Source organism: Malaclemys terrapin, chromosome 3, assembly GCF_027887155.1.
Source record: "Malaclemys terrapin pileata isolate rMalTer1 chromosome 3, rMalTer1.hap1, whole genome shotgun sequence".
Classification (NCBI taxonomy): domain Eukaryota; kingdom Metazoa; phylum Chordata; order Testudines; family Emydidae; genus Malaclemys; species Malaclemys terrapin.
The window spans coordinates 139220202-139364380 of record NC_071507.1 but is presented as its reverse complement, the minus strand read 5'-3'; the positions used below and the strand labels follow the sequence as shown (position 1 = coordinate 139364380).

At 41.5% G+C, this 144179-nt stretch overlaps 1 protein-coding gene across 5 annotated transcripts; it reads right to left on the bottom strand.

Annotated features, from left to right (window-relative positions):
- Positions 1-65162: 65162 nt before the first annotated feature.
- On the bottom strand, positions 65163-123684 carry MAP3K7 (mitogen-activated protein kinase kinase kinase 7). Of its 5 annotated transcripts, none has more exons than XM_054021566.1 (17): positions 123063-123684; positions 110692-110802; positions 108677-108742; positions 107585-107630; positions 106863-107001; positions 105864-105988; positions 102312-102440; positions 101297-101427; positions 99715-99796; positions 98252-98403; positions 92702-92861; positions 88790-88870; positions 80499-80566; positions 73348-73462; positions 71112-71173; positions 70393-70508; positions 65163-68281 (listed from the first exon to the last, which is right to left on the bottom strand). In XM_054021566.1, the coding sequence occupies exons 1-17, from the start codon at positions 123150-123152 to the stop codon at positions 68101-68103; spliced, it is 1854 nt and encodes a 617-aa protein (XP_053877541.1). In that variant the 5' UTR covers positions 123153-123684; the 3' UTR covers positions 65163-68100. The 5 variants fall into 5 exon arrangements, with proteins under 5 accessions (XP_053877541.1, XP_053877542.1, XP_053877543.1 ...); XM_054021567.1 differs by having other exon boundaries at positions 80499-80563; XM_054021568.1 differs by lacking the exon at positions 88790-88870.
- Positions 123685-144179: the final 20495 nt, after the last annotated feature.

The window sequence follows — 144179 nt, the reverse complement described above, 5'->3', positions numbered from 1 at the left end:
ACATGGAAACCTGGGATTCTAGAAATGCTCTAACTCTGATCCCATCTCGATTATTCTGTTCTATTCAAATTTGTATACTGCGCACATCACCATGAATGTCTCTATACTGTCTTTAAAAGAAGCCAACAATGGCCTTAACTGTCTAGCAAGGGAACTGTGTGAGAAAACATCATTGTCTGTAAAAGAATATATGCAATACAAGTGTACAGAGGAAGGTTACTTTTTATCTAGTAAATACTAGAGACAAGGTGTAAATGAAAAAACTCCAGAGTGACTTTTTTGCAAATAATTCTTTCCTATCTTGCTCTTACCAAGAGCTGCATAGTTTGTTCTAAGCAAATAAAAAAGTTCAAATAAATAAGTTATATTCAAAATACATTTATCTCACATCCTTTCACAAAATACAAGATTCTCACTCTATTTCACGACGCATGTCTAGCAAAAATAATTTTTTTTTAAAAATACAATACATAGCTCATCTCTTAAGGAGTTAATAGACATTACCCCTTTACCAGGGATTTTGTGATTTGATCTCAAACATTGTTCCCCATCTTTGGTGCAGGATGTGTGAAATAAGCTCCAACTGCTAGATGGCTGTGCTACACCAGCTAAAAATATTCTGTGGTCAATCCAGAAAGTATATATGAGAATGTGCCAGAGGTGGGGAGTGGGGCTGGCCTATAACATCTATAAACACATGTCAGAATGACAATTGGAATGTATACAAAGCCATTGTTTGAGATTTCCTACACCTTCGGGGTCTCATTCTTCTGCTAACGTGCACAAACATAGATGCTTTTTTGACAGTGTATCAAAAGTCAGTGCTAAATATAGAAGGCTGTCACATGCTGTGTTTAGTCACATTTCAATTCATTGCAAACTGCAGCAAGCATCTTACCAGAATTCTTTTAGCCTTGCTACAGGTTTGGTGCACTTTTTGCTTATTTTTTCCCCTTCTGATTCTGAAGAGCTAAAGTAGATGAACACTGAATAAGCAGGAAGCTTTGATGGTTCTATTTAGCTTGTTGAAAGTACAGACATGTCTGAAGCAACATGGAAAGTGGTGGTGGAGAGGATGGGTGAGTGAGTCACTTTTAAAGCAAAGCAGGCAAACTTTAAAAAAAGAAGTGTGTCTTGGATCCATGTCCAAAATATTCAGCTGATGCCTCAGTGAAGATTCTGAACTTAAACCTATTTTCCCTCTCATTTGTTATTTTATTTTTATGCCTTACATAATGTGACTGATTCATAGAAATCTATTTATATACTCTAGGATATGGGCCAACTCTGAAATCCTTACTCTGTCTTTACTCAGGCAAAATGGCTATAGTGATTAATGAAGTGAATGAGTTCTGCCAATTAAGGCCTGGTCCACACTAACTCCCCACTTCGGACTAAGGTACGCAAATTCAGCTACGTTAATAACGTAGCTGAATTCGAAGTACCTTAGTCCGAACTTACCGCGGGTCCAGACGCGGCAGGCAGGCTCCCCCGTCGATGCCGCGTACTCCTCTCGCTGAGCTGGAGTACCGGCATCGACGGCAAGCCCTTCCGGGATCGATCCCAGAAGATCGATCGCTTACATCCGGACCAGGAAGTAAGTATAGACGTACCCTAAGTTTATCTCTGAATTCAAGGGGAGCTTTTCCAGAGTAAGGATTACAGTATATGGCCAGATATTTTGTCTATATTCCATGTAAAGATGCCATTTAAAAAACAAGGAATTTTAGGCCATGCCATGTCTCATTTGAGGGGTAAATTTCCTTAGATTTCAACAGCATCTCAGATTTAACCTGTGAGGCCCATGTCACAAGGAACTAATGTTCCCACAGAGACCAGGGGCGTCCAACCTTCTCAGCCAGAATGGCAAACATATTACTTCAAAAGGGTCAAAGGACCACAATCAATACAATTATTTCCCTAATTCCACTCCCTTTGTGTCACTCAGGTAGCACAAAAGGAAGACACACACAAGTCCCCCTGCTGGGAACTGCCCCAGTCGGAGGGAGTTCCCATCAACAGCAGGGCAGATGTTCCAGACTCCTAGTCCTTTCTTCCTACAACCCCTGGAAAAGGCGGCACCCTGAGGAACGGGGGTGGCTGGAGTGTGGTGCACTCCAGCTATCCCCAGCTGGTATACGGTCCTTTCGGGACCACAGCTGGCAGGTGTAAGTTTAGGGCAGCCTCCAGGCTATTTTAACCTGAGTTGGGACAGAGAATCAGGAAGCAATAATTGGTTGTTGGTTCTCACTTTCTCATCTTTTTCCTCTTTCCTGGGTTGCCCTGGGTGGCTGTGTGGAGGAGAGCCATATTTGCCAGGGGATGCCATAAGCTCACAGAGCCAATTTCTTCTCTGATCCTGGTGGCCCACAGGGGAGCTGATGAGCAGTTGCAGCAAGGAAAATGCACTTGAGAGCACTCCCAGCTCACACCAGAGCTATCACTGGGACTTCAGGGGAGGCAGCCTGTAGATGGTGCCTTCCGGTTCCTCCCTCTAGTGATGGGGTTGATTTAAAACACTTCAGCCTTTTTTAAAAAAAGAAAAAAGACAAAAAAGCCATGCACCAAGAGTACGGCTCCCGGAAAGCATTTTCAATCCACAATCAAATACAATTTTTCTTCCTAATACACTTGTCCGAGAAGGCCACAATTTAGAGTGGATAGGGCCCCAGGTTGGATGTTACTGAGATAGACAATACAGGGGCAAGAAAATAGAGAAAAGCAAATGCTCTTCCCTGCCCCATTGCCCTCAACCATTAACATTTTATGAACTTAGTATGATAAATGTCATTAGAACTCACCCATTGCTAACAGTTGCACTACATATCCATCTGACAGCTAGCTCCATTAGTAAAGTCTATAACACAGCAAATGGTCTTATACAATTCTCTTTTAATTATGAAGTGACTAGTGATTTTGGGTGCCTTTATTTTTGCTCAGCACCCTCCCCTCTGAAAATCAGGCCTCTTTTAGATGTTCCCAGTTGGGCACTTCGGAAGACTCATCTCACTGCGTGGGTGCCCCTCATGGTTGGGAGTGGCATAGCAGGCTCGCTCTTCATCTATCACCCCCTGCTGACAGCTGTTCTGGCCCTGGGGTGGTCTGCCTCTTCTTGTGACTGTGCCCTCTGGCCAGGTCACGATTTAGTTCCATGCCTTCCAGTGTAACAAAAATACAACTAAAGATCCAAAAACCTGCCAACACAAAAGATGCTCCTGCCCTCTCTTAAGTAATTCCTCAGTCTGCCCTTAAGGCTCTGTCTTCAGCCCCATCCTGGGTTCAGTAGTCCTTATGGTGAGCGTTTATGCCCATTTCTCTGGGCGGGTAGGGGAACCCAGTCCCACCCTCTTGTCTGCATTCTGGCCTGTATTAAGCAGATGTGCTGCTGTTTTTCTGGGCCACTTCCTACTTTCCCTCCTTGTGCTGTTTCCCACGTGTATAACACAGCCTGTCCTCTGGTTCTCAAGCCTCTGGCTTCTAGGTCCTCCCAGCATCTTTCTCTGCTGGAATTTCAACCCCTCAAGACTGCCTCTCTATGCTTGGCTTCCTTTCCAGGGCCACCACAGCGATTAATTCCATCCCTTTGGCCTTCTTACTCCCGACTGTCTCCTCTCTCCTGTGTATATCTGTCCATCTCGTGGACCTCCCCTATAGCTTTCACTTCCTTTACTGAAAAAGACCCAGCTCCTGCCTAGCTGGGTCTAATAAAAAAAATCAAGCCTAACACACCCTGTTGGTTGTCAAGGTGGGCTACCAGTGGTGTAGTTAAATCTTTGTTCGCCTGTGTGGGGAAGGGGCCCCATAAGAGGCACCTAAGAATTGAGGCATCCAAAATCAATTTTGAAATGTTAGGTCTATGGCATTCTTGCTCCTAACACATTATGAAGTCCATTACAAACCTTCTTTATATTAGACCTACAGTACCTTGCTGTTGCATACAGGGTCTCATCACCCCAAAAACAACTTTGTGAAGCACATATCCCCTATCTGAGCAGAAGTAGATGCCAATATGTTAGAGCCAATGACTGATTAATTTCAGAGGGCTGGATTGCTGAGACCGGCTGAACTCTAAATTATGCCAGGTAGAGTGGTCTTCTAGGAACTGCTTCACTGTCCTGTGATTATTGGAGTGATGTACACTCTTACTCTGCTCCTTCCTGTTCCCTCCAAAAAATCTGGGAAAATAAACTAACTCAGAGGATCCCAGATGAGGTCCCAAAATTGTCTCTTTGCAGGTCTGACACTTGCTTTGTCCTACGTGGAGGCCCCACCACCTAACCCAGTTTAGTAATTCAGATTTATTAAGGGGTACTGGGTAGGTGAGAACTCACCAGAGTCCACTCAGTTGTGCTGCACTCCTTGGAGTCCTCTGTGACAGCTCTTGCAGCAAAGTCCTCAGTCTGTATGGTCTCTCACAGGAAAATCCCCACATGAGAAACCAAGAACACTAGGCACCCTTGAGCAAAATGCTGACTAGTTATAAATATGCTCTTTATCATAGGACAGGAACTCTGACCTCTCTTCAAGCGTCTCTTGCAGCCAACTACGTCCCCTAATTCATGTTCATATATAGTTACTGTGACTCTCCTACTGTCAGTGGGAATTGTGGGTAGGTAGTATATGCAAATGAAGTTCTCTATGGCAGCACTAGTCTATTTTCAACAACCGAGGGGGCAGAGATCTCTTTCCCCTCTGGTGCTTCAGACCATACAGCAGCATGTGTGTGTTGTTTAAGCTCTAAGTAAACTGCTAGTTAAGGACAGAGCAGAAATCCTAATTGTGAATTTTCTTACTGGCTCTATGTTTAAAATAGACCGCTTGGAAAATTAGTTTTTGAAGTGCACTTACAGCAATGTAAAAACCATGGAATTTAGGAAATACAGGTATTTCTAGGCTGAGATTTTATATGCCTTAAAACCTGATGAAAGCTAAGGCTAGTGCCAAGTTATAAACCTCAGAAAATAGATGTTGATAATGGAGATGCTGTAGCTAATAGACATTTAACTATAACAGCACTGGCAGGTGCTACAGTGATAATGAAAATAATGGTCCTTTACAGATAAAGCATGGCTAATGTCTTTTCTTGATAGCCTCCCAGCATGCTAGAAGGCTAGAGAAGCACACAAGTGCAATTCGTGGCATCTGTAGTTTCCAGGGGTTATATTAAGAGCACTTTGCTGACACACTAACCGCTCTCTTTACATTTTGATTTCAATGTGGATCTTGCAAAGAATCTGAATAAACTGAATCTGAAATAACAGAAAAAAATGAAATAATTGGTCTTTCCTAAACCTTGTACTTATTTGGTTCCCTTTCACTGTAATTATCTTTCTTCCTGTGTCACTATTTTCTTATGCTGGCAACGATCACAGTGTGTAACTCCCCAAACAATAGCGACTCTGTCATTGGACAACTGATTCCTTCTCCTTCTCCTCTATGGAAGACTGAACAAGATGATCCCAAAATATTATTAGACTTTCCCTACCTCTGCTCCACAGAGAAACACAGAACCAAGAAAATGGTCCTTCCAAAGCCTCTAGCTACCCCTTGCAATCACAAGACATTGAGCATGGGGAATATGACTCTAGAGAATGATCTCAACATGGTGCTCAAGAGGAAGAAATGAACAAATAAAACAAATGAGGAAATAAATGAAAATGATTTTTCTTCCTTCAATCACGTACAAACAAAGTCCCTGCCACTATATCCTTGTGTAAAGTTGCTTCTTGACCTTAAATTTGGTGACCAATTTAACTCCATGCACATGAGAAAGCTTAGTGAATAATTCACACTGAATAATCCGTCCAGTGAGTTTAGCCACTTTTTCTGTTGGTGGGACATCTACAAACAGACACACTTCCTCCAGTGTGCTCCTTATTTGAGAATATTCAGCAAAAAGTTTTTGCACCTTAAAAAAAGAAAATGTGAATTAATTATGGACAATTCCCTTTTGATAGTTACTGTTCAGGTTCTATTAACCACCTGTATGTAGGCATACAGGGTACATGGTATTGCTTCTGGCTTCTAACTGGATGAGTGTGTAAAGAACTTTTGAAATGAAAACAGACCTGTGAAAATTGAAAGTTTGCCTTCCATGAACATGTGACTGAACTTCCCCTAAACATTTGTGCCATTAAAACACTATCACATGGAGGTTTGTGTCGGGCAAACCAAGATAGTTGTCAACATGGCCTAAGCAAACCAGTTTACAAATTCAAGCAAACATTTACAGAATTTGTTTGTTATCGGGGGTAGCCGTGTTAGTCTGTACCCGCAAAAACAACAAGGAGTCCGGTGGCACCTTAAAGACTAACAGATTTATTTGGGCATAAGCTTTCGTGGGTAAAAAGCCCACTTCTTCATGCATCTGAAAAAATGAGGTTTTTTACCCACGAAAGCTTATGCCCAATAAATCTGTTAGTCTTTAAGGTGCCACCGGACTCCTTGTTGTTTTTGCAGAATTTGTTTATAGCATTCAACCAGTTCTCCCTGGCCCTGATCTAAAGCTCATTGCCTTCAGTGGGATTTGGATCAGGCATCATGTGAACAAATAGCTGTATACTTGTATGTATCTATTTTAGTTTTACTCTTTAGCACCCATCACATATCACCATTGGTTTTATTCTACAGTAACCATTGCTCATCACCATAGTATGTAAGTATCTAATCTATGCTGTTGGTAGCCAAGTAATTGTCTATGTTTTTTCCTAATAAGGAGGATTGTATTGGTGTCTCCAGGACCAGAGAATTCTGAGTGCTAATTAGCCTTTGAGAAAATAAAATCCCTGCTGGGTATTTAACCTACATTTGTTTGGTTTTAATTTACGAAGTGTCCAGGTCTGAGTCTGTTGTTAGAGATGAAACCCTTGCAATTCAATAGGATTTGTCTGAACTACCAAAAGGGTTATGGAAATAATCTTCGTAATGTCATTTCTCTGAGACTGCACAGTCTTGGAGCATGAAGGGGATTATTGGACAAGTTCATTTGCTTAGAGCTAACAGATTTTCCTTTTCCCCAGCTGATAGCTCATTTTAATTGTAAAAGATCTTAGACTAAGTTCTAATCAAGCATATGACTGACAAAGTTATCACTTTGAGACCAGTGTTAGCCATTCGTTGCCTCCAGGAGATTAACTAGGGCACCAGTTACAGCAAAAGGCAGCGTGCAGAAAACAAAGGCAACTGGAAGCATGCAAAATATAAACACATGCTTATTTTCTATATGTGTGAAGTACAATGTCAGGCTGTCATATTGGATATTTTCCAAGATGCTGTTGAAGGATGAGATCCTGGAAATTACCTACAGTCCTCCTGAACCAGTGGTTCTCAATCAGGGGTACACATATTCCTGGGGGGTATGCAAAGGTCTTTCAGGGGTACATGAACTCATCTAGATATTTGCCTAGTTTTTACAACAGGCTACATACAAAGCACTAGCGAATCAGTACAAACTAAAATTTCATACAGTCCATGAGTTGTTTATATTGCTCTATATACTATACACTGAAATGTAAGTACAATATTTATATTCCAATTGATTTATTTTATAATTACATGGTAAAAATGCGAAATTAAGCAATTTTTCAGTAACAGTGTGCTGTGACACTTTTGTATTTTTATGTCTGATTTTGTAAGCAAGTAGTTTTTAAGTGAGGTGAAACTTGGGGGTATGCAAGACGAATCAGCCTCCTGAAAAGGGGTACAGTTGTCTGGACAGGTTGAGAGCCACTGTCCTGAATTAACAACGGACTTTAGTTTGCTATCAAAACAATCTGGTTCTCTCAATGGCAAAGGGAAAGTTCAAAGAAGAAAAAGTAGAAAAGAAAATCAAACATCTGATTGTTTGTTTGTTTAATAGACAACCACACTGCAGCTACACTTCATTATTAACTTAGAGCATTCTTAACTATCCTGTACACAGCACTGCAGATCTGGTTTAGCTTAAATCCAATAGTCTATGTTGCATCTGGTAGATGGCTGTCTGTCATACCCAACAAAAAAGTCATGGTATCATGTGTGTTCTTATGTGGCTGTATAGTCTGATCGGTGAGAAGCAAGACTGCAAACAGATATCACACAGAATGTGCAGGCTCCCACTGAAGACTTGGCCTTCTTTCAATCAATGTTTTCCATCTGTCTTCCTCAACGTGTTTACAACCTTTACGGATAGTTGCTCTCCATTCAGAGCTATCCTAGGCTACTTTTTAATGTTTATGCTGTATGAGGAGAGGTTCTGCTTACTCGACCACCCCTCTTGCACTTTACGAGTTTCTGATCTCTACAGAAATTTTTTTTTTGGGAGTCTATCATCGCCCGTTCTGTTAACATGTCCATCTAACCTGAGTTTGATTATTGTTGCCTTGAAGCTGGTTGTTTTTGCTTTTTAAAGGAAGTTAATGTTGAAAACTTTATCTTGGCAGGGGACCTTCAGAATAGAAGGGAGACAGCTCATGTGAAATTTTTCAAGTTGCTTCATGTATCTAGTAAACTGCCTATGTTTCACATCCATATAAAAGGGATACTGTCGCTGCTGGATTGTATATCATCAGTTGATTGTTGATGGTTAGATGGTGTGCTGTTTGATTGTCCTATGGTGAAGTCTTCCAAAGATCTGGCTTCCTTTTCGTATTCTATTTGATATTTCTTTATCCAGGGAATTGTCACTTGAGATGGTACTGCCAAGGTATGAAAAGTGATTGATGCTTTTTAGGTCTATAGCCTCAATGGTGATGTTTGGCTCAGTGGTAATGGTTGGTGGAACTGGTTGGAAGAGGTCTTCAGTTTTTTCCAGGTTGACGATAAATCCAAACAGTTTGGCATCTTGTAGGCACAAAGGGATTGGGTTAGAAACACAGGGCCAAATCTTGGAGATATACAAATTTACACCAACTGAGGATTTGGTGTGAGAGATGTCTGTTGGAGCCCCTGAGGAAGCCAATAAGAAGTGCAGAAGGTGATGGCTCATCTGCATAACATCAGGGAGCCTGAGGACTTCATCAACAGGACGCACATGGAAACATCTGGGATGGAGGATACTAGCTGACTACAGCTGCTCTGTGAGGGGGAGATTGGCTGCTGGTCACCTCGGAACCAGAAGTATGCAATTAGGCAGCAGCAGAGACCAACCTCCCCCAGCTCCAAAGCAAATACAGTGCAGTACTGTGTTAAACGTAAACTACTAAAAAATAAAGGGAATGTTTAAAAAACATTTGACAAGGTAAGGAAACTGCTTCTGTGCTTGTTTCATTTAAATTAAGATGGTTAAAAAGGCATTTTTCTTCTACATAGTTAAGTTTCAAAGCTGTATTAAGTCAATGTTCAGTTGTAAACTTTTGAAATAACCATAATGTTTTGTTCAGAGTTACAAACAACCTCCACTCCTGTAGTGTTAGTAACTCTGAGGTTCTACTTTATGACAAAACACATTTCTAGTAAGTTCTTGAAAAGTATTGGGGACAAATTTTTGTTCCAGAAAATGGAGGAAGTAAATGGGGGGGGGGGGGGGGGAGGAGAACACAGCCATTTTATACTTGATTCTGACCGACAGGGAGAAATTGGGAGCAAATAAGAAAGGGGAATGCAATCTGAGTGAAAATGATTATGAAATGATAAATTTCATGATTCCAAGGAAAGGAAGACGCAAGAGCAGCAGAATAAGGAGAACGGACTTCAAAAAGCAGACTTTAACAAATTCAGAGAACTGGTATGTAAGGTCCCATGGGAAGAAATTGTAAGGGAAAAAAGGAGTTCAGGAGAGCTGGCAGTTTCTCAAGGAGACAATATTGAAGGCATAATTGCAAACTATCCCGATGTGAAGGGAAGATTGGCTTCTTCCTATTCTTCCTATATGGCTCCAGCTCTTTAATTACCTGAAAATCAAAAAAGGAATCCTACAAAAAGTGGAAACATGGACTAATTGCTAAGGCTAAGATTTTGTCATGGATAATTTCAGTAAAAGTCACGGACAGGTCATGGGCAATAAACAAAAATTCAGGGAAGCCTGCGACCTGTCTGTGACTTTTACTAAAAATAATGGGAGGTTGGGGGTTTATGAGGGATGACTGAAGCCCAAGCTTGGAGGAAGAGAGCCCAAACCCCATTGCAGGAGGCAGGGGGGTCCAGCACCTGCCACCACCCGGGAGTTCCAGGGCGCTGCCCACCGCCTGAAGTGGCTGGGAGCTCTGGGGTGGATGGGAGCTCCAGGGACACCCCTGGCTGACAGCTCTGGCTTCACTGCCCTGGGGCTGAAGTGGAAAAGCTCACGGAGGTCTCTGAAAATCACGGAATCCATGACTTCCATGACCTCCGTGACATAATCTTATCCATATTAATTGTTAAGAATGAGTACAAAAAAATAGCACAAGCATGTAGGAACAAAATCAAAAAGGCTAAGACACAAAATGAGTGAGAACTAGCAGGGGACACAAAAAGCAATAAAAAGAAGTTCTTTAAATACATTAGAAGCAAGAGAAAGAGAAAGGAAAATGCAAGTCCTCTGCTTAGCTGGGAAGGAGAGCCAATAACTGATGACATCAAGAAATATGAGCTGTTTAATGTCTGTTTTGCTTCAGTCTTCAGTAAAAAGGTTAATGGTAACAGATACTCAACACAATTAATATTAACAACAAGGGGAAAGGAATGCAAGCGAAAATAGGGAAAGAACAGGTTAAAGAATATTTACATAAATTAGATGTATTCAAGTCAGCAGAGCCTCCTGAAATTCAACCTAGGATACTTAAGGAACAAGCTACAGCAATCTTGGAATGTTAGCAATTATCTTTGAGAAATGCTGGAAGATAGTTGAGGTCCCAGAAGACTGGAGAAGGGCAAACATAGTACAGATTTTTAAAAGGGGAACAAAGAGGACCTGGGGAATTATAGGCTAATCAGTCTAAGTTTGATACCTGGAAAGATACTGGAACAAATTATTAACCAATCAGTTGTAAGCACCTGGAGGATAATAGGGTTATAAGGAATAGCGAGTATGGATTTGTCCACAACCAGTCATGCCAAACTAACCTAATTTCCTTTTTTGACAGGGTTACTGGCCTAGTGAAAAGTGGGGAAGCAGCAGCTATGATGTATCTTGATTTTAGTAAGGCTTTTGCATAGTCCCACGTGATGGACAAAATGGAGAAAGTCCAGCGAAGAACAACAAAAATGATTAAAGGTCTAGAAAACATGACCTATAAGGGAAGATTGAAAAAACTGGGTTTGTTTAGTCTAGAGAAGACTGAGAGGGGACATGATAACAGTTTTCAAGTACATAAAAGGTTGTTACAAGGAGGAGGGAGAAAAATTGTTCTTAACCTCTGAGGATAGGACAAGAAGCAATGGGCTCAAATTGCAGCAAGGGAGGTTTAGGTTAGAGATTAGGGAAAACCTCCTAACTATCAGGGTGTTTAAGCACTGGAATAAATTGCCTAGGGAGGTTGTGGAATCTCCATCATTGGAGATTTTTAAGAGCAGGTTAGACAAACACCTGCCAGAAATGGTCTAGATAATACTTAGTCCTGCCACAATTGCAGGGGACTGGACTAGATGACCTCTCGAGGTCCCTTCCAGTTCTATGATTCTATATTCTCATAAGGGAACAAGCAAACCAAAATGTGATCTAGATTAAATCATTATAAGGTGGGTGCTGGTTGAAAGACTATATTCAAAGAGTAATTATCAATGGTTTACTGTGAAACTGGGGGGACGTAACTAATGGGGTCCCACAGGGGTCAGTCCTGGATCCAGTATTAGTCAATAATTTCATTAATGACTTGGATATTTGAATGAAGGGCATGTTTATAAAATTTGCAGATGACACCAACCTGGGAGGGTTGCAAGAAGTTTGGAGGACAGAATTAGAATTCAAAATGACCTTGACAAACTAGACTGTTTGTCTGAATTCAACAAGATGAAAATCAATAAAGACAAGTACAATGTACTTCACTTGGAAAGAGAAAAATCAAATGCACAACTACAAAATAGGGAATAACTGGCTAGGTGGTAGTACTGCTGAAAAAAGATCTGGGGGTTATAGTATATCACAAATTGAATATGAGTCAACAATGTGATGCAGCTTTAAAAAAAGACTATTATCATTCTAGGAGATATTAACAGGACTGTTGTATGCATGACATGGGAAGTAAATGTCCCATTTTATTTGGCACTGGCAAGGCCACAACTGGAGTCCTCTGTCTAATTCTGGGCGCTACACTTTAGGAAAGATGTGGTCTAGATTTACTTGGTCCTCCCTCAGCACAGGGGGCTGGACTTGATGACTTCTTGAAGTTCCTTCCAGCCCTACATCTCTATGATTCTAGTATTTGGCCCAAAAATTGTCTCTCTGAATTTCTTTGCATTTATGCCTCAATCTTAGCATTATTTCAATGTATTTGTGTGGTTTCTTATAGAGTATCTAGCTGTAAGACATCTTGAAGGATATGCGGTACCCTGTCAACAATGGAATTAGGAAAACAATTGTTTTAGTTTTGTTGTAAATCAGATAAAAACCCTTTCAGAGTCAGTTGAAAAGACCTCCCTCCCTCACATCTGATTCTGAACAGGAGTACTTGATCCTCCTTGTGCATTGATTCTCAAAAGTGAGTAGAAGCTGTTTGCTGATGGCCAAGGTTGTTTTGAACCCAGGTATTGGAGCATATTTGTTTTTTTTAATTTCCCTGGCTCGCGCTGAGGTCAAGTAGGAAGGGGAAGAAGACACACCGGGAGCTAAAAGTTTCCTTCACTCCTTTTAATTGCTTCCTTTCACTCACCTCATCAAAGGCCCTTCAGAGTACTGCTGTGTGAACCTCATAGGCCTTTGTTTCAGCCTCAAGTTCCCATTTGAAGTGTAACACTCCTCAAGTCTGAGCTTGAGCTTCTCAAGGAATGGGGAGAGCTACACAGGATGCTTTCAGATATTACATAACAGTCTGAAACCACTAACAGCTTTGGAGTGGAAAACCTAAGTCAGCCTCAAAGAATTAGAAGTTTGGTTTGTGTCCAGTTCCTTCTGTGCAGCTCTGCTTTTTCAGTCTTTCCTACTCTTTTCCTCTAAACTCACCTACTTTGTTCAGTGATTTCTTGTTTTCTCCACAGTTTTCCTATTGTAAATAACAGTGTTTTACCATCAGGTGCATCATCCTCTGTGACTATCCACTGGAACAAGAATTTTGCATGCAAAAGTGAAACAAGTGATAAAAAGGGTAGTTTATCAATGACTTCAGTGAGCCAGAGTGATGTGTCATTCTGGCAGAGAGCCTGTTAAAGAGGAAGGACTGTTCTGTAATACGTTCAGCTGGGGATTTCTGAGAACTCTTTTATACCCAGTCATTATCCATTTCACACTCTGGAATGGATGGTTATGTTTTCCTATGTGACACAGATCTTAATAGTTTTCTAAAGTACTAGATCATTTAGCTCTCAGCTAATACAAAACCAAGCTGGTAATTAACATTAAATACTGAGAAATGAATCTGATGTGATGAACATTTAGCACATAATGAGAACACTGTGATTTCTCATTTGGGAACTGTAGTGCTCTTGCAACATAGCTAGATGAGCAAGCAGAGCTCAAACCAACAATAGGATCTGGTTATCTTTGTGGATCTAATTGTTGCTACACTTTACAGATTTCCAGCACGCCTCATCTTCACTTCAGTAAATAAAACTGTGGTCATTTTGTAATAGCAGTTTATATTTATATACTAACACCTTTCATCCCCAAAGGATCCGCAAATGCTGCACACATTATAAATATAAAATACAGCACCACTGAAAATGTAGCTACTACACTCTGGGGTGTAGAGTTTCAGACCGCTACTGCACAATACCCTGTACAACAGTGTGGAGGAGGAAGAACTTAGACAAAGGATGTCAGAGTGTATCCTTAGTCTTACAAAGAGTGTAAAGTCCACATTGGACAGACAGTTTTTTTTTTTAATTTCATAGATTCACAAGGGGGACTTGGGTGCCACTGGCATTCACAAAACCACCAGTCAGCTTCCGCCTAATCCTATAGGCACCTAAAGTTCTTAAGTGCCCATGTTTCTACTGGTAAAGTCCCCTAAGTTTCTGCTGATGGGCCTGTGCGCAGTCACTTAAGATCTGACACTTGCAAGCAGCTTGGTACCTAACTCTTGGCAGGATTCACAAACTAGGTGTTCCCAAATATCTTGCTTATGGGCCTCTGATAGGCATACTCAGCACAACCCCCACAAAACATAGCCAGGAGGAGATACAGGCCCCTTTCTCTCTCCTCTTATACCCAAGAGTCCATTGGTTAACACATTCAGGATATAGGAGAGCCAGGTTCAAATTCCCACTCTGTCTGAGTCAGAGCAAGGTGTTGAATATGGTTCTCCCACCCTCTGGTAAGTGCACTAACCCTCAGGGTATTCTGGGGTGGGCTTCTCTCAGTTGAAGTTGATCATTTTTGGAATACCTGAATAGTCACTGGGGCAGAGAAAGTGAGACTGAGTCTGTAGTCCAGGATTAACACACTCACTCCAGACATGAGACCTAAGTTCAAGTCCTTGCTCTGAATCAGCAGAATGGAGATTTGGCCCTCGGTCTCTCCCATCTGGGGTGAGTGCTGGTGTATAAGGGGGCACCATGTCCTCTGTTCTTCAGGAAATAGGACTGAGCTGCTAACTCCAGGAGAGAGTTTATGGCTGTGAATCCTGAATACAGATAGGTGCCTCCCTCCAGCATCTTAGCTCTGTAGCCATGTTGGAGGGACTAAGAGGGGGATAGGAAAAATTTGAAAGTTATGTATTTGCACTTAACACTTACCTGTCAGAAGAGATATCTACATGTCGCAGTTTGGAAAACGAAGGTACCAAGCGGTTCAGTAATTTAGCACAACACGGCACAATTTTAATTGATATGAATTATGCTACCTGCATGATAGAAATATGTATAGCACATGTTGGGACTTACTTTTTAATCTATATTATATACTGCATATATCATATATAAAAGATGTTCCTTCCATTTCTGAGAATCTCTCTGGGTATTGACATCAGTTCTGTTGACAGTACTCCCAACATAGATGAAGGTGATGACAAAGTTATGATTTGGTGGATCTGATCAAGCAGCTCTTTTACAACACCTCGTTTTTCTAGTCTCACCAGTGCACATGAATGCAGCTAGTAAATTCCATTGTAGAGATCAATCACTGATGGGACTGAAGCCCAGGTCTCTGGTTTCTCCATCACATGCTGTAGCTATCCACCAAGTCTGTTACCTTAAGGCAATAATGGCTGTGTCATACTATACAAAACAAAGTCAACAGCTAAGTAGATATGGAAATAGATTATGATTTCCTCAGACCAGCAACTGTGTCTTCATGTGTGTTTGAACAGTGCCCTGCAAAATAGGCTCTGCTCTTGACTGGAGCATGTCACTGCAAAATAAATAATCATAGAAGTGCAGGACTAGAAGGGATCTCAGGAGGTCTTAGAAGAGAACAGCATAGAATTCTCTCAGGTGTGACTCTTCCCAGACCAGCTCCTCTGCTCTTTTTCTGCAAGAATAAGCAAGATTTTTCATTCAATTTTCCTTGTATATATCTGCCCTCTGCAGTAGGTTTCTATTTTTTTAAGCATTAAAGGTGCTACATTAAAGCATTAAAGGTGTTAAGATGAAAAAATTGCTCTTTTGGGAGATCAAATCAATACTTGCATCTTAGACCACTCAGTGCAAAAGCCCCGATTGTTAACGTTTGTCTAGTTAGAGTCCTTGAGGACAGGGAATGGGTCACCTCTTTGTTCTGTGAGCTGTACTGTGTAAAGAACATTATCAGCACTCAAATAAATAGTAATAGTACCACCGTATTTCTTTATACTTGGAGAAAAAAGCAAATGCAGTGTGTAGATGGTGACAAGAGATTTTTTTTTATGGTGACCATTTTGTGTGTATGTATGTGTGTGGTGATACCTAGTAAGGAAGGATGGCCCAGTGGCTAGAGTGATAGACTGGGACATAGGACACATGAATTCTAACTCCTTGCTCTGCCACTGACTTCCTGAATGACCTTGAGCAAGTCATTTAGCATATGTCCACATTGTAATCAAAGATGGACTGCAGCTTGTATAGGTATACTCATGTCAGCTTTAATCTAAAAATAGCAGTGAAGACATGGTGGCACAGACCCTGGCCTGGCCTGTCCAAGCCCGCCTGGAACCCTGGGTATGTACTTGTGTTACTAGTCTATGCTGGAGTCTGTATTGCTGCATCTTTATTGTTATATTTAGCTGCAGTCGCTAATTGAAGCCTACACAAGCTGCAGCCACACCTCTGATTGCAGCATTGTTGCTCTGTGCCTCAGTTTCCCATCTGTAAAATGGGTATGCTAGCACTTCCCTACCTTGCAGGGGTGTGGAATGCATTAATGATTATGAGGTGCTTATACACTATGGTAATGGATGCCATAAGTAACTAAGATACATAGATATCCATTTGATATACTGCCTCACTTACACTCTTGTCTTATTCATCTCCACATGAACTACATCTGAACAGCTTTCCTGATATAACAAAATATTCTGTCAGACTGTTTCCTCCTCCCCCCACCCGTGAAAACTTCACCCCAAAATTACACTGGTCCCATACTCAGGCAATATTCTGTCCTGAATCTGGGGGAGTTTTAACATTCAATATTTTGTGACCAGAGCTAGAAATGAGTGCAAGTAAAATAGATGATTGTGACTTAGGACAGTTTGGCTTTACAGGTATCTGGATATGAGAAACAGTACCAATAACATTTCAAAAACATTTCCAAGCCAGTTTTTTTGTAAAACGTGGTACACAAGCATACTCACTGGTGTGGTTTGAACATTTTATTGCCACTCACAGGGGGTTGATCGGCATGAAAAAGAACAACCCAGGTATAAAATCTCCTCACCCAGCCTTTTCCATGATTGTTGGTAATGAACTGGAACAGGAGAAATTATTTGCTGAGGCATGCGCACTAACTACCAACACTTGTCAAACAGTAGTGGTTGATAATCTGTGCCCATAAACTAGAGCCATCGAAGAAGATATCAAGATACTCTACCGGAATAGGAGCGATCTCCTTCCACATAGTATCATTATACAACATACTGATTGACATAGTGGCACTTTGTTGGCAAGTATTACTGACGAGGATTAATGCAACTGAACATATTACCCCCCATCAGACCTTCCACAGGTTCCTATTTTGCACTGCATCAAATTCAAACTTCTTACCTGTTCTTGTTTCCTCTTTTCATGCCTGTGGCTAAGTCAATGACTCCATCCTTGAATGTTCATTTGGTAGCTACTCCCACAAATTCTCAGACTTTCTTCACTGTATTGGCTTCAAGAAATTAGCCTAACAACGATGCCCATGTTGTGCAGCAGCAGGAGACAGCCAAATTTAATTATTATTTAAAAAAAAAACACACATTTTAGATGATTTGGAACCAATCACATTGTGAAATAACTACCCAACATAACCACAGTTTTATTTTCATCATCCTCATCCTCCTTTTCCTCCTGTTGTTTGTTACACTCACTTGTTGGGTTTTATTTTAAATTAGATTTTAAACTCTACTGGGCAGAGGCCACTTGTATCCTATGTTTGTATAGTACCTCGCAAAATAGGACCCTGATCCTATTAGGGGCCATTAACTGCTACTACAATAAAATAAATAATTGTAAAGTGCCTGAGTGGATGTCTCCCCTGTGCATTGCACTGGGAGCAAAGAGTTTTGAATGACTGCCTTGCATTTTTATTAAATTCATTTATTTTTAAGAAGGCAGGTATATACATGTAGGGAATCAAATTGCACACTCTTTACTCGGTCCTTACTGACTTCAGCAGGACCTTTGAGTGAAAACTCAGGTTTTGACAGTTATCTTAACTGACACTTTAAACTGAAGCACATTTGCAAGAAACCGTGGTTGTAAGCAAGTTTCTGGAAAATACCACAATTTGGGATTCACAGAGAAATTGCAAAAGAATCGTTGCCATGTGTGCAGAATTATACCATGGTGATGGGAGCTATAAAAAGGATCTAGACTAATAGAGAGTGAGCCCAGTATGTGCACATCTGAATAAGGTATATCCCTGAAAATTATTTCTTTGATCCACACTGCATTTAGTTCTTGTTACAGATGTCTCACTAGGAGTTTCAGATTTGATATTATTAGCATTTTGACTAGTTGATCACAAGTACATAATAACGTTTTTAAAAATGATGTAATATTGCTTTACACTCTTCACCCATTGCCAGATACCCAGAGTCACAAAAGCTGTTCAGGGGACAGGGCCTCCTTTCAGAAAGCCTCCTGCATCTGTATCTTATGAAAATAAAGCCATACTGAAGGTGCTGTTATTATCTCCTCACATTACCATGGCACATATTGGATGGATGGAAAGGAGAAGTCTTTTACCAAGTTAGCAGGAAAGGCTTTAAAGTGGATGCAAGAGAGTTTCTTTTCCAAATGGAACGTAGTTGTCAACTGCAGTGAAAGCATGAAAGAGTGAGAAGGACAGCTCTCAGGACTGCACTACCTGTAGCTGACATCCTGAATCAGAACATCCTTGGTATGCCTTTGGATTCCAGCTCACACAAATTACAGGGACTGAAGATGCAAGGTTAGGGAAAAACCAGAGGTGAAACAATAACAGGAACGGCTCAATGCCCATGGAGAGCCTATTTCATAGTATGGACTTTAGGAACTGCTCCTGCTCTAACTTTGGCATGCTGTGCCTGTTGCTTATTATACTAATTACTGCTAGCTTGTGCTCCTCGTCTGTCAGTTGTATCTGGAAAGATACCAGTTGAAATATCTCATGCATTTCCAGACAGTTGTATCTAACTGCATGCTAGATACATAAATGCACGTTGCGACTACCACAGCTACCTGCCTCTGAAAAGTCTGTTGGTTTGTCAAGAAACAAAACTAAGAAAGTGCTTTTCAATGAACAGAGCAGGTTTAGGCTCACATCCTGCACTGACTCATTTCTCTAACTGATAAAAACTTCCTGACCTCTCCCACAATCTGCCAGCTCACCGTGCCCTGGTTAAAAGGCTACATTGCTTAAAGGAATAGTAACACAACACAGCTAAAACTAATCTTCATCAGCTGAGTCTACTTGTGGCATGTTGGCAATGGACTGGGCTGTACTATAAGAGGCCCCCAAGTTTAAAACTAGCCCTAAAAATACCAGGTTAAATACAAATGGGGGGGGGGGGGAGAAGAAACACACTAAGGCAAGGAAGTAGAGGAAACAAAGGAAAAATACATATTCTATTAGATCTTGAGCTCATCAGAATTCTTATATGATTTATATTAGAGTCTATTAGATCAGCCCCTACACCATGTGAGTGGGAATAGTTCCCACTTTGCCACACTTACAAGACCAGCTGGACTAGATAACCTTGTGATGATTGATCCACTGAATATCTGTAACATTTTATGTTTATCCTTGCAGGTTAGTGATTACATAATGAACAACCCCAAACACTCTGGGACTAGGAATGGTAGTTCAAGACCTCCCAAATCATTTCTTTTTTCATTGCATTTATTCCTGTGTGATTAGGCCCTGATATATTACATCGATTCTGCATTCATACTTAGCACTGTGATTGGAGGGGTGAGGGAAGGTGTTCCAGGCCCCTGTATAAGAATTCAGTGTTCTTCTGCAGAGTTACCTTAATGTTAGGTGTTGCATAGTTACTGCTACTGACTCAAGCTGGCAAGTGGGTCCTATTAGATTCAACTGTTCTTATATCCCTTGTTAAAGTGCCCCTATGAGGCAGAAGGTCCTGTAAGGAAAACTCCGTGAATAACCAAATTTGGGGGGAAGCTTAGGTTGCGGGGTTATGTGTCTTTGTTGTTTATTTCTGGTAGGGCCCACGATGTCAGAGGCACTCGTTGCATGGTCCCTAACCTGAAGACCTTGTGGTTGTTATTTAAGAAAGCGAGAACTCCACCTGTTTGTTAGCACATTCTAAATGACACAATGTCCTAATAAGGCGCTACTGCTACTAAGAGATGCACTCAAACAAGTATGTAAACATCAGGAGAGAAAGCACAGAAGAGATAACCAGGTTGTAAGGGTTTGCCTGCAATTAAAGGAATTAGGCCCTTCTGGCAGTGTGAAAATCCCTCCCCTATTTCTTACTATGTTAATGTTAAAGACGGGTGCCCTGAATTATTCTAGAAGAAACCCTAGAAAAATAGTGGATAATTAAAATGAATATTCCCCTCCCCCCACTGACAGATATTGTCCTAAACAAAACAAAAAAGAGGCAATATCAGACTGCCTGACCCACAGTTAAAAGTAGTGCAAAGGCTTTCTATGTGCTACACTATGAAAACCTGCTGAAAGATCTACTGTAAGAAACACCAATCCAGCTTCTTAATGGCAGCCAGCTCAGATAATTGTGGTCTGAATCTGAATCCTTTCCATGGCATCAGACATTGCATGGGGCATGAACAAGGCTCTGCCATCTCTGTCTAACATGCTGTTTGCCAGAAAGGCTGCCTTGCTGTGTTTCTGTAGCTTTTTATGAGGGTAGATTGTTCGGCTGTCACTCAGTAGAGTGCTATTCATTTGGTTCTACCCTTTTATGTGTCTGGCTTGGGTGACCCTATCAGGAGTTAAAACTCCTGCCGGCACAAACCCCAGGGTCACTGGAACACACAAGCCTTTCTGCCCCATCAAGGTGCAGTCCTCATGGAAGAATCAGTGTGGTCAACCACAGAAATACAGTGGGGAAAGAGAGGGCTGGGAAGAGTGAGAGTCAGAATGCATTAGTCCTACAATTGCATTGAGGGGAACACTCACAGAGTAATAAAGAATTGGGAGAGCAGACCCTTTGCTCTCAATAGCCACCAGCAGTTGCATTTATGCACTAAAATGCAATGAAAGAGCAATCTTGGGTATTGTAAAGCAATAATAAAACAGATTCAAACTTATCCAGAGACGCTCAGATTGGTTCTAGGTCTTTCTGAGAAGTAGCTGATCTAATAATATGTGAAAGTCTGAGTCATCCAAGCAGATTGTACATGGGAAAGAAAATAATCTGATGTAACAGAAACATTTACAAGCCTAGTAACCCTCCTCCCTCAAAGCTTTAAAAAGCCACATAAGGCCAAGGATCAAAGCAATGAAGTGGCAACCTGCTGTACATTGAAACAATAACAGACATGACTTCCTCAGACATCAGTAGTGCACGTTTACAGAGGTTTTTCACAGTCACTGGAGGAGAAGGTAATATAATCACATGCATCAGAGATTGGAAGCTGAGCTCTAATACCACCAAATCTTACCACGAAAATATTGTAAAGCATGATTATAAGGTTCACTAGAAATACCAGGCGTTGAATGCCCGGAGAGGGCAGGATTAAGAAGGCTGCAAACAATCCAGAAATGTATGGTTAGTTAATGCTTACCAGAAGCAATCAAATTAGAGTAATGTTCAGTTCTGGCCTTTAATATATCTCTCTTTTTATTTTACAAGTACAGATATGTTCCCTCTATATCTAATAGATTTCTTCCCCTCCTTGGTTGTTTTCCCCAACAATACCAGCACCTTCAATTCACTGATCTTCTTAGTAAAATTATGCACAAGTTAGTGGATTTCTTATATCATAGAAAGTTGATTTTTTTTATGAGATCACAAGTTTGATTGATAAAGGTAACTGTGCTGACATTATATATAGAGAGATTGGTAAGGCTTTGGAGTTAGTTCTGCAGCCCATTCTGAAAAAATTTAGCACTGTACAAAATCAATGTAGTAATATTAAATGAATTAAAAACTTGTTAAGTGATAGATCTCCAATGGCAATTGTACACGGGCAACTGTCATCCAGTAGGGGTGTTTCTAGTGTGTCCCTCAGGGATCTGTTCTTGGCCCAACGCTATTCAATATCTTCAGCAATGATCTTAAAGAAAATATAAAATCATTGCTGGTAAAATTTGCAGATGACACAAAAATTGTTGAAGTGACGAGGAATGATGGGGACAGGTCAGTTACATATGTTGATCTGGATCACTTGGTAAGATGGACTCATGTAGGTCACACGTATAAGATGGAGGACCATATCCTGGCAAGCAGTGACTCCGATAAGGACTTAGCGATTATGGTGGAGAACCAAATGAAAATGAGATCCTAGTGTGATGCTGCAGCTTAAACAGAGTCTGTGATCCTTGAATATATAAGCAGGGGAATATCATCTAGGAATAGGTAGGTAGTATTATTTCTGGGTACAGCATTAGAGAGACCATTGCTGAAATACTGTGTCCTTTTCTGGTATCCTGTCTTTAAAAAGGCTATTGAAAACTTGCAAAGGATTCAGAAAATGCTCCCAGAATGATTTGGGGTCTGGAAAACCTGTCTTATAGTGAGAGACTAAAGAAACTCTATTGATTTAGTTTTTCCACGTGGAAATTAAGAGGTGACTTGATCTACCAGGTCTACAAGTGCCTAAATGAGGAGTAAATTTCTGATAGAAAAAGATATAACAAGGCCCAATGGTTGGAAACTGAAGCTAGACATTTTCAGACAAGAAATAAAAGTGCAAATTTTTAACCATTGGAACAACTTACCTAGAGGTGGAGATTCTCCACAACTTGCAGTCTTTAAACCAAGACTGGATATGTTTTTAAAAGATATTGTTTAGCTGAAACAGAAGATACAGGCTAGGTGCAGAAGCTAGTGGCTGAAGTTCTCTGGCCTGTTTATGCAGCTGGTCAGGCTAGATTATCATAATGTCCCTTCTGGCCTTAAAATCTATGAATCTGTATCTTGGGCATGAATTAGGAAAGGACACTAAGCAAGCACAGAATTAAAAACATTCAGCCACTCACAGTTAGAGGAAGGATAAATATGTCCCTCAACTAGAGATGCTTGCAAAGCTTGACAGAGTAGAGATAGATCCAAGCACATAAGAAAGGAAATAGGAAACTGGGAATCAGGACTGCTGAGTTCTATTTCCAACTCCACCATTGCCTGCTTAGGCAAGTCATGGAGAATCCCCATCCACATGGTTAATTACCCTCAATGTTTAAAAAAATTGTGCCTTCTTTCTTGTCAGAAAATGTCTACCTTCAGATTCTAACCATTGGATCTTGTTATATGTTTAGAGCTGCTCCCATTGATTCACTGGAGTTGTAAATAGTTAGCACTTCTGAAAAGCAGGCCCAAAATAGCTTAAATTGTGCAACCAAAAACTGTGGCATCAATAATCATCTTAGTATTTCACCCTTATCTGGCACCTTGTGTAGTAAATTATACTTGGTACAAGTGGATATAATGCTACAACCCATGTGAAAGAGTGGAGAATCCTGATTTGGTAGTATCGTAACACCCACTTTGCACAGGTATGGATGATCGCACAAGATGCAGAGCAATGAAGAATCAGGCCCCCTGCACTTCAGTTTAGCCTCCTGTAAGATAAGAATAATGATAATAAATAATACAGTAATAATCATCTACTTTGCAGGAGCATTGTGAATATCAGCTGATTAATGTTGATCAGTCTCTTTGAGTTTGTCATATGAAAAGTGCTCTAGAAGAGTAAAGTTCCATTGTAGGAACAGTGGAGGAGAATGATACGTAGTTGCAGATAAGGTAGAAAGAGAAGTAATATTTTGTGCTTCTGTATTTAGTGAGATGTTTAAAGTGCACCTATCAAAACTCTAAGCAAATGTACAATGAAATATATACACATGTTACAACACAAAAATCGACCAATGGAGAAAAGTTAGCTTTAGCTCTTCAGTTAATCAATCCATTAAGATTATTAGTATTTAACACCCTCAGTTCTATCTCTATGTGCCTTCATGCCCATGGTGTCTACAATACAAAGGTAAGTTGGCTTAATGTAAGTCAACATCCAGCCTTTGCAGTAATTAACTCAGTCATATGTGTCCACACCCTGCTCATTGTGTTGGTGGAGTGTGTCCTCATTAGCAGTGCTTAAATCGATGTGCAGAGCAGTGCACTGTGGGTAGCTATCCCACAGTGCAATTAGCTACAGGTTTTTTTTTGAAGGTCTTGCAAGCACCTCAGGGGACCAAAACATTGCCACAGGGGGAATAGGAGCATGGCTTTGGCCTTCCATGATGCATTTTCCTCCAGCCCTCCCTCCCTCTGTCCCCTACTATCAATGGCAAACAACCCATGTTTTTTCATGCCTTTTTTCCGAAAGCCTGGCTTAACCGTGCAAACGCCATAGCCTGAGAAACATGGACCCTGCTCATCTATGCACTCTTGTTGTGAGCATTACAAACACCTTGCGCCTTACCCTGCAGTATTTCCAGAACTGAGACAGAAGCCGCCACACGGAACATTGCAATGTCATGCAAGCAGCTCTGCTGCAAGCCATAGAATGAAATGATTCCTGGATACTGTTGGCAGTCGTGCAGCAGCTGAACACAGTGAAGAGCTGATTCTGCTCCTGGAAAAGAAGCACTGACTGGTGGGTTCACATCATTATGTGGCTATGGGATGATGAGCAGTGGCTGCAGAACTTTCAAATGCAGAAGGCCACTTTCCAGGAACTTTGTTCTGAGCTTTCCCCATCCAGGAAGTGCAGCAACACTAAAATGAGACCTGCTCTGACAGTGAAGAAGCGAGTGGCAATCGCTCTGTGGAAATTTGCAATGCCAGACTGCTACCGGTCAGTGGGGAATCAATTCAGAGTTGTTAAATCCAGTGTGGGAGCTATTCTGATCCAACTGTGCAGAGCCATTAATAAACTTCTGCTAAGAAGGGTAGTGACTCTGGGCAATGTGCAGGACATGTGGATGGGTTTCCCTAACTGTGGTGAGGCTATAGATAGCATGCATGCCCCTATCTTGGCATCAGTCCACCTTGCCAAAGAGTACGTAAGCTGTAAGGGATAATTTTCAATGGTGTTGCTAGAGCTGGTGGATCACAGGGGGCATTTCACCGACATCAGCGTGGGATGGTCAGGAAAGGTGCATGATGCATGGATCTTTAGGAACACAGGTCTGTTCAGAAAGGTGCAAGCAGGGACTTTCTTTCCAGACCGCAAAAGAACCATTGGTGATGTTGAAATGCCAATCGTGATCCAGGGAGACCCAACCTACGCCCTGCTCCCATGGCTCACAAAACTGTACACTGACCACCTGGACAGGAGTAAGAAGTGGTTCAACAATAGGCTGAGCAAGTGCAGAATGGTGATAGAATGTGCCTTTGGATGTTTAACAGGTTGCAGGCGCAGTTTGCTCACTAGGTTAGACCGCAGCAAAAGCAATATCCCCACTGTTATTGCTGCCTGCTGTGTGCTCTAAAATATCTGTGAAGCAAAGGGAGAGAAGTTTCTGCAGGGATAGGGCATGGAGGTTGGCAGCTAATTTTGAGCAGCCAGATATAAGAGCAATGAGAAGAGCCCAGCAAAGTGCTCTGCATCTCCGGGAGGCTTTGAAAACCTGTTCAGTAATGAGTCACAGTAATGTGAACTGGTTATCTGTGTTGTGCCTTCCCATACCATCCCCTCCATTGCATCAGTTTCCCTGTACCCACTCCTCTGCAACCCTCATGACTGGAATAAATAAAGAGCCTTTCTTTCTCTGTTTACTTTTATTGTACAAACACAAAGAAATTGAAAGAACAGGATAATAAGTTAACTTTGGTCAAATGGTCTGATGAAATTGGGAGAGGAGAAAACAAGGCACTTTGTTTTTGAAAGCACCATAGTCTTGTCCACCAAAGGTCTTGGAATGGGTGCCTTTTGTTCTTGGTACCTTCCCCCGGTGTTGAGTGGAAGGAATACTAAACTCCCCCCCACACACACATCGTAGAATGCTTGGGGGAAAAGGATTGGGAACAGGGCTATGCTCGCAGGCTGTTCTTCAGGGGCTGCAGAGGGAGTCTAGTCTCAAGCTGCTTTTCTTGAAGATCAACAAGATGCCTCAACATGTCTGATTGGTCCTTCATAATCCACTGCATCTCCTCCTGCGTGGCATGCTCTGCTCCTGGCATGCTCTCCAGCTCTCCATATCCATGTTGAGTTTCTCCGAGAGTGAAATTCTTCAGGCTCTGAACTCCATCTCAGCTGTCCCAGAGGCATTCATTATCTCACTGAACATGTCATACTTCGTCCTCTTTTTCCGCCTTCTAATCTGCAAAAGCCTCTCTTCTGGTGTGGATGATGCGCCGAAGGCCATGCTTTCTGCTGTAAGGCATGCAAAGCACAAGCCAACCACAGTCAGCGCATACTCTGGTTCTAGGGCAAGGTTGCTATTTTAAACAAAACATTCCTCTTATTACACGGAAGTGCAAGCCAGAACATAATCAGAATCCCTAGCTATTCAACGAACCAGTTTGCTGTTCCAGCCACGGTGAGTATGGCCCCGAGGCATTTATGACAGGCCTTGTGCTGCAACTTATGGCAAACCCATGGCGGGAGCACAGGTGGGAAGTTGGACAATGCCCCCTCCCTCTAGCAACATGGCTGCTGTTTTGAGACCAGGGACCAGTATTAAGCCTCCCAAATTGCTGACTATTTCCCTGGTGGCTCCAGTGGGAAGGGGGAGAACATAGGAAGCCCCCCCTTCCCTTAATGCTGCTGGTAGTAGACGCCAATCCCTGCCAACCAAAGCAATGGCATGTAAGGGAAAGTGTGGTTGAGGGACCTGGGATTCACTGTGGAGGGTGGATCACATGCTCCATTGTTTGCAGTGACAGCACTTGTAATGAAAACTTCCCCCCATTTCCCCTAGGTGACCCTATGTGATATCGTCTCCTGAGGGTAACAGAAGTGGCAAGGGAACAGCTGCTGCAAGTGTCTGGGTACAGACCTGGTCCTTTTGCTGTTATGCTGTGTGCCACAATGATGCCAGCAGAGTTAATACTGGAGTGGCATGGTAAATTGTCCTACTGTGGCGAATGAAATAAGGAAGCCCTCCACAGAAGCCTTCTGCAAAGGATTGCAGAGTACCTCCATGAACATTTCCTAGAGATCTCCATGGAGGATTCCTGGGCCATCCCTGCACACATAAACAGTCTTTTCTGGGGAGCACCTTCTGCGTAGCTGGAGCGGCCACTGGGAAACAGATATCCACTGCGCCTTTCTTTTTATTCAGATTAAACATAAAATATAAGAGCATGTAACTCCTGCAGTTTGATTGGAAATGTATACTCATCAAAAGTGCCTTCCCCAGCATCACGCTTGGCCACCATGCTGTCCTGCAACCGGCTAGGCTCTGGGGTTAAAAACAGCTCCTGGCTATCGGGGAAAATGGATCCACGGCTCGCCTGTCTACCATTCTCCTCCTCCTCCAAAACATCCTCCATGTTGTTGCCTGAGATGGCCTGGGACTCAGACTCCTGGGAGGTGTCCACGCTGTGTTTGGGGGTAGTGGTAGGGTCACCGCCGAGAATCGCATGCTGCTCATTGTAAAAGCAGCATGTCTGTGGGGCAGAACCAGAATGACTGTTCACCTCCCTTGTCGTCTTGTACACCTGCTGAAGTTTTTATTTTCACACGGCACTGCTGCATGTCCCTGCTGTACCCCTTCTCCCCCATTCCCCACACGATCTTTGCATAGATGTCTAAGTTCCTACAGCTGGATCGGAGCTGTGCCTGCACAGACTCTTCTCCCCACAGACTAATAAGACCCACCACCTCCTGTGTACTCCAGGTGGGAGTGCATTTGACATGTTGAGTCTCCATGATCAGCTGGACTGGTGAGCTCTCCATGCTGATCAAACAGGAAATGGGAATTCAAAACTTCCCAGGGCTTTAACAGGGCTAGTGGCTGTTTCCTGTGTACCTGGCTGCTTTGTGCAGCAGAATTGAAAATGATCTCCAGAGTGGTCACAGCAGAGCATTGCGGGACACCTCCTGGAGTCATTTCAGTTGACTTACACAACGCTGTGTCTACACTGCCTCTCTGTCAACCCATCAACATTGAATTAAGCGCTACACCTCTCACGGAGGTGGAGTAATTAAGTTGACATTACAGGAGAGTTAGATTGGTGGAAGAGACCTGGTAGTGGAGATACATACATTATTAGGTCAACTTAAAGTTGCTTCTGTCAACCTAAATTTGTAGTGTGGACCAGGCCTCAGGCTTTGTCAGATCAGGAGATCCAGAATCAAGGGCCTTTCACGGAGACTATTCTGTCTGCAACCCTTCCTTGCTTAAACCAGTGAGGTACCAGAGTAATCGCAACTGCTGTCACATGAGATGGGGACAGAAGTTCTCTCTCAGATAAGTAGGCCTCAAACAACTAAGTCTGTACAACAACTTTCATCAGACTAACTCAAAATACTTTATAAATATTACTGGTAGTGTAGATACTGCATAGTAAATCTCATTATCCCCCTTTTACAAGTGGGGAAAGTGAGCACTGAGAGATTAACTTGCCCAAGGTCACACCATAGTTTACTGTCTGAGCCAAGAGTACAATTAACTTTTCCTATCTCCTAGTGTGTTGCTGTAACCACTGCCAGATATGAAAAAGTAACCAAAGAATGATACAGAGACATCTTGAGAACTACCCATAAATTGTATAATTAAGGAGATAACCAAACTCGAAATACAACCCTTTAAGATGATCTGGTTATTATATTAGGCCCCAATATTATAATGAACTCTGTATGGGCGTATCCCTGCACCCACGGAGAGTTCATTGCAAGACTGGAGTTGTAATGTGGGTGGTTGAAATTACAATACTCCTGTGTTTCCTGCATACGTGGTGATTCTCCTTGGAAAAATTCCTGTCTAAACCAAACTCTCCAAGATTATTAGTGTACAAAACTGCAAACAAATCAAGCTCAGTGAATTTTGAAAAGCAGCTTTGAACACCCCAAGGTGGACGGTAAACCACAACAACAGTAGCAGGAAAAGCAGCACCGCAAATGAAAACCTAGCACTCCATTTGAAACTACATTCATTTAATAAGGTAAAAGAAATAGCTCAACAATACAAAACTCCAGCACCACCACCCTGACCACATGAGATACATGAGAATAAACATTCTTGTGGGCACACCTCAAGCGTGCTTAAAACAGCAGACTGCTCCAAACAGTTTCCACATAGCAAGGTGATCTCGTTGTCTGATAAATAACTCTAACCAGGCAACTGTAATAAATCAATGATTTCACAGTTTTGCGCACTATATATAAACTGGGGTTGGTAACAGCATAATGGATTTTTACACTACACTGATATCTTATTCCTACGAGCAAATGAACTGCAAACAATTTTGAACAGATGCAGCATTTGGAGTTGAATTATAGCTTGTAGACTGGGATGTAAGATTTCACATGGGAATTGGAGAGAAAGCCGAATCAGAGTTCAGCAAATACTGCACAGAAATCTTTCAGAAATATTAGCTTCCGTTTAAAATAAGTTTGATCTGACTGCACTCACACACCCCTTTTTGGATTCACTTTTTGTGAACAGTCAGGGAATGGAGATTTATGCACACTGATGCCTGTGGAAAGGGAATTTGAAGCTTGCATGCTTGTTCACACTGGAAGTGGTATATTTTATACAGATGGGACACGGCTTGATACAGTGGATGACATGTACCCCACAACCTCTTGCTGGGGCCCTGGCACAGAAACAACTAAATAACCCAGATTGGACATCTTTCTAAAAAGAAGCTCTACCTCATTGGTGTTCAAACTTTTTGTATTTGTGACTCCTTTCACACAGCAAGCCTCTGAGTGTGACCCGCCTTATAAATTAAAAATGGGGGGGGGGGGGGGTAATGTAATGGAGATCAGGGCTGTCAGCCCCACAGAGCTGACAGCTCATGATCCCCATGTAAACACCTTGTGTCCCCCTGAGTGTTACAACCCCCAGTCTGAGAACCCCTGCTCTAACTCAATCAGAAGATATGGGCTTGAGGCAAGAACTGGGGTAAAAATTTGTCTGGGGATTGGTCCTGCTTTGAGCGGGGGGTTGGACTAGATGACCTCCTGAGGTCCCTTCCAACCCTGATATTCTATGATCTATGACCTTTGTGGTCTGTGTTATTTAGGAGGTCAGACTGGATAATCATAACAGTCCTCTTCTAGCCTTACAAAAAAAAAAAAAAAAAATCTATGAACCTGTCAATAAATGCCATGACCTTAACTTTCCTGTTTTTTTCAAACTTCCAAGGGGAAAAAAAACACTCTTGGATGAGATGGAGCATGTGAAATATTAAAAGGGTTGATTTCTTTTGGAAAAGTTAGGAAGGGGACTGCAAATTGGGCTTATACATGGAAAATTAGTTCCAGCTTTTATAGAACAGTGTCAACTTAAAGTTTTTTTCAATTGACTAATTAGAACAACAATCTCATTTCTGGTAGAGCACTATGGAGTATATTCTCATTTAACAATAAAGAAATAAATGCAAATACAGGGTTTTTCTGCTCTTCCATTGATAGCTGCAAGGATCTTTTCCACAAAGGAAAAACTGACTAAGGTCCTATCCTGAAATGAGCTCTGCCTCCATATGGCTCAGAGCCTGCTTGTGTGGATCACATTGCATGATCAGACCTTAGGACTTGCCCACTCAGATGATTTCTGTGTTGTAGCTTGAGGCCCCAACCGAGATCAAGGCCCCATTGTGCTAAGTGCTGTACATACATACTGAAAGAGATAGTCCCTGCCTCAAAGAGTGTATAACAGAAAAACACAAAGGGTGGGGAAAAAGATGGATTTATTAGGTGCTGAGACATTAAGTGATTCGCCCAAGGCCATACCAGAAATCTGTGGCAGAGCTGGGAAATTATTACTGATCTCTTAAACCCCACCCAAGTACCTTAATCATAAGTCCATCCTTCCTCTGAAAAGCTAAAGTGAGGTCTGTGATGTAGTTGTAATTCAGTTTCTTCTTGTTTATAATTTTATGGATGTGAGCTACCACAATAGGAATTAGAGCACCAGACCCTCACTGGGTAAGCATACAGTGGTATCCTCACTTTTTCAGGACAAAGGACAGGGATGAACAAGACGTGAACAATAGAGCCATGCCTCACTCAGATTCCTGGCTCCTGCTGCATGCCTAAAACACTTTGATCACATGCTGTATATTTTTACAAGCTTTGTACACCTGGCACTTAAAGATCACCAACAAGGTGTTTTTCATCACAACTTAAAGCCAGTCTTTTACTCACTTCTATTGATAACAGGCTTTTGGAAATGTGAAAATGACATTTTGTTTCCTCACCATTTATTTTCCTCCTTCTACTCTGAATTGTTATTGTAGGGCTTTTTACAGTGCATGCTTGGTTGATAGCAATGAATTTAATATATTATCTTTATATATACACATTATCAAATCACAATGCTCTTTTTACTTTAAATATATTATGTGCCTTTGTCACACATTGTGTTCTGCATTTGGGCCTTGGCAGGTTGATAGGCATCGGTCAAACTGTGGGCAACCCATTCTAAGCCTATCCCTTAAGATTAATTGCCCACAAAGTCTGGGAGTTGTTCATGTCAGAGTTTAATGTGCAATGTTCTTTCTGCACAATAACAACTATACCTGAAGAAGTTTGTCCCCAAGTGACTCATCATGGAGAATAGTCTTATGGGAAATGTCACTGTCCTGCACTTTGAACTTGATCTATCACACTATGCACATCACAAAAGATATCAGAGCATCTGGCGAGCAGAAACTAGGAGCTATTGCACTACATCTATATTGGGGGAATGGTAAATAACAAAGAGGACAGGTTACTAATACAGAGTGATCTGGTAAACTGGGTAAATGTATAAATCTAGGAAGAAAAAATGTAGGCTCTATTTACACAATGGGGGACTTTATCCTGGGAAGCAGGGACTCTGCAAGCAATTTTGCGGGGTGGAGGTGAGGAGGATAATCAGCTGAACATGAGTTTCCAGAGTGACGCTGTGTCCAATACGATCCTCGGATGCATAAACAGGGGGATCTCAAGTAGGAGTAGAGAGGTTATTTTACCTCAGGATTTGGCACTGGTGTGGCTGCTGCTGGAATATTGTGTCCAGTTCTCATATTGACGATTCAAGAAGGATGCTGATAAATGGAAAAGGATTCAGAGAAGAGCCATGAGAATGATTAGAAAACGTGCCTTATAGTGATAGACTCAAGACTATTTAGTTTAACAAAGAGAAGGTTAAAGGGTGATTTGATCCCAGTCCCTAGGTATCTACATGGGGAACAAATATTTAATGATGGGTTCTTCAATCTAGCAGAGAAAAAGTATAGCACAAGCCGAAGGCTGGAAGTTGAAACTTCATGAATTCAGACTGGAATTAAGGTGTAAATTTCTAACAGTGAGAGTAATGAACCATTGGAGCCATTTACCAAGGGCTGTGGTGGATTCTCCATTGCTGCCAATTTTTCCATTAAGATTGGACGTTTTTCTAAAAGATCTTGTCTAGGACAGTATTTTCAAAACTGTGGGTTGTGACCAATGAAAGGGCGCCATTGGAGGTCTTGAGACTCCTGCAGCTCCTGTCCCTGGGGGCTTCCAGAGGTTGGCTCTCTACTGCAGGTATTGCAACCTGGCCTCTGGCACATAGGGTCGCAACTCCACTCACTCAAATCTGGTCTGGCCACCCCACTCTCGGGGGGCAGGGCCAAACTTGAGCAGCACTGCGACGTGAGCCCATGCGCCAGGGGCCAGGTCACAACACCCAAAGTGGGATGCATCAAGAAAAGTTTTGGTCAGCCCCAGGTGAATTTGTAGGGTTGGTGATTAGTGTGGTAAAGAACTTAGATCTAATGGTAACAATTTCCAGAAGGATACTGTATATGTAGAGATCTACATGTTATGGCAGTCAGGGCCAGTTTTAGGGGCAGGTGGCCCAGGCGACTGCCTGAGGTGCTGGGCTTGGGGTGCACCAGGCTTGGGGTGCTGTTTTTGTTGTTAACAACAAAAGAGAAAATAGAATGTTTGAAGGAATATGTTTTAGATATTCCATATGTGGATTTGTGTTTCACTAACCTTCTAGAATGTTCTGCACCTTTGTAGAATCTCGTGGAACCTTCCAAAATTTCTGAGAACCACATTTTCCTTGAACCGCCTAGAATGTTGTCATCCATGTCCTCATGGGTATATGGCATGCATAAATACAGATTTACAGATCCCAGCGTGCACATTTATCGCCTTATATGATAAGGTTAAATCGTGCATGCAAATCATGCATCAAAGTCGTGAAATGGGCCACAAATGCAATTAAAAAAAAGGTTTTCAAAAGTTTAACAAATGGATGGAAGGTGCCAAAGACGCTCCTCACCAGGGGCGCCATTTGATCTAGGGCCGGCCCTGATGATAGTTGATGATAAAGGCTGTCCCACTTTGACACCAGCTTTGATATTGAGAGGGGGACTACTCTGGAGTTTGGCGTAAGCGCTGAGTCCTACTAGTAATTAGCATTTATACAGTGTTTTTCATCTGCAGAATGCTGTATAAACTTTAGCTTAATTTATTCTTAAAACACCCCTGTAATTGTTTTCATTGAGTGGGAAAGTGAGGCAGGGTTAGCTAACTTAGCCAAAACCAGGGAGTCCTAGCTGCAGATAAAATTTAGGTAAAAATATCTGCCCCTCAGTCCTGAGCTCCTGTTGATCTCTTCTTATGTTCCTATGATAAAACTTCAGGGGAGGGCTGCAGAAAGGGAGAAGAAGCTGAAAAAGAATCTGAAAGGTGAATATCGAGGACAGTGCAATTATGTGGGTCAGACTGCAGTTAGCTCAGGGGGCTGGGAACGTGCACAAGGAGAATACCATCAGTGCTAGCCCTCCCAAAAGGAGCAGGGTGATGGTGGGAACCTGACCTATTCCTCAGTGATATTGTAATGATTTTATAATGGGGGTGCTGAAAGCCACTGGACAGAACTGTAAACCCTGTATATGATGGAAACCACATCTAACCAGGGAATGCTGCCGCACCCCCAGCACCCATAATTCGAGAACTCCTGCCATTCCTTCCCATTCACCAGAAAGCAGAGCTGGCTATGAATAGAGAGTGGTGGAGTTGCCCTTGCAGTCTATGCGCCTTGGGAACCACTCAGATATCCTCCTGGGAGCTCCTTTTGCAGCATGGCCCTCCAACCTTCCCTCCTGCATTGGCTATAGCCATAATCTAGCTCTTCCTTGGAGATCAGCTTTTAGGCCCCAGTTCAGGAAGCCACTTAAGCATGGGTCTAGCTTTAAGCCTATGAGTTGCTCCTTTGATTTCAAAGGGACTACTCACAAACCTAAAGTTAGGCATGTGTTCAAGTCCCTAAAACAGAAGGAAGATCCCAGAACTGCAAGAAAAAGAGCCCTGGTTTTCATTCCTTTATTAAAAATCAAAATTTAAAATGGATACCTTTCTAGTCGACATCAACTGACTATGCACAGGGTAAAGTGATGAGAAGATCCCCTGTGCCTACGCCATCAGTGAGGGAAATATAAACAATAAAACCCACAAAAAATGTTAAATTAAGTGTAATTCCACTAGATGGCAGCACAAGAAGTGTTTATCTTTGTTATTCTCAACGTCTGTGTGTTAAGGTTTTTATTAGTGCTCTAGCATTTGATACATTCAGAAAGGATTTCTGATTTAGAATTTTCAATTACACAACTAATGACGTAGGGTCAAATTTAAGTGTCTTAGGAGCCTAAATCCTATTTCCAAAAGTTACTAAGGACAAAAGGTACATTCTTATCTTGTGTTAGTTAAGACATGAGAACAAACATGAGGTAAATCCTAAAGAAGACAAGACAGGTGTAGTATTTACACAACATGTTAGCAGGTTGAGGTAAGGACTGGGCTTCCCATTGTGTTTACCTTGATCTGCTCACCCATGTGGAAAGCTACAAAACGTTTCTACCTTTTTTGATCAGTTCTAGCTCACCTGACACAGTTTTACTTTTTTTTTCTTGGTATCAATTTATAAATTTTAGGGTTGCACAACAACTGGGGAGGGGGGATTGTGAACAATTCATCAAAAGTTCCCCTTTTAGTTGGTGAATTTTCAAAATTTGAAATTGTGATGAAATTTCAAACTTAGAACATTTTAAACAGCACTCTGGTTTGTTTTCTGGCATAACAATTGTTGATTACTGTTAGCACAATAGAGCCAGTACAATTACAGCACAGAAGAGCAAACTGGATTATTTTTTCCTCCCATGAACAATCCCACTGGCTGTTAAATTGAGATGATGTCAGAATTTTTATGTTTGGTGAAGACACAAGAGACGGGAACAACATCACTTGATTTTTTTCAGATACCATGTTGAGTTTGCTGTGGTAGGACTCGGAGGGAACAAAAGATAACTAGCCTTACAGTATATGCTGTTGGCAACTCTGCAGCTGCTGGAATCATGATACCTCTCCATACAGAGACTGAGCTGGCTGTTTGGTGCTGAAGGTGAGCACACTGGCTGTCAAGGCAGGTATGAAGGACGGGGTTGAAAGCCTGCAGGGGATGGAGTTTTTTCCTGTTCATTTACAAGTTATTTCCCTTGACAGGAGGGAGACGGGTCAGTGAGACGGTGAGAGTGCCCTACGGTGATCAGATAGCAGGCGTGAAAAATCAGGACACTTTATTGGCGGGGGAAGGGTGGGATAGTTGCCTATTTAAGAAAAAGCCCTAATATCAGGATTTCTAGTCACCCTAGGTTGCCCTGCCAGTGAAACAAGATGAGTCAGGTGTGGATGTCCCCCCTTCGTGGTGAGAAGTAGTGGAAGGCTAGAGAAATTGAGTGGATGATGATCTCTTCCTAGTAGCATGAGGCATCTGAGGGGTGGAATAGGTCCCTCCTAATGGTGAGAGAGACAGCTGAAGGGTGTGGTGGGGAGTGTCTCGCCCATGCAGCTGAAGCGAGTAGGGAGTGGGGAGCACCAAGGAACAGCTGTGATGCAGCTGCAGTGAGCAAGGAGCTGTTCTGGGTTCATTGCATACATGCTGCATACCAAGGGCTCAATTCCATTTCCAGCCCTCACACTGAATTGCTTTCAATGGCACTACTCCTGGAGGAAAATACTTCTCAATGTAACAGTGGCAGGACTGGGTGCCTAGTTAGCAGCAGGCAGAGCTGCTACCCAGTTCTAGAGTGAAGACAGATGTAGTCAGAGCCATTCTCCACTGAGTTGAAAACTCGGCCCGTTTGCTAGGGGTTGTAATAACCAAAGGACAGTGAGTATGGGATGGCATGCTAGTTTTGCAAAAAAGACTTTTCTGCTTTAAACCACAGTTTAGTATATTTTTCTTCACAGCAGGAGTGAGAAAAGTGGGTGTGAATAATGTAACCTAGTATTAAAAGGCTTACTTTAGCAGGGCTTAGCCGCCATGCTTCTGTAATTCCTTTCACATCTGACTTGTAGGACCAAAGAACAAAGGGAAAAAGATGAGAATTTGGGGTCTATTGTCTACACAGAATTTATTGGTATTAATGGAAGTAGCTTACTTGTGATTATGCTGAGGTGAGTGGCCCAGAAAAGCGAAAAACAGTATGTATAACAGGAGGAGTCACATTTCCTGGCTTCAGTTCAACTCTGTAACCAGGTTATTACCACCCCACCCACCTTGTTTCTCTAATATCCTGGGACCAACACGGCTACAACAACACTGTATACGTGTTTATTATGCTTCAAAACATGCAGACAAGTTACCAAGTAAAATACTAGCTAGAAAAAAAGGAAGTAGAGTGTACAAAGAAAGCTCTGAATAACTCACACTGTTTCCAAATGATTGTACTTGACACAGCAAGTATCTTGTGGATCGATATTTTGATTTTGTTATCTTGGTGATAAATATAAGGCCATGATAATACTGCCATCCTGTGGTCAGGATGTTTAGGATGGAGCGAGACCTTGTATAAGATTATAAGTAAGGCTCAGATTTAGTCATGGGTATTTTTAGTAAAAGTCATGGACAGTTCATGGGCAATAAACAAAAATTCACAGCTCGTGACCTGTCCATGACTTTTACTATAAAAACCCATGACTAGATCTTAGCTGCTCCTGGGGCCCTGCTGCTGCTTTTGGGGTGGGGGTGGGGGGGATGCTGTTGCTGCTTTGGGACCGCTGCTCCGGGGCCACCCCTGGGAGTGCTGCTGATTCAGCAGCCCCTGGGGCCAGCCGCACTCGCTGCTGCAGCTGCGGAAGTCACGGAGGTTCCAGAAAGTCATGGAATCTGTGACTTCCATGACAGACTCGCAGTCTTAATTATAAACACACTGTAGTGATTTCCTTAGGGCAGGGAGGTCTGTATATCACTTGCTGTATGTCTTTTTGTCCAGAGTTTACCTTCCAGTGGATTTTTTTTTCACTAGAATTTTGTCTTGTACCAGGGAGTTACTCATTTTAAAGGGGACTGAATCAGAGAATTTAACTGAATTCAAAAGAAATCTAAATTTGTGTCTAGAAGAGGAAGGGACGGAGAGGTATGGGGAAGATGGGATCAAGGTACAGGTATAGGATGGGGTTCCTCAGGTCTGGGATTTCTGGAATCAACTCCTTGTTTTAGTTAAGAAAATAACTGGGGTTTGAGATGGCAAAGTCTGGGAGTGGCTTTGGGTTTGCAAAAGCAAAGCTGGGGTAGTTCAGATCCAGGTACCATTTTATCTGAATTTTTAGCATTCTGGGCTAGGGAGGTGGCAGCAGATAACTGTCTCTGGTTAAGTCCATCTCTGATGAAAGGGTTTTAGAATTATCCCAGAAGATCTGTTGCTGGTAGGGTGACCTAAGGAGAGGTTATTCAGGCAAAAGAAACACTTTGATACCCAGATGGCACCTCTCTTGACTTAGTTATTGTTTTCCTCCAGTACACTCTCTCTGCCACTCTTGACTCCTTTGCCACTTTCCCTCATCACAAGGTCCAATCTTGAGCTGTAGCTTGCCCTTAATACCCATATTCTCTGCTCCTGTTCTCATGCTGCTGAGCATCTCTGGTGTAAATCTCAAGACCATGTTGAGTTTCTCCACTACAAACTCACTCTTTTTTCCTTTAATTCTATCATTTTATTAGCCAAACATCTCTATTTCTCCTTCCTGATTGAATCCTTCACCTGAAACTCCAATTGCCTTTTTGCCCCATTTTCCCTGTACCAAATCCTTCCCCCCTCCTCCATCTCTGTTCAGAATCTTGCAGATTTCTTCTCTGAAAAAAATTGCTAAGATTTGGTGTCATATAGCCCCTCCCCCTTGTCCTCTTCCCCTATTATTTACAAGCACTGCTTTGACTAACATCTTTATCCTGATGACTATGGCCTCTCTTTCTCACATCTCTTTGTGAGTGTCTTGTCATCATCTCAAACTCAACGTGACCAAAACTTATGCACAACAAGTCAGAGATGGGATTAGACTATCAGTCCTGATTCTTGATCCTCTGCTCCAGTTTTTGGTAACACCTGCCTCCATTCTTTAACTTTCAGAAAAAGTAGGGTCTCAACCCCAGTGGCCTGCCCACACCCACAAAAACAAGTTCTAACGTCCAAGACATTACATCATGTGTTTTCAAGTACAACGGCTGCTCCATTTCCCTACTGAATTGTTGTATTATAAGCATTCAACCGATAACATTGGAAAGGACTTAGAGATATCTTGCTCTAAAAAACAAGGAAGCCCATTGTTATGTGGTATATTTTAATCTAGTAAATCCTACCTACCTGAGATGTAAAAACATCCACATCCTCTTGCATTTTTACTTTTGACATTCAAAAAAAGTTTGTTCTTTAAAGCTATTAGTTTCTTAACTAATGATGCATTCATTTAAACTTAAAAGTGTTCATTTTAGCCTAATGATGGCATGGATACTGGTGAAGTGAACTCTACTTTTGCAGAGCAAATATGTGTCCATTAGCAGAATCTTCTGTAAATTCGATTTTGAGTGGGGAGCGGCAGATGTTTATTCAGTTTGCATATTTCTTGTGGTTTGTGGTTTCTTGTGGTTTAAGCATCTGAAGGGTGTAGACACTAACGAGGGAGAGGAATTGTTTATCATGACATGTGAAGCAGCTTTTGCAAGTTTGTTATGACTTTTTACCAGTCCTGGCAAAAGTCTGCTTTCCAAGCAACTGCATGAACTAGTCCTGCTCGTTTCCAGTGCACAATTAAGCACTTTTCTCCCAGGATAATGATTGCCTTCCAGAAACAGGCTAGTGTTTTTGACAGGTTGGAGTCGAAAGGAGGTGAATTTATTGTGTTATTTAAAAAACAATCAGTGAACAGCATTGTAACTAATAAGACACGTGCCTTTCATCACTGTGATTATTCTGCTTGTATGTTGCATTCCTTTCCTCCCACTGTTTGAGTGAGATCCTCAACCCTGCTCCAGCCCTGGTACCACAGAGAACATAAGAAAGGCCGTACTGGGTCAGACCAAAGGTCCATCAAGCCCAGCATCCTGTCCTCTGACAGTGGCCAATGGCAGGTGCCCCAAAGTGAATGAACAGATAGGTTATCATCAAGTGATCCATGCCCTGTAACCCAATCCCAGCTTCTGGAAAACAGAGGCTAGGGACACCATTCCTGCCCATCCTGGCTAATAGCCACTGATGGACCTATCTTCCATGAAGCTATCTAGCTCCCTTTTGAACCCCTTTATAGTATTGGCCTTCACAACATATTCTGACAAAGAGTTCCACCAGTTGACTGTGTCTTGTCTGAAGAAATACTTCCTTTTGCTTGTTTTAAACCTGCTGCCTATTCATTTCATTTGGTGACCCCTTGTTCTTGTGTTATGAGAAGGAGTAAATAACACTTCCTTATTTACTTTCTCTATACCACTCATGATTTTATAGACCTCCATCATATCCTCCCTTAGACGCCTCTTTTCCAAACTGAAAAGTCCCAGTCTTATTAATCTCTCCTCATACGGAAGCCATGCTATACCCCTAATAATTTTTGTTGCCCTTTTCTGAACCTTTTCCAATTCCAATATATCTTTTTTGAGATGGGGCAACCACATCTGCACACACCACCACCAAGTGACTGAAGTGCTGATCAAGGGGGAGAGCCTGGCTAAAGGGCAACATGCCAGCCTGTGGTGAGAAGCATCTAAGTTTGTAAAGGCACTGGAAGTGTTAAGATCAGCTTAGAACACGTTTTGCTTTTATTTCATTTGACCAAATCTGACTTGTAGTGCTTTCACTTAAAATCTATCTTTTGCAGTTAATAAATTTGTTTGTTTATTCTACCTGAAGCAGTGCATTTGGTTTGAAGTGTGTCAGAAACTTCCCTTGGGAGAACATATCAATTTCTTTGTTAAATTGACAAACTCATATAAGCTTGCAGCATTCAGCGGGCATAACTGGACACTACAAGATGGAGGTTCCTAGGGTTGTGTCTGGGACCAGAGATATTGGCTAGTGTCATTCGGTTGCACAATCCAAGCATGGCTGGCCAAAAGTGCTCACTCATGTAGCTGGGAGCAGCTTACATGCTAGAGGCTGTGCGGGAACATCCCGGGAGTGGGGGTTCTCACAGCAGAGCAGGGTAAGGCTCCCAAAGTCGAGGACTGGAGTGACCTAGCAGATCACTGGTCCAGATAACACCAGGGGAATGTCACAACCATTCTGAGCAAGAAAGATAGTCAAGAACCCTCTTTGTCTCTTAACCAGATACCCAGGCAATACCAGAGATGCAGCGATGTGTAAGCTTCCCTACAATGTGCCTCACTACCTACGTGGATGGAACACCAGTAAAACAATAATAATACCTAGCTCCTATATAGCACTTATCATCAGTAGCTCTTGAAGTGCTTTAGGAAGGAGGTCAGTATTTCATCTCCATTTTACAGGTGGGGAAACTGAGGCAGAGAGTAGTAAAATAACTTGTCTATTGTCAGCTAGCAAGCCAATGGCAAAGCCAGGAATAAAACCCAAGTCTTCTGAGGCCTAATCCAGTGTTTCACCACCTAGACCACACAGCCTCTCCAAAGAATGAGTGTATTTTAGATGCCATATCAGTACACTCCCTTAGAGTGTCAGCAAGGGTCCAATTAATGTTAATTATGGTAGTGGGTTTCTTTTTATTATTCATAATCTGTGTACCAGCAAGTGAGATCACAAAATCACTTAATACATTTTACTACTACACAGCAATCAAGGCAGCAGAATCACAAACAAAAGAACTATTCTGCATAAATAACTGGCTAATCAACCCAGACTGCACAGCCCATCCATTGGATCTGAGCAGCCGCTGCTCAGAAAAGCTGTCAGCGTACTTTGCTGACAAGAGCAAAATGCTTATTTTAAGTAGGAAAATTTCAGTTTTTCAGAAATTTTTTGATTTTTCCATTGGGAGAATCTAAACGAAATATTTTGATTTGGGTCAGGTTGACTCAAACTGAAATATTTTGGTTTGTGGCACTAAATCAAAATTTTTAATTTTGGGCCAATTTGATATTAATCTGTGTCTGCCTGAGTTGCTGTCTCATGGAAATTGTAGTTCTCCTTCTCCCCTTCTGGCTGGGCTCCCTGGCTGAGTTTGGCCCCATCACACTGGCCAAAGCTCAAGCACCCTGAAAAATGTCAGCATAACAACATGTGAAACCGCTCTGTACCCTTCCTGGCTGGTAAAAGTTAGCAAAGAAAAAACTGCCTTGTGGAAATTGTTAATGCCTCTTTTAGAGACACACACCTACCAAAAGCCTTGAAAAAGCAATAGTCCACCCAATCCTCAAAGAGCCAACATTGTGCCCTGAAGACCTCTCCTGCCATCCCATCGCCAATCCCCTATTCCTGGATAAAATAATAGGGAAAGTAATAACCACCAAGATCCAGCAAGGCACAGCATTGAGACATCCCTAGTTACCCTAAATGACAACCTCTTCCTTGCTATGGACACAGGCAGATCTCCAGGCTCATATTGCACTTCTCTGCAGCCTTTGGCACAGTGCCCACAAGGTACTGCTGCTAACCCATCTGCATGACATAGCAGAAGTAGATGGCTCAGCACTACAGTGGCTCCAATCATTCCCCTCCAATAGAACGCAGAGTGGTGATGGGTAACTGTTCCTCCTCTCTGAAGGTTGTCGTCTTCGGGGTCCCTCAGGGATCCATACTATCCTTGCCCTTCTCGTCAATGAAACCACTGGGAGTAGAAGTGAGATGCCATGGGCTCAGCTGTCAACAATATGCAGATGACACCCAACCCTATAGCTCATTTGCCACTGGTGCCACCACCACCATTAGAAAGATATCAGAATGGCTACAGGAAGTCAGCTCTTGGAATGGGTGGTGAGTTCTATGGACCCATGGTGCCTGGGCACCAGGAATATTCCTGGCCCAGGGCCCGGCTCCAGCAATGTTGGAGGCCAGGTCTCTCCCTCGGCCCCACCTTCTGCCCCCTGGTCCCCACCCACATCGGCAGCGCAGAGGAGCTGTGCGGCTTTCTGCCTGCTTGCTCCACAAGGCTGCCGGCCCCTCCCTGCGGCTGCTGGGTGGGGTGGAGGAGCGGTCTCTGTGTCTACGTGCGCTGCTCCCACCCCAAGCGCCCCTGTGGCCAATAGGAAGCTGCAAGGGCAGTGCCTGCAGCTAGCAGCACGCAGAGGTCCCCGGCCAGCCCTGCCTACGAGCCCCAGGAAAGCGCGGCACCCCCCCGCCATCTCCCAGAGCCTGCACCCCCACCCCCAACCCAGAGCCTGCACCCAAACTCTGTCCCAGAGCCTGCACCCCTCACCCCCTCTTGCACCCCCACCCCCTGCTCCAGCCCAGAGCCTGCACCCAGCACCAAAACTCTGACCCAGAGCCTGCACCCAAACTCCCTCCCAGAGCCTGCACCCTTCACCCCCTCCTGCACCCCCACCCCTTGCCCCAGCCCAGAGCCTGCACCCAAACTCTGTCCCAGAGCCTGCACCCCTCACCCCCTCCTGCACCCCCACGCCCTGCCCCAGCCCAGGGCCTGCACCGAGTACCCAAACTCCATCCCACATCCTGCACCCCAGACCCTCTCCCCGACCCAAACTCCCTCCCAGAGCCCAACTTTTCACCCCTTCTGCACCCAAACTCCCTCCCATATCCTGCACCCTGCACTCCTCCTGCACCCCAATCCCCTGCACCAGCCCAGGGCCTGCACCCCAGACCTCCTCCCCTGATCCAAACTCTCTTCCAGAGCCTTAGGCAGGTGGGAGTGGAGTTTGGAGGGGGGCCTCTGGGCATTCTGGGCACCACCAAAATTTCTACAAACCTGCTGCCCCTGGCTCTTGGGTGAAGAGTAGCTGGCTCAGGCTGAATCTAGGCAAGATAGAGGTGATGCTGGGTGAAAAGGGAAAACACTTTCAAGATCTAGCTGAGATACTGTTCGCACCTTCCACTGATGGCAAACAGCTCCCATTCACCAAAGGGGTATGAAACCTTAGAGTCCTGTTTGACTCCTCTCTAAGCTTGGACAGCCAGGAACTTCGGTATCTAAAAGTGTCTTTTTTCTCTTCCCGCTCTGTAGGAAATCTTACCCCCAGATGAGGACCTGACTACAGTGTTCCATGCATTCATCCCCTCTGGGCTGGCTTACTGTAATTCAGTGTGTCTGAAGCTGAACGTGAAGATGATGCACAGGCTCCAACGGGCACAGAATGTGGCTGCCTGCATTTTCTATGGCTTAGGCCTCCACAGTCTAGTGCAGGTCAGGTCTATGTTCAAGTCCTTCCACTGGCTTCCAGTCAGTTTCAGATGCCAGTAAGACCTTGGTCCTAATCTTCAAAGCAGTTACTGGTTCAAGGCTCAGCTACATCAATGACCAGATTTCAATCTATGAACCTTTGAGACAATGCAGATCACAAAGGCTAGGCATAAAGCATTCCCAATCAACGGACTGAATTTCCAGAGCAAATGAGGTAAATCCAGACTCTGACTATCTTTAGGAAACACTGCAAAACCTTTGAAAAAAGCTTTTCCACCATAGCAAGGATAACGTTCACATCACCCCATCTGCCTAAATGCTTCCATCACATGAAGAAATAAACTCTCTACCCCTCCTGTAATACAAACAAATCAACCAGCCAAAACCGACAACCAAACAAACTAATAAGCAAAAATACCCCAGAGTTTTTACCCCAAGAGGGGAGAAATGCCAGAGACTCCATCAAGCCTAGTAGGGACTTTGCTATTGATTTTACCTGGAAAAAGCTCAGATACCATGGTGATGGGCAGCAGCATTAAACCCTAAGACAGATAGAAATGATCAAGTACATAAAGTTTTGTGACCTGCTGTGTTACAAACATTGATTAATTTGTCCGATACCCATAGCTATAGATGAATGGTGTAGCTATTACCTTCGAAGCTTTGACATGTGGCAAAGAGTAGCTTAATAGTTCAATTAGCTCCTGGAAGGGCTCTTTAGGTGTGCCAAATAAGCAGCATGCAATTTCTATGAAAAAGCAATGCTGCTGCTCCTTGTGAAGCTTTAACTTCCTGCAGTGCCAGATGTAGCTAGTGTTTTACCATTTCTTTCTTCAAATAGCAGTGCTCAGGGGGGATAAACTTTACTTAACCTAATTAATTTTAATCACAGCTTTCAAATCTCATACTGTGCAAAGAATTACAAATTGGAATACATTAATAGAAGCCAGGGTTTATGCTGCAAGCTAATTGTGAAATGTGCATTTATATTTTCTGCATGAACTTGCAATTACCATTAAAATAAAATTCAGTTATGTCCTTTTAAATTACTAAAATGTGAAGAACAGATTGAGCTGGTCCCATTTGTTGTACTAAATGACTTGAAAATGGCCTACATTTCAAAGAATTAAATGACTCTCCTTGAACAAGAGGCTTTAGAAAATGATTTCCAGTGGTCTAGAGTTAAGATGCTTCCAGGCATTCTTGTTGTTTAAACAATCTTTATAAAAATGGATTATAGGTTTAAAGTTTCCCACCTGCTTTAATACAGATTCATTGAAATAAAGCAGACAGCTCTTTTTCAAGCTCTCACTTAGGTTTCCTTTTATGATTAGACGGACGTAGCAACCACTCTCCCTTACTGTATCCAAGATCTTATTCTGAACTCCTGCAGAGTTCAGAAGCGTCCCAGAAAGTAAGCTTCCCAATAAAGAAACTGATCCTTTTTTTCTTTGTATCTACTGGTAAAAGAATGATGGGAGAAATACTTACAAGGAACTCCAAAGCCAGGTAAAATCCAACCAGGGGTTTTATTACAGACTCAAAACATTGACCATGTTTATCAAAATGTTCACTAAGCTTCATAACTCTTATGCCATCCTGATCAGTTTTGAGAGATTTTAAAGTAGGGTAAATTTTTCAAAAGTACCTAAGAGTACATCTACATTGGAAATGAAGGTGTAATTGTTGCATGGGTAGGCATACCCGTGCTTAATTTAGCTAGCACTGGTAACAATAGCAGTGTCGATGTGGCACAGGCTTCAGCATGGGCTAGCAACCAGAGTACATACCTAGAGTACTTGGAGGGCTTGAACTCTGGTTGCTATCTGCTACTGTTATCCATCTAGCTAAATTAAAGATAGTATGGATATGCCTACCCAAGCTACAATCATACTTGCATCCTTGCAGGGTCCCACAGCTCGAGCCCAAACAAAGTTTAATTAAATTACAAGCTAAGTAGGAAGACCACCAGCAGGGGATGCCATGGGATACCCAGGGGCAACCTGGGACTGGGGTAGTGCTGTGCCCCTTAACTCTCCAGCCTGGGCTGCCTCTCACAATGCTTTACTAGTGATAAGCAGCAAACCCCTCCAAACACTGTTATCACTCAACACAATAGCATGTGGAGCCCCACAGCCAGCTAGACTGCATGAATGCTCCCTGAGCCACTCAAGAATCACACAGAGAAAGGCATCAGCCAATTCCCTCCAGCTTCCCAGCCCTGCATCTCGGAAACCTGACCGATGTAAATTCATTACCCAGTCTGCCCCTTCCTCAATGTAGAGAGGACACAAACAAGCCTCTGTAAACTGAGCTGAGATTTCCCAGGCACTTTAACCACAACACACTGTTTTACGTAAAACATAAAACAGGTTTATTAACTACAGAAAGATAGATTTTAAGTGATTATAAGTGGTAGGCACAAAAGGGCAGAGATAGTTACCAAAGAAAATAAAAGGTAAGTGCACAGGTTAATCTTAAACCTTAGTATATTAGGCAGTATTTAGATCAAGCAGTTTTTATCACCCCACTGGATGTTACAGTTCTTAATACACAGGCTTCCCCTTTTAAGCCTGGGACCAGTCTCCTCAGTTGAAGTCTTTATCTTCTCAACGTTCTTGTTTCTTCCAGCGTGGGTGGGGGAGGAGAAAGGCCAAAACATGATGCCACTGTCACCTATTTTATATCCTCAGTCCATGTGCCTAGAAAACACTAGCCCAGACTGGTCACAGAGTTGAGCAAGCCCCCACTGTGTGATGCTTGTGTAGCCTTTTACAGTATTGTAAATCCCTTGTTTACAACCCCCCTGTTGATTAATGGTTGTTTAACGCTCTCCTGAGCGTGGATCACCTCCTTCGTTGTCACTAGCAAACTTACAACATATTTCAGTAACAACCATAGAGCAAAATCTCATAACTTCATACACATTAACGATATACATATTTTGACAGAACAATGGGTTTCAGCAGATCATGACCTTTTCTATGATATCTTACATGGCATGCTTTAAATGAAATATATCCGAATTATATGACAGTGGTGAATATAGTGGTGCTATAGGATGCTGCTTTGAGGTACAGAGTGCCCAGTTAATACAAGAGTAGAACTATAAACACTGCACACTTTATAAAAATACACACACAAATACAGAGAAAAAATTACTCATCATAAAAGCACTTACTGGTTCCTTTCTAGATTTAGATTAATAGATTAGAAAGCCAGAAGAGACTATTTCAATCATTTAGTCTGACCTCCCTCATCAACAGGCCATAGTATTTCCCTGAACTAATTCTTGTTTGAACTAGAGTATATTTTGATTTAAAAGCTTCCAATGATAAAGAATCCACCACAACCCTTGGTAAATTGTTCCAATGGTTAATTACTCTCCCTGTTAAGAATTTGTGCCTTATTTCTAGTCTAAATTTGTCTAGCTTCAACTTCCAGCCACTGGATCTTGTTATACATTTCTTCTTTCTATTCAAAGTATTACCAGACTCTCACAGGCTCTTGGATCATCCAGGAAGCCTCCTCTGGATGGCTGAGGGAGTACCCAACACTCTAATCCTTTTCTTTTTGTAAATCCTAATCCTGCAATCTGATCCACATAGTTAACTCCTTGCACCTGGGTAGAGTTCCACTGACTTCAATGGAACCTCATGGGCATAAGGGTCTGCCTGAGTGGAACAGATTGGAGAAGCAGAGCCATACATAGTAACAGGGAGGAGAAATGTGACTTTAAGAGCTCAACCTTTTTCTCGGGATAACAAGGACCATATCAGCTTTTCCAATATAATTGGTTGAGATAACTGGGATGTGCAAATCCTCATTTACTTGATGGAGTCCAGATCTACACTAAATCCACAAAAGAGCTACCAAGAAAAGAAAAGAAAAGAAAGGTTTATAGAATAGACATCCTTTGTGCCTCAGAAAAACGTTGAACATCTATACAGGATTCATGGCACCCCCTGCCTACAAACTACAGTACAGTGTCTCCTTCTGGACATATTTTGAACAGCAATAACACTTGCAATTAATTAGAACATTTCTTCTATTAACTTATAACACTAAAGTCAATAGAAACAGTTCCACAATCTGTTTTTCCATTCAAAATTCAGGGGGACTCTTTTGTAGTGAAGCGTTTCACATTCACAGAACCACTTCATTATGATGGCATTTGGATATTGTTTCTACTTTGCTATGAATCAAGTTTCACTATAGCAAGGTTCAAGCTTCTGTATTCCACTGTATTAAAGGACACCATCGAGAGGAGCACAGCAGTGGTTGCATTTTCTTTCCACTCTAAAACCCTCTATAATTTAGCATTTTCTGTTGAACAAGATTCCAAACTAATCTGGCTTGTGATTAGTGATGAGACACATCACAGTCTTGACACTGCAATCACTAGTCATTCACATAGAAAAAGGTCAAGTTTCAGTCCTTTCAGGAAACCACAACAAGCTTTATATATGATAGATGATAATTGTTGGCTAAGTTGCAAGCTTCATGCTTACTAAACAATTTACAGTCCGTTGGAGCTGCAAGAAAGCCATGTTTAGAATGCTGAGTTTAAAGATAATAGCTAGTTAAAATATTTTTTCGTAGAGCTCAATACAAAATATGCTGATGTTGGAAGACTAAAAGGATGAAACATTGGTGGATGAGGATATCCAAAATAACACTGAAAACCATTACTGCCGAAAGCATTTATGCAGGAGTAAAATTAACTATGTTGTTGCCCTGCAGCTGCACTTCAAATTTACATTTGCATGAAAAAGTTTGTTATGAAATGCATCTTCTCTTTTTCAAAGTTGCAGTTCATGTTTTCTGATAGTATATATGATATGTAAAGTGAATACAATTTTAAAGTAGATGGTGGGCCAGATCCTTACCTGGTGTAAATTATTATTGTTATTACTTATTTGTATTATCATTACACCTAGAGCCATAGTCATGGATCAGGACTCCATATAGCAAGGATGGCCAAACTGTGGCTTGTGAGTCACATGTGGCTCTTTTACCATTAAAGTGCGGCTCACAGAGCTTCACCCCCATTCCCCACCTACCAGACTGGGGTGGAGGAGCTCAAGATCTTTGCCTTGCCGTGGGGTGGTGGGGTAGACGCTTCTGTCCAGTAGAGAGGGAAGGGTCTCGGGGCTTCAGCCCTGCAGGGCACCACCTGCTGGGGCTCGAGGCTTCAGCAGGAGTGGGGCTGAAGCCCCAAGGCCTGGGCCCCAGCAGGTGTGCCCTGGCTCTCAAACTTCTGAAGGTTGTTGTATGTGGCTTGGAGGGTCAGTAAGTTTGGCCACCCCTGCAATATAGCTGTAAAGAAGCTCTATTGGCCTGGTAATTTTTAATTTACAGTCTCAAAGTTCAGGGCAACTGTACCTATATTCCCCCTCTGTGGTCCAGCAAGGGCACCCACTCTTGGCTTCTGGCTTCTGAGCCATCACCTCTCTTAGCTGGAGCTATGCGTGTCTCTCCCTTCTAACTGGGGTATTTCCAGGCTGACCATTTCACTGACTGACTGTACTGTGACCTCCCCCAGCAAAAGTCAGATTGCCTAAGCAGACCTGCTTCACTTCTCTCCTCAGAGATGGTAGACAGTGCAATTGCCAAGAGTTGTAAGTTACCACACAGCTAAACAACTCTTTTATTCTTAAGGTGAAAGCATTACAGAGAAAACACATCAAAATCAATAAAAGAACCTAAGCTTACCAGAGATCACCTGCCTACTCCAATGAGCGCTCTAGTTGGAGATTAGTCCTTCAAACCCCACTCAGGGCTTTTCCTGTGGTCACCAGTTCATAATTGCTTTTGCTGAGAACTAAACCTCAAGTCTTATAGGGCCTCAGCAGGTCAAAGACCTTCCAACCCTTACCTAAGGATTGGGACCCCACTTTGACCAGAGGTAGGGTGACCAAATGTCCCAATTTTATAGGGACAGTCCCAATATTTGGGGCTTTGTCTTATATAGGCGCCTATTACCCCGCGCCCCCTGTCCTGATTTTTCATACTTGCTGTCTGGTCAGCCTAACCAGAGGTCCTGTCCGTTTGCTGGATCAAAAAGAAGCCCTGAGTAAATTTAAACAAACTATTTAACCAAAAATCCATCCTTGTCTGTTGGTCCCCGGAGAATCCAGTTTGAACTGGTATATGTGAGCCTCTCTCTGGTGGTGGTCTCTGGAGATGTTACAACCTGAGTGAATTTGCCTAATCACCGCCTACTGTTCTTAGTTCCTTAGTTTCCTCCCCCTGGAAATACAAACAATCCTTTAATATATATAAACTTCTGCATTTTTATACAGTCAACTCCTAAAACACTAACTTAATTAAACAAGGTTTGTGCAGGATATTGTCATATCTGTCACACACCGTATTTTACTGTTTTTTTAAATAAAATACCTACTGTATTCAAACAAAATATTTACATTTACTTCTTTTCAAACTGTACTGAAAAGAAGAAAAATTCATTATACAAGTCAACAAATTCAGTAGCTGGTCAAGGAGATTACCTCTACAGCTATGTTTGACAGAGAAGGTTCCAGCCATGCAGTGCACCTTCCTCTCACTTACACTAGTGTAAATCATTGGTGAAGTCAGTGGGACTACACTGGTACAAACAAAAGGGATAATGGGAGCAGAATTAGTCTGATTCCTATCCAGGGGACCACATTGCCTCCATTATAGTCAGAAAGGTTTTTACCATCTTCTTCAACTAGAGTATGCAAAATAGACAAATAAAAACCTAAACTAGTTTAAATCAACCAATTATGAAATATGTACTATAGTATTATTACTATCCTGCAGACCCAGGGTAGTAATAAGTGAGGGGATGAACTTTAGGCACACACAGAACTAGGTGGTAGGAGAGGGCCTTCTCTTTGTAACATTTTAATACCAGAACTGTATACGTGAATGCTAACCAACAACCTTAGCGTAAGACATGGGTCTCAGGTTTGTTACAGAATGAGGGAACTGGTAAGTCAGCTTGGTCTTGCTCAGAATTATAAAAACAATAATAGAATCACAGAAATATGTGGCTGGAAGGGACCTTGAAAAGTCATCAAGTCCAGTCCCCTGAGTTGTGGCAGGTCCATCCCTGACTGGTATTTGTCCAATCTGTTCTTAAAAACCACCAATGATGGGGATTCCACCATCATCCTTTGAAGCCTATTTCTGAGTTTAGAAAGTTTTCCCTAATACGTAAGCTAAATCTCCCTTGCTGAAGATCAAGTCCATTATTCCTGGTCCTACCTTCATTGGACATGTAGAACAATTGACCGCCCTCCTATTTATAACAGCCTTTAACATATTTGAAAACTGTTATCAGGCCACCCTTCAGTCTTCTTTTCTTAAGAGAAGACATGCCCAGTTCTTTTAATCTTTCCCCAGAGGTCAGATTTTCTAAACTTTAGTTATTTTTGTCACTCTCTTTTGGTGTTGGAACTCCCTTCAAGACCTCTTTCCATTCAGCTTCCCACGAACTCAGTTTGACTCCAGCCTTCGTCATTCAGGTATCTTTATTTGGCATATAGCAGTGATACGCTCAGTGTGGGGAATGGATGCAGGGTACATCACAGTTACAAAGTTACACAGAAACCTTTTCCCTTTATACACATTACAAATCTAATTGCATTTGCATCACACATTTTTAGATTGGATTGGCTATTTTGCAGGAACCAATCCCAGTGCAGCATACACCACATCTCTACATTTCTAACTTTCTATGTCTAATTCATAGTAAATATTTCCCTGCATGTTCTCTCGCTTATCTTAGTTAGCTTAGGCATTCTGTTTTCTTAGCCTACTGACCTATTTACTTATCTTATTTAGCACAAATGTTCTGTTTTCAAACTGATGATTCATTTCCTTCCCTAATTCTCTCTTCCAAAAAATGAGGCCTCCTTCCATATGTCAATTGCTCATGTCAGGCCAGGCCTGAGCTACCTTTGGACTCTTTCCAATTTCTCCACATCTTTCCTAAAGTGCGGCATCCAGAAATGGACACAATACTCCAGACGAGGCTTCAGCAGTCCCAAATAGAGCGGGACTCACATATCTCACGTCCAACACTCTTGTTAATACACCCAGAATGGTATTAACCTTGTTTGCAACTGCCTCACATTGTTGACTCATATATTCAATTTGTGATCCTCTATAACCCTCAAATCCTTTTCAGAAGTACTACCACCTAGCCAGTTAGTCCCCATTTTGTGTTTGTGCATTTGATTTTTCCTTCCTAAGTGAAGTACTTGGAACTTATTTTTATTGAATTTCACCTTGTTGAATTCAGACCAATTCTCCAATTTGTCAAGGTCATTTTGGATTCTTATCCTATTCCCCCTAAGTGCTTGCAATCCTTCCCAGCTTGGTGTCATCATTTTATAAACATACTCTCCACTCCATTATCCACATCATTAATGAAAATATTGAATAATACAGCATCCCTCACTGACCCCCTGTAGGGCCCTACTTGATACACTTTCCCTGAGCAAGCCATTGGGTATGGTCTTTCAATCATTTGTGCACCCACCTTGTAGTAATTTCATCTAGATCATATTTTCCTAATTTGTTAATGAGAATGTCACATGTGACTGTGTCAAAAACCCTATTAAAAATCAAGCTAGATTACATCTACTGCTTCCCTGCCAGCCACTAGGACAGTAACCCTGCCAAAGAAGGAAATTAGGTTGGTTTGGCATGATTTGTTGTATACAAATCCATGCTGACTAATATAGCCCTATTATCCTCTAGGTGCTTACAAATTGATTGTTTAATAATTTGTTCCAGTATCTTTCAAGGTATTGAAGTTAGTTTGACCAGTGTATAATTCTCCATGTCCTCATTGTTCCCCCTTTTAAAGATTAGGTACTATGTTTGCCTTTCTCCAATCCTCTGGGACATAACCCATCCTCCACAAGGTCTTAAAGATAATGGTTGTGAGATTGCTTCAGCTACTTCCTTAAGTACCCTAGGATGAAATTAATTAGGTCCTGTTGAATACATCTAACTTAATGGTTAAAGAATATTTGGATTTTCCCCTATTTTGGCTTGCATTCCTTCCCCTTTGTTGTTAATACTAATTGTGTTGAGTTTCTGGTCACTCTTAACCTTTTAGCGAAGACTGAAGCAAAAGAGGCAGTAAACAACTCAGCCTTCTTGTTGTCATCAGTTATTAGCTATCCTTCCCCCATAAGCAGAGGATGTACATTGTTCTTCATCTTTCTCTTGCTCCTAAAGTATTTAAAGAACTTCTTCTTATTGCATTTTAAGTCCCTTGCTAGGTATAATTCATTTTGTGCCTTTGCCTCTCTGATTTTCTTCTTACATACTTGTGCTGTTCTTTTGTACTTCTTCTTAGCAATTCATCCATGTTTCCACTATTTGTAGGATCTGCTTTTGATTTTCAGACCACTAAAGAGGTCCTGATGGAGCTTAATTGGCCTCTTACTATTCTTCCTATCTTCCCTTCACATTGGGATTGTTCGCAGTTATGCCTTTAATATTGTCTCTCGGAGAAACGGCAAGGTCTCCTACACTCTTTTTTCCATTAGATTTTCTTCTCATGGACCCTTACCTACCAGTTCTCTGAATTTGAGACGGGGAGAGTTGTGATTTACTAGAGAGAATTTTTTCCCAGGTGTCTGGCTGGTGGGTCTTGCCCACATGCTCAAGGACTAACTGATTGTCATATTTGGGGTCAGAAAAGAAGTTTTCCCCTGGGTTGGATTGGCAGAGACCCTGGGTTTTGTTTGATTTTTACCTTCTTCTGCAGCATGTGGCATGGGTCACTTGCAGGTTTAAACTAATGTAAATGATGGATCCTCTGTAACTTGAAGTCTGTAAATCATGATTTGAGGACTTCAGTAACTCAGTCAGTGGCTAGGGGTCTATTTCAGGAGTGGGTGGATGAGGTTCTGTAGCCTGCGATGTGCAGGAGGTGAGACTAGATGATCCCTTCTGGCCTTAAAGTCTATGAGCCTGTGTTTTTGAAGTCCATTGTCCTTCCTTTTCTTAGAATCATGAAATTATCATTTCATGCTCACTTTCACCCTAATTGACTTCCACCTTCAGATTTGCTACCCTGTTGGTCAGAATCAAATCCAAATGCCTTTCCTCTTAGTTACTTCCTCCATTTTCTGAAACAAGAAGTCATCTACAATACGTTATTGAAATTTTTGAGTTTTGCTGTATTACTTTTCCAGCAGATGTCTTGATAGTTAAAGTCCCACATTACTACCAGGTCTTGTGTTTTGGATATTTCTATTATTTGTTCTAGAAATGCCTCATCCACCTTCTATTCATGATTTGGTGGTTTACAGTAGACCCCTACCATGATATCACCCCAATTTTTACCCCTTATATCTTTACTCAGAGACTTTCTACTGGTCTCCTTCTGGACCTCGATACAAGTATATATATTCTTGACACATAATGCAACACCTCCTCCCTTTTCATCCAATCTGTCCCTCCTGAACAAGTTATGCCCCTCTATGCCAATATTCCAGTCATAAGACTTGTTCCACAAAGTCTCTCTGAAATAATGGCAATGAAATAAAATAACTCAAGACTCAATATTTTGGGAAGGCCTAAAAAGCTTTATAGATTGGGTAGTTTAAAAAAAAAAAAAAAAAGCAACAGGGCTGCTTGTTAAAAATTCTGTAAAAGCATTTTAAAAATTAAAAATAAGGTTCTGATTGAAATAAGGGGCTCCTAGAGAGCTATTAATGCATTATACATTTGAGATCTCCCCCTGTATGGCTGCATGTTATTACAGGAACATGCTGTGGAATCATTATTAAACAATGTACTTAAAGATGTATCTCTGCAATCTAGTATGCATAGGAGGAAAGCTTTAATCACTGAATTCAAGTCTTTTATTTTAAGATGTTTAAAACTGGTTAAGAACTGCAAAATGATCTTTCATTTTTGAGACTTGTTACAGTGGCAGAACTGGTTGCTGGGTGGTAAGAAATTGCATTCTGGTGGATGGGGCTAGGTAACCTTATTAGAAGATGAAACACAAATCAGCATTTTTTAAAAACAAAACACCATGAGCGTTACTTTTGCTTCACTATGTCTAACCTCTCCAGATTATTTCTTTGGAGCTGCTGAACCAGTAAAAAGTTTGACTGCAACATTTGATGGTTGAATCGTAGTAGCACATAGTGGGCCAGATTTTTAAAAGTATTTAGGCATCTAAAGATGCACATAGGCAGCTAATGGGATTTTCAAAAGCACCAAAGGCCTAACTCCCATTAGGCACTGTAGTGTGTCAACATAAACACAAAAAGCCATGCCTTAAGCAGTTACTAGAGAGCTCCCTGGCCAGGAAGTCCCTCTGTTTATTATACTCCCCCTGCAACACATTCTCATCCCCTCTGGTAATCTATAAACACTGCACAGGCACTTAGGTGCTTTTGAAAACCCCACTAGGAGCCTATCAGCATCTTTAGGCACCAAATTACCTTTGCAAATGTAGCTTAGGGTTCTGTTTTCTTTTTGTCTATGTTCCACACATTGCCATGGAAACTCTTGGCTTCTGGTGATTGCAGTGACATTTTCACAAGATGCTGCTGCCTGTAAAAGCAGATGACAATGTTGATGATCCATGTCATGGTTCCCTTGCTTATGCCTCCTGTATCTCTACACTTGATTAAGAGGGTGAATTGAGGTTAATATTCCTGTCCTTGGAATTAAATCTGTCCTTGTCCAGCATATAATTAGTGAAAACAATATGGATATGGAGCCTTTCATGTCTAGGTCACTAGTTTATTTACTACCAGTTGGGTAGTGACTAATACCATTCATTTTTCTACTTGGTGGCCTGTGTGGAATGAACTGGAGTTTTTAGTCTAGTTGTTAGATAGTCACAACACAAAACCACTGACAACCTTGTTGGTTTTGTGAAGGGCCAGGCCAAAAGACTCCATCTGCATGGTGACTGAACTAGTCTCTCTCTTGTATACGTGGTCCCTCTTGCACTGGTGTCAGACGTGCTGGTTGAATGGAGATTCTGCATTGGCTGCTCTATGTATTATACCAGTTATGTGGATAAATAGAGAATTTCCTTAAAAGTATTAACTGCATGTTTTTATTAACATTTAAAAACAAATAAAAGGAAGTTCTTCTTCACGCAGCGCACAGTCAACTTGTGGAACTCCTTACCTGAGAAGGTTGTGAAGGCTAGGACTATAACAGAGTTTAAAAGAGAACTGGATAAATTCATGGTGGTTAAATCCATTAATGGCTATTAGCCAGGATGGGTAAGGAATGGTGTCCCCAGCTTCTGTCAGTCACAGGGTGGAGATGGATGGCAGGAGAGAGATCACTTGATCATTGCCTGTTAGGTTCACTCCCTCTGGGGCACCTGGCATTGGCCACTGTCGGTAGACAGGATACTGGGCTAGATGGACCTTTGGTCTGACCCGGTACGGCCTTTCTTATATTCTTAATGTGAAGGCTAATCAGACCTGCTGAATCTGTAATTTTGTCCTGTATGTTAGAAGCTAGTGGGAATACTACTGCTTCTCTGATCTGTCAGATCATTCTATGCATTGCAAACACAGCCCACCCCGCTCAAACAAGTATTACTCTTATTTTGCCAGTGGGGTAAGCTGACACATGGAGTGTTTTAGTGACTAGCCCAAGATCACTGTGGCAGAAATGGGAATAGAACACCAGGGTCTCAAATCATACTATACCCACTAAAGGAAACCCCATTTCTCTCTCTTATAGCTCCGATCCATCCCACTGCTAAGACTGCACATTTCTGGTGATGCAACATCTGAAGTTCCTTCCATCCACCACTGTCCTTGCTATGAAGAATCTCCAAGCCACAGCCAGGCTTGAATCACAGAACCACAGCCTGTTCTTAAACTGTCACATGTTGAGAACTTTAAAGTTTTGTGATTGGACTGAGTAAAAGAACAAGAAAACGGACACTATTACTCAATATTTTGCCATGCAGTATCATAACTCACACAGCAATGATTAGGTCTATTCAGATACCATTGGGAAAAGTAGCCTAAGTAAATACCAGACAGGATCATAGAGGGTCACGAGAGCTCAAAGTGATTAGTGTTCATCATCTTACTCTTAAGGGATTTGTATTTATGCCAAGTTAATAAGTGAAGACATAGTCTATAAATGACTCATTTGGTCATTCTGTATCTCTATGCTTTCATACAAATAACCTCAGCAACGTTTAGTGTTACATTCAATTTTTGATTTGTATTTGGAGGCAGCTGCTTCTCCCCACTTCCCCTCCAGGCTTAACACAATAAGACTGGACAACAGGACAAACAGTATAGTTGGTAACAACGTTATTTGAGAATGGCTTTGTCCATTGTGCTGATCCCACAAATATTTTCCCCATGCAGAGATGATATTATGTTGGCTTAAATCCAGCCTGTAAACTTCTTTCCTAGAGATTTTCCATATTTTAGCTTTAATTTACAAGTGTTTGTTCATTCCAGAGTTAGAAGGACATTAAGCCAAGGCTAAATCTCTCAGCTTTTTGTAAGTATGGACCTGATCCTTTAAGGCTCTGAGTGTCCATTGAAAAGTTTCAGTACCCAGCAGAAGAGTCTCAGCACCAGGCAGGACTCAGCCATGTAATTGGGTTTGGTAGGTAATTCTCACACTGCATTGCCCTAAAAATCAGTATTGAAAGCTGATGAAGTTTTACAAAATTATCTAATCAAGTTGCTTAACACATCCCCTTTCCTGTGCATTGTCTTTTAAAGTGACTCTGGCAAATACTTCTCTTGAGAGAATTTGGGCATAATAAGGTTTGCTGGTGCAATGGGTTAATGCAGGCTAACTAGTTCTTCACTCTGCAGATCCAAGGATGGAATCTCCCCTCAACAACAGTCCCTAAAAACCCTTAGACGAAACACCCCTTCACTCCCTTGCAGTGATTGCAAGGAAACCAAATCTGACTTCCTTGCAATCACAGAGAAATTCTCCCAGTGGAGTGCCACGGCTGCCCCGGGCTTAGGAGATGGTGATGCTGCCCCCAACCACCACCACCACCTCCACTACATACTACGGTGTATTTGTGCTTTGATTTGGTGCAGTTTGGGGTCTTCCTCCCTTCTCTGCTCACTGAAACTCAAAATGGTCATTCTTGGGCATCTGGGTCAAAATGCCAAATTGACTAGAATTGCCATTCATTTTTTAACTGAAAACTTCCACATTTTTCCTTCTAAAACAGTCAGAATTTTTTGTTTGACAGGAAATTTTCAAATCTCAATGTTTTGTTCCATTCCAAACAAATTGCCTAGGAAGGCTGTGGAATCTCTCTCATTGGAGATTTTAAAGAACAGGTTAGACCAGGGGTGACCAACCTGAGCCTGAGAAGGAGCCAGAATTTACCAATGTACATTGGCAAAGAGCCACAGTAATATGTAACCCCCCCGCAATCATCTCCCCACCAGCTCCCAGTGCCTCCCGCCCACTGGCAGCCCTGACGATCAGCGCCTCCCGCTCCCTCCCCACACCTCCCGATCACCTGTTTCATGACGTGCAGGAGGCTCTGGGGGGGAAGGGGAGGAGCGAGGGCATGGCAGGCTCAGGGGAGGGGCGGGAAAGCATGGAGTGGGGGCAGAGCCTGTGGCAGAGCCAGGGGTTGAGCAGTGAGCACTCCCCGGCACATTGGAAAGTTGGCGGCTGTAGCTCCAGCCCCGGAGTTGGTGTCTATACAAGGAGCCACATATTAAACTTCTGAAGAGCCGTATGTGGCTCTGGAGCCACAGGTTGGCCATCCCTGGGTTAGACAGACACCTGTCAGGAATGGTCTAGTTCAGGGGTGGGCAAACTTTTTAGCCCGAGGGCCAAATCAGGGTTGCAAAACTATATGGAGGGCCGGGTAGGGAAGGCTGTGCCACCCTAAACAGCCTGCCCTGCCCCCATCTGCTCTCTCCCACTTCCTGTCCCGACTGCCCCCCTCAGAATCTGCAACTCATCCAACCCCCTCTGCTCCTTGTCCCCTGACCACCCCCTCCCAGGACCCCAGCCCCAATCCAACCCCCTCTCCCTGTAACCTGACTGCCCCAACCCCTATCCACACCCCCACCCCCTGACAGGCCCCCTGGGACTCCCACGCCTATCCAACCACCCCCTGCTCCCTGTCCCCCCTCAGAACCCCTGACCCATCCAACTCCCCTGCTCCCTGTCCTCTGACTGCCCCAACCTCTATCCACACCCTCGCCCCCTGACAACCCCCCCTGGACTCCCATGCCTATCCAGCCCCCCGTTCCCCGACCCCTCCCAGAACCTCTACCCCATCCAACTGCCCCCGTCCCCTGACAGTCCCCCAGGCGCCCCCGCTCCCTTACCATGCCAGAGCCAGCCACGCCACCCTGCTGCCCAGCAGGAGCAGCGGGCCAGAGCGCTGGTGGTGCAGTGAGCTGAGGCTGTGGGGGAGGGAGGACAACACCAGCTAGCCTCCCTGGCCGGGAACTCAGGGGCCGGGCAGGACGGTCCCACGCGCCGGATGTGGCCTGTGGGACATAGTTTGCCCACCTCTTGTCTAGTTATTATTACATGGTTCTGTGTTGAGTGCAGGAGACTAGACTAGATGATCTACTGAGGTCTCATCCAATCCTACATTTCTACAATTCCTGAATGACAAGGATTTTTACATTCCCTGTGAAACTGATACTCCATTTTCCCAACCAGCTGTAATTAGCAGAGATCATGACAATGTAACAAATAATAATTTGGTCAGGGGAAGACAGGAAATGCACTACTGCCTTAGAACTTGTAGCATACAAAGTCACTTTTAAAATCTAACATATCTTGTATACAGACTCTGATACTATCCCTACTGAGGATGTTATAAAGGTCTCGAAGTTTCACATTAAATTTGGTCACGTGAGATCAAAACTATTATTACAAAAGCTGCCCCAAATAAATCAATTAATGAAGGTTAAACTTCTGAGTCTCTAGGATTTCTTTTGCCGTTCCCTTTTATTATTATTTTTTAGTCAGTCTATGAGAGAATCTTTTTACAAGAAATCCCCCCAATACTGTTGTAAATGGAGTTTAAAAGGATATAGACCCTCGGCTATTTATATTTGGCTAGAAAGGCTATTCTTACCAGTTAACTGTCTTTTTCTTGCTATGCGATTGTGTTTCAGGCAGAGGAAAGAAAGTTTAGAGCTCTCAGACATTATTTCTTTTGTATCAGATTCACAATCCTAGCCTTCTTGGATGCAAGTGGTCTTTCACCACTCTAGGAAAAAATTCAAACTAGACTAAGGTCACTTACAAGTACAGTTCTACTCTAGAAAGTGACTATGTAAAAAGGGCACCTTGACCAACAGATCTGTTCCTTGTATGTATTCAGAGTCAAAGCTGCTGAGTTTGAGGAAAACTTTTTTTTTTTTTTTTTACTGCTATTGCTAGTTAACATTGCAGAGTCAACACAGCTCATAGAGAGTGAGCTCTCTTCGACTACTCCTTGTGCATCAACAGAATGGCTTATTACATTCCAAGCAGTTACATCTGACAAAGCCACAGAAGGCAAAGGAGTTGCACAGGTATCGCTGAAAATGCAATCTCAATACAATGGGAGTTATACCGCTGAGATTGAGGGCTCAACTTGGTCTGAAGCACCTTCATTGCTCTGATCCCAGACTCTCTGATCCCATGTGAAGTTTGCAGGGCTCTCGGTTAAAGATATCTCCCCATATCTGTAAAGCAAGTATATTCAACGTAGCATCATTGAGAGACAAACATAGAACCCCCACCAGCGCCACTTTTATCAATTCGCTTTTCAGAACCAAACCCTGCTTTAAGTTTATAGCCAGTGCTACGGGTTACACTTCCTGAGCTTCAGGAAAGGTATATAGTAAATAGGATTGAGGTCTTTCATATGTTTCATGACATCATCCTTAGTTTTCAAAAAGCTCTAATCAGTCATATCTTGCAGCATAGTTTGAGGACCCAAACCATAAAATTAGATACAGCTCCAAACCCTTCTCCAGTTTAGAGCTGGGGTTGTGGTTGATGTGACTTTACCAATAGGTCTGTTTATTAACTTTCAGCTGTTGCACTCCACTGTCAGTGCATTTGTACACAGAAAAGTGACTATGGAAAAATGGCATCTTCCTTCCACATTTGTGCTCCCTATATCTTACTGACGAAAGTAGATTTTTTACTACTGTTTGTACTCTCTCCCCGCCGCAGCCCCAGGGAAGCCTGCATCCCAAACCCCTCATCATCAGCCCCACCCCAGAGCCTTCACCTCTAGCCGGAGCCCTCACCTTGTTCACTCAACCCTCTGCCTCAGCCCCCTCCTTCATCCTAAACCCATCATCCCCTGCCCCACCCAAGCCCTTATCCCCCGACTCCCCAACCCTCTGCCCTAGCTCTGAGCCCCCTCCCACACCCCAGTCTCCTCATCCTGGCCCCACCCGAGCCCTCATTCTCCTCACCCCCCAACCCTCTGCCCCAGCCCTGAGCCCCCTCCCATACTCCAAACCCCACGGCCCTCCCCCCACATCACTTCCATATTGGTACACATAAAATTAATTCCACACATGGACATAAAAAATTAAAAAGGAACACTAACCATGTGTATAATAAAACCCCAGGTAACAACCCTTGTCCAAGTCATTTCTGTCCCACCATGCATTGCCAAAACTACCTAAGAGATAGCACAATGAACGGTGGCAGGTTGTATGCTAGGATACCTACCAATGGTGCACGCACTATTCATCAACACAAGCACTTCTGGTGAGTATGTGCAGCACTGACACAAGGAGCCAAGTATGCACATGCACAAGTGATATACCGTGGTGACTGTATGTCAATGTAACTTGCATCAGCAAAACTTTTGTAGACATGACAGCAGTGCAAGAGGAAGAACTGGGAGAACCACATGAAAGTAGTGACTCTACAGCATGCTCCACTCCACCCAAAGAAACCCTTGTATGCAAGGAATATGCTTTAGTGTCCTACTGGGGGAGGATGGAACCAGTGAAGAGCTACAATGGGCACACCCCCTTGTCACATTTATCTCAGTCTCATGTAGTACCATGGAATTTTTCACTATTTCTGTTAGCAGCTAGATTGTGGCCAATACGGTGTGCAAGCAGATGTAAAGCACTCTAACTCCCTGCACTCAATATCCAGGAGAGAGCAATCTGCATGCAGCTGTTATATTCCCGTCTCCCCTTCCCCCCATGTGTAGGTGGGAGCAGCGGGGGAAAAACTGTTACCTACCTTTCATAGCTGTTGGTCTTAGAGATGTGTTGCTCCTGTCCATTCCATTCTAGGTGTAACCCTGAGATGCTATGTCCAGCACCCAACGGTCCAAGGTGACTTGAGCTCAGGGCAAACGGAAGGGACGAAGATGGTTGAGGAAAGAGTGGGGTGGATCCTGGAAGGTGATTGGGGCATTGCTCTTGACTGCACCCTCAAAATTAATGCTTCTGGCCCCTGGTGTGTTTTGCCAGGCTGGGCTGCATGGGTAAGTGGGAGGAGGAAGAATGATGGTGGCTGAAACTAACATCTCTGACCCTTCTCCTTGCAGACCCTGGATGAGACTACCAAGGCCTAGGAGGCAGGAGTGGCTGGAACCGCTTTCTCCCAGGCTGCGGTGTATGCATTCCCAGCAAGCGAAGGGTGGTCCTGGTGTCCTTTAGCCCATGCAGCCTAGCATCTGTCTGGTCCGAAAAGACACTGTCCTGGATGGAGGTCTGCATTTCTTGGGAGAGTCCGATGGTCTGAAGCCAGGAGCGCCTCATTACCATTGCAAATACAACCACCCTGGCTGCTGAGTCTGCCACATACCATGCCATCTGGAGGGAGCACCTTGCAGCCGCATTGCCCTCCTCCACCAGGGTTTCACATTCTTGGGGCAAACCCTGTGGGAGGGACTCCTTGAACTTATGGAGGGAGCCCATAAGTTAAAATCGTAACAGCCCAAGAGGATCTGATGGTTTGACAATGGAATTGCAAACTGGCCGTCAAATAAATTTTCCTTCCAAACAGGTCCAACCGTTTGGCGTCTCTGGGTTGAGCTAGTATGCCCCCGTTTGTCTCGGTCATTGGCCGCAGAGCTCACCAACGAGCCTGGGGAAGGGTGGGTATAGATGTATTCAAACCCTTTGGCAGTATTTCTTTTCAGCCCTTTTTGAGGTGGGAAGAATGGAGGAAGGAGTTTGCCAGAGTGCCTTGTCAATCTTAAGAACACCATCATGCACTGGTTGTGCGACATGGGTTGGGGTAGAGATTAACAGGACATTAAACAAGGTGTCCAACTGCTCAGCCATTTCCTTCACCTTCAGGCCCAAGTTCTGAGCCACCCAACACAGCAGGGCCTGGCCTTCTTAGAAATCATCCAGCAGGCTGGCCCTCGAGGGTCCCGCAACCGCCTCATCTAGGGACGAAGATTATGACTGCATCACTGAGGGAGGCTCCAGGGCATGTTACCCCACAGGGGAGGAAGGCTTAGGGGTGGGTGCAGTTCCCTCTGCCTCGATCTCCGAGCATGCCTCATGCACTGAGCCTGGTGCAGTCTGTGACACCAGCTGTTGCCCGATGAGCTTTGTGAAGGGGACATCGCCATAACCGGCATTTTGACAAATAAAATATGCAGAATTTTGGATTTTTGGCACAGAATTTCCCCAGGAGTAAATTACTATAAATAAAGGATTTACAAGGCCCTAAGGCTTGAAGTCAGTAGATGAAAAACTGCTAGCCCTTACAATGCAAGGAAAGGTACTCCGACTAACCCTCATGGATGGTAAGAAGGAACTGAAAGGGCGTAGGGTCGGCGGTGCCTGATATACCCATGTATGAGCGTGGCACTCAAGTGAACACCACTGCCGACCCTACGGGTACCACAAAGGCAAAAAACTCAGACGACCGCACATGGGCGTGCACACACCTAGAATGGAATCGACCTGAGCAAGCACTCAAGGAATATGAAGAACTTTGACTTCACACCAGCTGGGCACTCCTGTGATAATGGATTTATGCTCTCTGAGGCTCAGGGTATGTCCCCCATCTGTGAACTAGTGTAAGCAGGAGGCAGACAATGACTGTCATAATTGCCTCCTGTCCTGGCAGCCACCCTGCGGTGTATGGATTTCTGAAGAAAAGAGATTACATTCTCAAGTTCAACCTCTATGGTGATGGCATAACCAAGCAGCCCATCAGTCCTATCCTACTGCAGGTCTTTAGACCCATGCAGAGCCCATTGTAGGCACAGATGGGGAAGCTGGTGCTCAGGAGGTAGCTGACCCTTCTGCTTCACATGAGTGCATCTAGAAGAACAATCCCACCCAACTTGATTTCCTCCGATTGTACTGAAACTAGACACAGGGAGAACAGTCCATTCTTACAAACCAGGAGACAGACTCAGATCTTCCTGCTTTCATTCCTAGCTCTGCCACTGACCATGTATAATGTTGGTCATTTAACATTTTCATGCCTCTATTTACCCATATGTAAATTGGACCAAAACCCTTCTGAGGCTCCGTTAACTAATTTTGAAAATACTTTTGAGATCCAGGAATGTAATTATAAAGCATAAATAATGACTTTAGTAACAATACTGCCTTACTGAAATCACGTCAAATTCTTACTCACGGTTTGTTTTACACCTTGTAATAGGTTTGTATTCATTTAATCTACATTCAATTCTGCTGTGTCACACGGATTAAAACAGCCAGCCATGTACAGTACAGGAGGCAGGGAAAGATGTCACATTTCAACTGTGTGGAGCAGATGGGAGAAATTGTTGCACACTAAACTGACCTAATTCCTCAATCTGCCAGATTAAAGAAGGCATTAAAAATGCTCAGAAATAATAAACTGACACACTCTGATAGGTGCAAACAACTGCAGCACCCTTTTTTTTTTTTTTTTTTTTTGATATAACTCTATTCCATCAGGATTTAGTAATTAAATAAAGAGCATAAGCAACAAGACTGGAACTTATTTAAAAAAATCCCATGCACCTGAACCAGTGAAAGTATTAAAGTTGAATACACACAATTTACTTCACAACAATCAATTCTGGAATATATTTAAGTCCTTAAAAAAGTTAATCTGTTTTAAACAGCATCACACACGTATGTGAGACCTGGTTTAGGAGGATTTTTCTCCCCAATCACTAGCATGGGGAACTCCTATTCCCAAGGGTTGGGAATGCTCTTCCCACACTGCTCCGACTGTTAATAATTGAATAAATAAAAGTATGTTTGAGCATGGCATATGGGAACCCCTTGGTAGAACAGGCAGTCCGGGGACAATGGGACAGAACTGGGATAAAGTTACTGTTATCCAGGGAGACAGGATGCTCAATGGATTGATTGCGAGTGCCTCTGTATTCCAGTGAAGCCTCTCTCAAAGAGACATGTGTGTGTGTTAGGAACAGAACCAGGCAAATGTCTCCAGATAGGGTTGTCCGAGGTGGATTCAGTGTTGACATGCAGCTGTGGTGGGACCTGTTTGTCCATAGCTGTCCCTCCGCATGCATCAAGGAAAACAGCAAAGAACAGAAGTGTTCTCCTGGTGGTACCGATGGCTGTGTCCCACGAGCCGTGGGATTCCCTCACAGATCAAAGATGCCGTGGCAAGTGGTGGGGCATTACAAGTCTGTTAAAGTCTCTCAGCTTTTATTAATTTGATTCCTGGTAATGTAAAACACCCCTGTAGCAGAAAGCCACACTGCTCATTCCCACATCATATGAAATCATTCACCATTTTATGTACAAGTTCTGAATTACAATCTTCAACTTTTCATCAAAAAACAAAAATAAAGCCTAAAAAAGCATTTTTTGGTAAAACTGCACAGTATAAAGAAGCATACTTTCATTACACAATGTCTTACACAACACATACTTTGACAAAAAGCAGAACCTGTTACCGTTTTGAGAATGAGGAGGCAGCGCCCAGACAAAACTAGATGTTACACATCCATGACTAGAGGGATAGCTTTAACTGAGTAAAAGATGACATGAAAAATATGTCCTGAACACCCCAAAATAGCTTAACAGAAAAAATAAAAGCACATTTGTAAACAACTTAAAAACAAAAGCCTTTTGAAAATTCTGAAGTCACAAGATGATAAATTGTTAATTCTCCTTGGCTCAAATAGCCATTGCTATCCTCTAGGTTTGCTGGGGGAGATGTACAAGGATTTTGCCCACACAGAAGACTTCATTGAGAAAGTGGGGGCTAATAGTTCAAATTTTTGGTGGAATTAGGGAAGGGAAGATTGAAAGGCAAAAGGACATGAACTCTATCTATATTCCCCCTGGAAAATATCGTTAGAATGGCAACACAATCTAAGTAGTGAATGGAGCTGAATTCCACAGTGTACATTACTTATTTTACAATCTGAGACCCTTTTCAATGTAAACTTAAAAGGTTATAAGCAACAGTTCTAACTTAGACTTTTGTATTATGTACCATTAAATGAAGTTAGCATTGCTTTCACTTCCATTATTCAAACTTTGCCATAAAGTGACTTTGCATATGAAGTGTTAATATTAATTTATGTAAACGTGTTTCATTATGACACAGAAGAACCTCAATAACTGTCCTGGGAAATGATTTTGCAATTATTAACCATGCATGTGAAGTCAAGCATTAGTATTCATTCTACTCTACTTCATGCTTAAACACACTGACTGTGTCCATTTTGGTAGATGGACAGATGTATGCAAACAGCAATGCTTTGGATCACTTGTGCTATTCCTAATACTACAGTTATTTTCTCTGCCAATTACATTTTGCTATAAATATGTGTGCCCTTAAGTTGATCCCAATATCAGTTTCAGCTAACTAATCAAATTATCTGCTAAGGTTTCGGGAATGATAACCCTTCCTTTATTTAAATAAAGTGAGGGAAGGGTTTTAACTCCCGAAAGGCTTGCCAATAATAGGTTTATTTTAAAGTTAGAATGACACTGCTCAGTAAGCTATCCTTCATCTTTGATATTCTTATACATTCACAATAATATCAACATTTATCAGATAGGAAGAAGAGGAGAAGTAGTGAGGTTTTTACCACTAAGTATTTTACCAAGCACTACCAATGAACTCTTGCACTAATTTATTTATCTGAAATGAAGCCCAACAACTAAATCATCACAATAAATTTTTGATCATCTTGCTGGTATTTTGATGATACAAGAGTCTAAGTTTTCATTTTATATTTTCTCTTTGCAAAAGATTAATGTTATTAAAACCCGAGTCTGAGAAACTTAAAAATAGTTTAGGATTCTATTAAAAAGTGACTCAATTGAAAGTTAGTTTATAATCCAAACAATCCATTTTCGGTGATTTCTGCCCACATAATCATGGCAAATACAGATATTGACCATTCCATGTTTTGTTTGAGTTTGTTAAATGCAACTCTTCAGTCACAAAGGCAGTAGGCATTCTGTGGCAGGCTTGCTTTGAACACTTCTCAAACGACTGAAATAACTAGGATTCACAAAGCAGACTAAGCCATTTCTCTCATTTTCTTACCAGCTTTGTCCATCTGCATTCCCTACTTCATATCATGTTTTTGTATTTAAAAATAAATAAAAATCACTCAAGTCCTCAGCTCTTTATCCAAAACAAACTTATTTACATGTATGGTGAATACGGATGTTTTCCTTTCAGCATTTCAATCAGGGTTCAAAAAGATCCCAATAACTAATATGAAGGGAATGATTATATAGAACTTTATATTCATTTGCTTTCTGAATTGGCTTCCAAAGATGCTACAGGCACAAAAGCTTTAAAGGTTAACAGATTCTTCCACACATTTTGATTTTTTTCCCCTTTTATACAAGAGACCCACTTTGCTCAATCACCATCATAATTTTTTGTCCAATATGATTAGGTGAAACTGCATGCCATCCCACTCCTCACCCGAAAAAAGTAAAGAAAATACAGCCTTTTGCTTCAAATATTTTATGAATGCAAGATTACAAGAATTATATTAGTCAAAATGCAGGGCTATCAAGCACTGAACCAGTGATGTTGGCATCAGTCTGACTACCATTTTGCATGTGGAAAAATGCACTAAATCTAAGGGAAAAGGTATCACTAATGCATCATGAATTACTCTGGTCAATCAACATCAGCTCTGCAGCATGGTGCATGAGAAAATGACTGTCACTGTAAATTTGTTTGAGATGAGACAAGAACAAAACCATTCTAAAACAGAAGTTTTTGTTTTGCTCTTATTGAGGTAACATCAGAAATTAAAACAAGATCTTACAATTTAGCAGCCATTTTAATGCTTTTGTTAGGCTAGCCTTCACACACCGAGCACGTGTACAGCCACAGTTCACTGTATTTGTGTAAGCTGAGTGCTGGTGATTAATTCAAGTCACTGTTCTCCCACCTCATTCAATAAACCTGGTGAACTGAATGTTCACCATAAGAAAAGGAAAATAAATGACGTTCTAAGTGCAGCAGACAAATATAGGCTTTCTGAACACATCAAGAAGCTAACACCCATGAGCTGTCATAATAAGGGATAATACAAAAGTCTTTTCTGTGCATATTTTTGATTTGAAAGGTCCCAGTGAATCATGATGTGCCTTGTCGTTTCTGTTGCTGATTTCTGATGACCTCTAACTGTTTTTTGCATTGCTGGTAGTAAGTCGAAAGACTTTTGTTTTCGTCTAAAAGCTTTTTATGTTCTTGTACCAGACGGGATGTGTTTTGCTGGTCTTTCTCATCCTGGTCCAGTTCTGCTATTAGCTCCTGTCTAAAGATAAAAAAAATGTTAACATTAAAATGTTATGGAGAATAAAAATCATAGAATCATAGAATATCAGGGTTGGAAGAGACCTCAGGAGGTCATCTAGTCCAACCCCCTGCTCAAAGCAGGACCAATCCCCAACTAAATCATCCCAGCCAGGGCTTTGTCAAGCCTGACCTTAAAAATCTCTAAGCATGGAGATTCTATCCCCTCCCTAGGTAACCCATTCCAGTGCTTCACAACCCTCCTAATGAAATAGTGTTTCCTAATATCTAACCTAGACCTCCCCCACTGCAACTTGAGACCATTACTCCTTGTTCTGTCATCTGCTACCACTGAGAGCAGTCTAGATCCATCCTCTTTGGAACCCCACTTCAGATAGTTGAACGCTGTTATCAAATCCCCCCTCATTCTTCTCTTCTGCAAACTAAATAAGCCCAGTTCCCTCAGCCTCTACTCATAAGTCGTGTGCCCAAGCCCCCTAATAGTCCAGCGGAGGGCAACAAAAATTATCTCCAATTTGTCCACATCCCTTCTGTAGTGGGGGGACCAAAACTGGATGCAATACTCCAGGTGTGGCCTCACCAATTCCAAATAGAGGGGAATAATCACTTCCCTCGATCTGCTGGCAATGCTCCTACTAATGCAGCCCAATATGCCGTTGGCCTTCTTGGCAGCAAGGGCACACTGCTGACTTATATCCAGCTTCTCGTCCACTGTAATCCCCAGGTCCTTTTCTGCAGAACTGCTCCTTAGCCAGTTGGTCCCCAGCCTGTAGCGGCGCCTGGGATTCTTCCTTCTTAAGTGCAGGACTCTGCACTTGTCCTTGTTGAACCTCATCAGATTTCTTTTGGCCCAATCCTCCAGTTTGTCTAGGTCACTCTGGACCCTATCCCTACCCTCCGGTGTATCTACCTCTCCCCCCATCTTAGTGTCAACTGCGAGCTTGCTGAGAGTGCAATCATTCCTATCATCCAGATCATTAATAAAGATGTTGAACAAAACCAGCCCCAGGACCGACCCCTGGGGCACTCCGCGTGATACTGGCTGCCAACTAAACATCGAGCCGTTGATCACTACCCATTGAGACTGACACCTGCTTGTTTTTGCGAGTAGTCACTACAGTATATTTTTATTTTTAACCAAATTCAACTTTTTATTTCATTTGTCACTGAGTTTATGAAGATCATGTCTCAGGTGTAATATTTAGTACAACAGAAAGGCCTAAGAGTTCACAACAACCGAACTGGTTTTTACATTATTCTCTATACTTCTCAGTACATTAACTCAATACTGAATGCAAACCCAGAGCTTTTCTATACATTATTCTAATCTGTAAAATTCTTTTAAAATCTCACTAAGTAAAGGCTCCAAACCTACGATAAAGTTCATACAATGGGACCTGCATCGTATATATTGTCACTCTAAATCACTAGGGTGAAGGAGTCTGATTGCTCAGAGCTCATTGCATAACTGGGGCCTAATGTCTTGCCACAATTTATTCAGACGAATGGCTGGGGTTAAGTCAACCTAAGTTATGCTACTCCAGCTACGTGAATAACGTAGCTGGAGTCGACAAAGCTTAAGTCGACTTACCCCTGTGTCTTCACAGCGCTGAGTCAACGGGAGATGCTCCCCAGTTGACTTCCCTTACTCTTTTCGGAGAGCTGGAGTACCGGGGTCGACCGGAGAGCGCTCTGCCATCGATTTAGCGGGTCTTCACTAGACCTGCTAAATCAATCCTTGCTGCATCAATTGCAGCAGCCTCGATCTCCCCGTAGTGGAGACCAGCCCTTAGTCCCCGATCCTGCACGTAAGTACATATGCTTAAGGTTAAGCACATGGAGTAATCTTACAGACTTTGATGCAGGATTGGGACCTTAAAAAGAAAAATCTGTTTAAAGCAGCACTCCTACTTCAGACACTAATAAATATTCATTGAAAAAATATTCTTAACTGCTATTCTCTGTCACTCAAACCCTTCTTTCTAATAAAGCCATAAAAATGAAAGTCACTGAGACAGAGATATAGTACTCCAGTACACAAAGATACACTTCACTTGTCTCATCTCAATATTTCTAAATCTATTTTTTCCTCGTTACAAGCATTTTACTTACTTTCTCTGCAACAGCAATGCAATTTCAGTCTGAACTTTCATATATTCTTGTGCCATTTTACAGTGCTGTTCAAATACAGCCATAGATTCTTTGGAGTTTGGGCATGGTGCTAGAGGCTGAAAATAAATCAGACATGTTAAAATCTAATCAACTGATATCTCAATAATAGTGTGTTAGAATGTGTCTGCAATATATTTATACCAGCTTTCAGAAACTAGTAAGCTTTTAAAAATAAGTGTTAAACCATGCCCTGGAAAAATCTTAGTGCACTGTTGCCAAAGCTGAATCAGACCTAACATCTACATTTATTGCTCTACCACATTCTTTGTTACAAAGGATGATGATCAAAGCACTATTTGATCATCCATAGAACAAATAAAGTTTGGATGAGACCGTAGCAATTTTATTCTATGACCTCGAGCAAATTTCTTATTCATACTTTTAAACTAAGATTTCAATTTGTTTTAAGGATCATATTTCCCAGGGCTTGTTTTTAATAGCTTGATTAAATCTGAGTCAACCAATCTCAGGTTACAGAATAATTTTTTTTAGCCTTGTTCAAAAGTTAGGCAGTACACAAACAAACATCAACGAATACGAAAAACAATTTTTTTTAGCCCATATTTATGTCACTCAGGGGAAAAAAAAGATGAAAATACTTTTAGACTAGTTTAGACTGAATTAAAAATTCAATTGCTCATAAGATATACAATTATTACCTGCAACTGGTGATCTAGTGTAAGATATGCCATTGGGATGGAGTTATCTGACCCATTGGTATCTGTAACAACAATACCACAGCTATAATATATTTTCAATTGAGTTAATTGTACATTTCCATGTAGGACATCCATAAGACACTATACTTCCTTAGCAAAAAAGGATTATTATTTAAACAAAACTAAACATCAATATGCAGAATGATATATGGAAATATCAGGTTTTTTTGGTTTGTGTTTTGTAAAGTTAGTTGAGAATGACAACATTATTAGAGTATGATCTATTGTACTGAAAGGAAAAAAAGATTAAATATTACACCTTTATAAATTTCTAGAGGCCATTTTAGTTGAATATAAGTTTTTTGCAGAGTTTGCATTCTGGCTGCCTGTTTATAAAGTTATTTGCTATGCCATTCTTGTTTATGAGGGATCAGCCAGTTAGCCTACCCATTAGGGTGACCAGATGTCCCAATTTTATAGGGACGGTCCAGAGATTTGGGGCTTTTTTTTATATAAGTATCTATTACCCCGCACCCTCTGTTCTGATTTTTCACACTTGCTATCTGGTCACCCTACTACCCATTAACTGAATTTAAATTAAGGCTGGGCAAAACAGCTCTGAAAAACAAAATGAACACAAACTTTGTTCAGTCATGACATGACTGACTTTACTCAGACATGAAATTAAACCTAGGCAAATACCACCTCTCCCACCCAATATGCCCAAGGACACCTTTCTCTTCAATACTCTTAGGGATAGCAGATGAGTAATGGGGGAACCCTATAACATCTCTGCTGGGCCTCGCTGCTGTTGCTCTCTTCCAAAACAGTAACACCATGGGCCTTCCCAGAACTTTCCCTCCGAACTACATTGCATGCTTCTGGAATCTCACATGCTTTGTATCTTTAGAAGCCCAAGATCTGAGGGACACAAGCTATTGCTAAATCTTAAGATACAGCAGTAGGATTAAGTGGAGAAACTACTGGGTTCCAGCACTGTGGGACTGCTATCAGGAGAGCAAACGGTAGAGGATAGGTGAAAAAGAAGTGGGCTGCTCAGCCATACCCCAAAAGCATCTGCCATAAAGTAGTGGGGTGGCGGCGGCGGCAAAAATGAAAAGGTGTTGCCTCCCAAAGGTTACCTACCATATCTCCAAAAACAATTTCAAAAAGGTAAAGGAAATGGGAGGGCGAGAAAGGAGAAACTGCCTTTCTCCTCCTTAACAAACAGCAAAATGAGAACTAAAGATAATGACTCGCATGTAGACACTGAGTACCAAAAGAGAGGGCTACCCAAGGTCATGCTGTAACCAACCTTGCCTTAAAACGAGAACTTTTTGAAACAGATTTTCTGATATCTTGTATTTTTTTTTCCTACTCAGATTTACGCAAACCATGAACTAAAGACTGTCCTTGGAAAGGAACCGAGACTCTGGGCTCCCAGTGCTACATATCATTTCTGAGACAAATATGTCAGAAAGCCTGCCCACTTGTGATCTTAGGATGTCACAGAGAACCGACGGTGTTAGCGTGTTGAAGTTCTGATCCTTTTATAACGCTTTGTAAGCACTGGACTAAGAGTATAAGAAATCTTTAACTAGATTCCACTATTATAAAACATGGTTGAGTGACTGTAATGTAACAAAAAAGAGTGATACTCTGGTAAACAAATATTTTACACACTTCTGAAATAAAAGTTCATGCTAACTTTTGTAAAACACCTTGCAAAAGCATGTGTGTACATGCCTTCTTCCTCCCCCCACACCTCTCCAGAGATATGGGCCTGAAACTGCCACCCTTATGTATCCTGAGTAGTACTTTATCCAAAAAGGTGGCTCACTGAAATCTAGACATGTGTATTTATAATGTACACATACAAATAAAATGTTGCCTTGTGTTTTAAAAAATGCAGCATCAAAATTCATGTTCAAAACTGTTAAGTAGAATATTCTATTTATAGTAGCATCATAGGAAAATTATATATTTTGCTTTTAATGAACTATAGTTAAGAGTTTATGTAATTTCACTGAGTCTACTTAAAGAATTTGTACAACCAGTGAGCAAATGCAGTAATGGTTTAAATGAGTCAGAAAACTAAAACAAATCAATTGCTCTATTATTCAATTTCTTTGTAAAGTTTACACACACATTGATCTTAATCAAAATATATTATAAAAATAAACCTTTCAGAATGTTAAGACAAGAACAAAAAAACAAAAACCAAACCAAACATCACCTGTAGATTCATCAGGTGTCCATGGAAGACTACGAGCTGGCTTTTCAGAGGTTGGTCCTGGGGTAGTGATCATTCTCACACTAGGACTAGATGACCTACTGCTGTTTCTGCTCTCCTGCACAAATAAAACAAGATTTTTAAATAAGACTCTTATTATAGTCTGTGACAGTGACAAAACCAAAACAAGGGAAGACTGGTTCAAGAGTTTGTTTTACTAGCCGTTTTGGAGCTGGCTAACTGATCTAAAGAAACAAGAGCGTTCATTTCTATAGTTCTTTTTATTCTGAAACTCTCAAAATGCTTGATAAACTTTACGAGCATATATAGAAATTATATAGGAATCATTTCACCCTCATCTAAAATTTATCTTTGAATTATAACAGCAGGTCTCAAACTTCATTGCATCGCGACCCCCTTCTGACAACAAAAATTACTACACAACCACAGGAGGGGAGACTGAAGCCTGAGCCTACCCGAACCTTACCACCCCAGGGGGGGAGGGATGGGGAAAGAAACGGGGACAACAAAGCCCAAGACTTCATCTGTGGGCCGGGGGCCTGTAACCTGAGCCCCACCACCTAGGGCTGAGGCCTGAGCCCCACCTCCCTGGGCGGCTGGGCTCCGCCTTATACAATGTACTCAGGAGGTTGCATTTTGAGCATCCTGTTATGATTCTACATAACAATTATCACACTAGAGTCAGAAGCTGCATTCACTAGAACAGGGCTCGGCAACCTTTCAGAAGTGGTGTGCCAAGTCTTCATTTATTTGCGGTAATTTCAGGTTTCACGTGCCAGTAATAAATTTTACATTTACAGGGGCCGGCGGATGGAACCCCAGACTGGCAGCGGGCTGAGTGGACCAGCAGCTGGGACCCCAGGCCAGCAGCGGGCTGAGTTCCGTCTGGGGTTCTGTCTGCCAGCTCCTGCCAGCTGGGTCCTGGCTGCCAGCCCGGGGTTCCATCCATCCAGGCCGGCAGCAGGGCCGGTGGCAGGGACCCCAGGCCGGCAGCAGCATGCCACAGTAAATCAGCTTGCGTGCCATAGGTTGCCGACCCCTGCACTAGAACATGTCAGCTTCAGCTTATGAGAAAACTAAGGAACCCAGTTCATTTCCAGTGTTTCCACAATAAGAAATTAAACAAGTGCACACAGCTGGAAGTAGTTCACCTCTCACTACATGCTTAACTTTTGAACATATGTACGGATGACTATGTGGCGTCCCTGCAGATATCAGAAATTGACACCTGGGCCAGGAAGGCTGCCGATGAGGCTTGTGCTCTAGCTGAGTGGGTGGTCATGATCACTGGTGGAGGCACTTTTGCCTGATCAAAGCAGAATTGGATGCAGGCTGTGATCCAAGATGAAATTTTCTGGGTGGATACCCTCAGACCTTTCATCCCATCCGCCACCCCGATGAACAACTGCGTTGACTTGCGAAATGGCTTTGTCCTCTCAATGTAGAAGACTAGCGCTCTCCTGACAGGGGCAGTGGCATCGGTGTTGTCACTGACAGATCCACGAGCGTGCCAAACCAGTGCTGGTGAAGCCAAGCTGGGGCTATCAGGATAACCTTGTCCTTGTCCTGCTTGATTTTCATGAGGACTTTGTGAAGCAATGGTACCGGCAGGAAAGCGTACATCAGAGTCCCTGAGCAAGGAAGTAGAAAGGTGTCTGACAGGGACCCGGTTGACCCCCTGAAATAGTAGAACCGGTAGAACTTCCTGTTCTTGTGAGTCATGAACAAGTCCACCTGAGGACTTTTGGAAGATCTGGTTGACCACATCCGGGTGGAGAGACCACTGGTGGTGAGATGAGAAGGTTCTGCTGAGGCAATCTGCCAATACGTTCTTGGTTCCGGGGAGGTGCGCTGCTACAAGATGAATGGCATGCTGCACACAGAAGTCCCATAGTCTGAGGGCTGAGGACCTGGCTCCACCCTGCTTGTTGATATAAAACATTGTGGTAGTGTTGTCAGTCACGACTTGAACCACTTTGGGACCGAAAAGCCTGGCAGGCCAAGCGAACTGCCCTGAACTTCCTGACATTTATGTGGAGGGTGCAATAGACCCCTGACCACTGCCCTGTGTGCTGAGCTTGTCCAGGTGGGCTCCCCAGCCTGGTGTCCGACACCAGAGTTAGCGACGGGGACAGGGCCGCCAAGGGGACTCCCTGCAACACTGATGTGGGGTCCATCCACCACGCCAGTGATGCCCAGATGTACCTTGACAACCAGGTCCAGGTTGTGCCTGTTGGGAATATAGACCAATGCCAACCACACCTGCAGCAGCTGGAGGTGGAGTTGGGCATGACGGACCACGTAAGTACAAGCATCCATGTGGCTTAGCAACCTTCGGCAAGTGAGGGCGGTGGTGAGTGGGTGGTCCCTCACATGGGAGATTCCAAACCATGTTAGACGTAACCAGGTCTCCAGAAAGAATGCCCTGGCCCTCCCCGATAAACTCTATCCGTTGCACTGGTACGAGGGTCAATTTCTTTTCGTTCACTAACAGGCCCAGGTTGCGGCATGTGGACCACAGCAGATCGAGACTGCTCTGCACTTGATACTGTGATCTGCCCTTGATGAGCCAATCGTGGAGATAAGGGTAGACCTGGACTCCCCGATGCCTCAGGTAAGTGGCTACTGGGGCCATGCATTTTGTAAAGACCTGTGGGGCCGAGGAGAGGCCAAGGGAGCTCCGTGAACTGGAAATGGCACTGGCTCACTATAAAATGGAGGAACAGTCTGTGCCCTTGAAAGAGAGAGATATGGAAAGAAGCATCTTTCAAGTTGAGAGCAGCGTACCAGTCTCTTGGATCCAGGAAAGGAATGATGGAGGCCAGGGATATCATGCAAAACTTCAACTTCTTGAGTCATGTCAGGTCCAGAATGGGATGTAGGCCCCCTTTTGCCTTCGGGATCAGGAAATAGCGGGAGTAGAAACCTTCCCCCCTCATTTCTTGAGGGCCTCCTCCACTGCCCTCAGTTGCAGGAGGCTGTTTAGCTCCTGAACGAGGAGTTGTTCGTGAGAAGGGTTCCTGAAGAAGGATGGGGAAGAAAGGGGGGGGCACAAAAACTGAAGGGTGTAGCCCAGTGACACAATTTTTAGTACCCAACTGTCCGAGGTGAGTCTCAACCAGGTCGAACAGTAGGGATGGAGATGGTGATGGTTGAGGAAAATATGGGGCAGATTCGGGGAGGTAATTGGAGTGTTGCTCTTGAGTTCTCCCTCAAAACGCCTGCTTCAGGCCTCCGTGGTATTTCGCTGGGCCAGGCTGCACAGGTGAATGGAAGGAGGAAGGGCGGCGGCCGGAATGGCTTCATCGCAGACTCAGGCGTATGCATCCCCAGGGAGCAGAGGATGGCCTGAGTGTCCTTCAGACCATGTAACCTCGTGTCCGTCTAATCGGAAAACAGCCCGACTCCATCGAACAGAAGAAGATTTTCTAGGTCTTAAGCCAGGAGTTGCGCCTCATAACCACTGCCGAGGTGACCACCCTGGTTGCTGATCACAAATCTCTGATGGCTGTGATCAGTCTGAGAGAAAAAACAACAACAGATCTCCCTCTTGTACATTAGTTTTTTCCAAACACAACTACAAATGGGCTAGATGGTGCATGGTCTTTGGTTATCAGAATGGTAAAATGAGGAATTGTGAAGGAACTATAGGACAATGAAGATGAAGACTATGCATGATTTAATATTTATACTGCAGTTGTGCTCAGAGGCACCCATCAGGATTGAGGCTCCATTGTGCTAGGCACTGTACAAATGTATATGAAGACACAGTAAACTAAAATTTAAAAATAGTTTTTCAAAAAAATGGCATACAAACTAAACTTAGCCTGGATTATATGTACTTTCATTTTCATCCTGCTTGTCCCAATTGGATTATTTATTATAGCACCACAGTTGTGCACCATTCTTAATAAAATATGTGGGTTAGAGAGCTCTTTGCCTTGAGAAGCCTACAAATCTAAATTGGACAATACAAATACATTTATAAAGGGAGTAATCACTATGGTATTTAAACTACATTCAAAACAGAACAATATAATATCTTCCCATCCTTAAGAAAAGACTGATATTTGTCCTCCAGGACAAGACTGTCGTATGCTCTATTTTGGGAACAACAGACGAGGTGCTGGTTCCAGCATTTACATTCACTCAGCCTGAAGAAAAAGTTGCATCTCCTATTAAAGTTTTCTATGTTTGGCTCCAGTGAGTATCTAATACGAACGAATGCTAGAGCAGGCAATTAGGTATGGAGAATAACTTACTGCAAACTCCTGCCAATTTTTTCCTCGGAATTGATAGAGAGCATGACAGAGCAGAGAGGGAGAAGCAATCTCCAATTTAGCAGGCCTAGACCATTTAAGGCTTTATAGATTGTAACCAACATTCTAAAAATCACCTGTCACTTCACTGGCAACCAATGCAGTGTGTGGAGTACAAGGGTTTAAAGGGCGTGGGAATGGAAGCAAACAGTGCCATAACTGATCATTGATGAAGGCTAGGTGAAAGAAGTGGGTTTAAGGAGAGACTACAGAGATGTAGAGAAGAAGGATGTTTGCAATGAAAGCGGTGGGGGAAGGATAATATATTTATATATAATTTGAAATGTGGAGAACATAAGTGAACTGATCAGAGCTGTGTGGATTTCTAACCTCTGTATAAACTGATTTTTTCTCCTTTACCTAGTAGGTTGTTTATATTGCTGCTAATCATTATTTTCAAGTTTTAAATTAAAAAATTCAAGGATAGCAGGAGCTCAGGTCAGAGTTATGGAAATCCATAAATATAGGCCTTGAAGTTTAGGAGCAGTCTCAGGTCCTTCTGTCCATTCACACCTGAAGAAAGACAGGAGGCCATGAATGTGGTTTATTAGGCCACAACTTCATTCACTTAAAATACTGGAGTACCTGGCAACGAATTGTACAGTGCAGGAAGGAGGAGGGGAAGGTGGGGCTTGGCTCCCCAATTTTCCAGATGTAGGAACCCAAACCCCCCTCCTCAGCAAGCTTAAAGGGGGTCTAGGAAAAGGAAGGGGTTGGCTCCCCATTCTATGAAATATGGGTGCCCCAAGCCCTCTAGGGCTTCATGGGCAATAAATACCACTGCCCTCCCACAAACTCTTCCGGTCAGGAGGAAGGACAATGCAGTGACCTTCTGCTGATATGGCACCAAATACTTCTTGCCCTTCTTGTCCATCTCTGTACACTTTTCCGCTTCTCCCAACCTGCTGTAACAGAGCGGATGAAGGCACACCACCACTTTCTTCCAGCTAGTGGACAAAGATCCACTTGTGAAGACTGCAGTGGGCATATCTAGGAGACAAACTTGCTTGCTTTCTACAGTAATGTGTTGTGTGATTGAAAAGTTCTGGCTTGGTATTACAAGTTCTAGAGTCTTAGTTTTAGACTTTTCCATTGCTTCCCATTCACAGACCTCAAAAAGAAGAACACAAAAAACATTATCCACAGTGTACTTATAACTTTTGAGGTATTACTTTATTCTGCTTATCTTGTACGCTACACTATGATTCATAGTTAGAATAGGGCACTTCAAAATGCAAAATATAAATTGAATTTCAAAATATAAATTGAATATGAATAGAATTTCAGACTGACAGACCTAGCAGAAATGTAAAACAAAAGATATACAGATTTCTAACCCTTAGGCTGGCACAGGTAGAAGGGAAGAAAAGGAAAATTGCTGTTATTCCTGGTCGAAGGAGCAATTATTTGGCAGGAACACAGCTGAAATCTCTAAGAAAGTCGCACACAGCAGCTTTCAAAGGCAGGATACATAAAAGTTAAAAAGATCCAATACAAACGCTACATGTCTAGCCTACTAGTATTGTAATCTGGTATCTGCAAACATTAATAATTTTTAAAGCTAATAGAAGGAACTGAAAGTTACAAATAAAAGAACTTACATAAAAATATTTTAAGATTGCATAAAATAGTGGCATATAGGTGTGATAGAAGTGCATTGAAACCATAATCATAAAATAGTTAAACATGTTACAGAATAATAACCAAAATTGTTTCAATTTTCTTGCAAGTCTTTTCTCTAATTACACTGCTTGACTAAGTAAATGTAGAATGATTTATTACTGTGCTCATATCTGTAGAATGCTTTCATTTAAAAAGCATTATGTTTGGTATGTAATAAAAGTGTTTTGAAATTTTAAAATTGATTCTGATGCTTTCTTCTGATATATGCACATATTCCCAAATAAACCAGACAAATGAGATTTTGGAGGAAGGACAAGGTTTCTGTTGCTACAACACTGCATGAAACTGAAAAGAGATCAAATGTTAATCTCTTTGATGAGTATACACCCCTAAAATTACCACCTATTTTGGATTACTACAGTAGGCTGTTTAATATGGAAACCTGATTAACCTGATTAACACACTGAGCTCCTATTTTTCCATGTTCAAACTACAGCAGGGATCTGAAAATTACAGTAGAACCTTGCTAATTCACACTAATGATTAAAAACCCACTGTGAATTACTGACATCGACAAATTAGCAATTAAATGAACAACACAAAACAAACAAGGCTAAAGCACTACTAACTGTACTTTGGTCATTTGAGACATCTGTTTACTTTTAATATTTCATACTTCAGAGTGTATCACTGTGCTTGTTACCATGGTATCTAGACATCATGATACAAAAAGCAATAGTTACTAGTAAATATCTTGTAAAAGTAATAAAGTCTTAGTAACAAGACCTTGTTATAGTATTTCACTATTACATTTTATTCCAAAACGTAGAGAGAGACATTATAACTAACTATTTACATTCGAGCGATAATACTATGTTGAGGTTCATTACCAGTACATACAAAATTATGCAGCATGCACAAACAAAATATATTTTTGAATAAATATTACATGTGCTGCTTAGGCAAGTTGTAATCAAGAAACTTGTCACCTAGACATCTTTCATAAGCTGCCCTTTCACAGATTTTATTTTAGATGGTAAAACAACAGATTCTATGTTTTGTAAATTAAATGATCCCTAATCACATAGATGAAGTTTTAAAGACTAGCTCTACACAGTACAAGTTTACAGTTGATTTCATCTAAATGTTCATGAAAGACAAATAAAGAAGCCATAGGCTGAAAGATTTTACCTGATTGGATTCTGTTCCAGCAATACTAAGGTCTTGAATGGATCTCCGCCTCTGTTGTCCGTTTCCTGCTTGGAAAAAAAGACAAAACAAAACACTAAAATCCGCTCAGAAACAAAATAAGAAGGGTGCGACTGTTGCAGCAGGAGCTTGGAATTTGTACAAATCCACAGAGAGAAAGTGAGAGAGGGAGAGAGAGAGACAGCTGCAGAATTTTAACTCAAAAAATGCTGGCCTGTCAAGAGAAAGTATATCCTAATACAATAACCACTCCTACCATATGAATAGCTTCTGCACTCTACTCCACCATCTTCTGTCACATGTGTTTGAACAGGCTTAGCACTTGGGACTGGGGCTGATGACGACATCTATTTCAAGTGAGTTACGTTATGGGCATTTCTAGAGCAAGATGCTGCCAGCTCTAACCTGTTGTTCTTTGAAGTAGCACACAGCAAAGCATTCTGTCTGTGTTATGTTCCTCTCACGTATATTAAGAAGCTATAAGAAAACTTATTCCACTTTAAGTCAAAATAAAGCTCTTAGTCATCTTTTATGAGCAAAAATATTTCCTATTCTGAAAATCAGGGCAGGAAGTTGTTCTCTAGCTATGTCACATCTTGCTATCAATCTACTGAACACAATGCTGTAATCTTTCCTCTTCTCTTTCCACCCATTAGCAATTATCCATCACTGAGAGCTACAGAAAATAGTTTAAATTTTAACACTGCTAGTCCATCAAGGAAATGTTAATGAAACTAAGTCTTATGTTACATAATCCATTGCATTTTACAATTTCCCTTGGTACTTTGATTTTTATTAATATTGTTTATAGTGTCTCCTGAGATGACAGGTCAGCTGCCCAAAAGGAAACACCAAAACATCATGAGTAACAGCTGACAATGCTCAAAATTTTTGGTCTTCAACCTGCATTATGTAACTTTTCTACCAGTAGGTAGCATTTAGAACATGTACTATAACAGTTACAGCCTCATACTCCCATAGAATTCAACAGTCAGAACTCGATCAATGTTTTGTAACATGCGGCTCATTTTTTAAACTTTTAGATATTTATGCTGGGTCATTTCAATATGACTTAGCAGCCTTTCTAGATAGAAGTTTTAATTTCCACATCAATTAAAACAAAAACGTGAGAATGGCTATCTAATCTCATTGACACAGTTTAAGATATCACAAATTATGAAGTCCTTTAACCAGTATTTCTGTGCAGCAGTCCTGTCTGTTCTAGAAACACACTACCAGAAAGTGAAAAATTCTCAGTACCATCGTCTCCAGTTTGTCACCTGACATTTAAATTCAAGAAATTCTAAAAGTACCTAAGGGAGAGAACAGTTTATAGGTTAGAGAACGGGACAAGGCTGTCTGAAACTGGGGTTATATTCTCATCTCTGACACGGATTTGCTGTCTGACCATAAACGAGTTATAACCTCTCAGTAACTTAGTTTTCTACATCAGTAATTTGGGGAAATAAATACTTACCAATGTAAAAGTGATGTGGTGAGGCTTAATGAATGTTTGTAAAGGACCAGAGATCCCGTAAGGCACCAGGTGAGAATTATTAATCTCTTCCTTTTAATATAACTACTTGGCCATTAAAAACAGGATTATTCAGAAATGGAAGAATTATGCTGTTGATAGTAGCTGCAACTCATCTTGGAACTCAAGATATAGATGATCCACTCATGACTGATACAACAATTATGTGCACATTTCATTCAACAGCACCATTCTAAAATTAGCCCGCCTGAAATAAGCTTGCAAAAAATATCTGGAATTCTCATTTCAGATTAGCAACATCTGTGAATTTAAAGAACCCAGCACATGTGTTTCTGAAACATTAGATCATGGTTGCCAAAAAGTTAAAATAATCAGGGTGGGGTGGAAGTAAAAATGAACACTTTTTGAGGGCAGGAAGAGACCAACTGATTGTGTTATAGTGAATGAGAATGCCTTTAAATGAGAGATCTCCAAGTTAGTAGCATGAGGCAAAAGCAAGCTCTATTACGCAATGTCATTTTAATTAGCATAACTACTACAGACATCTGGCAAAACGTTCAGACAAAGCAGAAACAAAGACAGCAAATCAACAAATACTTGTTGCTCCAGAATCAAGATTAATGTCAATTTAGGAATATGAAGATGGAATACATTTCCTTGACTTTAAATAATTAGTTCTAGTCTTTGTACATTTTTTTAAGTTGTTTTGAACTTGCTCTTACTCTAGTTTTTAAAATAACTGGTTTAAAATTTTCTCTTTACAGAGATGAAAATTGACAAAAAGTCAATACACATCAGTTATGTACAATACCTAAAGGCAGAAAGTGATGCAGGATTTCAACAATTTACTGGATTTTAAGATTACAATTCAACTGTCAACCAATTACTCATTTGGTTTGAAAAAGGCAGCTGTAATGAAAAAGAAACTTCAGGTGCCTGGATCACCAAGTGAGGAAATAAAATGTTCTTTGGAGTGTGTTTGCTCATGAACTAGAAAAAAAGTTTTTTTTTTTTTTTTTTTTAAATGAAGGATGGGATGCCAATACGAACATGTAACTAAACCAATGGAGCAATATATACCATTTATGGTATGGTAGTTGAGGTAACATAAAAAGTTTAAAAAGATATTTGGGGCAAGGGCCATTTCTAAATTTTTGTGCAGTTACGCATGTGTCAAGAGAGTCTACATAGATGTTGTGAGTCAGAGTTAAGGTTACTGGAATGAGTATGATGTACTTTCATATATATGTCAATATTGCCATTAAACTGAAAGTATAAACTGTAAGGGTAAAAAGTGAAAACAAAAAAGTTGATGGAACGAAGAAATTTCTACCTTTCTCCTGCCTCTCTGCCCAAAAAATTCTCTCACACTTTCCCTGCGCATCAAAATCCACAAAACACATCCTACGCTCTTAAAAAAAAAAAAAATTATACAGTCTCCCTCTTAGCCTCTAAGGATATGTCCACACTATAGCTGGGAGGTGTGATTCCCTGTGTAGACTTGAACTAGCTCGAAAATAGCAGTGTGGATGTTGTGGTATTGGCAGTGTCTTGGGCTAGCCGTGCAAGTCCAAACCTGCCTGAACCCTTGGATCTGAGCTTGGGTGGCTAGCCCAAGCCACCGCCAATGCTGCGACGTCTATGCTGCAGTTTTTAGAATGTTAGCTCAAATCTGTCTATCTTCACCAGGAATCCCATCTCCAAGTTGCAGTGCAGACATACCCCCAAAGTCCACACACACGCAACTCAATTGCCCCTAATTAATATCTGCAGCTTCCCCTGGTTCTCTCTCTGCTCCAGCAACAACTCACACATATGTGCTGCCTCCTCTCCCCCACTGTCTTGCACAGGTAAATCCTCCCTACCCCCACACACTCTCCCTCTCTAACCTTCCCAAGGCTCTCTCACCCACCTCCTTCTGTCCTCCACGGAATCTCCCTCATGTTTTGTCCCCTACCAAGATTCTCTTCTTTCTCCAAGCTCTCTCCCTTTTCATTCTCCTTTAGCTTGGTTTTTAATTACACAAACACACACTATTTTTCCTCATTCAGTGCAGCATAGTCAGTGAATGAAGCAGAGGGTTACAAGAGAAAAAATGGTGTGTTCTTTTGAATTTTAAAGGTATGAATCTGGAATCCAGGAAAGGCTGGATTCTATTCCTGGATCTGCTACAGACTTCCCGTTATCATAGTTCATATAGACAAGAGGGCAGAAATAAGGTTGCACAGCCAACCTTATATCTAGCATTTCCTAACTTCTGATGCAACCTTAATGTTTTTAAGGTAGTTTTTTCCTGTATGCAATAGGTTATGTTAGCAGATCGTTGACAGCCTTTTTAACGCATAGGGTTTGGGGTTTGTTTAAATGGTAATGCGATTATATATTTTGCATAAGGCCAATATTAATTAATCTACACTACAAAGGAAACCACGCCACAAAACTTGGTTAACTTTTACATAAAGAGGAACTCCTCACTTCACTTGGAGTAAAAACCTGATTTTTGTAGAGCTTGAAGATTCAATGGCCAGGCACTTTCTCCTGAAAATATTCAGACACACACCCCTGACACCAGTAATATAAAATTATTTTAATTCAGGTGTTCCTCGGGGCACCTTTGCTGGCATGCCTTCTAAGTACAAAGAAGAGGAGTACCATAGATCTGTGGTAGTAGGATTCCTTTGCTGCATGCTTTTAGAAGGCATGTTCTGTCTCAAGGACCTTATCATATCCACAGAAATGGATTTTTCCCCCCCTGTCCTGTGTACCTCCTAAGATGCATCCCACTGCAGAAAATTATGCTTCCAACACGAAGTTTTCCATGTCAATCTAATTCATCGAGGCTTGAATGTTTACATTTCCTTCTTTAAAAAGGGAATAGTCATGAACATTTTTTAAAGGTAGCTGAAAAGAAAATACTACCCATGCTATTATAAAAGCCCTGATGTAATATTAATGAGGTATCTAATATTTTGGTTTGGTTAACTATTTCTTTTAAAACTAATCTATGCAAAAGATTTTGTTGAAGGTTATACCTCACCTGAAAAACTGTTAAAGCCAAGTCATTTGTAAATGAGAGGTACTGAAGGGGGAAAAAGCTGGACATTCTAATAAAAGGAATGCAAGTTTATAAAAGCATATTCTACGTTTGTATTAATTGTTGACTGTGTAATTCATCTCCAAATCACATTTAGCAGTGAGTGGTGTAATTTTAGTTGTGAACATTTGTTTTTTGGGTGTACCAAAAGTTAAAAGCTATTTAAACGGAAAAAGCATGGGGGTACTATTGATGACTATATAACAATGCTATCAGCTGATTGACAAAATGATGGAAATTGGCATAGCAGCCTCTAAAGCCTCTATGCCTTTCTACAGTTTTTCTACAGATATTCTGCAAAATATCAACTAACTCCCTTAAATCTCCATCCCCAAGTCTCACCTGTGATATACACAACATCAATGCTATACAGATCAGCAAAGCTCTGTATTTATTCTGTGCTGCAGTTATGTATTGAATTGACTTGGGACTTGACTAACTTCTTTGGGGTAGGGACTTTGTTGTTTGAGACATTATGCTTTACATGGCACTATGTAGCGTAGCCACTATTAAAAATTTAAAACTACAGAGTCTAGGTAAAATCAGCCTTATTGCAGTTATTTGTGACACTCCTATATTTGGAATATGGAATATAGTATGAAAACAGTGCTACTAATAGAGTGGTGATAATCAAGATTTTAAACTAAAGACCACAGTACTATAAATACAATAAGCCTCACTTTGGTAGTCCAGCATTTTTAGTTGATGTAACATACAGCCCAAAGCACATAAGGTATATGCATAAACAGTCTAATAAATGGAGTTGCCACTGCAAGAATATTGTAATGTAAACAGGATTTATCAGATACTTCCTGACTGACTAGCTTTTTAAAACTGGTTGCCTACTTATCTTGGTTATATTTTGTATTGTTGTTCAATACATACTTTAAAACACCTGGCTATTGATACTTTGGTGGGCCAGGCTTTTTTTTTTTCTTTTTTAACATGCTGGTTTGCAGTGTCTATGCTATATCTGCTGGAACTAAAAATAAGAAAGGTGTACTTTTGTATGTTCATATGGATACATACCTATAACAACCCTGGAAGATTAGCTACCAAACTGGAAATGAGTCTCGTAAATCCATTTGACTCTTTTTTGTTGTTGGTTTTTTTAAGCTTTGCACACTAATGGCAAACTCAAGTTTTATCCGTTTTAAATGTCAGGGTCTCAAATGAATAAGCATTATACTCATGCGGGGTATTTCAAAAAGTGTTTAGAAAGGATGGGAGTTTAGAAAATATATATCAAAGCTATTTATCTTGCAAACATACCACTTTTATTTAATGTAAATATGCAACAACTCAACTAAGCAGCCTGATCAGTCCATGAATGAGAGGCCTCCAAGGAAACACAGATATAAGAATTGGTGATTCACTAGGTAGCTCTTATACTAAGTCAGTACTCTCCCAGTTCCTTACAGAGCACATTTGTGATCTTTTGGATAAGATATAAAATGAAGTTCTTAACCACTTGTGGTCATTTGAAATCCTATAACACTTGAAGAGCAGGAGTGTTAGTCCTATTCTAGTTTGGGCAAAATACATTTGGTCTACATCAAATTCCTCTGAAAGTTTTATTTAAATAGGGTAGTCTTCACTTTGTCCCAAAGCATAGTAAAGTTTTGCTGTTATCTACCCTGAACAAGGCTGTATTTCAGTGGAAGAGATCTGTATATCTAATTTGCAAAGCTCTTTGGATAAAAAGTTATGATTATATGTAGTATATACAAAATGTCAGTCTATTATTAACGATCTCAGTAAATATCTCAACACTGGGGAAGTCTGAAACAAAATTGATATATTTTTTTAAAGGTGAAGTTAAATGAGAGGGAAGGCTTTCTGGAAAGGGAAAGTGAGGGGGTAAAAACAATAAAAGCATGTTGGGGCTGCCATCTTGAGGGCTTTAGAGGAAAACCTGGCTGCACTGTAACAGTTTGCAACCCAATATACTGCTTATAGATGACAACACTGAGTCTGAACTAGAGCTGGGAAAAATGTTCAGTGAATAGTTTATTTACTGATAAATGCAGTTTTGGGTGACTTGAAACTAATTTGTGTTGAGTTTGTCAAAAATAGTTTTAACTGAAACAAAAATTTGAAATGTTCTGTTCGGTAATATTGAAACTAAATGGTTTGTTTCAACATTACCATAACATTTTTGGGCTGGTGTCACGAAAGTGCCAGAGGTGGTGGCCTCAGCAGGTTCAATTACCCCTCTGCCTGCTGTGGAGAAGGGATCTGAACATGGATCTCCCACATTGCAAGAGAGGTGCCCTGAACATCAGGAAATGGGATATCCTGATGTGGGTTTCAATCTAGTTTGCTGAAGCTGTTCCATGAAATATAAAGAAAAAAAACCAGTCGTTGGAGCAGGGTCTTGAACTTGCATCTCCCACATCCTATGTAAATGCCCTAACCACTGGACTAGAGTTATTCTTGCTCTCTGGCCCAATGACTAGTCATTGTCATTCATAGTGGCTATTCAGTCATTGTCTGGCTATACCGAAAAAAGGACGGGAGATATTTGACATAGGTTTAATCAGGCCGCAACTTTATCATCAGATGTCTGGGACTACCCGGCAGATAAAAGTGTACAGTGCAGGTAACCCCATGTTTATTCTGTAATTACCCAGGGGGCTTTTACCAGCTCCCCCTCTTTTTCCATCCAGGTCCCTCCAGCAAATCCATTGCCGGGACCATACCATCTACCTCCTGTCATAGGAGGATTAAGGTGGGCTACAAGAATGGGAGTCTCCAACTGACCCCCCGTTCGTTCCTTTAACAAAACACCTCTTTTAAGTTCTTTTCCAAGCCATTTATCTGGTCACTGTATACCTTTCCTATGGAGTACCTGCACTGGTCATCCACCCTACACTTAATGAGTTGGGAGATGCAGCCTACCGCCCTTTATGCCATGCATGAACAGAGCCCTTCCTGAACCCACTGTGGGGGAGGGGAGGGGAAGGGAAAAATCCCTTCCCAACTCCCCTAAAAAAGGGGCGGCTAGCGTAATAACCACAGCAGGTCTTGACCAAACCTGGAATTTAACCACCTAAAATGGAGTGAGGGTGGGTCCTGCCTCAGCCTGCTCCATGTAAAAGGGAGGCTTCAGGCACAGAGCTACCACTTGTAAACCTTGCATTCCCAGGGGATGGGTCAGTGACTACGCTGACCCTTTTGTAGCAGTTTTCATCCCCCCCCATCCTTAAAACACTGTTCCTTTCATTTGGTCAGCCAGCCAAAAACACCCCCCACTCCCCGCTTAAAAGTGCAGTGTGGTCATTCATGAGGACACTGAATAGCTATTGGACCAGAGTGTGACAATGACTCTACAGTGTGGTGGGTAAGGCACTCACTCACCTAGGATATGGGAGACAAGTTCAAATCCCTGCTCCAATGACTATACATATGTGTGTACATGTATATATAAAATACTGCACATACAGGATTTCTCTGCAATTTTGCTTCATATGTGAGATAAGTCTTTAGTACCAAGCTTTTTTTTTTTTTTTTTTTTTTTTTTTTAAAACAAGGACATCATGAAAAATCTTATTGGATGGTCTCCATCTGCATCCTATCTGAACTGGAGCAAAAAGTATTTTTATTTTTTTATTTTTTTTTTAAATAATGTGATCATTATTCCAGCATCTTAGTCAATAGACCCGCTCACATGGTCTGTGATACCTGGTATGATGATTGCAGGGACATCCAGAATGTTGCCAAATGAAGCAGTTTTACGATGGCCCCGTTTAGGCTTGGAATAGGCTGAAAAAATACACATACACAATACACATGCAAACAGCTACAATGGTAACACAGCAAATTATTAAATACATAACACTGCAATTCTCATATATTGTTAAACTAAAGTACATGCAAAACATGTCACACAGAATAAACTGCACAGCTTTCTATTCATGCTTAAAATAGTAAAGAAATTGTTAAAAGCAAAACAGAACTAGCTGTCAATACAACAATTAGCTGTCGTTAGCAACACAAAACTCAACAGACAAAGCAGCATGGCAATGAGGAAGGGAAAAGTGCAACCATCGGAATGGAAGACAAATATTGACTTATTCCAGATCACCTGCATATTACTAATAAATGTATTTCCTTAATTGTTTTAAGTTATATAATACTTCCTCCATGGTTTTATTCTAGTCTCAGGCTAACATTGTTTATAAATAAGTTTACATTTTCATGTTGGATGCTTTCATTTTCTTTAATTGACATCTCCTGTAAAGTGAAATCCAATCAATGTCCAAGATAAGCTCACTTTAATATTACAAAATTTGAAGAATTGCTTCAAGCGCTGGTGAGGTGCCCTCTGATTAAATGCTTGCTGTTTTGTAAATACTTCAGAATTAAGCATCCCATTCATGCAACTATTGAAAACAAAACCAGCCCTCCCCCCCCCCCCCATATTTGTTAAAGTGGAATTTGTATCTATTCTAAATCACATCAAACACCATAAAACGAACTTACAAAAGTTCATTTTGCCACATGTGGTAAGAGGAAGCGGTGGTAAAATAAAGGTCTGTAGTTTAAAGATTACGTTTCATTTGAAATAGATTTGTGAATGCAGTTCCCAAAGGAAAACTGCTCTGGCATGTTTACCTGAAAGAACTCTCAGTGACTGACATAAATGTGCATTGCCTGAATTGTTTCTATGGCCAGTCTAATAATAGCTGGAACAAGAGGATTAGGTAATTCTTAAAATATTTTGATTTATTTATTCTTGACAATAGCCTTATCCTCACATAGCAACAAAATTTCTTTAGATCACAGTATGTTGTTCTCTGTAACAGTTAATGAGACTAAGAAACCACCATTGCTTTTGCTGTTTCCAATTTAAGTCACAAAAACCTGCTTAGATTAACGTAGCCTGATTTCTACTAGTTTGCCACTGCCTGAAATGAACTCTGTTCCTTTATACTTGTCCCATTCAAATCAACTATCTTTAGTTAGAAGAAGGAATAAAAAAAAACAGCTATAGCAAAATCTCAGAACAACGTACTTGGATATAATTACTGGCAATACTTAAAAGAATCTAGTTAAGGAAGGTAGATTGGGCTGATTCCAAACTCTCACTGGGTGGTCAAATGAGTTACATTTGTTCTGTACCAATGAGAGATTTGAATGAGGCCCAGAATATTAAAATAAATCAGAACACCACAGACTATTGTTGGGTAAGGACACAATTGCCTTGTGGTGGCTAGACCCTTGATGAATACATATCTGAACAATATAGGGGCGATGGCTATCAAGAAGTAATTGCAGTCAACTAGTTATAAAAGAGTAATAAAACAAAAACAAAACAGTAATCCATTCTGGATTGATACTATAATGTTCTAATGAGATTGTAAACTCATTAGGACAGGGACTATGTCATCCCACAATAGGCCTTTAGACATTACCAAAGTAAAAAAACTCTTATTCAACTCAGAGAGAAAAAAAAAAAAAAAAAAAAAAAAAAAGACAGTTTAATAGTCATAGTGCACAAGAGAGTCAGAACACGTAGTATATTCCAATATGTGAAAAAGTGATTACTACAAAATGTTCAGAGTGATGGAAAAATATTGGCTCAACTAGATAAGGTCTGACTAACAGTGGTAGTTATTGTGTCTGGATTCTGTAAATTTAAGGATGTAGATCAATAAAAAGGATCATTTAAAATTATGAAACAAGTTAATAAACAGTGAAAATGGGGACTAGAAAGCAGTTTTTGCCTGCCACATATAATGTTTTGTTAATTTGCTTATTGGGAAAACAAATACGCACTCACTCTGCTTTCACCATAAAATTATGCATTTAATATGGCTAGTATCCTAAACTTCATCTTACATCAATGATCCACCATGTAAATAAATGAGCAGCTTTTGCAACCTGGCAAAATACGTGTAGCTAAAATTCTTTACAAAGAAATCCAAGTTCCGCTTCTCTGGGGAGAAATCGGAGGGTTATATTTATATCTGATCTTTCCAACAACGTAACTAAATTACTACTTTGCACCTATTTTCTGTCAAAACTTGTTTTTCAATATATTGGTGGAAATAATACTGCTTTTAAACCCACCTCCTGCATTTTAAAATAGTTTGAATGTAGTTTTGAATGGAATGGAATTCAAATAAAAAAAAAAATGACAATGGACGGAGAATAACACTCAGAAGCAAAGAGAAACTTGTATTAACGAAACAAGGCTCATACCAAAGAATCACCAATTTATGTAATACAAGGAAAATCTAATCTAGCCATTTTAAAGGCAATCAAAAGTAATCTTTTCTGTAATCTCAAACTACACACATTTAAAAAAAAACTCCTCTCAGATCTGAGTGCACAAAGGTGAAAGGAGCTGGTCTCTTCATATCTAGACTTGGCAGGATGATTTAAATGGATAGAGGTCGGTAAATGTCGATTACAGCTGATACTGATGGATATTTTCCTCAGTTTTAGTGTAACCGTTGGACCAAGTACAGCTTCTCATACACACTTTGTGCCTGCAGGAATTGACCTCAGTGGCACAACAGCAGCACAGAGAGGTCGCTGCAGCCCTGCTGTCATGGGAGGGAGCGAGTGGGGTCGTGACAGTAGAACTGCAGAGGGCTCCCCTGTAAGGATGTGGTGCCAGTGACACTGGATCCTTGCAGACTGTGGTCCATGTGGGGTAGAGTGGAGACCCCCATGGCCAGGACTGCAAGGAGGAGGAAGAGGACAAGCCCCCGGACAGGGAGGAAGCTACCTTGCTGCTGAATGTCTGTCCTTAGGTAGGAACCATTTGGCAGCGGGGTAACCTCCCTCAGGGAACCCTCCTTCCCACAGTCCTGATGAGGCGCTCTCTGCTTTGCCTGGCTAGGACCACAACTTTCCTTGCACCTTGGGCCTGCAGGGATTGGGTGTCACTGGCCCTTCAGCAGTGTAGGAAGCCCTTTGCAGCCCTACTGTCACAGCCATGTTCTTTCACCAGCTGGGAGTGCAAGGGGTCTCTGCTCAGGCTCACCAGGACTGTAGTCTTCCCTGCACCTTATGCCTGCAGAAGCTGGGTGTCACCGGCTCCACAGCCGTGCTGGGAATCCTCTGCAGCTCGGCGCTCATGACCTTGCTCACCCACCCACCAGCCAGGAGCACAGGGGCCATTGCTGAGCAAGAGCTATTCAGCACCAGGGTGGCCTCCCCGACAGCTTTGTCTTCTTCCTGAGAGCCCTGTCCCAGTGCAGCAGAGACCCCTGGCCAGGACCACAGCCTCATCTGCACCATGTACTACAGAGTCTTGGGCCCCTTGGCCATGCAGGGAGCCCCCTGCAATTCTCTTTTCAGCACTGCCCTAACTCCAACCTGCCCTTAAATTCCTGCAACTATAAAACTAAATATAGTTAAAAATAGAATAAAAAATAATTTAAAAAAAAAATGTACAATTGTCAAAATTACACACACACACAAAAATTCTGCCAAGCCTATTCATATAAATTCTTAAAAAATAATGGACAAGTTAATAATAAAGAATCCATGCCCAGTTAAGAGTTATCTCACAGGGCTCATCTTATTAAAAGTAGCTCCTTTCACCTTTCTCTGCCCCCTAACTTTATTATTTATTTTTACCTATGGTAGCGGTAATTCTTGCTTCTATTTCAGACATGTCAGCACTCATCCTCTTGCCTTCTCCTGAAAGGAGAGTTGACTGTGGTCGTCCACGAACATCTGATAAACTTTCCACGCTGCTCCCGCGAGATGGAGGTAAACTCAAACGGCCAGGGTCACCCTGTTAAAACAGTGTTACATTTTCAATAGGGCTGGCAAGTGATTAAAAAAATCATGTTAATCGTGCTGTTAAACAATAGAATACATTTAATTTAAATATTTTAGATGTTTTCTACATTTTCAATTATAAAACAGAATAAAAAGCGTACAGTGCTCACTTTATATTATTTTTATTACAAATATTTGCACTGTAAAAATGATAAAAGAAATAGTATTTTTCAATTCACCTAGTACTGTAGTGCAATCTCTATCATGAACGTTGAAATTACAAGTGTAGTATTAGGTACAAAAAATAACTGCATTAAAAAATAAAACCATGTAAAACTTTAGAGCCTACAAGTCCACTCAGTCCTACTACTTCTTCAGTCAATCGCTCAGACAAACAAGTTTCTTTACATAAAATGACAAAATTAGAAAGGTCAAGGCACAAAACGAGATCAAACTAGCTAGAAACATACAGGGTAACAAGAAAACATTCTACAAATACATTAGAAACAAGAGGAAGACCAAGGACAAGGTAGGCCCGTTAATCAATGAGGGGGGGAAAATAACAGGAAATGTGGAAATGGCAGAGGTGCTTAATGACTTCTTTGTTTCAGTTTTCACCAAGAAGGTTGGTGGTGATTGGATGTCTAACATAGTGAATGTCAGTGAAAATGAGGTAAGATCAGAGGCTAAAATAGGAAAAGAGCAAATTAAAAATTACTTAAACAAGTTTAGATGTCTTCAAGTCACCAGGGCCTGATGAAATGCCTCCTAGAATACTCAAAGAGTTGACTGGGGAGATATCTGAGCCATTAGCAATTATCTTTGAAAAGTCATGGAAGATGGGAGAGATTCCAAAAGACTGGAAAAGAGCAAATATAGTGCCAATCTATAAAAAGGGAAATAAGGACAACCCAGGGAATTACAAACCAGTCAGCTTAACTTCTGTACCCAGAAAGATAATGGAGCAAATAATTAAGCAATTTGCAAACATCTAGAAGATAATAAGGTGATAAGTAACAGTCAGCATGGATTTGTCAAAAACAAATCATGTCAAGTCAACCGGATAGCTTTTTTTGACAGGGTAACAAGCCTTGTGGATAGAAGGGAAGTGGTAGACGTGGTATATCTTGACTTTAGTAAAGCTTTTGATACTGTCTCGCATGATTGTCTCAAACAAACTAGGGAAATGTAACCTAGATGGAGCTACAATAAGGTGGGTGCAAAACTGTTTGGAAAACTGTTCCCAGAGAGTATTTATCAGTGGTTCAGAGTCATGCTGGAACAGTATAACAAGGGGGGTCCTGCAGGGATCAGTTCTCGGTCCGGTTCTGTTCAATATTTAGATAATGGCATAGAGCAGACTTAAAGTTTGCAGACGATAGCAAGCTGGGAGGAGTTGCAAGTGCTTTGGAGAATAGGATTATATTTCAAAATGATCTGGATAAACTGCAGAAATGGTCTGAAGTAAATAGGATGAAATTCAATAAGGATAAATGCAAAGTACTCCATTTAGGAAGGAACAATCATTTCCCATTTTGTATGTGTGCAACTAACTGCCTAGGAAGGAGTACTGTGGAAAGAGATCTGGGGGTCATAGCGGATCATAAGCTAAATGAGTCAACAGTGTAATGCTGTTGCAAAAAAAAGCAAACATTCTGGGATGTACTAGCAGGAGTGTTGTAAGAAAGACATGAGAAGTAATTCTTCTGCTCTACTCCGCGCTGATTAGGCCTCAACTACAGTATTGTGTTCAGTTCTGGGCGCCATATTTCAGGAAAGATGTGGACAAATTGGAGACTCCAGAAAAAAGCGACAGAAATGATTAAAGGTCTAGAAAACAAGACCTGTGAGGGAAGACTGAAAAAATTGGGTTTGTTTAGTCTGGAAAAGAGAAGACTGAGAAGGGACATGACAACAGTTTTCAAGTATGTTGTTACAAAGAGGAGGAAGAAAAATTGTTTTTCTTAACCTCTGAGGATAGGACAAGAAGCAAAGGGCTTAAATTGCAGCAAGGGAGGTTTAGGTTGGACATTAGGAAAAACTTCCTGTCAGGGTGGTTAAGCATTGGAATAAATTGCCTAGGGAGGTTGTGGAGTCTCCGTCATTGGAGATTTTTAAGAGCAGGTTAGACAAACACCTGTCAGGAATAATACTTGGTCCTGCCATGAGTGCAGAGGACTGGACTAGATGACCTCTCGAGGTCCCTTCCAGTTCTATGATTCTATTCTATGATTCGCAGGAGATAATGGTGCCCACTTCTTGTTTACTGAAAGTGAGAACAGGCGTTCGTATGGCACTGTTGTAGCCGGCATAGCAAGATATTTATGTGCTAGATGTGCTAAAGATTCCTATGTCCCTTTATGCTTCAACCACCATACCAGAGGACATGCGTCCATGCTGATGATAGGTTCTGCTCGATAAAGACCCAAAGCAGTGCAGACCAATGCATGTTCATTTTCATCATCTGAGTCAGATGCCATCAGCAGAAGTTTGATTTTTTTTTTTTTTTTTTTTTGGTGGTTCGGGCTCTGTAGTTTCCGCATCGGAGTGTTACTCTTTTAAGACTTCTGAAAGCGTGCTCCCTATCTCATCCCTCTCAGATTTTGGAAGGCCCTTCAGATTCTTAAACCTTGGGTTGAGTGCTGTAGCTGTCTTTAGAAATCTGACATTGGTACCTTCTTTGCCTTTTGCAGTGAAAGTGTTCTTAAAACAAACAAACAACGAATTGCTATAATATGAAATATATGGCAGAATGTAGGTAAAACAGAGCAGGAGACATGCAATTCTCTCCCAAGGAATTCAGTCAAAAATTTAAACACCACATTTTTTAAATTGGCATGGAAGCATGTCCTCTGGAATGGTGGCTGAAGCACAAAGGAGCATCCTTTGTTTAGTATATCTGGCACATAAATACTTTGCAATCCAGATTACAAAAGTGCCATGTGAATGCCTGTTCTCTCTTTTGGGTGACATTGTTTTAATAAGAAGCAGGCAGCATTATCTCCCATAAAGGTAAACAAACTTGTTTGTCTTAGGGTACGTCTATACTTACCTGCTGGTTCGGCGGCAAGCAATTGATCTTCTGGGATCGATTTATCGCGTCTTGTCTAGAGGCGATAAATCGATCCCGGAAGTGCTCGCCGTCGATGCCGGTAATCCTGCTCCGCAAGAGGAGTAGGCGGAGTCAACGGGGGAGCCTGCCTGCGTGTGGACCCGCGGTAAGTACCTTTAAGTTCGAACTAAGATACTTCGACTTCAGCTACGTTATTCACGTAGCTGAAGTTGCGTATCTTAGTTGGAACTGGGGGCTTAGTGTGGACCAGCCCTTAGCGATTGGCTCTGAAGTAGGACTGAGTGGACTTACAGGGTCTAAAGTTTTACATTGTTTTGTTTTTGAGTGCAGTTATGTAACAAAAAAGTCTACATTTGTAAGTTGCACTTTCACGATAGACTGCACTACAGAACTTGTATGAGATAAACTGAAAAATACAATTTCAATTTCGTTTATCATTTTTACAGTGCAAATATTTGTAATAAAAATAAAGTGAGCACTGTACACTTTATATTCTGTATTGCAACTGAAAACAATATAATATTGAAAATATTGAAAATACAGAAAACCATCCAAACTATTTAATAAATTTCAATATTCTATTTTTTAACAGTGCGATTAAAACTAATTGATCATGATTGATTTTTTTAAATCAAGATTAATTTTTTGAGTTACTTGAGTGAGTTAACTGTGATTAATCGACAGCCCTAATTTTAAAATAAGTGTTTCTCCAGAAGACTTAACAAGTGACTTCTGAGCTTACACCTGTATTCAGAAATCAGCAGTTAACAACAGTGATAAGAGAAATATTCCCAGTATATTTTAGTAAATACTTATAATGTGGTATTTTTAATTAAATTGTATTTTTAAACAAAAATTGTATAACCAATAATTATAGTATACACAGACAGCACCATATATGTTGTGATTTTGAAAAGCACTCAGCATTGGCCTAACTCCGCACTCACTAAAGTCTTCTGATTGAAGATTTACAGTAGAACCTCAAAGTTACAAAACAGCAGAGTTATGAACTGACCAGTTGACCAGATACTTTATTTGGAACAGGAAATGCACAATCAGGCAGGAGCAGACACAAAAATGCAAATACAGTTCTGTGTTAAATGTAAACTACTAAAAAAAAGGGAAAGCAGCATTTTTGTTCTGCATAGTAAATTTTCCAAGCTGTATTAACTCAATGTTCAGTTGTAAAGTTTTGAAAGAGCAACTATAACATTTTGTTCAGTTATGAACATTTCAGGAGTTACAAACAACCTCCATTCCCGAGGTGTTTGTAACTCTGAGGTTGTACTTTAGCTCTATTTTTCCATTGTAATATAAACTGTGGATATATTTTCATTATTCAAATACATGTCTACTTTTTTTTTTTTTTTGATTCATACCAATCCCTTGGTCTCAATGTCTTCTTGTAGCAATGAGTTCCACATGTCACTTACATACTGTTTATAAAGCATTTCCTTTCATCAATTTTAAATTTGCTGACTGAAGCTTTCACTGAATGTGTACTATGAGAAAGGATAAATAGGAGCTCTCTGATTTATCTTCTTAGTATCACTTCTGATTTGGTATACCTCTCATGTTACCTTATTCCTCTCCTCCCTAAACTAAGAAATCCCAATCTCTCATTGGTTCTGAAAGGAAAAAAGACAGACACTAGTGTGCCTCCATGCTTAGCTATGTATATGATGTATTTTGTCTTCCCCTTCCCCCCCCGAAGGAAGTCTCCTTTTGCTCTTAATTTCACCTTGACTTTCTCATCTTCTCTCTTTTTCTGCTCCCCTGCACATGCTGCTTTGCTCCTGCTCCTTCTACTCCTTCCCCGCTACCATGGTCATGCTAGCTAGCCGGCTGGCTGCCATTGTACTCTACTCTCCCACCGCCCGCACTCGTATACCTTCTTGAGGAATCTCTTGGCTCTTCTCTCAGTGGTGGCCAACAACCCTGAAGGGGGCAACTGTTTACATTCCTTTCTACCTCCCCTTTGCACCACTGGGTCCTATGGAGACACCTAGACATGCTCCTTATTTCTATCTGCTTTTACAGATAAGCCTCACCACTAAAGAATTTTTTTGTAAAAGCAGCTGTAAATGGGGAGTCAGCATCATATGTTCTCCATGGACCATCAGTAAGTGCAGAGTGGACCATAGATTTAGAGATGCTGATGTACTACATTATCCTTGGGGTTACTTACTTACCGCCCTTTATTGAATAGAAAAGCTTATTGTTATGAAAAAAACTCCTGTATTTTAGAGCAGTGTGGTTTTAATATAGTGATTTTATCCATCTAATGGCAATTTCATCATTAAGGCACAAGATTTTTTTCACTTGCTTACCGACTGCTTCGCTGAATTTTTCATTTGCTGTGCCAGTTTTGATTCTAAGCGTTTAATGGTATCATTGGTAGCAGTTCCTTGAAAGTCACTTGGTTCCATGTTAGCATCACTCTTGTTGCTGGTGTTTGTAGAAGTCATGTCCATGAACGAGCCTATTTAAAAGCCCGCCCCCCAAAATAAACATTTTTTCTATTTAAATCACTTCTTTGAAAACATTAAATCAAACTGAAATTCTTTAGCTATCCATTCTTATTACTTTAAAGTAAATTTTTAAAACATTTGATAAAGGAAACTGCAGCACTGCAGTTTAAAAAACAAAAACAAAACCAACCTCTTAAGAATATAGCTCAAAAGCAAAAAATTCATAACAAAATATTTTTCCTTGCTTGAACAGCAAGTTTACCCTGATCTTGAAGTCAAGCTTTAGCTATTAATCTCAAATCATTAACAAAAATCTCGGATTATGAACACGATTGGTAGTTTTTCTCCTAAAATCCATCATGAAACTTACTGTATAATGAAAATTTAAGTATGCTTATCCTATAAATATAACACTGATTTACAAATTGCAAGTAATAGATTTAAAACTTTATTTTCTTAAGTATGCTAAACATGTTTCATGTAGTCTGGCTAGAGAAGACCATCAAGTATATAACAGAGTTGATGGGATTTTGCAATAAAATGTACAGGTGAATTCAAAAGTACCTTATGTCCAAAATATTCTGTGTGCAAGAGAGAAATTTAGAGTTTGGGGCAGAGAGAAGAAGGCGGGTATGGACCACTGTAGTTGTTAAGTTACAAGAACCCAAGGGAATGAGGAAAACAGGGCAAAATTTCAGAAAGGGAGCATTTACATTTTTTCCCCCCATGCAAAATGCTGTGGGTCTGAGTGATCACCAGTTTTGTGCACCAGGAAAGAATTTCTCTCAAGACAAGATTGGTAGAATGTCTGGTGGGTATTTTTACCTTCCTCATGGCACCCTGAGGGCCCCTTTTTTAAGTTAATAGGAGGTAAAGAAAAGTTGTAAGTTTAATCAGTGGAATCTGTAATTTCATCAAAATTTGATGAGGGTGTGTCCAGTGCAGAAGAGAGGCTCAAAGGGATCAGCTGAGAGGGGCAAACATGAGTAAGATCTGAGAGATGGCTATTGGACCCTAATAACCTGCAGGAAAAAAGGGAGACCCTAAGTCTTTGCAGACTGAATTTTCCTTCATGTTACCACCCTCATTCTCCATTGTGGGAGGAGAGCAAAGGGATTCAGAGATTGGCTGAACCCTAGGGATTAGGCTGAAGGAAGGAAGACTTGAATATTTGTTATGAGGCCCTTTACCACAGCATTGAACCAGGCATTTAGGAAGGGGTTTCAGGCTGCACTTTATAATACATTCCTGGATCTGTTTCATTTCCCTGCTTATCCTGTTTAAAAAGTGTGGGTTTTATTCTTATATTTATACAATCATACCTGTACTAGTGGCAGAGTTGCTCTGGCCTTCATCTGAATACTGACAAGGATACTGCAGAGGTTCATCAGCTCCTGGAAAGTACTGTGTAGAGAGTAAATTGTTATGTATTAACATAATTAATGCTTTCAAAGTACATAAAGCAGCAATAGAGGTAGCATACACCTCAACAGATCCTAGTTCTTTGAATAAATGCAGAGGGGAAAAAAAAAGAATTTGAGAATGCTATGCTGTTTAACTGCAGAACCATCTGCAACAACTCAAGTCTTGCTTTTTCAGTAACACTCCTTCCTCACACCTCCCAAAAACAAAGCACACAAACCTATTTTTATTAAGTGCCTTCAGATTTGTTATGCTGCATTTTTCTTAAAATACATAATGGAAGCCACTTACAATAGCGTAAATCAGGCAAGGTACAGTTTAATTCAGCATAAGGATGGGATGATACACATTCTGTTCTAGTGGATATTAGGGAGTTTTGTCAGGGAAAGTAAGTTAGCAGTTAAGAAGAGAGCGGATGGAAAATGGAACCACATATTGAGAATAAACCCTCTATGGCTTAATGGCACAAGCCATTCAAACACTCTTTTTGTTTAGCTTATTTAGACACCTGGTAGTGCTCACTACCTAAAAAATGGCTAAATTTCTGTGAACTTGATCACCAATATGACTAATACAAACAAATCTGTTGGGGATAATAATAGAAATTTTAAAATAGTTTTTATTTGCAATTATTTTTGTTCACTTGCATTCAGCATAAAGATATTCAGATTGGCACATGTCTGAATAATACATGTGCTACCTCTATGAAGAACATTTTGTTTGGTTTAGCTAATGTATTTTGATTGATTTGTATTTCTGAAATTTAGCAAAACAAATAAATACTGTTATTCTTCAGGATCAGATTTCTGAAGGAAATTAAGTTGAATTAGCAGTGATACTGATGAAGATAGGTAATACACCCTTAGATAGATTCTGTTCCTGAAGTTTGCAAAGTTACCATGCAAGTGCCTATTTTTTCCTTAAAGCAGTGGTCTAAAAGTGGGGTGCGGCAGGAAGAGTGCTTTTGGGGGGTGGGGATGGGCGCTTTGGCAGTCCGAGCGGCTTTTTTTTTTTTTTTTCCCCAGCAAAAATGGTAGAGCCGGCACGGCAGGGGGTGCATGTTCAAAAATTTTTTTACTGATAGGGGTGCGCGCTCAAAAACGCTTGGAGACCACTGCCTTAAAGGAGCCAATGAAGGTCCTGAAACTACAGAGCATTATCAACATCTCAATGCTCATAAAAATGGCAGAGAAACTAAAATAGTAAAATACTTGAGTAACTATAACTTTGTAAGGTCAAACCAGAACATCTGCAAAAAACCTCACATGATCCTACAGCCTGTAACAGTTTTTAAGAGTCTTTTCAGCAAGTCGTGTGGTATAAGCGTTGAGGAAAAATCTTTAGGGACTGGAGATACAACTTAGAACAACAGATACAACACTGGGCTCATGGAAGGCAGACCTTCAAAAGCCAATACTACAACATAACCCGTTTAAATAATTTACAGATTAAAAAAAAAAAAAAAAAAAAAAAAAGCTATACCCGCATCAAATGTGTCATTATTTTGACAATTTCTTCCATGGAAGGTCGTTGTGAAGGATCCTTAGACCAACAACGAGTCATTAAACTCTCAATAGGTTTAGGTAAATTTTTGATCAGCGGTGGCCGAGTACCTATAATTAAAGTTAAACAAATCTTAATTTATATATCAAATTATTCTTGAAAATTCTGTCATTGCCTGAATTTTTTAAACAACTTATTTCGCTAATTAAACAAACTCATTAAAGATGCATGGTAACTATCTATTGTGTTGAGAAAACCAACCTCCATTTAATAAAAAAAAAAAAAAAAGATACAGGGAAACAATGAGACAATACTGGTCATCATGATAGCCAGTGATTTCAGTACAACAGTAGTCTAGCTGTTGTCAGGTTTTTTTTTATAGGTCTCACAGAAAAGCAGAGTTTTAAGGAGAAAAATGAGTTAGCTTAGTGGATCTCTACAGGGAATGTCTCCTAGATAAATGGCTGGTTTTTCAGAAGTGATGAGCAACAAGATCTCCTAATAACGTAATCAAATAAGCATTTTTTAAAAACCAAGCCAATTATTTAGCACTTAGGACACAAACTTTGGGTGTTCTGGTTTGAAAATCTTAGCTAGCGTTACATTCAACTTCAATTTTGGCCATTTTATTTTTTGGAGACAGGTGATCTGTATCTCACTTACTGCTCACTCAGGATGAACGGAATACTTCACTATCACAACAAAAATAAATTGATGGTTGTTCTCCCTACTAATTCATACATCATAATTACATGTAGCACTGTCAGTAAGCACAGTCTAACAGACAAGAAAGAGAACCAAAAATGAACTTGGTCAGAAGCAAGAGTGCTTAAGTATTAATTATTAATGACAACACAATCTACAGTGAGATATCAAACTGCCACCTACTGAATAATGAATAATTTTGCAAAGATGAAATAATTAATAGTGTTACATCTCAAATATACAATTTAACTTTAAATGCACCAAAATGAAAAAAAAAAATTCAACTCACCATTGTGAACTGCCCACATTATGCGGAAAGCAGGACCACCAATCTCATCAAAAGGTTTCCTACGGGTGATCACTTCCCAAAGAATAATACCCCAACTGAATACATCACATTTTTCACTGTAATTGCTACCTGGAAAAAAAAACAAAAAAACATCAATATAATTTGTCTTTCCTACATGATATGTGCCTACAAGTTTAGAGAACTAGCTATGTATGGTTCAGTTTTCCTTCAGAGTAGAATATCTTTTTGTTTTTCACAGAGAGAAAACAGCAGTCATAAGTCCATTCGACACCAATTTTTTAAAAACTTCTAATTTACCCAGAGTAAATCTGAAAAAAACATTTATAGAAAACATTTGTGTCAAGGTTTTAAAAACCCTTTTGCTATTATTGCCAATATGTTTAACTAAGAGCTCTCTTTTTTGCAAACTAGTTCCTTCATAAAACTTATAAAACACATAATGCTTAGGACAGTCTTGTTCTGAAATATCAAATGTGATTTTACTATGATCATCACTCTCTCAAATTCAGCAGTCAAAATGACAATGAAATAATATCTGTGCCTCCTTTAAATCTTTCTCCTAAATTCACTTCTTCCATGATGGCCACAGTAAACTGGTCATCATTCACCATCTTCTATCATTTTTATATTTAAAAACAAGATGTCCTTAAAAGAACCAGCAAGATGTTCCCTTGCCTATACTAAGTAACCATGTGATCATATCACTGTACTTCTGTTTTCATCACCCCAATGCCTCCCTGTTTATTATCCTCACTCATTTTGTCGTGCCTAAAGTTTAGTTTCAAGTTCTTTGGTGCTGGGATTGAGCCTTTCTAGGTGTCTCATGAAGCATACAGCAGACGTTGGGTAATATAAAATAATGAATAATAATAAAGCTCAGAGAGGGAGACGAGAGACTATAAAAGGATAAATACTTTGTTAATTAGAGAAACCCATGAATGTCTTAAATAGACATGAATGATAAACAAATTCAAAATATAAAGTACGTAAATAACAATCAGCACTATGAATTTATCCTTTCTGGTCAATATCTGAAACAAGAATGACATTAACTACCTAATAAAGAGTCTGTTCTGTTTTCTCAGGAAACATATGGAAAAACAATCTAATAATTTAAAGAGACAATTCCTATATAAAGAAATTCTGTCTAGAAGACACCATGTGACATAGGATAGTGACATACATGCTGCACTACAGCTTGCACAGCTATTTTACTTCTGGAGACATGTACATTTACTTTAGAATGACATTTATTCTTCCAAATAATAAAAAGGCACGTATATAAAACTCTAGGAGCCCGGACACATTTAATATTGCAATAAAACCCCAGCAGCATTGAAGTAATTATTTCACAAGGAATTCTGACAGACTGCCATTTACAAAATAAAAGCCTCTTTCTACTCTTATCATTCTGATAAGAATACCTTCAGTTTTCTCCAAAGACCTATCAAACAGATATGAGAAAATTTAGATATTGTTGAGTTAGATGCAGATTGGCTTACGTTTTGTTCTGATTTTATTGTTGATATCTGAGGTAGTATTTAATGCATATAAATTGTTAAAAATTAAACATTTTAACATTGGTTTAATAAAGTTGAATGACCTTTGTATTTCAATATATTAATTTGAAATTTTACATTCCACCATTTTCAGACATAAGGTATTCAATCATTTTGTGTAATGTGTTTCAATGGTGCCAATACAAATTTTGGGAAACAAAAATATATAAAAATTGCTGTATAAAAGGCTTGCTGCAGTACTAAAAGCAGGAAATTTAGAATTGAAATTTTACATGTTCCTACTTAGTTGAATTTATGGACTGGAGAGTCACTAAGAAGTGGATGACTTAGCATTTGCACTGGAATTCCTAGTAACAGCAAGGCTTTTAAATGTAGCCCTTAATCCAATTTAAAAATCAGGATTTTCTTTGGGGTTATTTTTCTTTTTTAAAATCAGATCTTCAACTTTTTTTTTTTTTAAAAAGGAAAAGAAACTAACTTCTAGTGGTAAATGAACGCTAAGAATAAGTTTTGGCCAATATCTGAAGTGAACAAGGAGGTATGCCCAGGGCAGATTCTGGTAAACTGATACCTGTAGCACAGAAACTGACATAAAATTGCCAGTTTTAGGAGAGAGATTAAGGACTGAATGACTATGGTGATTTAACTAGAGGCCTAATCTATACTTAAAATTTAGGTTGACATAGCTACATTGGTCAGGGGTGTTAAACTGATCCCGGACCAATGTAGCTTTGTTGACCTAACCCCAAGTGCAGATACAGATATGCTGATGGAGGAGTGCTTCCATTGACCCAAGTACCCGCAGGTGGTGCTTCTGCGCCAATGGAAACACCCCTTTCCATCAGTGTAGGTTATGCCTACACTTCAGGGTTATGCTGGCATAGCTATGGTGATGTCAGTATGCCACATTAGTCTCAGTAGCATAGACATACTCTAAAATGTTCATGCTCAGAAGTCCAGAACAGACCAGAGTCTACGGATATTGTTGTGGAGAAGCTTTAAAGGCAGGTGGTTGTCTGTGCTTTTTTCAGGTGGCTACCCAGACTTTCTTTTTACAGTATTATCAATTTGATACTTTTCTGGAAAACTTAATTCACTATTAAGACCTCTAGGGAAAAAACAAAACATACACAAAAAACCTGCTCTAACCATTCACAATTAAACTTTTAATTAAACTTTTACTCACTCACCGGGGGGCAAAATCAGCACCAGTTAATCACTGGTCTGAATGTGGTCTGATGTGCATAATGATCGAGCTATTCCCCTTTTAACCACACAGTAATTACACAAATCCTTGTGATTTTATTGTATACCATCACTGGGCTTCCCCACCATATGCCAACAAATCGCTTTTGATTCATCTCCCCACTTAAATATTAAATACAAATTATTTTTTTAAAATTAATTATTTATAGGGTGAGAGGAGAAGAAGAGGTGAACTAAACTTCAAGGGATAAGGAAGAGAAGGAAGATATAGAGAAAAATGGGGATAGGTGGAATTACAAAGTAGGGAGGGATCAAAAATGGAGGTGGCTATGCTTGTTTGACAATACACGTGGCGAATTCTGAAGACCACAGCGAATCAGAATATGGGGTGAAAGGAATGACAACATATTTCAGTGCAATAAGAATTTGGGATTATTTTGTAATCTCAGAAACAACAATATCCCAGGATGGTAACTCCAAACAAGATGCATAATTTACTGTTACAGTCTATTTGGTTTTGCCATTTGTGAACTCCCAAGTATCAAGCTTTTCCCCATTTGTGTGAATTCCTTTCCTGAAGATACTTGTACAGCAGTCTTTGTCCCTAGTTTTTAAATGTAAATTAAATACTCCCCCCCCCCAAGTTATTTTTAATCTTTAAAATTTATTTCTATATTTTATAATGCAATTTAACAGAAACGATGCATGTAAATGATGCTCTCACAACTGATTTCTTATATCAAATAATTCAAAATAATGTCCTTAAGTAGAGGAATACATGTCAAACTGTACATTATTTTGTTACCTTCAAAAACTTCAGGTGCCATCCAGGCAGCACTTCCCTTATTGTTGGTCATGTGTGTTTGAATATCACAGGCTGTACCAAAGTCACAGATCTTTAGAACTGTCCCCCCAGCTACCAACAGCAAGCTGTCAAGAAAATCCCAAAACATTTTTTTATAGAATTCAGTTGTCTTGGTACAATAATAAAACATTACTCTTTTATTCCAACAACTTTCACTTGAGGCCTTGCTTCACAGTACAGTATAGTAACATGGCAAAACTTGTTCATCTAAGTATAAATATATTCTTAAAAATTACTATAGTAAATCAGTAGGCTGTGACTTGCTAATTATGATAAACTGCAGAATTTTAATTTTTAATCTTTATAGCTCTATTTGAAATATGTTTAAATAGAAAGTTTCTTTGGAATAATTATTTCAATCCACTAAGCACCCAATGGAGACAAAATTAGCCATTTATATGCCGATTCACAAACATTTTATATAGGCTCTGCAGACAGGAGGCCAGCCATCATGGCTGCTATCTTGCCAGAAGGGGAATGATCAGGACTCCCATTAGGGCCAGCCAATGCTGCTTTTTCTTCAAATGGAAGGATTACCTATGGATGAGCGTTGGGAAAGAAAAAGGCACTGGAGCATCAAATGCAGGTTCTCCTGCAAAACAATGCAGGCCACTTGAAGTAGACCTCAATGCCTTTTTAATTTCCCCATTCAGGTAACCAAGTCCCTACTAAAAACCCACTTCCATGATATGGGGCAAGAACAGGCTCTATGTCTGCATAACATGCAGTACTGAAAACACGATTCGTGGTACACAAAACAATCAGCGTGTCTTGATTTTATAACAAATTTAAAACCCACACAGCGCAATTACTTTATATCTAATAAATAAAAGTTATCAATTAAAGTTTTCCTCCAAATCCACTGGAAGTAACAGGATAAAGAGAAATCCCAAGTTGCAATTTTAAGAAAAAAAGGTTTAACTCTGACTGGAAACCTACTTTGGCGGTTTCAGGTCCCTGTGAATTAGAGCCTTTGGTTTCATGCTGTGGAGATAGGCCACTCCTTGGGAACACTGTAAACACCAACTCATTGCATGTGCAGCAGTATAATAAGGCAGAGGCTCAGCACCATGCAGCACTGCAAAACAAAGGCACAAACTAAAAAGAACTTTATTGCATATTACCATAGAAACAATGGAGTTAACAACATACCAGTAACAAGCTCTATGACATTCAACTAGTTATTTACACACATTCTTTAGCGTTGCTGTTGACATCTCTTTTTATATTGTTGAACTTTATATATCACTATTAATGGAAGTTACCTGAATAGTGATTTCCAAAGTTTTTAAAATGGTACTTAGTTCATTAGCAAATATTTATACACACAAATTCTGCCACTTCATTGCTAGTTATAAAATAAAGTCACTCATTTTCAGCTGTACCTGGTGTGGTCGGTATTAAATGATCACTCAAGAAATTGACAAGAAGTTGAAGGTGGTCACTTAAAGTCAGAGATTTTTAATGGGAAAAATGAAAGGAGTCACAAAATTTAAACCATTTATTTGTGATCAAAAAATTACATGATTAAAAAGTGTTTTTAAACTATTCTGGTTGTAAAATGCTCTTTAAAATAAACATTAAGCCCATTTTATATTTTTAAGAAAAGGTTCTCCTAACACTAACACTGCAGGGAGACATCATGTTTAAATGATACTCACCATTGTACAGAGAACCTCCTTCAGCATACTCCATAACAAGACACACCTTTGGGGGAGGGGACAAAAAATAGGGATGTTTTAAAGTGCAGTGTAGGGGCAGATAATAGGTTTTGTAATTTGAAAGGAAAGTTCTTTGAGAGGAACGGCAAAGTGTCCATAATTGATACATTGATCTATCAGATGCAGAATTAAATTGATGCTTAGATCCTATTAAAGGGTAGCAAAGAGGAGAATGCATCACTGTATACCCCCTTAAGGCTTCAGATTACAGTTAGAATGGATTTACTATAAGAGTGGATTAGAAGAGATTAACTAAAATTGCCAATTTTTATTAAATCAGAATAAATTATTATTTTAACCAATTTAATATCCCAGGCCACTAATAATATATGTCTACATTAGCCTACCATGTTGTGAGTTCAAGCTTTCATATTTGTCCTGCTACAGTACTCGCTGCATCACCTGAGGCATTTGTAGAGTTATCAGCTGTTGCAGGGCAAAAACAGAATCCTGACCTTGGCAGGTAAGTGTAAAGGAATTGATTTTCAATCGTGTGTGTCATTCGTAAATAAATCATTTTTTGTAGTGCTGATTTGGAATCAATATGGGGACTGCACACAAGCGAAGTTGTGTATATACATACACACATATACATATACACACCAGGGCCACCCGTGGGGGGGTGGGGGGGAGAGAAGTGGAGCAATTTGTCCCAGGCCCTGCGATCCCTGGCCTGGTGGCGGTCCGGGTCTTCGGCGGCTGGGGCCCTTCAGTGCTGCCGAAGACGCGGAGCGACTGAAGGGCCCCCCGCCGCTGAAATGTCCCACGAGCCCTCGCCCGGCAGCGGTCCGGGTCTTCGGCGGCATTTCAGTGGTGGGGGGTCCCCTTCAGTCACTCCAGGACTTCGGCAGTGGGGGGCCATTCAGTGCTGTCGAAGACGCGGAGCGACTGAAGTGCCCCCCGCTGCCGAAATGCCACCATTTTAGAGACACAATACTAAGGTGGGTATATTGGCTGAATGTATTTCTTGCATTATTGCTCGATTATAGTGAGCGTTATTGGGGTGACAAAAGCTGGAGGATTACAACTTACTGGATTCAGACAGGCTCCATATAACTTGACAATATTAGGATGGTTCACACGTGACAACTGTCGAAGCTGCAACACAGAAGTTCACCACTTTTTTTTTCCAACCACAAAATACTTCTAGTTACCATTTAGTTTCATATACAGAGTTAACAATTAAATGAACACAAAATTATTTACATAGCATGGTTAGATAGGGTAAAAAAGTTGATGTCTTAGTTTATAACCTAATTTAATTATCTAACAAATTTATGTTAGTTTACAACCTAATTTAATTTCACATACTGTGCCTGAATTTTAAAACTGGACCATCCTCTAAAAATCCAATGCTTAGAGCACTAGCCTAGAACCTGGGACCCTGGCTCTGCTACAGACTTCGTGCATGACCTTGGAAAGACAAATCACAGTTTTCCTGTGCCTCAGGTCCCCATCTGTAAAATGGAGATAATAGCACTCCCCTGTCTCTTAACAGATTATATTAGCCAGGCAGACCTATTAAAATGGGTCAGAAAATGTTATGACTCGAATCAAATTTTTAATTATGCATGTTAAGAACATAATTAAGTCACATGCTTCAAGGCCAGAGTGTAAGCTGATGAACAAGCAGATCATCCACTTTCCAAGTACAGCATTGCACAACTAAATATGGCGTTCTGAGGATTTTGCAATACTTCTGTAGCATTGTTTATTGGCCACAATTGGAAGCAAGGATACATGACTTCAGAGACAAATGGTCTGAATCACTACAGAAAATCTTATGGGAAAAATACTCCCTTTTGCGTTAAAGAGAACTAATGTCCACAAAAATGAACTATAAAATAAATTCTACAAGTTAACATTTATGCCACCCAGTTATGAGAAAAAATTGCTTGTAGTAATTGATAGTAGGCATATGTGGATACACCCACTGAAGAAATTAAGAACCATTTTTTATTTTGCAAGTTGGCAGAAAATCAAACCAAGTGGGAAGTTTTGGCTTTCGCAGACTTTTGAGGGAGTTTTTAATAGTACCCTCTGAATTTCACTATTCAATCGATAGGGCACATGACCCTATGTTCCTAGAAATTCTTTATATATAGTCTGAAGTGATATTAGAACAGAACTGAATCTACACAGTGCAAGAACTCAAAATGTAATATCTTGAAACCAATTCAAAATAATTTCTGAGGATTTTCTTTCTTAGATTCTCTCTCACATAAAGTCCAACCAAGACGAATTACCATTCAACCATGTTTAGATTTATGTGAATGTTATTCTGCACTCACATAAAATGGGAATGAGCACAGTATAAATATTCTTTTAACAGAGAGATGTATTATAAATACATTTTTAGTCACAAAATAGTACGGTTAAAGGAACTGTAACACGTTAGGGATTTATTCTTATTTTACTCCATATATGTCCTGGGCATCCTAAATTTTCCTCTACTGTGTTTTAAATGCAAACAAACAGAACAATGGCATAATGAAGTTCATTGAAGTTACATAGTATCAACATTCAATCCTAGAATGTTGTCTCTCCTTTAGGAAAAGTACGAATTATGTGTGTGGCTAAATATCTAGATCTTAAAAGAAAAAGGGAGGTGGAATGAAGAAAATAAGGGATTTGTTCTCAAATAAATAGGTTACATGTATTTTCTAGATTTTTACAATTTTAATTAAAAACTACTACATTAATGGAAACATAAACCAAACTTTTTCATAGCATGACCCCTCCCCCAATGTTAACTGACACTGAATGAGATTCTCACTTCCTCTTTGTCTCTCTACACGGATTAAAAGGGCTGGAGTGGCATAAAGAAGCTCTAAATACCCCAGATCTGACTGGGAAGAGTTCCTTCACTGCAGGAACTGGGGAAGACAGCCGCAGGCCATTCTCCGAGGACCCTCTTACAAGTTCTGGTGGAGGACGCGTGGCTGGAGGCGGGGTATGTCAGTAGAAAAGCCATACCACATTACTAGTGGGGGGGGGGGAGAGACATACTAAATCCCATAACTTCTTTTCAAGCAAGCTTACTGTACCTCCACAATGAAGGCCTTTCTTTCAGATTCACTTTCTATTTGTTTAATGGCTACATCTTTTCCTCGCCATTTTGCCTTGCAGACCACACCAAAGGCTCCTCTTCCAACAACCTAGATCGAGATAGCAAGGAATACTGTAGTTAAGGAAACAATGTCAGCTTGCCCATAGCACTTCACAAATATTTAAACACGTTACACAGCATCAAAAATTAAAAATTTTGTGTAAAGAAATCAGACATATGAAGTGAAGTCCAAGTTTATAACGGAACTTTAATTTTATGCAGTCATAAAGAACAGCTACAAATTCTAGGGCTATTGTCATAAATGGCATGTGCATAAGGGTTCTCCCATAGATCACCTACAGGGAAAAACAGTAAACTACATACATTAAGTTTTTCACATTTTTTCTGAAATATTTATATTGCATACAAATTTGTAAAGTTACTTACTTCACACAAGAGCTACTCAAAAAGAACCTAGGAAAAAGCAAGAATAGTTGCTTCCCCCTTATTCTTTTCTTCATCCTTCCAATGCAAAGTTGCATGTATTCTAACACTATGCTGAAGTGTAGTAGAAGACAGAGTAAGGGATACATGTCAAATACGACCAAGGTATCTCTTCCCCCACCCCCATACTTTCAATACTGAGATTGTCAGATTAATGAGAATTTATAAAGTCATTTCCTTTTACACTCTCCTTCATGAGCAAAATGTGAACTAAAACAAGTTCTCTCCATTTCAGTTGTTTGCCTCCAATTAACCCTCTAATGAAGCCATAATACTGAATTTTAACTTTTACTATTATTTCCGTAAGAGTGGGTAGATGATATAATCCTGCACTTTGACTTCACTAACGGAGGTTAGACAGAGATCCCTACGTTTAGATTTCAAAATACTTCCCATTATGAGAGATTCTTGAGTCTTTTTTTGGGAGAAGCTCGAACATATCCATTTTTTGGAGCAGGCCCTTGAAATTCAGCAGGGGGGCCCCACTAGGAATAGAAATGTCTTTTCTTGGACCCATCCAATTCTATTTAGGTTTGGCGGAGATATAAACTGTTGAAAAGTTCCATTTCCCTTTTCTTGCTCGCATTCCTCAGGAAAATCCCGGAAGCATGCCAAAATAATAACCAAACATGAATGCTCTGATTTATGGCCAAGCCTGTGCTGTCACCAAAGGAGAGGATGGGAGGTGCCAACGTAGCTGTGTGTGTGGGGATGGCACACGAAGGGGCAGCAGCTCCTCCCATACATGTGATGTGGGGTGCAGGGAGACAAAGAAATGGGCTGGGCAACCACCACTCAAACTTAACACCTGGCCCCGCCGTCTATCCCAGCCTCCTGGATCACAGCTTTCTGCTGATGCCAGCTAACACAGTTAATCCTGTAGTTCAAGTGGTAGCAATCTGTGCTGCAATGATGAAGGCCCAGGCTTCAAATGCTATGCATGACTGGGGGTATTACAATTACATACAATAGAATCTGATCTCACCATTTGCCTTAAAAAAGAAATTAACATTCATTTTTATTTGTAAGTTGCAAAGAAATCAAACACTACAAAAAATTTTTGAAATTCAAAGTAAGTTTTCTACAGAAAAGTTACTTCTACTACATTGCATAAAGGCAATAATTTCTATTTCTCATATCCTTATTAAATGCAAGGCCTTATTACTGTTAATGTTACATAAAATACACAAATTACTATGTAAAGAGTTTAATGATTCAGCGGAAACAACTTTTGGAAATTCCTGATTTCTCAGCCTTTCTATGCTGCATACATTGGGTATAAGTATATATCAGCAGTAATAAGACATGTTCAAAGACTTAACCATCTCTAGTATTTTACTTGGTGAGCATGTCTTGGAAAAAGGCCTTTTAAAAGATTTCTCCTCTCTTTATCCTCTTCCACTTCTCTTTTTGGTTGCTTTAATGCTAATTTACACATTTGATGGACACCAACTCGAAAAAAAAATATCATTGTCTGAAAATGTACACAGTATAGTTACAAGTGACCCCTATGATTATTGTAACCTAAGTTCCCTGCGTGGCTGTGAAGCAGCCTATTTAGCACTGCACAGGCGCTCAGGGAACCCGCCCAGGGACCTGCCGCGGCCAGGGGAGGAGCACCCCTTCCCTAGTCCCCAACTCAGCCTGCGGCACGGCCAGAACAGCCCGACCCTGGAGTGGCCCGGCCCCAGGCACGGCGCAGCCCGACCCAGGCGCGGCGGTCACAGCGGCCCTCCCCCAGCCCAGACCTGCTGGGGCTGGGGGAAGGGCACCTATCCTGCAGCCCCAGAGCTCCCACGGAGGGGAGAGGTGCCTCTCCCCCACAGCCCAGGTGCTGCTGTGGGGAGAGAGTACTGGGGGGGAGTCCTCTCTCCCCGACGTAGACCCAGAGCACCCTCCTGCACCCCAAACCCTTCATCCTTTATTAATTGCAGTGTCTACAAAAGAAAACCCACAAGACATCAACTTAATTATGAACTTGAGGACTGAGTGGGGGTTTAAGAACACACAAATCCATACTTTCCCATGGAGTTTCCTTTTCAAAGAGTAATTGTATACTAAGGCTTACTTGCTCACATCAAAGAGTCTAGTGAATACGCAATTAACATCTAAACATTCTGTAGAGTATTCCTAAAACAGATATTTCCCTGCTTAGTCTAAACTCAATTCTTTTTGAAGAGATTATTAGCATTTAGATAGTTTACTCATTCCAGGAAGTGTTTGTATTCCAGACTAAGGTACCAATTTATCAGCAAAGGGTTATTTTAGACCCCAGTACATTTTATATGTACATTAAGTTTTAAGTTTCAGATAAGTTATTTTTTAAGTGTCTTTTTAATGAAGTTTTACCCAGCCTTTTTTGAATAGTAATCTGTTTTAAGGATTAAACTCACTATACTCAGTAGTAATTTAAATATATTGGGGTAAAATTTGTTTTCCATATATTGGAATGGATCATTATCCTCTGTCATAATAGCTGAGGTGCTCAAACTAACAGGCCCTAGATTTAAACATTAAAGGCTGATGCCTAGGCATTGTTGACAGAGGACTCAACTCTGAAAGTCGGTCCTCTTGTTGGTCTGACAGAGCCCAACATTACAGGCCTTCAATGCCCACTGCAGGATCCATTTCATTTTGCAGGCATTTCTCAGAGGGCAGTTGGGTAGGAAGAAGGGGGATTTTTTTTTTGTAAGGGAATGTCTCTATTACAACAGAGGTGAGGTTGTTTGTATGGGTGTAAATTATGTATACACCTCCTGAATTTTATAAAAGGGTGCACTTTATTGTTATTACTATTATTTCAGTGATGCCCAAAGGCCCCGATCACATTTTTTTTTCCACAGGACCCTGTGCACATACAGTGCATAAGATGGACAGTGCTCAGAGAATAAGGCATTTGTTCAGGATTTTCTTTTATCCTCTCATCATTCACTGCACTGAACCCAGAATTTATTATTTCCTCATAAACACTTGTCTTGCATTCATCACCATAATACTGAGCGCCCCACGTTCATTGTTGAATTCAACTTTCTAGCACCCTAACACAGAGAGAGAGAGAGAGAGAGAGAGAGAGAGGTTTTATCCACATTTTACAGATAGGGAACTTCACACAAAAAAAATTATACTCATAACTATGTTTTTAAATCAGATTAGTTAAACTGGTGCAAGCTTGTGTATACATGCTTCCTCGCAAGATGACACTGGTCCTTTAAGAGGGTAGAGGCCAGTGCAATTGTGATGGTCAGATGACTGCTAATTGGGTTTTAGGAAAAGGCACCTGAGCCATATAAATGGATACAGGCTGAGACAGAAGGCCCAGTGAGGAAATGGGTCAGCTAAGAGCTGCCTGAGTCAGTCAGGAGAAGAGGAGCCAGAGGGCTGAAGGTAGCAGAACAGCACAAGGGAATCGCTTGCCAACTTCTAAGGCTAAAAGCCAACACTGAGGGCTGGAAAGACAGGGGAACAGCACAGGCGCTTACCTGCTCAAGTCTCCAAACTGGAGAGCTGCATCTAGGGTAACAATGAGAGAGTCTGGGGCAGTTAGGGATGCTTCCTTAGTGAGGATGAACTCCCAGCAGGGAAGCTGTGGGGGTTCCTGCTGGGAAGAGAAGGGTTGCACTCAAGCTGGAAGGGCTGGGGTGGCTGTCCTGGTAAAAGGACAGGACGGGATCAAAGAGCTTGGGTGTGGTGAAAAGACACAGGAGAATGATACGCACTTGTGGATGGACTAGAAGGTATTGGATTTTAAAGACTACCTGCCATGCACATACGCAGACAGTGATAAATGAACTATATTTACGGACTTGTTATGGACTATTTTGCACTACATTTTTATAATAAACTGGCCCAAGGAAGTGTATTATTATGCAAGGGAGCTGTCATGGAGTTACGGGGGCCTCCAAAGGAAGGAAGCTGAGGCAGGTTTGCCTATCGTGGCGTGGCCTGCTGCAAGAAGGCACCTCAGGTGGGAGCCATGCCAATACGATTTTGGTTCAATAGTTGTTTATTTCAGTTGAAGCTTTTAAAAAAAAAAAACAAAAAAACAGATTAAATAAATAAATAATTAAATTGAGATGTCCTATCTCCTAGAACTGGAAGGGACCTTGAAAGGTCATTGAGTCCAGCCCCCTGCCTTCACTAGTAGGACCAAGTACTGATTTTGCCCCAGATCCCTAAGTAGCCCCCTCAAGGATTGAACTCACAACCCTGGGTTTAGCAGGCCAAAGCTCAAACCACTAAGCTATCCCTCCCCCCAAAGTGTCTACACACAAACTCCCAACAGTTTAACTTAATGGGTTTAAAAACTGATTTTAAGTTAAACCAGTGAAATGTCTGAATTTAATCAAGGCCACAGAAATAAAAACCAAATATTTCAAGCGTCTACTGTTTTGTGCTGCCCAACTTAAAACATCAAGAGCTTAATATTTCAGAGATGCTGAGCACCTACAGTTATCATTGACTTCAACTGGAGTACACCGCGCTCCTCAAAATCAGGATCTGACTGTCTCAAACTGGGCACACAGAAAGTAGTTCCCATGTGTTATAAGTCATGTTTTCCAGACCTCACATAATTTTTGTATCTTTTCTGAATGATTTTCCAAATTTTCAATATATTTTTAAAGAGTGTGGCTACAATATTCCAGCAGTTGTCTCAGCAATGTCTCAGCAATACTAACTTAATATCACCTCCATTCTCCTGCTCAATATTCCTGGTTACACAAGGAACTACATTAGTTCTTTTAGCCACAGCACTGCGAGATCACGTTCCCTTGTTATCTAACATGAATAGGGATATGATTTTGCCACAGTAATCATGGAAACGATGAATCTGAATAAAGTCAGTGAAATGTCCTTAGAGTAAAATGCCCCGCAAACTAAGTGGTGTTGCGATATAGCCCTCCACTCGTCTGTGGACATTTATGGCAGGACGGATGTGCCAAACTTCAGTGGCACTGTAACTCCATGCATTAGGCCGCAATGCCCGGAGTAGGGAGCCAAACCCAGCCCTGTGGGACAGGAGCTGCCACTGTGATGTAAACGTAGGGTGGGAGAAATTTCCTGTCAGGGTAGTTAAGCACTGGAATAAATGGTCTAGGGAGGTTGTGGAATCTCTGTCATTGGAGATTTTTAAGAGTGGGTTAGAGAAACACCCGTCAGAGATGGTCTAGATAATACTTAGACCTGCCATGAGTGCAAGGGACTGGACTAGATGACCTCTTGAGCTCTCTTCCATTCCTATGATTACAGGATCAAGGCTTTGGACCACAGTTAAGACTCCAGGCCATCAACGGTTGCGAGGAAAACAGAGTTGGTTAGGAATTTTCAGACCATTTTTTTTATAATCAGAAAATGACAATTTGTCAAAACCAAAATTGTTAGCAGGAAAAAGGATCAGCTTTGATGAATATCCTGATTCTAAAACTTACTGGAAAAAAATTTCAAAATTGTTAAAATAGGATGTTTTGACATTTTCTAAATGAAAAGTTTTGTTTCTAAATAACTTCCATTGGAAATGTTAGTTAATTTATACTAAAAAGAATTTAAAATGTGAAATCAAAATGAAGTGTTTCAATTAACCTGATCTGAAATGTTTTTGGATTATTGGTTCACAAAAATTTGAGATTATTTTTCCTGTCCTGAATCAGGACAAGAAAAATATTCTAAATTTCATGGGACTAGAAAACCATTTCCTGCCCAGCTGTAGAAGACAAAGAACCCTAAATTCAGACCCCAGTGAGCAGATAAAATCATATTCAGCTGTTTCCAAAAGTGTATTATGTATAGGTGTACACATTACAAATATGTCCTCTTAGTGGTGTGAAAACTTAAATAGTTATTCTTAAATATATATTTAGAAAGCTTGTCAGTTCCTCTTTGTAAGAGGATTCCCTCAAAATACTCTAGTTATTAACTACCATTGTTCAAGTGGACTGTTGAAACTAAGGCTTCAGCTACACTACAGTTAGGTTGTGTCTACATCAAATTCGTCTCTAGCCAGCATAAGTGCCTCATTACATCAACACAGTACCCCTGCCCCTCCACCAAAATGCCATAGTTGACCTACTTAAGTCGATGCAATACGAGTGAAGACACTGCATGATGTGTGTTGACTTTTAACAGTCCTCTAGTCACTGTCCCACAAAGCCCCATTCCCTGCAAGAGAGACCACTCTGATCACAATTTTAAACTCCACTGACCAGGGGTCAGAGAGACCGGAAGCCACACTCTTTAAAACCTTCCGTACCTTTGAAATTTTTCTGATTGCCCAACTTGGCAAGCAGACCTTGCAGATCAGCTTTGTTGTGTGCAGCTGCCCAATAGACCATGCCAGCTCCACGCACACAGAGAGGTACAAGACACGCTCCTGCCTGGAGCAGACAGGAAGTATTGGATATTTTGAGCCAGTGGGGAGAAGAGGTTATGGAAGCACAGCTATGAACCAGACACAGAAACACGGACAACTACAAGTAGATTGCATGGGGGAGGTGCAGGCAAAAGGGTCTGACAGGGATCATCAGTAGTACTATGGGAAAGTAAAGCAACTTTGCTAGGGATTCTACAAGGCTAGGGAGAGTAACAATAGATCTGGTACTGTGTTGGAGAACTGGCACTTCTACAACAAATTGCATGTAATACTTGGTGGAGATGCCACCAGCACCCTGCAGCTCACAGATTACTGTACTTGAGGATAACAGAAGCTTTCAAATAGTGTATGGTTTAAAGTTGTTTGGAAGTCACTTTAAGGAAGAAAAATATGTAATATTGCATACACACACATATACATATACACACACACACACCACTCCCAGTACTGGGTTTAGATTTTCCATAGTGGAGTGGTCAGCATTGTAGGATTTGGGTGCCAAGGCTCATATAACATAAAAGGGAGCTGTGTCCATTCTGCACTATTCAAACCAACAACAGACAACAACCAAAAAGGTGCACAAATCAGACAGGTTCTATTTAGTTACAGTGGATGTGTGGTGGCAGAAGCAAATTAACTATGGAAAAGAATGGAACAGAGCCATGAGGACAATACTCCAGAAACAAAGTATCAAAAAAGGAAGGGAAGTTATTTTATTAACAAATAAAATAATTAAAAGTCAAGTTTTCCTTTTCCTATACATGTACCCTTAAGATCAGGTTTAAATAAAAATAAAAACCCACACACTGTATTGCAAAGCATCTGTTAACTGAACTTCCCAAATAGAGAGATACCATTTATTACTAATTATTTAATCAGATGGGCCTCCATTCAACAACTGAATGAATCTGCACTGGTATCATCACTACTTTCAAGACAAAAATTTTCAGTTCATTTCCAAACTTTCAGAATTATATACTGTTTTATAAATCCTTCTGGATTTTTCTAAAATGTAGCATAAGGCATCACATATTCCTTTAAAGGCTTATTTATCCACAATTTTTCAAGCAAATTTAAAGCCACATTTTCCAAGCAACTCCTAAAATATTAAAATAAGATCTCTAATTTAGCTAGCATCATAAAACAGATGAGCAGAACACAACATTTAGAAAAATTAGCTCTTTTCCGTGCTGCCTGAAATCTAGGGTAAGGTCTGTAGCTTTGTTCCCTAATTATTAATGCTTTTTCAGACTATTTGGTACTTAAGTTAAAAATAAGACAATCACAGAAGCAATCAGAAGTTTCCCAGGGGTAAAGGAAAGGAAGGTTGCTGCTGAACCTGACTTTTAGGTTGTTTTTCATTCTTGCTTTGAATATTCTTTCATGGCACATTAATTTTGGGTTGACTTTTATTCACCATGATAATTACGTACCCACCTTACCCCAACTTGAGGACTTTAAACAACAAAATGCCACCTGGAAGTTGGATATATGTTTGGCTTGTGTATGCCTCTCACCTCCTAAATTATAGCCACGCAGAGGAACAAAATACGGTATATTCATGTGTTATCCAGTAAAACTTGGCCAAACCAAACTGAAAGTACAAGCACAGATCTTATGTTTATTAGCTAGGACTTGGGGCCTGTAACTATTCCAGAACTTAAATCTATTAATAAACTAGTGGCAGTGCTATCTGCTGACCAGACAACCTTGATAATACAAGAGCAAAGCTGGGATTATACAAGAATTCTTTTGCGTTTTTCAGTTTAGATTTGCTGATGTTCATCTTGGGACATCTAACTGATGTCCACATACTATAATAAAACAACCCTTTTAATTCCTTGTAAAGGGTGATTATTTTAGAATTCTTGCTCTCTAGGTGTAAAGTATTAACAGTTTTCTTCTAGTGCACAATGCTATGTCGTTAGTTACAGCATATAGTCACTAGCAATTGTGAAATCAATCAAGGCACAAAAAGAAAGGGGTGACAAGGAAGGGGTTCATACAGCTTGGAATTTAATCATAGTGGACAAGTTCTGTTTCTAGTTCGCCTGTTCCATTGCAAAGCAGTTTTTGTTGCTTCCACTGTAATGTGAGTTTATCCTCTAGGCATTTTTACTACTCTCAGAACTGTGGTATTCAGTGACCTATCAAGAACTGCTGGTAGGTCACATACACTTAACTCAAAATGCTAAAATAACTGTTACAAAAATTTCTCCCTACCCTTTGACAAAAGTCTCCTTCCCTTTGTCTAAAAACAAATGGATCATCTTCATTTTTTCCTCAGATTGAGAGGCAAGTCTCAGGATGACAGTGTGATATAGTAAACTAATTAGGACTCAAGACTCCTATAGTTTAATTCTTGCTGAGGCTTCAATCTAGGCACACATTTTTGGTGCACCAAATCCTGCCTGTGCAGGTGTCAGCATGCATACAGAGGTACATCTATAAGAGGACCCCAAGATTTGTATATCAAGCGTCAGAGTTCTACCTCCCAGTTAGACATTGTGTGGCCCTGAATTTCCCCACCTGTAAAATGAGGTGGCAATCCTTACTGTCCTCAGGTGTTGTGAGGATTAAACATTTGTATAGTATTTTACTTGTTCAAAGTGCTAAGTACAACATATTATATTTGCTATGTGATACTCACTTTTATGGGTCATCAGTGGGCACCTGTTTATGATCTCTAAAATTACTACAACCTTAACTTTTTCCATGGGTGTAAGGGCTAGCTACAAGCAATATCTCAAAAGACACTTAATTGTTTGATTACTGAACACAGGCAAACACAAATTTCAGAGTCTTCTTCAAATACAAAAGTACTTTCAATTCCTTAATACAGAAACATTGTTTGGAAATGATGGAATTAAATGTTTAAAGGGAAGAGGTATGTGTAATTCTGACACAAGATATTTCATAGAGTCATAGAAACAGAACTGGAAGGGACCTCAATAAGTCATCTAGTCCAGTCCCCTGCACTGAGGCAGGACTATCTAGTCCCGGGGGTTCTCACAATAATTTTTTTGGTGGCCTCAGAGCGTGGCCACCAACTCTTGCTAGTGGCCACTCTGACAATTTTTCCTAAAATACTTAACTTTAGGAAAAATATAAATATGCCCATATATAAGTCCAAATCATTGTAATTTATTTATGTAGGGTTTTATTTGTAAACTCAAAAACAACGTACAGTTTCCTCTATTCTTTACTTGACCAAGACAGAATAGAAACAAAAATAAGGTGCTTTGCATGTTGTTGTTTTCTTTTGCCTTTTGGGGTTTTTTGTTTTGTTTTTTTTGGGGGGGAGGGGGGACTTGCTAGCTAGACTTTTAGGCTGTGGGAAGTGGCGGCCAGCACATCCCTCGGCCCACGCCGCTTCCCGCGGCCTCCATTGGCCTGGAGCAGCGAACCGCAGCCAGTGGGAACCGCGATTGGCTGAACCTGAGGACGCGGCAGGTAAACAAACTGGCCCGGCCCGCCAGGGTGCCTACCCTGGCAGGCCGCGTGCCAACCCTGGCAGGCCGCGTGCCAAAGGTTGCCAATCCCTGCCCTAAAGCGTGTCATGCCCCCCCAGAATACATTCCACGGTCGTCGTCCCCAGAGGGGGCCCTTCTCCAGTTTGAGAGCCTCTTATAAATAAATAAAATAAATAAATAATATGGAGATATACCTATCTCCTAGAACTGGAAGGGACCCTGAAAGGTCATCGAGTCCAGCCCCCTGCCTCCACTAGCAGGACCAAGTACTGATTTTTGCCCCAGATCCCTAAGTGGCCTCCTCAAGAATTGAACTCTCAGCCCTGGGTTTAGCAGGCTAATGCTCAAACCACTGAGCTATCCCAAGGAAATCCTTTTGAAGAGAGATTAAAGCCAAAGTACCTTCTACAGATTTCTGGTGACTCTCAAGGTGGAAGTCAAAGATACCACGATACCTTTCGAACACAGTGTTCTTGGAAAACATTCCTTCTCAATAAATCAATTTATAGTCTCCAAGACTGTGTGTGGACCAACATTCAGTAGGATACAGGCTAACTATCAGTATTTAGCAAATGACTCTGTAAAGCTCTGAGCTACTGGTTATCTTATATATGAAAGGTGCTATACAAGGCTATGTTCACTTCTGTACGGTTACTGTGTTCAGAAGAAGAGATCTTGTTCTTTCAGCAGTAATTAATCTGCTAAGGAGTTAAAAGCACAAAGATTGTAATAATGATGCCAATGTTTGTTAAGTCTAGAGTCTGCAAGTTGTTCTGCGTGTGTAAATTCTACTGAGTTAAATGGGGGTCTGCCCATGCACACAACACCTTGACTTAAACAGGGACTTCACAAGAGCAGAGGGATACAGCTGTATGGAACAACAACTTGCAAGATATGTTAACTTGCTCATCAAGGCCCTGATCTCCATTGAACCTTTTTGGAAAACACATAGATTGCTCTTGAGAAAACCCACTCTGCCTCCACAGAAAAACCAAACTTATCCACAAATACTCTTAGATACTCCTTCTTAATCAATTACATACCAACTGCAAAGAATTTAAGGCAATTCTTCTATAGCCAACCTTTCAGTGTAATACTCAAGTGGGAAACATTTTTCTTCAAACTAAGTAAAACATAAATGGACAATTGAATTTACTTCATGTATAATCAATACCAAAGATGTAGAATGGGTCACAAATGCAGTACTGATGTTAATGTAACAGCCACTGGATTGTAGCATCACTTAAATTAGTTTAATAAATTTTAAAAAGGGTCTTTTATGCCTAAACACGATAATGTATGCGTAAGAAATTTGGATAATAATGATCAGCAGCTAGATACCATACTAATAGATGTATTATAAGTGTATTAAATAGGATGGATGGAGGAGAAAACAGAGACCTACAAAAATAGACACATTAAATGGAAGCATTACAATACAGTTTAAAAAAAATCTCCATTTGCCTTGTGATAAATTAATTCAAATTTATCAACTGCCACGAAAGTTTGGATTAAATTTAGACTAACCTAAAATTCACTTTACAAAAGCTTATCTGTTCCTCAGGTTTGGAATACCTAAGCTCCCTGGCAGCTCAGGTTCACAGCCCTTCGTCTATCTATACATGTTTACTGTGCCCATTATTGCACTATTTAGGCATTTCTCAGAGGGGGAATAGCACAGAATTTACTATATAGCTCAGAGAGGGCCAGCTCTACTTGCCTGTTAGTGGTCTCACGGCCTCTCTCATAAGATTAGGGTTTTGCCTCAGTCTCTATGAGCAGAATCTTTCCTCCCACCCAGGCACCTTTGTGGCAGCTGTCTGCCACTCTCCTCCCTCCCGGCCTACCAGTGCCAGGGCTGCAATACTTATGTAGTTTGTAAAGTGCTTTGGGGTCCGAAAGAGTAAACGCTGCCCTAAAGCTCTAGGGAGCTGTACACCTAGTGGCTCGCCCCATGGGCCGGGTGCAGGAAAGTGGTGGTGGGGAGGAGTCTCCGAACATCCCCGGCTCCGCACGGGGCTCGCTCACCTCTTCCACCTCAATCTCCTTGTAGTCAATTTCTTCGAAGTTGAGGACCGGGGGAGTTTCGATCATTTCAGCGGAGGTGGCAGCAGACATCCCTTCACTGTCAACCGCGGCAGGAGAGGGCAGGGCCAGGCGGGCCGGGGCAGAGGAGCGGCTCAGGCGGGCCGCCGCAGCGGCCCCCAGCTGCACAGGCTCTGGGGAGCGAGGGCCTGGCGGAGGCGCCTCCTGGGCCGCCGCGCGGGGCGAGGCCGCATCCGCGGCGATCCCGGGCTACTGGGGCCGCGCGCAGCCCCCGGCCGGGGGGGCCTCGCTCCGCATCCTGCGCCTCACGCGCTCCGCCCGCCCTAGGCCGCGGCCTCGCCTGGGCTGCGCGTCCCCAGCAGAGGAGACGGGACGGCCCCGGGGACGGGGGCCCGCCGGCTCCGCCAGCCCCGGCGGAGAGAGGACGAGACGGGAAGGAGCCGCTCAGAGCCGAGCTCCAGCCGCCGCTACGGACAGAGGAGCCGCTTCCTGCTGCCCGGGCGGAGGGAGGGCGGGCGAGGGGGGAAGTCTCCGGCTGCTGCTAGGGCCGCCGAAGCGGGGCCATGGCCTGGCGGCTGCGGCTGCTCCTCCTCCCCCCGCGCGCGGCCGGCGGCGTCCCAGCTCCGGCCCCGCCTCCCTTCCCGCTCCGCCGGAGGCCGCCCGCCAGGGGGAGCCGCCCCCCGAGCCGTACACACTCCGCAGAGCGCACCCCGCCTCCCCCGAGAGGGGGGAGAGGCTGTAAGGGGGTGTGTGTAATGGGCACAGCAACGGCAGGGGGAAGACGTGGTAACACCCCTCCGCCCACATACACCCGGGGATTGATTTACAAGTGGCATCCCAACCTTCCTCGGGAGGGACTGCAACACACACAGCAACCGTCCCACCCCACCCACCCCAGCAGACAGAAAAGCGATTATAACATAGTATCTCCTGACACACAGTCTATACCCATACCCCCGCACACTACCTCCGTCATCCACCCCACAGAGAGAGGGTGTCACATTCCAGGGTGCAGTTCAGCCAGTGAGGGGTTGCATCACTGCTTGCCCTGTGACTATGGGTGCCTCACAATGCTTTGCTTCACAACCAGCCTAGTGAACCTACTAGCCGTGCAAGTCACACCCTGAGTGTCTGGCTGCAATCCTGGTCCAGCAGCTCTGACCTCAGTAGCCTGTCAGTAACACTGCAGTCACACACTGGCTTCCACCAGCCTTGGTTACTACTTACAGAGTTATCACAACACACTCCCAGTCCTGGATTTTCCCTGAAATGTGTGTTTTGCACTGTTCAGCCCTCTCCTGGACAGGTCAGATATTGAAGGTTTGTTGCTCTGTATAGAGTTAATATTCAACAGTTTGCTACTTTAATTGCAGTTACCAAACAGGTCGGTTTAAACAGAACACTGGATTGGTTTAGATTAAAAAATAACAAGTTTATTAATAAAAGAAGACAGGCTTCTAAGTGAACTCAAGTATAGGCAATAATGTTAGAAATAGTTACATGCAAATAAAAGTGAAAATATGCATCTAATCTATCAAGTTTTGGCTGAAGGCTAGGGTGACCAGGTGTTCGGTTTTCGACCGGAACACCAAGTTGAAAAGGAACTCTGGTGGCTCCGGTCAGCACTGCTGACCAGGCCGTTAAAAGTCTGGTCGGCGGGGCTGCGGAGCTAAGGCAGGCTAGTCCCTACCTATCCTGGCTCCATGCTGCACCCTGGCCAGCAGGTCCGGCTCCTAGGCGTGGGGACCACGGAGCTGCCCCTACCCCAAGAACTGGCCGATCGCAGCTCCCACTGGCCGCGGTTTGCCGTTCCAGGCCAATGGGAGCTGCGGAAAGCAGTGGCCAGCACATCCCTCGGCCCGTGCTGCTTCCCGCAGCCCCCATTGGCCTGGAACGGCAAACTGCAGCCAGTGGGAGCTGTGATCAGCCAAGCCTGCAGATGCTGCAGGTAAACAAACCGTCCGGGCACACCAGCAGATTTCCCTGACGGGCCACGTGCCAAAGGTTGCTGATCCCTGATGTATATGTAGCCTTTTATTTCAAGGAGTGCTTAGACTCCTAGGTTCCATCCTGCTGACAACCCATGGTGTGGACTGTTACTGAATGTGGAGGGATGATGTTTCCATGGTATGTGTCAGACAGCTGTATATCAGAGGCCACTGACTGCATCTTTATACATGTTTAGTCTCAACCCCATTAATTATAATGGGAATTACATATCCCTCATGTATAGCAGCAGGGAAAGTGTGTCTCCCCTAAGTACAGGATGCCACACAGAAGCAATGCTTGTGCCCTTCCTAGACTCCTGAAAAACAAATCTTGGCTCTTCCTGTCCCAGACGTAGTGCTAGCCACTTTCCTAGCACATATGTCTCATGGACACATCAACACCATTTGCAGGGTCCTTTGTATTCCAGGATTCCATGATTATGAAAATTACTTTTTCACTTTAGGCATTTTAAAGATATTTTTTAAATAAAAGTAAAGGAAATGAAGGTCTAGAGTCACAAAATTGAGGAGGAGGTGATGGTGCTGCCTTTATACCTAATAGCACACAGATTAGGGCACTAAAGCATGTCAATTTTGACAAATAGTTTCAGTCAAAATGAAAAAAAAAATTCTGAAATGTCAGAATGAAATGTTTCAATTTTTCAGGCTAGATAAGGGATCGGCAACCTGCATCTCTCTAGATAAGTGCCCTAACCAGTCGGCTAGAGTCCTTGTCATACTCCTTGGCCTAAGAAGTACTGAAGTATTTTATACAAAGTGGAACAGCTTTATCAGGAGCTATTAAAGGAAACAGATGGTTAAGATACTCCCTAGCATGGGAAAACCTGGGTTTAACTCTCTGCTCCAGAACAGGAATTCAAAGCTAGGTTTCCCAAATGAGTGCATTGGATGTTGATATAAGGGGACCTCCTTCTCAAAATTTGTGAATAGCACCTAAATCCCCTTGTGAATCTAACACAAAAAAATCAAAATGTTTCATTTTAGCAGACACTTTTCATTTTTATTTAGACTGAAGCTATATTGAAGTCGGCACAAAGTAGTGAAATGTTTCAGTTGATCCTAATCAACATTTTTCAGTGAAAAAAAGGTTTGACTAAAAAATGTTGCCCAGCTCTAGTTGGTGCTTGGATAGGGAGCTTTGCCTTCCCGCAGGCACTCTTCTTTTGGGCCTGATCCATCATTACATTACTCTGGATTAATGCCAGCAAAATCAATGGACATACACCAGCATAACACTAGCATAATACAGCAATAAATCAGGCCCTCTGCCTTTTTAGCAACACTTCTTATATCCTTTTTCACTGTTGTTAGAGTAGAAGAAAGTGAGGTTGGAGTGGAGATGTCCTCCTGCATCTCCCTTTTATTGACTGTTCTCAGACCCTGACAGCCAAGCCCATAACTTATAAGAAACATTGGGAATCAATCAGTGTCAGTTCCCCTAACAAAGGAGGACAGTGACTGGCTGCCTGTCTTTGTGTCATCACAAAGTGTGGGGCCCTACACTTAGATTCCCACCCTGCAATCTGGACTGGCATGTTAAGGGCTAGACACTTTCATGTGTTCCCCTTCCCCTATTCTCTGCCTGCTTGTCTGTCTGTCCTTAGTTTATGGTGTGATGTTGGGGGGGGGGGGGGGGGAGAGAGAGAGAGAGAGAGAAAGACAGTTTGGAGCAGGGAGAGACCATTCTTTTTGAATGTTTGGAAAGCACCTAACTAGTAGTGGGTGCTACCACAGCTAACAGGATAATAATTATTAATAAAAGACTTCTCCTCATGAACAGTCACAAAGAAAAGAAAAAAGTACTTTCTGTCAGATCCCTTTAAATGTGTCATGGTGCTTTGAAATATATACAAAATATGTATTATTTTCTACAGCAGTTTTTTTTCCTTCAGTGTGAGGCAGTTTGTTGATTTTTCCCATCCAATCTTTCAAGTCTCGGTGCCATTTCCAATGCCATTAGGTCAATGAAGACCAAACTTTCAAGTGCTCAGCACCTAGCAGTTCTCATTGCGACACTTATCGAAAGAGCCAACATGATGAGTTCTTTTTGGAAATCTGGCCACTTATTTTGGTGCCTAAATGGAAGTTGACTTCTTTTGAGAATCTGGCCCCAACGGCAGGTTCTGAGCTCTTTTGAAATTCCGGCCATAGATTTTGAGCTGTTTTCTTGCACTGTCCCACGGTATGGTTCCACATTTTTTTGACCCAGTGCCATCCACCAGTTGTTCTGAGTTGGCACAGATGGCATTGGAATAACTCTTGTATTTTATAACAAATAAAGATTTTTAATATTTTGAAGAGTTTGAAATTTAGTCAAAATAGAAAAAACGTGGGCAATATTTTCCATTCTTCAAAGTTATTACAAAATGGCAGATACAGATTACTCTTCAACATTCACTCTAAAGAGGAGGTATCTGAGTCTCTAGCTATTTGGAAAATCATGGGAGACAGGAGAGATTCCAGAAGACTGGAAAAGGGCAAATATAGTGCCCATCTATAAAAAGGGAAATAAAAACAACCCAGGAAACTACAGACCAGTTAGTTTAACTTCTGTGCTAGGGAAGATAATGGAGCAAGTAATTAAGGAAATCATCTGCAAACCCTTGGAAGGTGGTAAGGTGATAGGGAATTTGTAAAGAACAAATCATGTCAAACCAATCTGATAGCTTTCTTTGATAGGATAACAAGTCTTGTGGATAAGGGAGAAGCGGTGGATGTGGTATACCTAGACTTTAGTAAGGCATTTGATACGCATGATATTTTTATCAATAAACTAGGCAAATACAATTTAGATGGGGCTACTATAAGGTGGGTGCATAACTGGCTGGATAACAGTACTCAGAGAGTAGTTATTAATGGTTCCCAATCCTGCTGGAAAGGTATAACAAGTGGCGTTCTGCAGGGGTCTGTTTTGGGACTGGCTCAGTTCAATATCTTCATCAACAACTTAGATATTGGCATAGAAAGTACGCTTATTAAGTTTGCGGATGATACCAAACTGGGAGGGATTGCATCTGCTTTGGAAGATAGGGTCGTAATTCAAAGTGATCTGGACAAATTGGAGAAATGGTCTGAGGTAAACAGGATGAAGTTTAATAAAGACAAATGCAAAGTGCTCCACTTAGGCAGGAACAGTCAGTTTCACACATACAGAATGGGAAGAGACTGTCTACAAAGGAGTACGGCAAAAAGGGATCTGGGGTTATAGTGGACCACAAGCTAAATATGAGTCAACAGTGTGATGCTGTTGCAAAAAAAGCAAACATGATTCTGGGATGCATTAACAGGTGTGTTGTGAGCAAGACACGAGAAGTCATTCTTCCGCTCTACTCTGCGCTGGTTAGGCCTCAACTGGAGCATTGTGTCCAGTTCTGGGCACCGCATTTCAAGAAAGGTGTGGAGAAATTGGAGAGGGTCCAGAGAAGAGCAACAAGAATGATTAAAGGTCTTGAGAGCATGACCTATGAAGGAAGGCTGAAAGAATTGGGTTTGTTTAGTTTGGAAAAGAGAAGACTGAGAGGGGACATGATAGCAGTTTTCAGGTATCTAAAAGGAGGAGGGAGAAAACTTGTTCATCTTAGCCTCTAGGGACAGAACAAGAAGCAATGGGCTTAAACTGCAGCAAGGGAGGTTTAGGTTGGACATTAGGAAAAAGTTCCTAACTGTCAGGGTGGTTAAACACTGGAATAAATTGCCTAGGGAGGTTGTGAAATCTCCATCTCTGGAGATATTTAAGAGTAGGCTAGATAAATGTCTATCCGGGATGGTCTAGACAGTATTTGGTCCTGCCATGAGGGCAGGGGACTGGACTCGATGACCTCTTGAGGTTCCTTCCAGTCCTAGAAACTATGAATCTATGAATCTAAATAATGCATCCCTAGATTAACAGCTCACAGCCACATGACAAAAGTGATCTTATCAAAAAATTGCAATATCTTGTTTATTTAAATGTCTATGTTAGAATATTCTCCATTCCAGCATCTGTCAAGCTGCTCACCTAAGTCTCCTTCTTTCATTTCAAAAACAAAATTTATAAAAACACATCCCCTTCACTTCTCTGGCAGACTGTGGCATAGCTATTTGCATTATTTTTAATATATAACACTGAGTCTGAGAAGTGAGTCTTTCTGTGTGTGGTGCCCCATGAATTCTATCCAGGTGATTTAGTAAACCAGGATAGGTAATCAATTTATATAAGATTTAGAGTATGGATTTCTTTCCAGAAAATATAAAACCAGATATTCTAAAAAAAACCGAGGCACTCGTCACATTAATTCCAGACTAGACTTATTGTCAGGTTCCAAAGGCCTCTTTTGAGGATACTTATCAAGGAAGTAACAGTTATTACTTTTCATATTTTAGCTGGGCTTTTCTTCTGTGATCATGCTATCTTTATTTTTGTTGATGAGAGCAAGAATACAGAGGAATGAATTCCAATTATAGTTGTTTGTAAAGTAAGAAATTGATGTAGAATGTATCACACTAATAATGAGTTCTCTGTTTGCAAAAGCAAAATCATAATCATTATCAGAGAATGTCACTGTAGTGAAGATCAGACAGGATGTTATAATGTTTAAGTTACTCTTTTTAAAAAAAAATGTTGACTGGCAAAAGTATGATGAGTTTGGAGTGCTTTTGCCAGGGACTAAATATTGCTTGTACAGCACTGAAAAAGGACATTTAAAATATTTATTGAACACCGACCGCACCCCTACTATAAAAATTATTCCAACACCACTGTGCAAAATGTATGCAAGGATATTATTTAAAAAATTATGTATCTGTACTGAGAACCATATTCTTATGGTATGTAAGTTAACAGGTCACCAGAAGGTGATAAGTTCTGGTCAGGCAGGGGCAGTAGACACTTATCTCCCTGGCTGGTCATTGTGTATTGTATATCTTGCAATGTGTCTCTATTTGCATACTAATGAAAATTGTGAAGTTTACAAGAGATTACAGAAACTACAGGAAAGGCGGGTGTTTTTGATGAAGATTAAAGAATTAGTCTGGGGTAGCAGGAGAATGCAAGGAGACACACAGTATCCTTCATCTGGCGGACAAGCTGCCCGTGTGATTGCCATATGAATAAAGGGTCACAGCTGTCCTGGCTGGGAGAAAGACTGTGGGTGAGTTAACTTTTATGAGACAAGAGAAAGTCTTGTTATTTAAGTCTAGGCTCTAGAAGACGTACCATGATTTTTTTTAGATGTAACCAATTGTTTCCAATACTTCTACCTCCTTGCTATTACTTGATCTCTGTTATTTGTTAAATACACTTATACTAGTTTTCACTATAAACAAATCTAAGTGCCATGAGTTAAGTGGAGCGGTGATTCTAAAGTGCAACTGGTAAGCTGATGTGTATTGTTCCTTTGGGAATATTGTATCTGTAAAAACTGTGAATGTCCATTAGAACAGGGTCTGGGCACTCCAGGGAAACACTTTGAGGGCAGGTGGTAGCAAGGTGCCTCACAACCTTGGGCACCCCCAGGAAGCATCTCACCAAATTAGTAGCTCCTTCATCCTGGGGCCAGTTCTATGATTTTGTTGTTCTCACACTTTGGAAATCCACAAGTAGCCAGTAGAGCCTGCAAAAACGTAGTATGCGATCATGTAATTAAGGACTGTCTCATAAGGTATATGCACAATAAGGCCTAATTAAGGTAGCACACAAAACCTTAATTCTGGATTTTCCTAACTTTTGAGTGCTTGACTTTGCTGCCTTAATGTCATTTTGTATGAAATTTCTTAGGTTTTAAAAAAAGAAACTAGAAAAACAGAAATTCCATCATGTGGAACCATTGACAGCCTCATGGTTCACCAGCAGGGCTGGAACCTTTAGAGTAACTGAAAGCAGTAGTAGATTGTCATTGTCTCCTAAAGGGAGATGGGGCACACATTTTGTTAGTGGATTACACAGATATTTGTTTACAGCAGGAAATATAGACATTCAGGAATCCTGGGTTCTATTCCAAGTTCTGAGTGGAGTATACAGTAGTGGTTACAGACCCTTCTGATCCAGTTTCCCTCAAGTCTGGCCCCTTTGGTTCCTGGCCTCTCCAGCTTTCCTTTATTCCAGTCTCCCACCAGACCTCCTTGGCTCCTTGTTGGAATTCTATTCTCCTCCTGCCCCTTCTTGGCTCCTGCATTCCCTCTCACTCAGCTCTAAATCAGAGTGTCCTACCCCAATGGCTCCACATCCCAGTCCCTCTCCTCCATCATCTCCTTGGTCCAGCCTCCCCTCCTTGGCCCAGTTTTCCCACCTTGGTTCTTCATCCCATTATCTCGCAGTCCTTTGTCACACCCCCAGGCCTAGCTCCTCACCCCTCTCCATTTTAGTCAGGCTGTTTCTTGCTGCTACTCACTGCCTGGGTACCAGCAGTGGAAGCATTGAGAGTGCTGGAGAGATAGACTTCCTGCTGTCAGTTCAAGTGCCTGGCAGCACAGTGGTCCCTGATCACTTCAAGGTAAGTACTGGTTAGTCCCTGAAGCCCTGGACAGGGGCTCCATGCCAATGGAATCTTTGGCAAATTCAGCCATTCTAAAACATTTCTACCATGCATGTGCAAATTGAGATTTTCAGAGGTTCATACTGTGATGGGTTTCTCCCGTGGTGCCACCTGGAACTAGGGTACCACTGAGCCCCTGACACACTAGCCTGGGCTCCCTCTCACACTGTACTGCTGTGATAAGTTGCAAAGCCCTCCAGCCTGCACTTTGACCAGCATTCATACAGGTAAGGACACACCCAACTTCAGTTATACACAGGCTCTCTAACCACCAGCTTCCCAGCCTGGGACCCCAGAGCAGTACCGTCCTGCCCTGGTCAAATCTGGCCAGTATATTGGTTTAATACCCGGTCCGCCTCTCCCTCAATGTGAAGAGAACAATGCACACTTGTGGTAACTAAGCTGAGATTTTCCCCAAGCACTTCAGTCAAAGCTCACTGGTTTAGATTAAAACAAAAACAAGTTTATTAACTACAAAAGATAGATTTTAAGTGATTATAAGGGATAGCAAACAGATCAAAGCATATTAGCCAGAAAATAAACAAAAAATGCAAACTAAGCTTAATATACTAGATAGATTGGATATGAATTAGCAGATTCTCACCCTAAAAGATGATACAAGTAGGCTGCAGATTCTTAAGGGGCAAGCTACACTTGCTTTACAGCTTAGATTCCCCAGGTGTTTCATACACAGGCTAGAAATCCCTTCAGCCTGGGTCCAGCAGTTCCCTCAGTTCAGTCTTTGTTCCTCAGGTGTTTCCAGGAGTCTTCTTGTGTGGGAAGTGAAGAACCACAGATGATGTCACTCCCTCCCTTACATAGATTTTGCATATGGTGGGAACCCTTTGTTCCAAAGCTTGGTTCTCAGACCAGTCTGTGGAAAAATACTGACATCCCAAGATGGAGTCCAGCATCATGTGGCCTGATCAACTGTCCTTGTAGTCATAGCAGTCATCACTCACAGGCTGTCTGTAGCGTTCTCAGGAAGTCTCACCAGGTGGGAAATAATTTAGCTTCCACCTTGCATGGGTGAGTAGCCGGGGCAGAGCGTGCCCCCACTTCCTCAGAGCACCTGCCCGTGCATGCTGCCTGGTGCTTGGGTCAGCCTGCGGGGATGGGGGCCCCTGCTCCCCCGGGCAGAGGGGCTCCGCTGGCCCTCCGTCGGGGGGAGCAGGCTGAAAGCAGCATTTCACCTCACTGCCAACCCCCCTGCGTGTGGGACCCCTAGTGGGGCAAGGAAGAATGTCGTGGTGGGGGAGTGGCAATGCCAGCCCCATGCTGGAGGGAGGGTTATAGAGGAGGGCTCAAGCAGCCCCATGTGTGGGCATGTGGTGGGGGGTGGCTGGGGCTTGGACCATCAGCCCTGCTGGTGTTTGTGCAGTGCAGTTTGTTCTACTCCTCTCATGGTATTGCTCTGCTACCTACCCCAGTAAAGAAGAACTAACAACTTAAAATGCCTTGTTCAAAAATTAAGTAACACTTAACTTTCAAACGCCTGAACAGCAAATGTAACTTTTCTTGTCTGCGTAGTAAACACTGGCATTTATATCTGTTTGAATAATCATAGTGGTGATTTCCGTGCCTTCTTGGTTGCGAAGATTTGAACTGCTTCCTGAGGGTCCACAGTCTGGGCCAGCTCATGCTCTATTGAGATGGTTGCAAGCCATCTCCTGTGTCATTGTGGAGCGTAGATATGTTTTTATTAACTTCAGCTTGGAGAAGCTGCATTCTCCACTGGCAACTGTTACAGGAATTGTTAGAAGTATGCGCAGAGCAACAAAAGCATTTGGAAAGAGGGTGGTCATCTTATTTGTGCACATATATTCCAGAACAGCCTTTGGAGTTGATCCTGCTGAAATGTATCTTGAAAGGGCTTTCAATTCATCACCTGAAATCACTTGCATCAATATCGCACATGTCATCATGTGTCAACACTGTCTCTAGTGCACTGCATTGCTGGTGTAGGTCTTCTTCAGGTATATCGAGGAGTTTTGGAATATCACACAACATCCCAAATATACTGCTTTGTTCCTTGAGCTGAATGAAACATTCTTCAACTGACTGTATTGCACAATCTAGCACCTGGTTAAAGAATTCAACTTTGAATTGTTGTTTGGGGTCTCTTATGGGGTTATCCCATGCCTCATAATGAAAATGTCTTCTTCTTTCGTGATTCTTGTATTCTTGAATGGGTGGGAAAATAGCTTCAGTGTGAAGTTCCTCTGCCAACTTCTGTGCGCTCTTCAGAACGTTTTGAAATGCCTCATCTGACCGGTAAGACTGTAGGTATGACTTTGCTTTGTCCAGTTGTTCCATTGCTCCACATATATCAAGGTCAACACCTTGGAGTCTCTTGCTTACAACATTTACTTCAAACAGTATGTCATGCCACAACACTAAGCCACACAGAAATTTAAAGTTATGTAGGTTTCTGGTGATTCCATTTCCCTCTGCCACTGTTCTCCCACGAACAGTTCCTGTCATAGCATTATCCTCCATAATGGCAACGATGGCATCATCTATCTTCCCGATTTGGTGTTTGATAGGCTTTATCGCCTCCACTCGACTTTCCCATCGTGTGGCACTCAGTGGTTTCAGTGTCAGAGAGGATGTTCCCAGATGTTGCTTCAAAATTTGCCATTGATGAGTTGATGCAGAGGAAAATACATAGATGCTTTGAATTACATTAAAAAATTCAGCAGCCTCACTAGGAGCTGATGCTGCATCACTGACCACCAAGTTCAATGAATGCATGGGGCAAAAAAAGCTTGAGGGTTTAAATCTCGGATCCGTGTCTGCACTCCTCTGTTCTTTCCTCTCATGTTGGCACCATTATTGTAGCCCTGACCTCTCATGTCAGCTATCGCAATTCCTGTATCTTCCAGCTTTTTAAAAAGCACATTTGTCATACCAGGTCCTGTAGTATCATCAATGTAATAAATTCTAGAAAATGCTCTCTGACAGTCACCATTGCAGGGATATTTTCACTAGGTTCTGTTGTTGTTACAAAACACACCATTAAAGTCATTTGTGCCGTATGGCTGATGTCAGGTGTGCAGTCCAGAATAACAGAGTAATATCTTGCTGACTTCAGATCTGCCACAATCGTCGGTTTGACTTTTGTTGTCAGTAACTGTATGATCTCATTTTGAATTGTTTTTCCAGGTAGTGGTGTGTGTACATTTCTTGGGTGGTGACTCTTCTTAGATGCTCCTGGAGTACAGCATCAAACTCAACCATCAGCTCCACAATTTTAAGGAAGTTTCCATTGTTTGGCAGTGTGACGGTCCATGTCCCTAAGGTTGTGCGCGGCGTGGACTATCCGTCACCATCTGTCAAATAGCCCTTCAGTCCAGGGCAGTGTGGCCTAGCAGCCAGAGTCTATGACGTCCCCTTTTCCTCAAGGAGACACGGCCTGACGGCCGGGGTCTATATCACAGTCCTTGGCTACAGGGCCGTGGGGCCTACCGGCCAGAGTCCAGGAAGCAACCCTCGGGTGGAGGGTAGTGTGACCTAGCAGCCAGAGTCTTTATCATTGGGGTGCGACAGCCCCCGTAGGGGGGCCCCGACCCGGGGCCCTAACAGAAGCGTAGTGGTTTGCCACCAACTCAGCGGGGGGTTCCGACCGAAACACGCTGGGTTTCCCCAGGTGGGGGAAGGTACCACTCTGTCACCCTCCCGGGGTCCCTTCCTACCAGGCTCTCTGTTGGGGTCTCCCAGGAGTCATTGGGTCCTTGGTACTCGTCAGATTCAGTCATCTCCTAGGTCTCCTCCAATCGCCGGGGTGAAGGCAGGCCATGGACTTCCCGGTGCAGTCAGTGGCTGTGGCTGGTCCGCTGCAGGAGCTCCCTTGGCAGGTCCTTCTCCTACAGGTTCCAACCCAGAATGAGCTGGCCTCCCTCCCTTTATACTCCTGTAGCACTTGGAGCATGCCCAGTCTGCCCAGGGAGGCTGGACTTCCGCTGCCAGTCCCTGGGGCTTAACTCCTTCCGGGTTAAGGCGGGGTAGTCTGGCCCTGCCACAGGCACATACAGCTGATCTGAAATGCCACGCAGTGCTAGATTTTGGGTAGCAAACATTCTCACAATGGCAATGAGCCTTTTCAGAACATTTTGCCAGTAAAGAGACTCTGATGCAATCTTCTCTTGATGTTAATCATCTATGGTGGCCTTTAACCTTAGTTTAATCTCAAGCTCTTTCCACCTATGAAATGCTCTCTGGTGATTTGCAGCCTTCTCAAGGCATGCCAGATTTCTAGCCAGATTTTTCCAGTCCTTTGTTCCTGTAGAACCCAATGTCGCTGGAACATTAGACTGGAAGAGTTTGCAACAAAAACAGTATGCCGCATTCTGGGTTTTTGAGTACATAAGCCATGGCCTCTCCACTTTGTCACCATTGGGGATTTCACACCAGTAATGTGTTGGATGGAAACTTCTATTTTCATTGTCCTTGGGGAACATGAAGTATTTCACTTGCTGTGGCCCAAGCAGTACAAGGAAGTCCCTCAGGCTACTGCTCAAGTGGGTCCACAGTCCTGGATCATCTAGATGTAAGGAACTAAACTCAGCAGCAGCTGTTTCCTGTGCCTCCACCACACTCTTCTCTGATCTACACTTTTCTTCAGGAATGTGCATGGTTACATCCATTTGAGATGGAGATATGGATGCTGCAGTGTCTGCCAGGTCACCTGCACTCTGACTAACTGGAAGATCAGGCATCTCCTCACCACTCACATCCTCACTGGGGCTGGAAGGTGAAGGAAATAAATCCACACCGTGTAGAGGTCAAGCATAGGAGTTTATTACACACAGCGCTGGCGGAGTGTCACCTTGCTTATTAGGCTCAGAGACACTGTCAATCAATTGATTACAATAGAATATATAGATTTTCAATGGGCGGGGGAAGTGACGGGGTAGGCAGTTCCACACCCCAGGATAGGTTTTGCAGCAGGACAAGATAGCACAGTAGCCAATGGTTAACAGGTTACATAATGTCTCCGCCCATGGTCTCAAGTTAGCAAGTTAATATTTAATTAGAACTTTGATAAAATTTTATTAGTATAAAATATATATGTTGAATTATGATTTGGAATCCATAGGAATGGAGCAACTTCTTTGATTGTCCAACAGGTACATTCCTAGGGGTTAAAGCAAAGAAACAGTGAAAGTATATGGCAATAAAGATTGTCTTCTGTGTGTCTTAAGGCAGGCATTGGTCCCTTGGAAGGGAGGTAGAAGAATGCCATATCCTATACTGACATGTGCAAACTTTTCATAAACTCAAGGTTGGATCTGTGGGAAGAATGTTTCCCTACAGAAGAAACAAACACAATAGGAACAGGGATTCTTTGTTCAATCTGCAACTCTGAATAAGACACAGTTATTTAGTTCTTAGCTTCAACACCTGGCAATTTGCTGACCGGGCCTATCTTAGCAAGCAAGGCTTTCTGTTTACCACAGCTTTCACTTAGCTGATCACTGTTTGCTAGGCCTCTGGTCTCTTGACCATACTCTGGACTTTGGGTCTGGAAAAGAGCTGGCACAATCCATATACCAGGTTGTTATATAAAATGCACAAGGATTTTAACCCTTCAGAAGGCTCACCATGAACATTTGTGTCTATGTATCTCAGGAGAGCTCCTTCCTGCTTAGATAGAAAAGCTTCCTTTGCTTGCTTTCTTTTTCTGAATGCTGCCCCAGAGGGGCGTTTTCTTCTTTCACTCATGACTGCTGTTCTGTGCCAGCTATAGTGGCTCTCAATTTAAGGGGACAAATAAGCAGGCTGGTAGCAGGGCCTGAGTGAGGGAAATATCAGCGTCTTAAGGGCCTAAGTAACTCTTACTACTTCAGTTGATTGCCTGTTCTCTTCAAGTGAGTTCAGGGAAGCAGCAGGAAACAGGAAGCTCCCTGAGAAGCTGGTGTTAATCAGTCCAGGCTCCTGGGGGTGCTAGAGAGATACATAAGAGGCTCCTCCTCCTCTCTCTCCCTGCAGCTCCTGCTGCTTTCTGTTATTCCCTCTCACCTTTTCTCCTGCCTGCCTGTTATGTCTCTCGTGCCCTCCTTCCTCCAGCACAGCATTCCACCATCTCTGTGCATCTAGAGCAGAGAGAATACATATGCACCACCAGCAGACACAATTTTCTAGACTCTGGGTCCTAGTGGCCCCCCCCCCCCACAGTCTGGCACCTAAGGCAGCCGCCTCAGTTCACCTCATGGTAAGGCCAGCCCTGGGCAGGAGGCAGGGAGGGCTCGGGCCGGCCCAAGCGCTGGGGGACTTTGGGTGGCCCTTTGGCAGCCCTGAGAGGCTGGGGGACCTCAGGGAGGGCTTGGGATGGCCCCGTTTTCAAGGGAGAGGGCAGGCTGGCCCGGGGTGTGCTGTTTTCCATTTGGAACCGGGGGTATCCTGTTTTGCCTTTGGGAAAATATGGTCACCCTAGGTAAACCAGTTTAAGGTCCCATTTCAGGGTTCTTAAGGAACTAGCTGAAACACTCTGTGAACCATTAGTGATTATCTTTGAGACCTCATGGAGGATGGGTGAGGTCTCAGAGGATTGGAGAAGGGAACAGAGGACCCAGACAATTATAGACCAGTCTGTCTAACTTTGATACCTGGAAAGATACTGAAATAAATTATTAATTTGTAAGCACCTAGAGGATGATGGGGTTATAAGTAATAGCTAACATGGATTTGTCTAGAACAAATTGTGCCAAACCAACCTAATTACCTTCTTTGACAAGGTTACTAGTCTAGTAGATTCGGGAAAGCAGTAGATGTGATATATCTTGATTTTAGTAAGGCTGTTGATCAAGGGCGCTGGAACCTTTGTAGAAGTGGGGGTGAGGGGGTGGGGAGAAGGCCAAAGTGCCCCCTCCCTCTCCTCGGCTGGCTGCTCTGGTGGTAAGCAAGCTGCCCTCTCCTCTGGTGCCACAGCAGTCCCTGGTGGGCAAAAGTTGTAATTGCAGTGCTTCCCCAGCAGAATCTATTATTCTGTGGTGGGGAAAAAAATCTGTGGGGGACATTAATTCTGTGTTTATGTTTCGTTTATTAAAAAGTGGGGGAGCGTGGCTTCCTAGCTCCTATGGTTCCAATACCAGTGCTTTTGATGTAGTCGTACATGACTGTCTCATAAGAAAATTAGGGAAATGTGATCTAGATGAAATGACTATAAAGTGGAAGTGAGGTCCCTTAGGGGTCTGTCCTGGGTCGGGTACTATTCAATATTTTCAATAATGACATGGATAATGGAGTGGAGAGTATGTTTGTGTCATACACAAATTTTATAAAGCTGGTAGAGGTTGCGAGCAATTTGGAGGACACGATTAGAATTCAAAACAACCTTGACAAATTGGAGAATTGGTCTGAAATCAATTGGATGAAATTCAATAAAGACAAGTGCAAAGTACATCACTTTGGAAGGTGTGATAAAGTGGGTTTCCCCCCTTTTTATGTTGTATGTTAGCCTATGTGAGTCTTACTGTTTTGCATGAATATTGTGTGTACCTCAGTTTCCCTGTGTATTACATCAATGCCTAGGTGGTGGAAATAAGAGTGTGTGACTTTTGCTGTGACCCTCGGGGGCAGGTGAGGCTTCTCCAGCTGCCTGCACGTAAGCGATGGCTGAATCCCTTCGTAACCTGAGAACCAGGAGGAAGATGCGACCAGGTGACACACCCAGGAAGCAAGACAAAGACTGGAGGAGGGGCAATGGGCATTTCCGAGGTCAGGCTGCTGGAAGCAAGTCAGTCTCCTGTTTGGGACTTGGAGGGGAGAGTCCAGAGGCCCAAGGGCCTGGGTCCCCCCAAGATGAACTTTACTGAAAGTTCCTAATTTCTGTGCTAGCAATCTTTGTTCTACGCTGTATTCCTGTTGACTAATAAACCTTCTGTTTTACATGCTGGCTGAGAGTCACTGCTGACTGTGAAGTTGGGGTGCAGGGCCCTTCTGGCTTCCCCAGGAGTCCCATCAGGTAGACCTGCTGTGAGAAGTACATGGTGAGAACAGGGGTGCTGAATGCTCCAAGGTCAGACCCAGGAAGGTCATAGCCGAGAAGGCTTCTTGCTCTGGACATTGTGCCCTGAGTGGAGTCATGCTAGCCCAGAATCCTGTCTGGCTTCATACAGAGCAGTCCCAGAGCATCGGGCCTGTGACTCCATGACAGAAGGAAAAAATCAAATGTACAAATTCAAAATTGGGAAGAACTGGCTAGGCTGTAATACTGCTGAAAAAGATCTGGGGGTTATAGTGAATCATAAATCAATTATGAGTCAACAATATCATGAAGTTGAGAATAAGGCTACTATAATTCTGGAGAGTATTAACAGAAACATCGTATGTAAGACATGAAAGATAATTGTTCTGCTCTACTTGGCATAGGTGAGGCCTCAGCTGGAGTACAGTTTCCAGTTCTGGGCATCACACATTAAGAAAAATGTGGACACAGTGAAGAGAGTCCAGAGAAGAGCAACAAAAATGAGAACATGTTTAGAAAACCTGATCTATGAAGAAAGGTTAAAGCAACTGGACATGTTTAGTCTTGAGAAAAGATGACTGATAACAGTCTTCAAATATGTTAAGAGCTGTTATAAAGAGTGTGGTGATCAATTGTTCTCCATGTCCGCTGTAGGTAGAAAAAGAAGTAATGGACTTAATCTGCAGGAGTGGGAATTTAGATTATGTATTAAGAAAAACGTTCTAACTATAAGGATAGTTAAGCACTGAAATAGCCTTCCAAGGGAGGTTCTGGAATCCGTGTTATTGGAAATTTTTAAGAACAAGTTAGGCCAGGGATAGGCAATCTATGGCATGCATGCCAAAGGCAGCACGCAAGCTGATTTGCAGTGGCACTCACACTGCCCGGCTCCTGGCCACTGGTCCGGGGGGCTCTGCATTTTAATTTAATTTTAAATGAAGCTTCTTAAACATTTTAAAAACCTTATTTACTTTACATACAACAATAGTTTAGCTATATATTATAGACTTATAGAAAGAGACCTTCTAAAAATGGTAAAATGTATTACTGGCGCATGAAACCTTAAATTAGAGTGAATAAATGAAAACTCGGCACACCACTTTTGAAAGGTTGCCGACCCCTGGGTTAGACAAACACTTTTCAGGGATAGTCGAACTTTACTTCGTCCTGCCTCAGCACCGGGGGCTAGACTAGATGACCTCTTGAGGTCCCTTCCAGCCCTACATTTCTATGACTCTATGATAATAAGGTTCTAACTTTAAGAATGTGAACAGTCCTGGAAGACCACAAGACTAATTTTGTTTTCTCTTGTTGATTGTGAATATTAGATTGAGCCAAAACTGGAACTTTGAAACCAGGTCCTTTCAGATTATGGGGAGTCAGGTGTGATTCAGATCCCTGCATTCAAATCCATGCCTACGGTTTTAGCTCCAGTTGGGATCCGGAATTGAAAGAAGAGTGTTTCTGATTCCAATTTAGATGCAGCCAACAGATCATGAGAACAGATAATCTTGCAAGATTTCTGCCATTCAACATAGTGGGAATCTTACATAATCAACTGTTCTTGTATTCAATTTTGTGCTAAAATTTCACAAGAATAGCTTGTGAGATTTTGTAGATGTCAAACCTAAACTTGAATCCAAATCCTAACCCTGATTCTATTTTGAACCTGGACACTGAACCTTAACCTAAACTTAAATTTTACCCCTAACTGAATAGTGCCTCTTTGAGCCGTTTCTAGTTAATATTTGATCTACATATTTTACCAAACAAAAGTGGTGAAAATAAACATATTGTAGCATGCTGTGATAATTACTATAATTTTTATTTTGCTAACAGAGAATTCATTATTCATATGGTATATCTTTCTGAACAATATATGAAAGGAAATGAACCCCCAAAACAATTATATTTCTTATTCTCATTAACTAAGAATAAAGCTAATATGATCATGCTTACATTGCAATTCTACTTGTTTGAAAATATGATATTGTGGGATTCTCATTCTTGGGTCTCCGCTCCCAAGCATAAGATTCATGACACTACCAAAGCTCTAGAATTTTTGGCTCCCAAGGCAGTGGTAGCAGATAGGATCACAGAGCACAACACTACAGGAACTGAAAAATCACCCTCTGAAATTTAACCATTGTTCTTGAAACCTAGTCAAATGCTTCCTGACCAATCAGTGGAGAAACTCTTCACAGGAACAGTTGTTCTTTTGACATTACTTTGGCTCTTCAACATAACCCAATATGATAGAGGTGACAGAGCCTGACCGTTGGTATCACCTCAGCAAGTTGTGGCTTTTGAACCAGTAAACTCATATTGAGCACGAAGATTGATATTGGACTAGCAAGCCAGAGATGTTAAGCCAATGACATCACAGAGTACTTCCTCTTACAGAATTCTGGGTCTTCAAATAACCCAGCAAGATAGAAGTATTAAGCCAATGTCTTCACCTACATTTTAACATAAACCTAGCAAGATAGGTGCTGAGGCAATAACTTTTAAAAGGCTACTTGAAGGGGGCAAGGGTAAGGGCTAAGTGGAATACTTTGCATTTGTACTTATTGATTGTCATCCTACTTACTTCAGATCATTTCTCCGTTATATATTGTTTTATCAGTTTTCAAAGATAGGGATAAAGCCTATAATAGGTAGTACATTTAGGGCGTCATCCTAAAATCATTGGCAATCTTTCCACAGAATTTAATGGGAGTTGGAGCAACCTCTTATTAATACAGTTTTTAAGCTCTAGATATCTGAGTTCAAACTGTAGTTCAGTGAAAAGTGAGAATGATTTTAGTCTCATTCTACTTCCAATGGGCTTGATCTTGACCATACAAATCAATGGGAGTTTTCCCATTGGCTTGAATGGGAACAGAATCAAGCCTTTTCTGCACATATTAAAAAAATCCACAGCAGTTTTTCACATTTTAATACACTGGTCAGTACCCACTAAAGAAATGCCCAGAAATGAAAAAGCAGATGTATTTTATGTCAGTAATCATGTACATTGATAAAGCTTTGTGGAGAAGCCTGCACGGTATTTGCTCAGCATGAATTATACTTACATAAGTCAGTGCTATTTATCTCTCATGATTAGAAGCATTGAACCCACCCAATAATTTAAGAAAAAACAAATTAAGAAAAAATATGCCCTACAAAGCCCTTAAATTCTGGGTAGTGGACAGCAGTTCCTTTTGACAATCAGATATCAGTTAACCATACAAATCTCTTTCACTGAATAAATGTATTATATTAGGGATGGGCAGAATTCGATGTAGTTATCATTCTGCCAATGGGGCTAGACAAATGTTCATATTACTTCAAAGGGGCTCAGAAATACCACTGGCTCCAATCTCTACATCAATTCCAGAGGAACAATAAGAAAAACCAGTCTCAAAATCCTGGACTTAGTTGGTTTATGTCATGACCTCAGTATTTTAAAACTATTTTTGGTGGTGGTGGTGTATTTGTACTACCTAATCGATATTTCTTTTTATTCCATATTCCAAGTGAAATAAATGTACATAGAATGGAAGTTAAGAAAAGAATCCAAGCATATATAAAAGGAGATATTTTATTTTTTGAAAGCTTTTACTGAAGACCTACCAAAGATTTTGATGAAAACATGCTTTTTTAAAAAAAGTCATTTGATTTTGGCAGAAATAATACTTTTAATGTGTTCCTGCTGCCTAAATATTTTTTTCCTAAATTGGGATTTTTTATTTATTTCTCCCTTTTCTGTAACTAACTGTTCAGGGAAGAAATTCAGCATTAAAGATAAATACATTTTTATTTCCCCACAAGGTGGTACTGTGGTACTTCTGTTATAGAAATCTCATTGTTGCACTGTTAAATTTTTTTCTGTAAAGCTTCTGCAAGTGTTTTTAGGATAGGTTTCGATCTAGGATAGAAGACTCAATCACTTAAAAGCAAAGAAGGTAGTTGCAAGACAAACTTTCTTATTCAAAAGTTCTGCTGAGTCTCTATTGAGTCTCTTTTCAGTGTGCTCGCTTCTCCTTGATTTTACTTTAGAAAAATAAATAATTTTGTTACAAGATAGAATTGTTGGAACGGTTTCCCAATATTGGTTTTAATTTCTTAACCTTTTATGGGTAGTCATTTTATTTGTCCAGTCAGACCATTTAAAAGTGTTTCCCCCTCCAAACTATGCACATGAACAATATTTACTGTAAGTTTAGTTAGAAACTGATCTCTAACTCATTGGCTTTAGATTTGTACAAAAGTAAAAAGGGGCACCTGCCATTAATTCCAAAAACTAACAACAAAAAATTAAATCAAATTAAACAGCCAGCAGAAAACAAACTTCTCTCTCCACAACAGATCCCCTATCAATTATGATATCAAAAACACTATTGGCCTGATCCAAACCCCATGGAAATCAATAAGAGTCCTTCTGTTGACCTATATACAGTGGTGAGCTGGAGCCGGTTCGCAAGAACCGGTTGCTAAATTTAGAAGCTGGTGTAGAACCTGTTCCTAAACGGGCCAGCAGGTGGGCAAACTCCGGTCCGCGGGCCACATCTGGCCCGCGGGACCATCCTGTCTGGCCCGCCTGAGCTCCCAGCTGGGGAGGCCAAGG

What these genes read in the sequence shown, in the direction of transcription:
- MAP3K7 (XM_054021566.1), bottom strand. Translation starts at nt 123,152, where the DNA reads ATGTCTGCTGCCACCTCCGCTGAAATGATCGAAACTCCCCCGGTCCTC. An exon ending in TAATGACACATTTGATGCGG is followed by an intron (nt 99,797 to 101,296) that starts GTATAGCTTTTT and finishes CTCTCTACACAG; the next exon opens with TACTTTCCAGGAGCTGATGA. An exon ending in CTGGAACAGAATCCAATCAG is followed by an intron (nt 73,463 to 80,498) that starts GTAAAATCTTTC and finishes TTATTTGTGCAG; the next exon opens with GAGAGCAGAAACAGCAGTAG.